The sequence below is a fragment of the Staurois parvus genome, unplaced genomic scaffold (genome assembly GCF_062004578.1).
Source record: "Staurois parvus isolate SC_StPar_1 unplaced genomic scaffold, SC_StPar_1.0 ptg000058l, whole genome shotgun sequence".
NCBI classification, from domain to species: domain Eukaryota; kingdom Metazoa; phylum Chordata; class Amphibia; order Anura; family Ranidae; genus Staurois; species Staurois parvus.
The window spans coordinates 6,183,845-6,328,023 of record NW_028317854.1 but is presented as its reverse complement, the minus strand read 5'-3'; the positions used below and the strand labels follow the sequence as shown (position 1 = coordinate 6,328,023).

Here is a 144,179-nt window from a genome sequence, read left to right as displayed (position 1 = left end):
ACCAGTCAAAAACATATAGAAGATCAAGATTTGTGTATGCTTAAGGACATCAAGGACTGGTTCATTCAAAAGTGCAACCTGTGCCTTATTGGGTATGTAAATCATGGTAACCGAGTAAATTAAAGTGTGCACCCTCATCCAAAATCTCTGTACCTTGGGACAGGTCCACCGCATATGAAACATGGAGCCCTACCTGCCACAGCTTCTAAAACATCCAGAGGGGACTCCTGGATACATCTGGGGCCAGAACCAATTAACATCAGGGCATACAGTAACCTTATAGTTAGCCTCAATTAATTGTACATTTAAAATTCCTTTATGGATCCTAGCTGTCCAAGTATTCCAGTCTTCCTCGGATATCTGTTTCCAAGTCTCTCTCCCAGGTCAACCTACACTATATTGGCAAAAGAATTGGGATGCCTGCCTTTACACACCCATGAACTTTAATGGCATCCAAGTCTTAGTCCTTAGGGTTCAATATTGAGTTGCCCCACCCTTTGTAGCTATAACAGCTTCAACTCTTCTAGGACAGCTGTCTACAAGGTTTAGGAGTGTGTTTATGGGAATGTTTGACCATTCTTCCAGAAGCGCATTTATGAAGTCAGGCACTGATGTTAGATGAGAAAGCCTGGCTCGCAGTTCCTGCTCTAATTCATTCCAAAGGTGTTCTATCGGGTTGAGGTAAGGACTGTGTGCAGGCCAGTCAAGTTCCTCCACCCCAAACTCGTTCATCCATGTCTTTATGGACCTTGCTTTGTGCACTGGTGCGCTATCATGTTGGAACAGGAAGGGGCCATCTCCAAACTGTTCCCAAAAAGTTGGGAGCATGAAATTTTCTAAAATATTTTGGTATGCTGACGCCTTAAAAGTTCCCTTCACTGGAAGTAAGAGGTCAAGCCCAACCCCTGAAAAACAACCCCACACCATAATCCCCCCTCCACCAAACGTTACACTTGGTGCAATGCAGTCAGGCAAGTACCATTCTGCTGGCAACTGCCAAACCCAGACACAACCATCGGATTGCCAGACAGAGAAACATGATTCATCACTCCAGAGTCCAGTGGTGGTGTGCTTTACACCACTGTATCCAATGCTTTGTATCACTTGGTGATGTAAGGTTTGGATGCAACTGCTTGGCCATGGAAACCCATTCCATGAAGCTCTCTGTACACTGTTGTGCTAATCTGAAGGCCACAGGAAGTTTGGAGGTCTTTAGCTATTGACTCTGCAGACAGTTAGTGACTTCTGTGCACTGTGTGCTTCAGCATGCGCTGAACCCGGTCTGTCATTTTACATGGCCTACCACTTTGCTGCTGAATTGCTGTTGTTCACAGTTTCTTGCAATTTGTTATAATACCACTAACAGTTGACCGTTGAATATTTAGTAGCAAGGAAATGTCACGGATGGACTTATTGCACAGACAGCAACCTATCACAGTACCACTCTTGAATTCACTGAGCTCCTGAGAACGACCCATTCTTTCACAAATGTTTGTAGAAGCAGTCTGCATGTCTGGGTGTTTGATTTTATACACCCGTGGCCATGAAGGTGATTTGAACACCTGAATCCAATGATTTGGAAGGCTGTCCCAATACTTTTGGCAATATAGTGTATATGAGAGTTTAGTGGGGAGGTAACAAACAATTTGTATAAGAGCGATATACCGCCCCTATGGGCCCCCCATTGAAGGCATCTATTTTCAAAGGCAGTCAGTGTGTTAATATAAGCCGTCTATCTCTGCAATTTAGTAGGGAAATGCGTAATTTAACAAAAGTGAAAAGTCTCACTTTGTGGCATTTGAAGCTGACAAAAATAAGAAACATTACAGATGCAGTTACTATCCAGGAAGTGCCCAATGCGATATAGGCCATATGGTTTATCCACCATTGGAATTGGAAAGGCTGTAGCCTGTAGGGAAACCCTGGGAAGTTTAGCAGATAAAGGTGGGTACTTCAACTTATACAAAGGAGAAACCTGAGGCATCAATTTAATCCCCATTCTGGAAGAATAGTCAAACATTCCTATAGACACACTCCTAAAACTTGTAGACAGCCTTCCCAAAAGAGTTGAAGCTGTTATAGCTGCAAAGGGTGGGCCAACTCAATATTAAACCCTACGGACTAAGACTAGGATGCCATTAAAGTTCATTGTAAAGGCAGGCGTCCCAATACTTTTGGCAATATAGTGTATGTCATAAGAGTACTTAATATTTGCATATCATGTGATGCATAACGCATTATCTTTAAAAAATCATGAAGTAATGATTCTTGGGGAGACTACTTTTCCCCTTCTGGGACCTTTAGCATAACTGAAAAGGTTCTTGTCAATCCTGAATTCTTTTGTCATGGCTAAGTATGTAGAGATTAGATGAACCATGTCAAATCTACTGAAGTCTTCCAAGTGCTGGACAACTGTAGATTCAGTCTGGATGACTGCCTTTGCACAACATATTAATTGACCGATTTTACTTTGAGGTAAAAAGATTTTTGGCTCTCTGGTGTAGGTCTGGGATAGGGTTTGCAGAGCCATCACTTTGCTGTACAGAAGATACCGACTGGGACAACTTGTTCATGGATATTTTATATTAAGGAACCCTGAGTACCTCTCAAATAAGTCTGTGAGAAATCTTGACCTCTGAACACCCTGGTATCTCACAAATGTTCTCTTGGCTTTCTATTACCCCGAAAGGGCTGCTGACACCTGACATACCTCATATTGAGGTATGAGACCAAATTTACCACCTGTAACCCTCCATATGGCTTATTTAAGGGGTTTACCAAACACATTTTCCATTAAATGGAAGCCAGCAAAGTGCTTGCTTAGATGAGGAGTCAGTGCTTCACTGTCCAAGTCACAACACCATCTACACCATGACTGAGGGACCTATAATTTTGGGAGAAAAGTCCACTGAGGACTAAGCAAGGAAATCTACAGATATCTTCAATTCATCATGAGCCATGATAATGGTTTGCCAATCCACTCCAGGTTTAATGGCTTGGTCTATATTATTAACCCATGTCTTCAGAGCCTTGGATACAAAAGTTAGGGTGACAGCTGGATGGCAGGCCAAACCTGCTGAAGTACAAAGCTTAAGTTCCACATCTATGCATCAGTCTATTGGATCTTTGAAAGCCACTTAGTTGTTCTTGGGCCAAGTTACGTGCCTTGCTAGTCTATGAAGGGCTATATCTGTCACAAGAGGAGTTAGACTGTCTTAGGGGATAGAGTTTAACATACTGATTCTGCAAAGTAGGCTTTTTATCTGGTCGTTCCCATTCCTCTATTATTAAATATTTCATTTATTCAATAAAGGGAAAACAAGGTGCCTCTTACTTGAGATTGTGGTCCCAGTAAAGTGTGGCTCTAAGCACTTTCAAAGGGATATACAGTAAGATAAGCCTCCCGTGCTACCTGCTTATGATTAAAGAAAGGGAGCCACTGTAACCTGACTATATGCCTAGATAGAACATAATTGTCTATCTAGGCATATGTGTTCTCGCTAAATGTCTCTCGCTATTCCTGTACAAAAACAGATGGACCTGGCAAAGCCTGCTCTGTCTCAGTAGTCCTGGACCACTTCATTTCCTGAGAAGATTGTTCACATTTTTAAATACTGTCTGCTATCGTCTAAGCTCTGTAGGTCTTAGTTTCCTTTGACTCCACTTCCTTGTCTTTCATGGCTTCTTGGAAACATTGAAAAAGCCCAACAAATGCCCATACTAGTGCGGCTGGTATTAGGACTCCTTGGTGCAGAAGCAGGGCTAGAAGCAGGAATGGTCCTTTCATGGCTTCCGCTGTGTCGGGGAGAATACAAAGAATGGGATTTCTTCTAGTGCTTTTCCTTACGGCTTTTAACCCTGAAACAAGAAAGCGTAATTACTGCACTCTTTTATCCAGCAGTTTCCCACATGACGACTGAAGAGTCCCCTACCTCTGCTGTGAATTCAGTGCTACCAGACTTGACACACAAATCAGAACCTGGAAACTTGACAAAGCCCAAAGGGGCACGTGCACACAATTTTGAGCTTTGCAAAAGAAAACAGGTTAAGGGAAAAATTATAAAAAAAATGTAAAAGAATAATGGGAATGTATAGGTTATACACCCCACCAAAGAAAAAGGCAATGTATGCCTCCTAAACAGTGAAAGCAAAGGATATCCTCAATCCTTAGGGTCTATTTGCCCCATATCAGCATTATATTTACTGAAGCATTTGAATTGTGCAGAGCAGAGTAAGGACTGGACAGAGAGGGATTATATTGATGCAGATGGCCAGTTTAAAATTGTATTGCAGTGTACATGGGCTAAAAATCCCTGTTTTATGCTAAGTTTACTAGAACAGTTGGGCAGAGGGTTCAGCCATAATTTGTTAACATTTGTTGTGTTAACAAGTGGTCACACCCCTTTATCTCCTGATGGGTTATATATGCTTATCAGCTATCTGGATTTGAGCACAGGTATATCTTATTCCCAATCTGCAGGATTTACCATACAACATTGGTGTCCACCATGGAGAGGCTGAACCAGGGTGGAATATAGTAGGGGAAAAAACCCATGCAGTGATCCTGGACTGAGGACAAAAAAATGGAACGTGCGCTCTCTCTTTTAATGGTTAACTGCATGATCCTACAGGGGTCAGAGGGTGAAGCTGACCTGTAGTATTCTGTCTTGAGGAGTGTCAGGAAATTATAAACATATATAACATTTACATATATAACATTTACTAATGAAAGTGGAGGTAAACAGAGGTTTATTGTTAAATAAATGGATTTTATGCTGTGAAGGATCCAAGTTACCGATTGCATCTGACAATAACTTATACTGATTGGGTTGGGCGAGCGACGTCTCATACTTATACTACTGGCACCTCTGGATAAGTGAAACTCGATGCTGGCACCTTGCATGGGGCGGCACTATAAAAGGTACAACTAAAGGCATTTTGTTTGTTTTTTTGCTGTTTGTGCCCTGTTCTTTCTCTTTTGCAGGCCATAGATGGGGAGAAAAACGGCCGATTTTTCGTCCGAAAATAAAACCGGCCGATTATCTTATCGTTAGTGGACGATTTTGTCGGCCGTTTTTCATGTATTTTGGACTTTCAGATTATCGGTGATGTTGGAAAATTTTCGAAAAACGCCCGACTTTATCCTCATTGATGGTCAAAAACGAACGATCGTTTTCCGAAAAAGGATCACAAAGGCCACAAAATGACATCATTTCCCGTTATAGGTTACTCATTAATCGGCCGATTTTCGTAATAATTGGTGGTCAGGTAAGTTTTTTAGACCGACCGATAGTTCGTTAATCGGCCAAAAATCTGCCGTTTTTCTCCCCATCTATGGCCTGCATTTGTTTGTCCTGTTTCCTGTTATCATTTAAAGTGAAAGTAAAAGAAAATCCCACATTTTTGGTTGTTCCCAGAAAAGCAATAGAGGGGAAATCTTCCAATGGGGACACTAGATTTGGTGACCTGGGGGTCCCCAAGGGATTCCCTTAAAGTGTTACTAAACACAACAGTAAAATCAGTCTGTGTGTGTGGTAAAGCATGCTTGTTATACTCACTGTGGAACCTAAGGGGTAATCCTCTGCATTGTGTAACAAGGCTGTTCGATCCTGACTCCAGTGCCCCCTCTTATCTCCAGATAAGACATATTATGTAGAGTCACTCTGCACATGCTCAGGTTGGTCTGTATTGCTAGAGAGGTTTTTAATTTTTTCTCGGGAAAGTGCATGTGATCACCACTGTCCAGACAGATATCAGGGGTTCTGCATCCTCTTAGAGCAGAAAGAAAACTCCTCCTACAAGCTTTAACCAGTGCTCAGCTGGACACTGATAGAAGTCACAAGACTGCACTAACTGCTGATGAGAAAAGGTATTTAGCAGTTTATATTTACTAAAATAATTGCATTTCCATGTTCTGTTTACTGTGGGAGACCAGTTAGAGTGACTGCAGGGTCCTGGGTTTAGTAATACTTTAATCTGTAGGGATTTCTTATCACTTCCGGTTTTGGCTGTGGGACAGGAAGTGAAAGGAAACCTATGCAATGGGACACAAATGGCAAAATATAAACTTTATCCAAAATGAAAAAAACATTTTTGCCAATAGTTAGATTGCACACTCCTTGAGGAACTAATGTGAATGAACAATATATATGTAAAGCGATACATAAATTGATGGTGCCAAGTACCTGTAATAAATCGTTCTACTATAAGCTTTTACAGCCAATCCATTGTTTACACAACGTGCCTCAATAAACAAAAATGTTACAGCATGTAGCATTCTGGTGTGATTAGCACAGCGTTTTTCAACCACTGTGCCGCGGCACACTAGTGTGCCGTGAGATATTGTCTGGTGTGCCGTGGGAAAAATTCCAATTTCATCCGCAACATGTGGCCTCGGCTCACAAATAGACCAATCGTTAGAATCTAATGATTGGTCTATTTGTGAGCCGAAGCGCATGTTACGGACTATAAATAGCTCCGGTGTCACTGTTACACTGACAGGAGAAGACATCGCAGTAGATCACCGATGCGCAGAAGAGCACCGAAGGATCTGGACTCTGGAGGATTATCGCGGACTCAGCACAGAAGAGCGCTGAGTGATGGATCTGGAGGAGACAGGAGCAGAAGAGCGCTGACTGATGGATCTGGATGGAGTGTGACGGACAGCGGCTATCTGGAGGAGACAAGCGCAGTAAGTACTGAGTGACAGTGAGACAGGAACAGATACTGCAGTGATGGACAAATTTTTGAAAAGGAAAGAACTGAACTCTGAACAAAATTCGGAGCCAGATAAGAGCCCAAGTATGAGTGGGGATCAAAAGAAAGCAAAGATGGTTAGCTCAAGGAAATTCTCTGGCACAAGGCAATATAGCGAAAGCTATATTTCATTTGGATTTACTTTCACCGGAGATGCAAAGAAACCAACTCCACTGTGTGTGGTGAAAAGCTATCTAACAGTGCTATGGTCCCAAGTAAACTTAAACGCCATCTCCAAACGAAACACCCTTCGCTTCAAAACAAGAATGCGGACTTTTTTGTTCACCTGCATGAAAACACGGAGAAACAGGCAACTTTCATGAGAAAAACCACAAAGGTAAATGAAAGAGCTCTTAAAGCTAGCTATCAAGTTGCTGAACTTATAGCCAAGTCAAAAAAGTCGCACACTGTGGCAGAGACATTAATACTTCCCGCCTGCAAAGTTATTGTAGAGGAGATGCTCGGACCTGAAGCAGCTAAGTCAATATAGGCACAGAGGTAAATTTTTTTAACATTTTCTAATGGTGGTGTGCCTCGTGATTTTTTTCATGAAAAAAGTGTGCCTTTGCACAAAAAAGGCTGAAAAACACTGGATTAGCATACTCAATTTTCACATCATGGGGATTGATTTACTAAAATGCAAATAGGATTTGCACTTGGCAAGTGAAGTTCTCTAATTTTCCTTAGGCCTTGTCCACACCATATGTGCAGAAAAACTGATGAAAACAGACTCGCAGATTTTATATGCAGAGACATCAGTTTACATCAGTTTTCATGTGCACTTCAGTGTGTTTTATACACGTTGCAGATGCCTGTGCAGAAAAAAAAATGCACATGATATTAGTGTTGTGGTGTGAACAGGGTACAAATGATTTTGATGTGTCATTGCAGAACACATGCAGAAAAACTGATGTCTCTGCACCATGGTGAGAACAAACCCTTAAAGTGGTTGTAAAGGCTCAAGGTTTTTTACCTTCATGCATTCCTCCCCCCCAGCCCCCCTAATACTTACCTAAGCCCCCTCTCGTTCCAGCAATGTGCATTGGGGTCTTGGTTATCCCGGGACTCCCTCTTCTCATTGGCTGAGATAGAAGCCGGAACCATTGGCTCCCACTGGTTTCAATCACAGCCAGTGAGCCAATGAGATGAGAGAGGGGGCAGGGCCAAGCTGCGGCTCCGTGTGTGAATGGACACACAGAGCAGTGGGTGCCCCCATAGCAAGCAGCTTGCTGTGGGGGCACCTGACAGGAGGGAGGGGCCAGGAGAGCCTGCAGGGGACCCAAGAAGCGGAGGATCCAGACTGCTCTGTGCAAAACCACTACACACAGCAGGTAAGTATAGATGTTTGTTATTTTTCTCTAAAAAAAAAAAAATAAGCCTTTAGAATTACTTTAAAAATGTGTTGAAGCTTCACTTTGTAAAGAATACCCAATCAGGTGCAAAGATAAAGAAAAAAAATATATTGGTGTTACTAAACCCAGGGCCCTGCATTCACTATATCTGGTCTCCCACAGTACACAGAACATGGGAATGCAATTATTTTAGTAAATATAAACTGCTAAATACCTTTTCTCATCAGCAGTGTATAGCAGTCTTGTGACTTCTATCAGTGTCCAGTCGAGCACTGTTTAACCACTTGCCCTCCGGAATATTTACCCCCCTTACTGACCAGGCCATTTTTTGCTATTTGGCACTGCGCTGTTTAAACTGGTAATTGCGTGGTCATGAAAGTACTCATCCTGTTCCTCCTTGCACAAAGGAGCAGATACCGGTCCTCAGTGGCGTCCCTAGGCAGGTGCAGGGGGTGACACCTATCGCACGGAGTGACCAGTTCCACAATAAAGTAAGTTTTAAAGCAAGCCAACGATTCCCGCAGAATGGATCGGATCCTGGGTGGATCGTCGGCTTGCAACCTATACGGAGTTAACTGATCTCTCCACGAAAAGGTAAGTTTTAAAGCAAGCAGACAATCCCCGCAGGATGGATCAAATCTGCGGATTCAGCATAATACATCGGAGTCCAATCCTTTATGCTCCCCAATCCGCAGATCCGATCCATCTTGCGGGGTTCGTAGGGGTGACACCAAGTGTTATCGCACTGGGTGACACCAACCCTGCCGATCCTGCTAATGGATTAAAACGGAGTTCCACTCGACCTGTCAAAAAATAAAAGTCAGCAGCGGTCCCATGGTGTGTCCCCTGCAGCCTGTTTCACCGGCCGTCCTGTATTCCAGGAGGCCAGCATCTTCAGTGTGGGCACCCAGCTGTGATAGCTTGTGGCTTCACAGCCGGATACCCACTGCGCATGTGCGAGTAGCGCTGTGCTTCGTGAATGGTACTGTAGTCTTCTGGGACCTGTCACGTGTTCCAAAAGACTACAGGGAGGGAAGGAGGACAGCTTCCGATAGCCTAGGTGATCAAACTGGAAGTGGGTACCTGTCAAATTCAGGTCCCCGCTCCCCAAAGGTGCCAATCCTTAATGGGGAGAGGCAGAGCAGTCCTTAAAGCGGAACTTCCCCTTTTGGGTGGAGCTCCGCTTTAAGGACCTTTTACGGCCCTGTCCAGCTCTCTTAGAGTAACTGCTTGTCTCCTGGAATCTCCTCCATGCTCTTGACACTGTACTGGGAGACAAAGCAAACCTTCTGGCAATGGCACACATTGATGTGCCATCCTGGAGGAGTTGGACTGCCTGTGCAACCTCTGTAGGGTCCAGGTATCGCCTCATGCTACCAGTAGTGAGACTGACCCTAGCCAAATGCAAAACTAGTGAAAACCAGTCAGAAAAGATGAGTAGGGAAAAAATGTCAGTGGCCTCCACCTGTAAAACCATTCCTGTTTTGGGGGTTGTCTCATTGTTGCCCATCTAGTGCACCTGTTATTCATTTCAGTAACACAAAGCAGCTGAAACTGATTAACAACCCCCTCTGCTACTTACCTGACCAGATCAGTATCAGGAGTTTCATTGACTTGATGCTATACTCTGATTAAAAAGTGTTCCTTTCATTTTTTTGTTGAGCATTGTATGTAAAGTGCTGCGTAAATTGACGGCGCGATATAAGTACGTGAAATAAATAAAGTCAGGATCAGGAAGGAATTTTTTCCCCTGCAGGAGAAAATTGGATCATGCTTTGCTGGGTTTTTTTTTTTTGCCTTCCTCTGGATCAACTGTGGGTGTAGGATTATAACTTTTTTTTTTTTTTTCTATGGTTGAACTGGATGGACTTTTGTCTTTTTTCAGCCAGACTAACTATGTAATGTCAGCCATAGATGGTTCGAACATCGGCCGATTTTTCGGGCAAAAGAAAAATCAGCCGATTTTTGCACTGTTAGTGGGTTAATTGGTTGGCCGGTTTTCGGGTTTTTTGCAATTTTAGATTATTGGGCATGTTGGCAAATTCGTGGAAAACGGACGATTTTTGCAGCAATGATGGCCAAATCGGCCGATCGATTTAACAATAAAAAATCTGCAAGGGACAGAAGTTTGGCTGTTATATGGGGTGAACTTTATGATTTAGTCGGCCCATTTTTTTAATCGTTGGTGGTAACGTCGGCTTAACGAACGACCGCTTTTTCAGTTATCGTTCGAAAAATCGACCGATGTTTGACCTGTCTATGGCCTGCATAATGCATAATGCAGGCCATAGATGGGTCGAAAACCATCCGTTTTTAAAAAAAAAAAAAAACGAAAAATCAGTCGTTCAATAGGCCGACGTTACCAATGTTTAAAAAAAAAAATTGGCCGATTTTTGTCCTGTCTACGGCCGGCATTTAATTACTTCTGTCCCTTAGAGAGAGCTCCATTATATTTGACATGAAAAAGTATTGCGGTTGCAACAATGTATCTATTTGTATCCCTTTCGGATACATATGGTTTTATTCGGATACAAATAGATACATTGTTGCAACTGCAATACTTTTTCATGTCAAATATAATAGCAGACTGGAATTCTTCTTTTTCTTCTTCATATTCTATTTCTTCTTTTTCCTCTTCTTATTCATATTCTTTTTTCTTTTTCTTCTTCTTGCCGGTCACTGCTCATGCGCATTTTTTTAAATCGGTAAAAAGATCGGCCGATTTGTCCATCATTGCCGCGAAAATCGGCCGATTTTTTTTCCAACATGACCGACAAAAAAAAGTATTAAAATCACGAAAAATGGCCGACTGATTACCCCATTAACGATCCGAAAAATTGGCCGGTTTTCTCCCTGTCTATGGCCTGCATTATGCACAGGCCACAGATGGGTCGTTAATCGTCCAATTTTTCGGCCGAAAGAAAAATCAGCCGATTTTCGTACCGTTAGTGAATTAGTTCGTCAGCCATTTTTCGTGTATTTTGCACTTTCAGATTATCGGTTATGTTGGGAAATTTGCGGCCGATTTGGACGATTGGCCGATTTTCCCAGCAATGATGGCCAAATCGGACGATTGTTTTAATGATAAAAAATCTGCGCATGAGCTGTGACCTGCAAGGGACAGAAGTTATGGTGTGAACTTTATGATTTAGTCGGACAATTTTTTTAATCGTTGGTGGTAACATCGGTCAAACGAACGACCGATTTTTCGTTTATCGTTTGAAAATCAGCTGATGTTCGACCCGTCTATTGCAGGCCATAGACGGGAAGAAAATTGTCCGTTTTTTAATGAAAAAAATCGGTCGTTCAATGGGCCGACGTTACCACCAACGATGGCTGGCATTTAATTACTTCTGTCCCTGCAGAGAGCCCCGCTATTATATTTGGCCAGGGGCGGACTGACCATTTGGAAACTCGGGCACTGCCTGAGGGCCCGGGGTCAGTAGGGGGCCCCATGAGATGCCCATGGTACCTTTTTCATAGGCTTTTTTGAGTTTGGGCAAGGACACAGGGGCCCCATGATCCCCTATTGCCCGGGGGCCCCATGAGTTGTCAGTCCGCCCCTGTATTTGACATTAAAAAGTCTTGCAGTTGCAACAATGTATCTATTTCTATTCATTTCGGATACAGATGTTTTTATTCGGACACAAATAGATACATTGTTGCAACCGCAAGAATTTTTAATGTCAAATATAATAGCGGACTGGAATTCTTCTTCTTTCTCTTCTTCTTCTTGCAGGTCACAGCTCATGCGCAGATTTTTTTTATCGGTAAAAAGATCAGCCGATTTGCCCATCATTGCCGTGAAAATCGGACGATCGGCAAAATCTGCCGATTTGTTTTCTAACTTTACCAATCAAAAAAATCTGACAAAATCCAGACAAACGGACAACCATTTACGTTGTGAAAATCGGCTGATTTTTTTTTCGGCCGAAAAATATGCTGATTTTCGACCCATCTATGGCCTGCATTATGCAGGCCATAGACGGGGAGAAAACCGGGCAAAACGTCATCCAAAAAAATAATCGGACGATTTTCAGATTGTTAGTGGCTAAATTGGTCGGCCAGTTTTCTTGATTTTGACACATTTTTTTAATCGTTCATGTTGGGAAAAAAACGGCCGATTTTGCCTATTGGCCGATTTTCACAGCAATGATGGCCAAATCGGACGATCTTTTTCCTGATTAAAAAAATGCGCATGAGCCGTGACCAAAGAAAAAGAACATCTGTATCTATTTGTATCCATACAAATATATACAATGTTTGCAACCACAATACTTAGAAATGTCAAATCTATTAGCGGTGTCCCTGCAGAGATCCGCTATGATATTTGACATTTAAAAGTATAAGGGTTGCAACATTGTATCTATTTGTATCCGAATAGAAACATCTGTATCCGAAATGGATACAAATAGATACAATGTTGCAACTTTTTCTTCTTATTGTTCATATTCCATTTCTTCTTCTTTTAAATGCCATAGATGGGTCGAAAATCGGCCGATTTTTTGGCTAAAAAAAAAAAAAAAAAATCGTCCAATTTTCGCACCGTTAATGGGTTAATTGGTCGGCCGTTTTTCTGGATTTTGTCAGATTTTTTTGATCGGTAAAGTTGGAAAAAAATCGGCCGATTTTTGCGGCAATGATGGGCAAATCGACCGATCTTTTTACTGATATAAAAAATCAGGAAGAAGAAGAAGAGGAGAAAAAAGAGAAAGAAGAGAAAGAAGAAGAATTCCAGTCCGCTATTATATTTTATATGAAAAGTCTTGCGGTTGCAACAATGTATCTATTTGTATCCGGAAAAAACCCCATCTGAATCCGAAATGGATACAAATAGATACATTGTTGCAACCGCAAGACTTTTTAATGTTAAATATAATAGCGGGGCTCTCTGCAGGGACAGAAGTAATTAAATACCGGCCATAGACGGGAAGAAAATTGGCCGATTTTTTTTACTGTTGGTGGTAACGTCAGCCTATTGAACGACCGATTTTTTTGTTTTTCTGTTAAAAAAACAGCCGGTTTTCTCCCAGTCTATGGCCTGCAATAGTGGAGCTCTCTGCAGGGACACCACTATTATATTAATTTCCGGCCAAAGACGGGATGCAAATCAGCCGACTTTTTTTTACCAATGGTGGTAATGTTGGCTGATTGAACGACCGATTTTTCATTTTTCTAAAAAAAAAACGTCGGTTTTCTCCCCGTCTATGGCTTGCATAATGCAGGCCATAGACGGGTCAAACATCTGCCGATTTTTCGAACAATAAATGAAAAATCGGTCGTTCGTTCGGCTGACGTTACCACCAATGAATAAAAAAAATCGTCCGACTAAATCATAAAGTTCACCCCATAACCTCTGTCCCTTTCAGGTCACAGCTCATGCGCAGATTTTTTATTGTTAAAACGATCATCCGATTTGGCCATCATTGCCGGGAAAATCAGCCGATCGTCCAAATCGGCTGCAAATTTCCCAACATAACCGATAATCTTAAAGTGCAAAATACACGAAAAACGGCCAACGAACTAATCCACTAACGGTATGAAAATCGGCCGATTTTTCTTTCGGCCGAAAAATCGCCCGATTAACGACCCATCTATGGCCTGCATAAAAGTCCCAGTCCCAGCACTGTTTCCAGTTGGTGAAGTGTCCTTGTAAACACTGATAGGCTCTAGCAGCCGCTTTCCCTTGGAAGGTCCCTCTGGTGGTTGTTTGTGATATTACAGCTCGTTCTAAGGACCTCTCCAAGACAGCACCTCTCCACCTAGCGGTTCTGCTGGGAATAGCAGCGGCGCTCCTCCTCCGTTCCCTGACGTGAACTGGCAGCGCAGCGGATTGTACAAGATGGCGAGCAGAGCGGTGTCCGCGGCTTGGAGTAGGGCGAATAGGATGCAGGCCTGTGGGCCTAGTCTTCTGCTTGCCAGGTGAGAGTGCAATAACTCGGTGTGTCCCCCCCTACCTCTTGCACTGGATAACAAAGGGCTGCAAGGCTTCATCTTTGTTCCTGTAGGAAGTCCGGTAAAGTCGTGCTGGGCTGTGTGCAGACAGGATTAGAAGAGACGTGTGTGTGTTGTGAGGTGTGTGAGGGACTCTTCCCTCCCTGGCCTGTCCTATACTGAGCTGGTGTATACCGTGAGGCCTGTGTATACCGTGTGCTGTGCTCAAGGTCACCCAGTCCTAGGTATTCATCCTCTCCACACATGGCAGGGATACCTTACCCTGTATGGGAACATCATGGCAAGCCTGCAACATACACCTCATGGGGGGGACATGTATCTAACAATATCGGGTCACACCTTCACACACCATCCGCAAAGCTTTACTCCAGCTGTTGTACACAAAAGAAATGTATTACATTCATCCACATTCATAAAAGGGGAAAAAAGTGCATTTGTTAGACGTTTGCAGTGTGCAGAGCATTGCAACCAGCATGAGTCCATCATAGGAGCAATGCACAGGATCCTGCAGACTATTCCCCCAGCCCTGGTCTTTCCATAGGTGTGGACCCAACGTGAGAGTCAACACTGGACTACAAATGTGAGAGACTCTCTGCCGTTATAATCGTTTACCTCTTCATGACGGAAGGTAAAACAAACCTTAAAGCGGAGCTCCACCTAAAAGAAGTTCCGCTTTAAGCCTTTGTCCCCCGCTCCTCATTAAGGATTAGCACCTTTGGGGAGCGGGTACCTGAATGTGACAAGTACACGCTTTCACTTCTGCTGTGATTGCCTAGGCGATCAGAAGCGGAAGTTGTCCTCCCTCTCTGTAGTCTTCTTGGACACGTGACAGGTCCCAGAAGACTACGGGGCCATTCACAAAGCGCAGCACTACTTGAGCATGCGCAGTGGGCACCGCAAGCTGTCACAGCCGGGTGCCCACATTAAAGATGCCAGCAAGAGAAGACAGCCAGTGAAACCAGAAAATGTATATTATATAGGGCGCGCTGGTTGGAGCCCAACCTCTGTAGCTGTAAGATAAAGGTGCCAGATGGATATCGGGGATGGATGGATGGATGGGAGCAGTAACACTGAGGCAGCTCTTCTTAGAGTGGAAGCAAGGCTGTAATACAGTAACAAGAAAAAGAGAGGAAGGCTCCTCTAAGTGCAGTATTGACTATTTAGTAAACAATGGATAAATTGCACTTACAAGATAAACAGTTAAAAAGACTCATCGTGTGGTAATTAGATCCAGGTGGGACGTCCAGCAGCAAACTATGCCTATAGGATCAGGAAGTAGAGTCCAGGATGTGCCTGTGGGGGTCTGAAGAAGGAGCCTATTGACCATGCTCCGAAATGTATTACCGCCCCCTTCACCTGCTACATCTGACTCTGCTCTCCAAGCTTCATTTTGATGCAGAGTCAGATGTAGTAGGTGAAGGGGGCGGTAATGCATTTCGGAGCATGTTCAATAGGCTCCTTCTTCAGACCCCCACAGGCACATCCTGGACTCTACTTCCTGATCCTATAGGCATAGATTGCTGCTGGACGTCCCACCTGGATCTAATTACCACACGATGAGTCTTTTTAACCGTTTATCTTGTAAGTGTAATTTATCCATTGTTTACTAAATAAATTGTCAATACTGCACTTAGAGGCGCCTTCCTCTCTTTTTCTTGGCCAGTGAAACTAGTGGTGGTGAGGACACCGCTGGACCAAGGAACAGGTAAGTGTCTGTATTTTAAAAGTCAGAAGATACAGTATTTGTAGCTGCTGACTTTTATTTTTTTTCAGGTGGAACTCCGCTTTAAGGTCCAGTTCACACTACATGCATTTCAGTAGCTTTTTTTCTGCAAAACACACAAATTGGGTTACATGGTTGTCAATGTCATAGTTCACATCAGTGCTTGCAGTTCCAGTTGCAGGTAAAAAGTAGAGCATGCTTTTTTTCTGTACAGAACTGTACTGGAACGGGGTAAAATGCATCAAAGATGCACTGGAACGCACATATACCTATTTAAATTGAAGGGAAAAAATTAACTGGAAAGCACCAAAAACGTGTCAAAAACACATAAAAAATGCCCCGAAACGCGCATGCAGAAACACATCTGGATTGTATTTCTATAGCGTGAACCGACCCTAAAGCTAGGTTCACACCTATGCAGTTTGCGTTTGATCCGTTTCTGCACTGCTTTTTGTGGTGTATTTTGCATTTTTTGCACATGCGTTTTTTGACACTTGATGCGTTGTGTTCTTCTTTTTTTTTTTTTTCTTTTGGCAACTTGTTGCTAGGCAGCTTAAACCGCAAAACATATCAAAAACGCACTATATGCAATTTTGCAGCATCTCCATTGAAGTCTATTGAACCAAAACGTAACGTTTTGCGGTTAAAAAAAAGTCCTTGACCCTTTCCAAAAAATGCACAGGGTAAAAACGCGGAGATGTGAATGTGTCCCATAGGAAATCATGTTAAATGGACTGTAGTGCATTTCTGCGAAATCCAAAACACACATCAAAACGCTTTGGTATGAACCTAGACTAAGGGCCATTTTACACCACAAAAACGCACTCCGCATGCATTCCATTGCTTACAATTCACACCACACTCTGTTCCAGTACAGTTATGTGCAGAAAAAATGCAGTATTAAAAGCATATTCTGCTTTTTGTTTTTTCTGCACTGGGAACAGACTAGAACTAGTGTAAACTAGGGCCATTAGAGTACATAGAAAATACTGTGCATGCATTCTTGATGCAGAAAAAAAACGCACTGGACTGTATCTAGTGTGAACTAGCCCTGAAGGGATTGTAAACCCTCACCTTGTGAAATAACCCACTCAGTTTAAAACAGAAACAAAAGGCAAAATGTGTGTATAGATATAATAAAGATTATAAATACATTTTCCCCTTTTTTTTTTTTTTTTTTTTTTTTTTTTTTTTAAGTGGTCACGTTCCCTCTGTTATTAGCAGCATAGAGAGCTGGGAGAGGAGAAACAGCAGAACACTGATCTTCCCAGTGAATAGCTGTGCAGGTGGCGTGTGAGCACAAGTCTGATCGTTGAAGGAGAGCAGACTGTGTTCCCAGAACAGTTAGGGCTCGTTCACACTAGGCTGTTTTGCCAACGCTTGCCAAACGCCCCTATAGCGTTTGGCAAACGTTGGTCCGGCGTTTGCGGAGCGTTTTTTAACGCTCGGCAAACGCTCCGCAAACGCCGCATGCGCGGTTTAGCGGAGGTTGCTAGGCGTTTGCCGAGCGTTAATAACGCCCCACAAACGCCTATAATGCAGTTTGAGTGGTGTTACCGCTCCGCAAACGCCCCGCAACCGCGTCGCAACCGCACCGCAAACGCCGGCCGGGCGTTTGCGGAGCGGCACCATAGACGAGAATAGGAGGCTTCAAAGCCTCCTGACTCGTCCAGAGGCGTCCGTTTTGCCGCTCCCGTTAGAACAGCACCATGTGCTGTAATGTGCAGAATTGGCAGAGGCGTTTGGGAAGCGGTAAAAACGCTTCCCAAACGCCTCTCTGCCGCCTGCACACAAGGCTAGTGTGAACGTAGCCTTAGAAAACTGATCATATTGTGTTCTCCTGCCTCCCCCTCGTGTATCACATTGTATTGTTATTGTACCGTCTCATGTATTGTCTCCCATTGTAATGTACAGCGCTGAGCGAATTATTGGCGCTTTATAAATACTGTATAATAATAGTGTGGTCAGTTTTTAATAGGAAAGTTTTTATTCAGACTAGGAACACCAGGGAGTGCACACAAAGGAAGCAATACAAAGAGAACAGGATACTTTTTCATACAGGTACAGCAGGCACATATCAGGAATATCAGAGCAGGGCCCTCTAATCCCTCCTGTATTCATTTGTATTGTAATTCTACTGTCTGCCCTTATGTTGTAAACTGCTGGCCGTATATAAATCCCATAGTATCATAATAATAGAAAATGTCGGGTTTACATACTGTTAACGTCCGAACACAATTTTGCAACTTGGACATGTGTTCATAAAACTGATCATATTGCACCTGCGTTAGTGTATCCAGGTGAATTATACCTTGTTTTTTCAGGCCTGGTTCACACCTGCAGGTTGTGGTTGATGTCTTTTCCTGGTACATTTTCCTTTTTTTCACACACGTATGCACACACATGCTTTTTGATGCGTTTTTGGTTGGTGTCTGTTGTTATGCAGGAGAAACCAGCAAAAACACAGCAGGGACACACAAAAAAATGCAAGCAGTTAATTTTTTATGCGTTTTTTTTTTTTTTTTTTTTTTTTGCACTTCCACTGCATTTCCGTTGAAGTCTATGGAACCAAAAACGCAACCTGCTGTGGTAAAAAAGTCCCTGAACCTTACCAATAAATGCATTGGTGGAAAATGCAGAGATGGGAACGTGACCCATAAGAAACCATGTTAAATGGACTGTAGTGCGTTACTGAAAAACGCATAGGTGTGAACCAGGCCTCAGGACAGATTGGGCTTTTGTTTGGTGGTAAATGGATGTTTCCTGATTTTTTTTTTTTTTTTAATTAATATTATCAAAGGAAGACTGGCACAAAATAGTGAAAAAAAAATTTAAAAGTTAGCTGTATATTTCTTGCTATTATCATAACATAGGGCCAGTTCCCCCCACAAAAACGCATTTCCAATCCATTTCAGATGTATTTCTGCTTTTGTGTTTTAGATTGATTCCAGTGTGTTTTTATAACATTTTCATGTGCATTACAGATGCTTTTTCCTGTTTTGTTTCTGTGTACTGGGTTTCAGTGCATTTTTGATATATTTTTATTTGTACTGGTGCGTTTTACTGCATTCCAGTCCAATGCAGGAAAAATGTTCTTTTTTTTTTTTTTTTTTTTTTTTTATGGGACTAGAACACCCTGGAACTGACCACACTGGTGTGAACTATACCATTGAAAACCATATAACCTACTTTCCATGCGTTTTTGATGCAGAAAAAAATGCACTGGACTGCATGTGGTTTGAACAGGACCTCAATACCAAAAAAACAACTCATAAATTCTCCTGCTCCTGATGATCAAAATGATGCCACGTGTATGTTAATTGTGTTTTTATATAAACCTACCCAAAATATACTGCCCCACTCACAGCAGGCGACTTGGAATTGCAGACAAAGGTTACCATTATTCCTAATAGTACCTCAAACACGGTGTGATTATGCCACGCGAAGCTTGTCACCAAAAAAAGAGCCAGAGCTTCTTTTAGTTTAGGTGACAAACGCTCATAGGACAGCCCATTGAAGTGCAGGGCTGCTCTATGCATACCACACGGCAATGCCTTTTAAATTGCTCTTCAGAGTTTGAGAGCGGGAACGATAGTTTGTGCTGATGCAAGATCTGAGCATTTTTCTCCTCTAGCAAGGAGCAAAAGATACAATGTATTATATAATGTATCCTTTTAGTATCAGTATGAATTATAGTCACAAAGGTAGACAAAGCTTTTAAAGTAGTACTGAAGCCACTTTTTTAGAATATCGCGCAAAAGTTCATTTATTTCAGTACAGTGCAACTTAAAAGGTGAAACTAATATATGAGATAGACTCATTACATGCAAAGCAAGATAGTTCAAGCTGTCATAATTGTGATGATTATGGCTTACAGCTCATGAAAACCCCAAATCCACAATCTCAGAAAATTAGAATATTGTGAAAAGTTGCAATATTCTCGGCTCAAAGTGTCCCGCTCTAATCAGCTAATTAAGCCATAACACCTGCAAAGAGTTCCTGAGCCTTTAAATGGTCTCTCAGTCTGGTTCAGTAGGAATCACAATCATGGGAAAGACTGCTGACCTGACAGTTGTGCAGAAAACCATCATTGACACCCTCCATAAGGAGGGAAAGCCTCAAAAGGTAATTGCAAAAGAAGTTGGATGTTCCCAAAGTGCTGTATCAAAGCACATTAATAGAAAGTTATGTGGAAGGGAAAAGTGTGGAAGAAAAAGGTGCACAAGCAGCAGGGATGACCGCAGCCTGGAGAGGATTGTCAGACAAAGGCCATTCAGAAGTGTTGGGGACTTTCACAAGGAGTGGACTGAGGCTGGAGTCAGTGCATCAAGAGCCACCACACACAGACTGATCCTGGACATGGGCTTCAAATGTTGTATTCCTCATATATATATATATATATATATATATATATATATATATATATATATATATATATATATATTGAATGAAATACGGATTTGATCCCCTGCTGATTTTGAATGTTTGCCCACTCGCAAAGAAATTATCTGTCTAAAAATCGAATGGTAGGTGTATGACTTAGTACTTGGTGACAAATCCCTTGTTGGCAATCACAGAGGTCAGACATTTCCTGTAGTTGGCCACCAGGTTTGCACACATCTCAGGAGTGATTTTGGCCCACTCCTCTTGGCAGATCCTCTCCAAGTCATTAAGGTTTGGTGGATGACGTTTGGCAACTCGAACTTTCAGCTCCCTCCACAGATTTTCAATCGGATTAAGGTCTGGAGACTGGCTAGGCCACTCCAGGACCTTAATCTGTTTCTTCTTGAGCCACTCCTTTGTTGCCTTGGCCATGTGTTTTGGGTCATTGTCATGCTGGAACACCCATCCACAACCCATCTTCAATTACCTAAGTAAGAAGGTTCTCACCCAAGATTTGACAGTACATTGCCCTGTCCATCTTCCCTTTGATGCTGTGCAGTTGTCCTGTCCCCTTAGCAGAAAAACACCCCCAAAGCAGAATGTTTCCACCACCATGTTTGACAGTTGGGATGGTATTCTTGGGGTCATAGGCAGCATTCCTCCTCCTCCAAAGATGGCGAGTTGAATTGATGCCAAAGAGCTCGATTTTGGACTTATCTGACCGCAACATTTTCAACCAGTCCTCCTCTGAATCATTCAGATGTTCAGTGGCAAACTTCAGATGGGCCTGGACATGTGCTTTCTTGAGCAGAGGGACCTTGCAAGCACTTCAGGATTTCAATACTTGTCAGCGTAGTGTGTTACTAATTGTTTTCTTGGTGACTGTGCTCCCAGCTGCCTGGAGATCATTGAGTTCTGGGATGATTCCTCACCGTTTTCATGATCATTGACACTCCAGGAGGTGAGATCTTGCATGGTGCACCAGACCTGGGGAGACTGACAGTTGTTTTGTGTTTCTTCCATTTGAGAATGATTGCACCAACTGTTGTCACCTTCTCATCAAGCTGCTTGGCGATAGTTTGGTAGCCCAGTCCAGCCTTGTGTAGGTCTACAATCTTGTCCCTGACATCCTTGGACAACTCTTTGGTCTTTGCCATGGTGGAGAGTTTGTAATCTGATTGTTTGATTGCTCCTGTGGACAGGTATCTTTTATACAGGTAACACAATTAGATTAGCAGCACTCCCTTTAAGAGACTGCTTCTAATCTCAGCTTGTTACCTGTATGAAAGACACCTGGTAGCCAGAAATCCTGCTGAATGATAGGGGATCAAATACTTATTTCCCTCATGAACATGCAAATCAGTGCATCATTTGTTAGACATGCATTTCTTTTGAATTTTTTGTTGCTATTCTGTCTGTGTTACAATACACCTACCATTCGATTTTTAGACTGATCATACCTTTGTGAGTGGGCAAACATTCAAAATCAGCAGGGGATCAAATACGCATTTCCCTCACTGTGTGTGTGTGTGTGTGTGTATATGTGTGTGTGTGTGTGTGTGTGTGTGTGTGTGTATGTATGTATATATATATATATATATATATATATATATATATACACACACATAAATGTTTTGCCTTTCATTTTCTATTTTCTGCATGGATTGTTTAACAAGGTGAGGGTTCACATATACTTTAAGTATGTATTCCTGACTCAAAAAATACCTTCTATTGCTCTCAACCTCCTTTTTGAATCTCTAAATTCCTTTTTTGTTGCTGTGATCAGACTTCCTATTAGAGGGTGGCTGCATTCATTCTCCATGATCCCACTGTATGTAGGAATATGGCCACCATCTCTTGCTTACTCCCATGATGGACTAGGAATCATGAACTGTGAGATTTGTAGCTTACATAGAGCAGTGCAACTAAATGTGCACAGTGTTCTCCAAACTGAGGCCCTGGGGCCAGATGTGGTCCTTCGCTTGCCTTTATCTGGCCCTTGAGGCATTATTACTGACACCAATAATGGGACATAATTCATTGACACCAACAATGGGGCACTATTCCTTCTACTTACACCAATTTTTCCTCCCCTTTTGTACATTGTTTACTGTCACTGGGTACAGTTCGGCCCCCATTAAAGTTTGAAGGACACTAAATTGGCTCTTTCTTTAGAAAGTTTGGAGACCTCTAGACAAACATAAGTCCACCAAGAAGGAGAGGCAGGAAAACATAGTAAGAAGCAATTTTTTTGAAACCGTAGATTACAGGGCCATTAAGTAGTGGATGAACTGCATGTCCCAATATGCCTGGTGCCCGCCCTTCCACATCTTTTGTATTTTCACCTTGGACTGCTTGTGTTTTGGCACAGGCAGCATCTACATGTCATCCTGTAGTTTGATCCCAGATGTGTGCACAAAAGGTGGCTCCATTGGACCCTGCAAAGGAAAGGGCATGGTAACACACCTTAGTGAGTGAGTTGAAACAAAGTGAAAATTTTCTTTAGAAACTATACTAAATCATTTGCAAGGAAAGCAGCTATAACATTCCTTCCTTAACTTTAAAGTGGATCCTAGTATTGTTGAAAAAACTCTTATAGATAATATAATTTGCAAAGATTTTTAGCAAATGTTGGAAATTTATTTTTCTGTTCTGAACTTATATTTGCCTGACAGTGTACAATCTCAGTGTTCTGTTTTTTTTGGTCAGCACCTAGATCATGTCAGTTTTGTGATGAAATAAGCACTTTTGTTGTTATTCCTTTAGCCACATTTGTAGAAAAAAGAGAGAGAGAGACACCTCCCCCCTCCGCATGGGATCAAGTGTATATAACACTAGGTCCTACTCTGATCTGTGTTGCTGAGCTGAGATGGTGAGCAGCTTGCCTTCCCACCACTGTCTTACCACACTGCTCAGGAGATGAATATATAACTAGGTATTAATGACAGCTCTGGTCTCTGGCAGCAGGCACTGCTGGAGATGAGTTCTGTCGTTCACCACAGCATTAGCCACTTTTTAGATTTTCCCCCTGACTTTTATCAGAATAAAGTTGTCTGGCAGTGGTGTAGCACTTAAAGCGGAGTTCCACTCACCTGTCAAAAAATTAAAGTCAGCATCTACAAAAACTGTAGCTGCTGACTTTGAAAAAAACAGCCACTTACCTGTCCCTCGGTTACGTGTTGTGTCCCCCACAGCCCATTTCACCGGCCCTCCTGGATTCCAGGAGGCCGGCATCTTCAGTGTGGGCACCCGGCTGTGATAGCTTGCGGCTTCACAGCCGGGTACCCACTGCGCATGCACGAGTAGCCTCGCTTCATGAATGGTCCTGTAGTCTTCTGGGACCTGTCACCTGTCCAAAAAGACTACAGGGAGGGAGAGAGCACACCTTCCGTTTCTGACCGCCTAGGCGATCAGATCGGAAATGGGAGCAGGTACCTGTCAAATTCGGGTACCCGGCCCCCAAAGATGCCAATCCTTAATGGGGAGCGGGGGAGCAGTCCTTAAAACGAAACTTCCCCTTTTGGGTGGACCTCCGCTTTATGGTTCAATTTTTTTTCAATGACAGAGCAGGGTCAGCACAAGCTGAAGCGCACAGTGCGCAGAAGTCGCCAATTGTCTGCAGAGTCAATAGCTAAAGACCTCCAAACTTCATGTGGCCTTCACATTAGCACAACAATAGTGTGTAGAGAGCTTCATGGAATGGGTTTCCATCGCCGAGCAGCTGCATCCAAGCCTTACATCACCAAGTGCAATGCAAAGCGTCGGATGCAGTGGTGTAAAGCATGCCGCCACTGGACTCTGGAGTGACGAATCCTGTTTCTCTGTCTGGCAATCCGATGGATGTGTCTGGGTTTGGCAGTTGCCAGCTGAACGGTACTTGCTTGACTGCATTGCACCAAGTGTAACTTTGTGGGAACAGTTTGTGGATGGCCCCTTCCTGTTTCAGCAGGACTGCGCACCACTACACAAAGCAAGGTTCATAAAGACATGGATGAACGACTATGGGGTGGAGAAACTTGACTGGCCTGCACAGAGTCCTGACCTCAACCCGATAGAACACTTTGGAATGAATTAGAGCGGAGACTGCAAGCCAGACCTTTTCATCCAACATCAGTGCCTGACCTCACAAATGCACTTCTGGAAGAATGGTGAAACATTCCCATAGATACATTCCTAAACCTTGTGGACAGCCTTCCCAGAAGAGTTGAAGCTGTTATAGGTGCAAAGGGTGGGCCAACTCAATATTGAACCTACGGACTAAGACTGGGATGCCATTAAAGTTCATGTGTGTGTAAATGCAGGCGTCCCAATACTTTTGGCAATCTAGTGTATGTCCGGTGCACTGGCGGTGTGGATTAAATGCGGTTTGAAAAAGAGTCCTGTCCAATTTCTTAGCAGTGCAGTCTGGTTCAGGTGTGGATTAAAGGCTATTGACTTCTATGGGAACTGTTTCTAAACCGTATATATGTGAACAAGATAAGATCCTGAGCTAATTCTGTCCTGAACCTGATGTAAACCTGACGTCAACCTATGAACAACAACTATGTCAATTGTCTGTAAAACCTGAGCTTCAATCCGCACCGCACATGTGCGAATCAGCACGTAGGGGAGTCTGTCTGTATGAGCCTCATACACAGGTATGCCTTGTTTACATACTGTTGCTGTTTACTTTTTCCTCACATCATTGCTCATTGTTCCTGAGGCTGCTGGGGAAAACAGATGGAAGTGATGTCAGAGCTGGGGGCAGGTGTAAGGCTGGCCAGGGAAACAGCAAATGAGAGAATGAAGGGGGAAGTGATGAAAATGGGAGGTAGTAGGCTGCATGTCTGGCCAACTGCATAGGGGAGCTGGGCACTCAGGTGAGGTTTTATACAGACAGAGGGTGCAGACAGAGACAGGTTAGTTAACAAGCCTACAAATGTACATCTAGCATCAAACTTTTTGGTGCTCTTGCTGTTCTATACAGGGGTTAGACCAAAAAATGTAAACACTACATGATTTTCAGGTGTGAAAGTGACCACGTTTTACCTTGACAGCAGAAGTGATGACACGTTTGCTTCCACTGTGTGATGACACCTAGCTAACTGGTGGGAAGCGTCACTTTTATCAATCACTGTGTGCGCTCCTAGTAATACAGACTTGTGTCAGAGCTTTCTGTGCTTCAAAGGGGGCAAATTGTTGGTGCCCACTTAGCTGGTACATCTGTGACTAACATTGCCAATTTATTTGCCGTGTCGCAAGGTACAGTATCAAAGGTTATGACAGCATTATCTAATGATCCTAACATGAACATTTCTCTGACCATACGCACCCTTAGACCTTACACACTGATCAGCCATGATCACCCAGCTCATATTGAGTAGGTTCCCCTTTTGCTGCCAAAACAGCCCTGGTGATCACGGCAAGACTAGACCTCTGAGGGTATGCTGTGGTATCTGGCACCAAGCTATCAGTAGCAGATCCTTTTAAGTTATGTAAATTGTGAGGTGGGGCCTCCATGGATTGGCCACTACCATCATGGAATACCTTTTCCAAGAAGGAGTGTACTTGGTCAGCAACAATCTTTAAGTATGTGGTGTGTATCAAAGTAACATCCACATGAATGGCAGGACCCAAGGTTCCTCAGCAGAACATTGCCCAAAGAATCACACTGCCTGTGTTGACTTGCCTTCTTTCCATAGTACATAGTGGTACCATCCCTTCCCCAGGTAAGCTCAAAAATTGGACAGTGCATGTGATGTGAGTAGGTACAACCAACAGCAAAGGAATACCATGTTTAGGTTCCATGCACACTAGTGGTTTTTTTTTGTTTGTTTTTTTTAAGCTAAAAAAAAAACTGGATAAAAAATGCTCATAGCATTTTATTAGCCTTTAGGAGCATTAGCATTTTTACAGTACATGTGGAAGAAAAAACAAAATCTAGAAAAAAGCTGTTAGGAGAGTTTTAGCAGCATTTAGTGTTTTTTTTTTTTTTTTTTTTTTCTGCTTGAAAAACGCTCCAAAAAACTACAAATACGATTTTTTTTTTCTGCTCCTAGACATTGAAACTCAAAATATGCTAATATCCTAAAGGTGGGAATACATGATTAGAAAATCGACCGATCGGCCATCCGACGACCGAGAGGCGTTCGTTGTTCGAAATCGTGGCCCATGTTAACTAATCTAAAAAAGATTGTTTGTCGGGCAATACGTAGTGTATAAGTGGAAGTGATGCAGTGTGCGTGTGACCTTGTAGGCATGCCATTATGGCCAGAACGAGCGATATACACAACAATTAACAGCTATGAGTATAATATAGTTTATTACATTAACTATATACATAGTGATACATAAAATATTATATGCAGAATTCTGCTTTCATTATCTCATTAGGCCAATCTACTATTAACATTTGGAGTTTTCATTCATGTTTACGAGGATTCCTTGGACATAAACATCCGGGTCATCTTCTGTTTCCACTCATGCATGATAGCGCTTGATAGATTTGTTTTGTACAACCGTCATACCACCGCATAATAAATCGGTTGTTCCTATGCGAAACAACATCATTTTTCACTGTTGTTCAACCGGATTTTTTTCATTCACAATATCGTTATTGGTTAAAACATCCTGATCATCAACGAAGAGAAAATTGTTTGATCAGTGGTTTTGCAAACTTTTTCATCCAATTGTCTTATCGTGTGTACGGGGCATTAGGTAGTGTGCATGGATACATGGAAGAACACTATTTAGCTTCTAGAAGCAGAAAGAAAATATTCTGATAACAGCTTCTAAGAGCTTAAACAACCGCTAGTGTTCATGGAGCCTTAAAATAAAGGTTTGTTTGAAATTGTTCTGTGTTTTAAAGGAAAGAAATCGTCCATTTCAGTATGTGTGTTTTTTTTTTTTTTGTTGTTTTTTTTTTGTAACTATTTTCTAACTCGTGGTTATATACAGAAAAAAAGATAAGAAAAATAAGTGCATGTTAATGAGATTAATTACAGTTTAAGTGAAGACATTTGGTTCTCTGTCCATAATATGTTAGCTTTGAATTGGATCCTGTTTACTCATTAACCAGTGCTCATCTCTTGGAGCATCACTACTAATGTGTTCAAACTGCAATGCTTTTTGATACCCAAGCAACCAAGCAAAACCCAGTCTCTTTGATTTGTGTGAGCGACTATTGGAGTGGAGCAATATACAGTGTTTTCAAGTATTCAGACCCCCTTCCTTTTTTTTTTTTTTTTTTTATGTCGTTCTGTTGCAGCCTGATACTGCAGTTGTTTAAATTCATTTTTTCTTATTATTCTACACTCAGTACCTCATAATGACGAAGTGAAAACAGATATTTAGAAATTTCTGTGAATTTATGAAAAAGAAAAAACTGAAATATCACATTGGCATAAGTATTCAGACCCTTCGCAACAACATTTGAATTTTAGCTGAAGTGCCTCTCATTTCTCTTGATCGTTGCTCAGATGTTTCTACACCTTTACTGGAGTTCACCTGTGGTAAATTAAATTGATTGGCCATGATTTGGAAAGGCACACACCTCTCTATACAATGCATACTGTATCAGAGGAAAACCATGCAGTCAAAGGAACTGCCAGCAGAGTTCAAAGACAGGATTATAGCAAGGCACAGATCTGAGGAAGGCTACAAAAAGATTTTTGCTGCACTGAAGGTTCCCAAAAGCACAGGGGCCTCTATAACAGTCACACCTTTGGCTGCTTTGTGGCAAGACATTCAGTGCATTTTGGATGGATTTATTAAACTAGTAATTTGGTGTCCCTTTGGTGTGGAGTTACGTTACTGTCAGTCTGCTGTCATTGAATCACTTACATGCTGTACCAGCAAGGTCAGAATGTGTCACATTCATGTTGTGTGACCCTGTTACTATATGCACATCACCTTTTAAGCTATTTAAAGATAAACTTCAGGCAGACATATAACACCATTTCTTCCAGTTATGTATTTTTAAAAAATCTTTACACGAGTTTGCCTACTACTACAAGTGCCTAAATCTGTTCATTTCCCGTAATGCCCTTTTTTTTTTTTTTTTTTGTTTTCCACAAAGCAAACTTGACTTAAAGTGATTGTAAAGTTTGTTTTTTTTTTAACCTCTTGCCCTCCTGAGGATTAACCCCCCCCCCCCCCCCCAACTGGGGCATTTTTTGCGTTATGGCCCTGTGTTACTTTAACTGACAATTGCGCTGTCATGTACCCAAATTAAATTTACGGCCTTTTTTTTTTTTTTTTTTTCCCTTAAATTGAGCTTTCTTTCTGTGATATTTGATCACCTGTGCGTTTTTTTTTTTTTTTCAATCAAGCAAAAAATAAAAAGACCGACAATTTTGATTTAAAAAAAACTAAATTTTTGACTTTTTGCTATTAAACATGTCCAGTAAAAAAATCTAATTTTGTCAAATTTTCACCAAAATGTATTCTTTACTAAAAATAAAATCGAAATGCATGTAAATTAATTGGTTTACTTGAAAGTTAGTGTTTAAAAATAGTATATATACTGAGATTTTTTTTTTAATTTTTACTAGTAATGGTGGCGATCAGAGACTTATAGCGGGACTGTGGCGGACATTCTGACATTGGGGGGAACTGACTTGGTGTCACTGACATTGACACTGTAGTAAACAAAACAGTTCTGCTCCCCATCGGAGATTCTTGGAAATCAATGGGCGCTGGCGAGTAATCACATGCTGGGACCCGGTGATGGACAGTTAAAACTGGAGAGTGCAAAATCTGGTGCAGCTCTGCATGGTGGCCAATCAGTTTTTTAACTTCAGCTTGTTCAATTAAGCTTTGACCAAAAAAACTGCAAGCTGATTGTTTCTCTGCAGAGCTGCACCAGAAGATTGCAGTCTTCAATTTTACTAAATCAACCCCACAGAGCGCGGCTCCATTCCCACCCATCCTCACTGGCTGCGTTTGACAGCAGCAGGGGCCAGTGAGAAGAGAGCCCAGAGAGTCCTGGCTCTCGTGCACATTGCTGGATCAGGATAGGGCTCAGGTGAGTATGGGGGAGAGGGGGAGGCGGGAAAAGCTGCACTCAAAAGGCTTTTTACCTTCATGCGTAGAAGGCATGAAGGTAAAGCATTTCTGCCTTTACAACCGATAGCAGATTTTCTAATGGACACTCGCAAGAACATTCTCATCAGTACATTTGATGATCTGATGAATGTTGTTCAAAAGTACTTAAAAAAATTTTTGCTTTTAATGTTGGAGTAAATGGACTTCCCTGAATAAGAAACAAATTTACTGTTATAAATGTTCCATTCTGCTTCTTCGAATTTTCTTGTAAATGTGATCAAAAACAAATGTCAATTTGACCCCGCTAACCATTAGAAAATCAAATTTGTCAGCCCTGCCATGATGCTAGTGATGTAGTGGCGGAGGAAGGGGGGGATGCCACAGCAGGAGGGAGAAATAGACATTTGATACATCTGGATATGTTTTATACTTAAGTTTGGCATTTTTTTTTTTTTTCGTTCAAGTGGGTTGAACAAAAACGAAAAAAAAAAAAAGATTACTCAATTCCCCCATCCACATATTTTGATGTGGATGAAGGAATCCTCCCTGTTGAGCTGTTCTATTCTGGCTTAACTCACAAGAGTGTGAAGATTGGCTGTAAGGGAGGGAGTATGCATTTTACTTCTTAATTTTGATTGGAGCATACCTATAAACCTTTATGTTGCCATTTGACCATCTTCACTAGACTGATATGACCAAAGTAACCAGTAGTTTCTTGCAATCTGGCATTAACAACGCCAGACTACTTCAGCAGTAGTATCATAGAAGAGTTACAGTATGTGATGCATTGGTATCTGTAAAGATATTAATAATAGCTATCTATATAATTTTCCTGCAGAGGCCTTGCATCATCTGGTCAAAAAGCCAAAGAAGACAGCTGGCTTCGATCCCTCTTTGTACGTAAGGTCGATCCTCGCAAGGATGCCCACTCAAACCTGCTGGCGAAGAAGGAGACCAGCAACCTCTACAAAATACAATGTAATTATTACAGTTCTCTGTTGCATGTGACATCTGTTTCTACAGTAGAGTTGTATAGTAGAACTTTTTTTTTATAGCGAGACACATGGGAAAATTAAATATTAATATTTAATCTTTTTTTTTTCTTTTCAAAATATACAAACAGCATAGAAAACAGAAACAATTTAAGATATGTCATATGCATATAAAAAAATGTAGACACAAAGATTGTTAGGCTAGGACAGGGGTGGGCAAACTTTTTGACTTGAGGGCCGCAATGGGTTCATATATTGGACCCGGGGGCCGGACCAAGAGTAGATGAATGATGTGTATGTGTCATCCATAGTAAGTATAGTAATATTCCCCCATAGTAAGCATAGTAATTCATCCCCCATATAGTAATTCATCCCCCCTATAGTAATTCATCCCCCCTATAGTAATTCATCCCCCCTATAGTAATTCATCCCCCATATTAATTCATCCCCCATATAGTAATTCATCCCCCCTATAGTAATTCATTCCCCATATATTATTCATCCCCCATATTAAGTCCCCAAGTCCCCCCTGTGTCAATTCACTTACCTTTGCTCCGCGCGTTCCTCTCGCCATGTTCCCGCGCCGTTCCGGTGTAGCATGAAAATCTGTCTCCTATGAGGATCTGCCCCCTCGACGTATCTGCGCATGTGCCAGTTTCAGGCATTAGCAGCCGATCGGCGATCTCCGGCACATGCGCAGATACGTCGAGGGGGACAGATCCTCATAGGAGACAGATTTTCATGCTACACCGGTCTTCAGGGCGGACTTTGAGAGGAGCCTAGCGGGAGCCTAGCTCCGCGGGCCATATTAAAAGGTCCGCCGGGCCGTATACGGCCCGCGGGCCGTAGTTTGCCCATTGCTGGGCTAGGATAACACTATTGTGGGTACAGAAGCACTTGTAAATCCTGCGTGTTCAGCTCTTTAGCAGAAACGTGGGGGTGCCATTAATTCTTATTGATAAACCCACGCATCTGAGCATGCAACACATTTTAGGGCACCATGAAATTGCATGGTTCCGCATCACCTTGTGGTTCCATACAGCTGTCCTATGGGTGCACTTTGGTTAAAGGGTCAGGGACCTTTTCCCTGCGTTTCCCGTAGGTATAGCAGCCCATTCAAATGAATGGACTGCTATGCCTTTGCAAATACTGCACGCAGGACCTGCAATAGTGTATCATGAAAAGTATAGTAAGTTGAGGAGTATTCATGATTCTATCACCTATAAGTTTATGGTTTACAGTGGGTATAGAAAAGAATCGCTCCCCCCCTTAAAATAATTATTTTGTTGCTTTGCAGCCTGAAATGAAAACACACAGTTGTTGTTTTATCCAACTGTATTTATACAGTGCAACTTATAACATCCAAGTGAAAGATATAACACCAGAAAAAAATAAAATTCAAAAACAGAATCACTGAGTAAAAAGAAGGCTCACCCCTTTGTGTTAGTACTTTGTTGAACCACCTTTTGCTTTAATTACAGCTTTTAGTCTGCAGGGATATGTCTCTACTAGCTTTGCACTTCTAGACTTTGCAGTATTTTCCCACTTTTCTTTGCAGAACTGCTCAAGTTCAGTTAAATTTAATGGTGACTAGGCCATGCAAGGACATTCGTCTTTTTCTCCTTCAACCACTGTGCGGTAATGTTTGCTGTTTGCTTTGGGTCATTGTCATGTTGGAAGGTAAACTTTCTTCCCATTTACAACTTTCAACAGATTTTCCTCAAGAATTTGATGGTGTTTTGCCCCATCCATTTTCCTTCTATCTTGACAAGTGCTCCAGTCCCTGCTGCAAAGAAACACCCCCATAACAGTATATTACCCCCTCCATGCTTTATTGTAGGAATGGTGTTATTTAGATGGTGACCTGTATTGGATTTATGTCAGACATACCGTTTAGTGTGAGGCCAAATAATTACATTTTAGTCTTATCTGACCAGAACACCTTTTTCCATGTGGCCTCAGAATCTTTAAAGTGCATTTTTGGCAAAGCTCAGTCGTGACTGCATGTGACCTTTCTTGAGGAGTGGCTTTTTTCTTTCAACCTTCCCATACAAACCACATTTGTGATATTGTTGTCACATGTACACAATGACCACTCTTTGTCATAAATTTCTGCAACTGCATCAGATTTGCTGTAGGCCTCTTGGTAGCCTCTCTGACCAGTTTCCTGCTGACCCTTTCATCCAGTTTGGAGCGACGTCCTGATTGAAGAAGGGTTTGTGTTGTACAAAATACCTTCCACTTCTTAACAATGGACTTCACTTTGCTTCTAGGCATTGATAGATCCTTTGATTTTTTTTTTTTTTTTTTTAATCCATTTGCTGACTTTTGCCTCTCCAGAGCATTATCCCAGAGCATTTTTTCTTTCTTTTTTTTTTTTTTAGAAGGCAATTTGTTTTTATTTAACGATTATATTGCTCCTCTAACCTGTGTAATTTAATGGCAGGAGCCTTTCACTAAAAGTTTCTGTACAATATATGGCTTTAATGGGATTTTATAAATAAAGCTTGTTTAAATTGAGAGACACAGATGAAGGAGGCATCAAAAGAAAGGCAACCCTAGAAAAACTGTAGTAGAATCCTTGCCATGTGGCCTTCAGGCTTTAAAAGCATACGTATCTTAATAAATCTTAACATAACTTCTGGTTTATTGTCTTTCACAAAAAAGACAACCCTAGTACTCAAAATAGGTTGCAACCTCCTCCTTTTGATGTGCTTGTTTCTATTTACATCCTTGGCAGCAGTCCTACATTCTTGGCAAAGTTCCAAGCAGGGACTGCTTATCCACTTACGACCAGTCACTGGACTTCAAGTGGTTGTACCGGGATGATGCATGCAACTGCAGGCATCACCCTGGTACTGTTTTTTTAGAGCCGGAAGTCCGCTCTCTTGTAAAAGCAATCAGAACAGCTAACTAGCTGCTCGTTTGCTTGTACAATCAGCGGTAGGGGACGTCACCCCCCCGCCACCTTCTGTGACTCTCTCAGGCTCTCCCATCCCACCAGGTGACCCAAGTGAGCAGCTGGCATGTTTTCCAGCTGTTCGGAAAGCCAAAAAACGCCAGCTCTCTGTTTCATATAACCTGACATCACTTCCGGTTTACTCAGAAGTAAATGGCAGCATTCAAAAATACCAATCTTGGTGTTTTGAGTGCTTTTAAGTGTAGAAGATAGATTTGTGGTCTTATAGACCCTGATCCCAACATAAAGAATACCTGTCACATGCATATTGCTGTCACAAGGGGATGTTTACATTCCTATTGACAGCAGTAAAAGTGATAAAAAAATGTAAAGGAACAATGTAAAAATAAAAAGCCTACAATAAATTAATAATTAAAAAAAAGAAATTAAAGAGCCCCCATCCCCTTGTGCTTGCGTGCAAAGGTGCACTCATGCAAACATCGATTGTGAGAAATCGTCGCAAAGCATCAGATTGTGGGCAGTAATTCTAGCACCAGACCTCCTCTGTAAATATAAAATGGTAACCTGTAAAGGCTTTTAAAGCATCACCTATAGATAGTAAAATTTATACAGTTTGTCGCCACTGCATGGGTGCGCACAATTTTAAAGTGTGACATGTTTAGTAACTATTTACTCAGCGTAACATCATCTTTTATATTTTACAAATAAATTTGGTTATGTATTGGTTTATTTTTGCATTAAAATAAAAAAAAGTATTTTTTTCCCAAAAAATTTAGTTTGAAAACCTCTGCTCAAATACATGTGACATAAAAAATTAGCAAAATCCACCAATTTATTCACAGGGGCCTCTGCCTAAAAATATATAATGTTTTGGGGATTCTAAGATATTTTCTAGCACAAAAAAAAAAATGATTGTAATATATGTAAACAAAAAGTGCCAGAAAAAGCCTGGTCTTCAAGTGGGTCTGAGAGTTTTAAGTGGGAGATCTGGATAAGTGTCCTTTTTTCCCCAACAGATATCAGCATTTATTAAACATATGTATGTGGAATGCTGTGAATATCTGCTTTGTAGTTAATCTTGAAACATTTTTATTTTATAGTTCATAATGTAAAGCCGGAATATCTAGAAGCCTACAACAAGCTTTGGTGAGTCTGCTATTGTTCAGAATTAGTCTCTTTTACCCAAATGATAGCTTGGGACTCATGTACACAGGCCTATGCTTGTGTCTGAACTACTTCTTTCCCTCATACAAGTCAAATATGAATGCAGAAGATACTTGATACAGTTCAGAAGCAGCTCCATAAGCAAATGGGAGCAAGGCAACTCAAATGCAACGCAGAAGCACCTTTAAGAAATACTACATTTTACTAACTTCTGAGTCTGTTTATGTAGTTGAGCCCTTACTTGAGTTTACATCTCTTAGGCTAGTGTAAATGAAGTTTGGTGGCTCACCTCTGACATAATTTTGTGAAACATTTTTGATGTATGCGGAAAACAATATGGGCCAATGTAACTATGTATGTATAAAAACATACATACCTGGAACACAACTCAAGAGTGTAACTGAACTGTACCTTTGGTACAGTTAACTTGTAAATATATCATCCGACTTTCTGCCTTCCCAACAACCCCCCTTTCTTCCCCCAGCAAGAACTGAGACTGCAATTAAAAAAAGGCACAAAATGCTTCATGATCTGCTAATCAGTGCCTTTATTTATGTCTGTGCACCTTTTCACTATTATAATTTTACAAAAACAACAGATGTCATTGTATGATCAAATTTTATGTATATGGATAATCTTGGCTGCCTGCAAAATTGTCTTTTAAATATGTTCATTTATTGATGGATTAGGAAAACAATCTTCACACACTTGGTGCTCATTCACACTGGATCCAACTTTGAAATCATGCCACTTCACAGTCACATGTTAGTGCAACTTGGCTGACATCTGTGTGATTTCATGCATAGTAGTCTATGCAAGTCACATTTGAAATCGCAAAAAAATAGTGCAGGAACTTTTTTTTTTTTTCTTCAAATCGGTGCAGCAACGTAAAGTCGGATACACCGATTTGAACTGTTCCATTGCCAACAATAAGTTGCGACTTATGCGTTTTTAAAATTGTTAAATCGTATGTGAACTAGGGCTTAGTGCCTTTTTTGCTGTCTCTGTAGCTGGTACAATTACAATATTTAGTTTTATAACAAGTGCTATTTAATGTATGTACAGTATATCTGAGCATAGTTTGTTTTGATAATAGAATGGTTCACAGTATTTAATAAATGAAAATTAACTGTTAGTGCAAATAAAAGAATATCATGTAGAGTACTCAACTCTTCTGTTAGAAGTGCTTCATAACAGCTGTAATCATGTAAAATTGTTTTACTTTTGTTGTATTTAAGCGAAGAGATATTGCCAAAGATCCATGAAGAAGAACATTATCCCTGTACGCTAGTAGGGACTTGGAATACATGGTACGGAGAACAAGATCAGGCAGGCAAGTGTAATAAGCCTCTTGGCATCATTTGATATTGAATTGCTTATTTAAAAACCAAATGTTTAATATTCTGGTGTTCTCTAATGTGAAGTGCTGCTTTTTTAGGGCTAATTCACGCTAGTTTTGGTTTCTGAAGTATAAGCAACATTCGGATCGCTCTTCAGAGAACTTTTAACAGGTGGTGAGGAGGCGTTATATCACCTCTGTACCTCCTGTTTTAACCCTTTGAACCCAGCACTAGCATAATGTGGGCAGTCTCCCACGGTTATGGGGTGTTTGCAGAGCAGCCACAATAACTTGAATGGGTTGTGTTTTCAAGGCGCTGTGACCACTGAAAGTGACATGGGGTATAAATACTGCTGCAAGCATGGTATTTCTACACCTCTGGCCACTGCCTCTGCAGGTACACACTGTAAGTTGGGGAGCAGTAAAAGTGCGGCTCAACAATGGGGTTTTATCACCCCCAGCTGATAGTGTGAACAAGCTCTTATGCACCTTTGTTGTTCACAACCACAGTTCAAGGAAAGATTAAAAATTATGTAGCTAAAAAACGAAATGTGGAATTTATGCATATAATTTCTGTAATTTTATGTTTTACCATTTGTATTGATCTGGCAAGGAAAACACAGACGGAGGAATTCGTATGTCTGGCTTGTGCCACTGTGCAACAAATATTGGTGCAGGCAACAGATTCATGTACAATACAGACATTCCATCCTGCCGCTGCATCTGTATAGACAGGGCTTTTGAGGCTGGGTGGGTGATGCCTGATGTAGCTTCAGAGACACTGGTTTCCCATCAAGTCTTCAACATTTGTGATCTTGACAGCAGGCAGTGCACATGTACAGATATGTGGCCTGCAAAAATTAAATGGCCTGTGTCTTGTTCAGTGTACCACTACTGACCACAACCTCTGCTACAGCCGTGTGCAGTAATGATTTTAAACAAGTGGTGAGGAGGCGACATATTGTCTCTTCACCACCTGTCAACCACCTCCTGACAATCGAGTCGACATGCATACCTTTTTCAAAGGGCTACCGCAAATTTGAATGAGCCCTTACAGTTGTGAGATGTTGAATTACTGATCACACTGGGGCCATTAGTTCCCCTAACACACCAGAATCAAGATCCATCTTCTAGTGGGTATGCAACATTAGACCTATCCATCATGTCGCCTTCAGGAGGAGCTAGCAGAAGGTATTTTTCATATATAATGTTTCATTTTTATTTTTAAGATCTATGCAAAACAGATTTGCTTTGTGTTAAAATTCTTATCTGTATTTATTAATGTTTAGAAACACCATGCTTTTATGTATAGTGTATAGTTTGTAATCCACTGTACCAGGGGGAGCCTCATATACACATTTACATACAAAAGGTCTTCCTGCTTTGATGTATTGCATAGTGGTTTTGCTTTACTGTCTCTTCTCACAATTCAAGTCTATAAATTGGCAATTTCATTGAAAATAATTTGATCCCATTGTTTAATAACATGGCGTTGCTATTGCTAGTGGCTAATCTACAAAAGTATAATATGATTTAAGCTGACCTGGAACCTGTGTGCAGATAAGGAGTTCTAGCTTTCCTTTTGTGCATGCTTGTTCAGGATCAGTGATGGTAGGTCAGAATTGTCAGGCAGCTAGCATTTTCATATCGAGATCAACATTGCCAGCCCCTGAAATTTTCCCAGGACTGGTTCAGTGTAACGTAGTATAAATTTACCTAATTGATCATTGAGGGACACAGGGTCAGAAGGAATTCTGAGACACTGTGTGATACTATCAAATTCAGAAAAATTAGACACTGGCAACAACAATACAGAAAATTGTTAAACAGGCCGTATAATCGCACACATGCTCATGTCCTAGGAGATTTCTCACAGAAAACAACCACAGTTTTTTTTGTTTTTATTAAAACCTTTTTTTCAGTCAAGTTACTTTGTCCACTGCAAAGCCAAGAGATTTTCCAGATTGTCTGTTCCTCAGCACTGCCTTGACTCTCGAAAGATTAGGTTGGATCCTGAACCTTCAGAAGTCATCATTGGAGACTACCCATCACTTAGAGTGTCTAAGCCACCTTCTAGACGCTGCTTAGTCCAGGTTACTCTTTCCACACAAGAAACTCCTGACCCCCTGTTCCTAGATTTGCACTCTGCAGTCCACAAACTGTCTCACTTTCTGCTGTCCTGGGTATGATCGTGGCCCGTTGAAGAAATTCCCTTCACCCAATTCCACTTCCGACCATTGCAACTGAAAATTCTGGATATATGTTACAAAGAGTTGCAATTTCTTAACAGTCACATGACTGACACCCAAGCCCAACCGATCCCTGACTTGTTGGCTCACAAACCGTGCCTTGGAGTCAGAAAATTCCTTCTTCCTATTGGTCTGGAGGATCTAGCCACCTGGTCTTATGTTCAGATGTTCTAGAAGTTTTAGCAGGTGGATGTTTAGGCCTCCACTGATTCAAGCTTCTGGAATAAGGTTCTTCAGGCAGCTCTTTGAGCTGCAAGTAGCCCCCCGGTTTTACTGTGTTGTTTGCAGGCATGTTTGCTTTTTGTTTGCTGTGTTGACCACCCCTCAGTTGAACTTTTTTGGGAAGTTGAAGAAATCTAACTCTGTGTCCTATAATTAACAATTAAAAACAGGATGTTTGACTTCTAAAATCTTTTTTCTTTGAACCATTAACGGACACAAGTCCCACTCCTCTATCTAATAGTCACTTCTGCTGCTTTTCCACAACACCGAAGCATGATTAAGGTGGGAGGGGTTATTCTGCTTGTTCAACAATTGTTTTCCTATGGTCTAAGGCAGACCATAGACGAGCCGTTGATCGGCCGAATTTTCGGCTGATAAACGAAAAATCGGTCGGCCCCGTTGCCGATGCTGCCACCCATGTCCACGAAAAACGGCCATTTTTTGCGGATTTTCCAGCATGACCAATAAAAATAAATGAGGAGATCCGCAAAAAATGGCCGACGGGCTGGCCCCACTAACGGCGTGATTATCGGCCGATTTTTCATGCGGATGAAAATTCGGCCGATAAACAACCCGTCTATGGCCTGCATAATTCTCCTGGTTGCGGCATAACCTATTGTTTCAGAATGCCTTCTGGCCTTGTCCCTTTAAAATAACATTCTAGTCAAATCCTAACTATACCTAAATCTACACCCATCCCCATTTTAAGCCTATTCTAATTTCCATGTGAAAGGAAAGATGTCTATGCTTACCTGTGCTGAGGGCGCTCTGTTCCAGTCACATTGGTTTCCAGCACCAGCTTCACTGCAAAGGAGGGGCAGCCGACAACGGGGTGTAGTCATCACCCAGGCTCTACTGCTGTTGTCAGTGATCTCTCTTCACCGAAGCTGGCCGCTGCGGAGATCATGTGACCGGAACGGAACCACCCCCCATAATAGGTAAATATAAACATCTCTCCTTTACAGGGTAGTTAGAAAAGGCATAGAATGAGGACGGGAGCAGGTTTAGGTATGATTTAGGATTTGACTGGAATGCTCCTTTAATCAACTTCTAGAAAAGATCCACAATTCTGTTTTTAGGGCACATGCATTGGTGCGATGTGGTGCTCTTCATTCTGCATTATACCCCAACACACCTTGACATGCATTGTAGCACTCCACAATGCAGGGTAGCACACTATAGCACATTGTAGTGTGCTTTACAGAAAATAGTGCATGCACCTATTTTGGTGCATTAGTCAAAAAATCATACTTTCCCTTGAACACACCACATTACTGTAAATTCTAAAACTGTTGAATGGAATAACTTTTAAGAATACTCAGTAATGCATAAAGTGGATAAATATTACTTTTGCATTTTTAAAACATTTTACAAACCCTGAAGGAATGTGTGGTGCACAGGCTTACATGACTTTGTTACATTGCAGTTCACTTGTGGAGGTATGAGGGAGGATATCCAGCATTGACAGAGGTGATGAGTAAACTCAGAAAAAACCAGGTAAGCCTTCCCTATAGTTACTACTATATGGTGATTGTTATTGTGATTACTGATTCTGAGACTGTAATCTTTGTGGTTAAGTTCTTTTTCTGCCTTGAGTATTTGTGTGCAATAGCCCCTCTATTTCCTCCCTTTCAGTAACAGTATTTGTCATGGACAACGTATGGGATAAATTACAACAGATTATATGCAACTGCTGGCATTCGATGAAAAAAAATTCTGTTGAGAAATAAATCTTGTGTTGACATTCATTGTATATAAGAAGCTTGTCCAACATGCACTTGGCAGGGTTTAAAAAAAAAAAAGAAAAGGAATCTTTAGACTACTCATTCATTTTAAACACACAGAGCATACCTTGCTTTCACTCCCAGTGCTGCAAGATCTCAAAATTCCATGTATTAACAGAGGGATGTGCCTCCTCCCACAAGAAAGCATTTGGTGCCTGACCACCTTATTGCCAGAACTGATAATTGTCATTGGTGGGGCCTGCCAAGGCCTTTGGAAGAATCCCCTATAAAAAGTAAGAGTTTTCACTGGAACCTTAGGTAACTTTTAGGGAAAGTACATATAAATAAATATATGCTATGGTACCTTTAAGGTGCTGCTACTAAAGTAATATTACATGCACCCAGTACAGGTGTACCCATTTGACATACTCTTTTGGTGTACTACAGTGACATTATTTTTTTTTCCACATTCCATAATGTACTTGCTACATTTCTTCAAAGAACTAATTCATTATTACTGATACCAGATTTGTGGGGGAAAAAAATACATGGAGGTGCCCATTTCAGATGTCAGAAAAAGTAAGGCAGAACATGACTTATCAGTAAATTACATTACCTGCTTGATAATGCCTCCACTTATATTAGATGTCCTGTTCTTGCTGTGATTTACATTTTAATGCTGTGCTTTCCCTTCTTTCCTAGGAGTTCACAGAGTTTCGCAAAGAACGGGGCAACATGTTGCTGTCTCGTAAAAATCAGCTGCTTTTAGAGTTCAGCTTCTGGAATGAACCTGTCCCAAGGCAAGGGCCCAACATATATGAGCTGAGGTCCTACCAGCTGAGGGTAGGTATATTTTTCTTTATAAAAATATGTGAATAGTCCATGTTTTTACTTGTATTAATACGGTGTTGCAGACAAATATGTTTACATTTTGGGAAAAATACTAGGATTTTCCTGTGTCCGATAGAAAGTCTGTCAACTGAGACAGTATTAGCTTTCAGAGCAATAGTTGTGCTGGCTGCAGTTGTAGAATGAGAGATGTGACTAATAAATATATTACATGTGATGCCAAGACACCTTAGCCTTACTTTTATGTTTAGACACTTGAAATGATGATTTCACACCGTACTGAAACTCCACTGTTGGGTAGTAGCAACTATGATGGTAAATACATCAGGTTTCAGTTCAATTCTGCAACTGTAGCTTCTGGACTACTTAGAAGGTAACCTACAGTGTGTTCTGTATCACCTTCTTCAATGCTGTGTTGAAACTAGACCAGGCCAAATTTTTTAAATCTTATTTTCTTACAAGCATCTTAATACCCACTTTATGAGTTCTATACCTTTTAAACAGGGTTTCTCTGATGTTTGAGGAAATTGAAGTTTCAAACTCCCTTTTAAGTACATTTAGAATGCTGTGATTGGTAATGTCATTTTTTAAGCATAATGACAACCTGTTTCTTGCATAAGGTAAGAGTTAAGGAAAGCAAAATAAAATACTGAGAGATTAGCAGTTCTCAGTAGCAGAGCCTGGGGCATAGTAGATCATACTCATTTTCTGGCACCAGCATCTTGCTGCACACATATAGCACGTTTTGTCATTTAAATAAGACTGATTTAACTAGGTAACATTGTTAGCTCTATCGTTCATACACTTCCATTGTGCTACATGGGACATGCTTTTTTTCTCTTCCAGCCTGGAACCATGATTGAATGGGGAAACCACTGGTAAGGACACAACCTGCTAGACTTGTATTTGTTTATCACTTAAGTAGAAGGCCTTATGCACACTGGGCATTTGCCCAGCTCTTCTGAATGCTTTTTCTCCTGGCAGGAGAAAGCCACATTTTGCAAACATATTTAGGCATGTCAAACTTTTGGGCGTTCATCCATTTAATTGGCCCAAATATTAATTTTATTGTGGCCATTGAAATGAATAAAATGCTCAAGCGCTAAATGCACCTAACGTTTAGGCATATTTGCGCTTGTCGGGTGTTTTTTTTTTTTTTTTTTTTTTTTCTGCTCAAATGCTTCTCTCCTGAATGCGCCAATGATGTGTTTTTTTTTTTTGGGGGGGGGGGAGAGAGTTCTGCCTTTTTAAATGCCTATGTGTGCATGGACACATAGATTAGAATAGAGGAGCATTTAGGGCCACAAAAAAAGCCAAACACCCTTAAAAGCTGTGTTTTTGATGTCCATTGTGCATGAGACCCAGGGATGTGCAAATCATATTGGCTGACAGCGGGACTTGCGGTTCTGGGTGCCAGGCAGGTGGTATTCTTTGACAGTTAGCCCTGCTGCGAGCAAGCAGATGATCAGCCTCAAGACGCCATGCACCTTACTACAGGGGGAAACAAGCAGCTTTAGTCTGGCTTATCAGCACTGAGCATGCTGATGTGTTTAAGAAAGTGAGTGTGACCATGATCTCTGCATTTCCCTTCCTCTCCTTTGCCTCCCCCCTCCCTGTGTTTTGTGTTGGTTCTTGTGATTACCTAGCTCCATCCTTCTTCCCCGCCCCCTCCTACTGATCAGTATGCCAGGATTGAGGCTTCAGCACTCATCATCTGAGCAGCTTCTGAACTTGGTTGCTTTTCTGATAAGAAATCAGAAAACCAACAAATCATCCTTCAAGTTATTGTGGTGTATCTGAGTGGAAAGTAAATATTGTATGGGCTCTGGAGATAAGTGCCTTAATAAATTTAGAAAAAAACAAATATAATTCTTTAACTACTTGCCCTCCTGAGGATTTACCCCCCCCCCCTTCCTGACCAGGCTTTTTTTCTTGCTATTTGGCACTGCACTATTTCAACTGGTAATTGCGCGGTCATGCAAAGCTGTACCCAAACGAAATGTATGTCCTTTCTTTCACACAAATAGAGCTTTCTTTCGGTGGTATTTGAGCACCTGTGCGCTTTTTATTTTTTGCGCTATTAACAAAAAAAGCCTGAAAATTTTGAAAAAAAAACAAACAATGTTTTTTACTTTTGGCTATAAAAAAATTATAGTAAACTCAAATTTTGTCATAAATTTACCGTATTTTTCGGCGTATAAGACGACTTTTCAACCCATTAAAATCTTCTGAAAAGTCGGGGGTCGTCTTATACGCCGGTATACGGCGAGCCGGTGTCAGGGCGGCACTTTTTCGAGGGGCGGCGCCCCCCTCCTCCTCCAACGGACACTAAGTACAGGGGTGGGCAGAGGGGCTGCTGTACCTTACCTGGTTCCGGTCCTTGTCCCACGACGATCCGGTCCAGGAAGCGCGGCTGCTCCTTCTTCAGTTCGGCCGCTCGATGGTCGCGCAGCCGCTCGGCTCCGCATCCCCCCGGTGATTGGGCGCCAGCACTGGAAAGGCACACAGGCGACCAATCACCGGCGAGGAGGCGGAGCCGAGCGGCCCCGCGAAAATCGAGCGGCCGAACTGAAAGAAGGAGCAGCCGCTCCTCTCCCCCACTGACACTAACGATGGGCACTATTCCTCCTCCCCACTGATACCAATGATGGGGCACTATTCTCCCCACTGATACCAATGATGGGGCACTATTCCTCCCCCACTGACACCAACGATGGGGCACTATTCCTCCTCCCCACTGACACCAACGATGGGGCACTATTCCTCCTCCCCACTGACACCAACGATGGGGCACTATTCCTCCTCCCCACTGACACCAACGATGGAGCACTATTCCTCCTCCCCACTGACACCAACGATGGGGCACTATTCCTCCTCCCCACTGACACCAACGATGGGGCGCTATTCCTCCTCCCCACTGACACCAACGATGGGGCGCTATTCCTCCTCCCCACTGACACCAACGATGGGGCGCTATTCCTCCTCCCCACTGACACCAACGATGGGGCGCTATTCCTCCTCCCCACTGACACCAATGATGGGGCGCTATTCCTCCTCCCCACTGACACCAATGATGGGGCGCTATTCCTCCTCCCCACTGACACCAATGATGGGGCGCTATTCCTCCTCCCCACTGACACCAATGATGGGGCGCTATTCCTCCTCCCCACTGACACCAATGATGGGGCGCTATTCCTCCTCCCCACTGACACCAATGATGGGGCGCAATTCCTCCCACTGACACCAATGATGGGGCGCTATTCCTTCCACTGACACCAATGATGGGGCGCTATTCCTTCCACTGACACCAATGATGGGACGCTATTCCTCCCACTGACACCAATGATGGGACGCTATTCCTCCCACTGACACCAATGATGGGACGCTATTCCTCCCACTGACACCAATGATGGGACGCTATTCCTCCCACTGACACCAATGATGGGACGCTATTCCTCCCACTGACACCAATGATGGGACGCTATTCCTCCCACTGACACCAATGATGGGACGCTATTCCTCCCACTGACACCAATGATGGGACGCTATTCCTCCCACTGACACCAATGATGGGACGCTATTCCTCCCACTGACACCAATGATGGGACGCTATTCCTCCCACTGACACCAATGATGGGACGCTATTCCTCCCACTGACACCAATGATGGGACGCTATTCCTCCCACTGACACCAATGATGGGACGCTATTCCTCCCACTGACACCAATGATGGGACGCTATTCCTCCCACTGACACCAATGATGGGACGCTATTCCTCCCACTGACACCAATGATGGGACGCTATTCCTCCCACTGACACCAATGATGGGGCGCTATTCCTCCCACTGACACTAATGATGGGACACTATTCCTCCCACTGACACTAATGATGGGACACTATTCCTCACACACTGACACTAATGATGGGGCACCATCATTGGTGTCAGTGGGAGGAATAGTGTCCCATCATTGGTGTCAGTGGGAGGAATAGTGCCCCATCATTGGTGTCAGTGGGAGGAATAGTGCCCCATCATTGGTGTCAGTGGGAGGAATAGCACCCCATCATTGGAATACCATACTGAAATAGCATACCATATTAAAATCAAATCTGATGTTTTTTCATTTTTATTTGGTGTGCGTTGGAAGAGGGGTAGTCTTATACAGCGAGTATAGCTCAAACCCTATATTTTAACAGGAAAAGTAGGGGGTCGTCTTATACGCCCAGTCGTCTTATACGCCGTAAAATACGGTAGGCCAAAATGTATTTTGCTACGTCTTTGGTAAAAAAAATCCCAATAAGTGTATATTGATTGTGTGAAAGTTGTAGCATCTACAAACTATGGTATAGATACTGCAATTTACGTCATTTTTTGCTATATAGCGCTGCACTAGTTTAACTGACAATTGCGCGGTCATGCAAAACTGTACATAAATTAAATGTATGCCCTTTTTTTTCACACAAATAGAGCTTTCAGTGGTATTTGATCACCTGTGCTCTTTTTTTTATTTTTCACTGTATAAACAAAAAAGACCAAATATTTTTGAAAAAAACTATATTTTCTCATTTCTGTCATAAAAAATATCCAAAAAACTAAAATTTCGTCATAAATTTAGGCCAAAATGTATTCTGCTACATGTTTTTGGTAAAAAAAAAAAATGCCAATAAGTGTATATTGATTGCTTTTTGTGAAAGTTATAGCGTCTACAAACTATGGTATAGATAATGGAATTTACACAGCTTTTACTTTCTGACTGCTCATCACATTTCTTGAGGTGCTAAAATACCAGTACAGTACAAACACCCCCAAATGACCTCTTTTCAGAAAGGAGACACCCTAAGCTATCTGCTGAGAGGCATATTGAGTCCATGGAAGATTTTTTTTTTTTTTTCCCACAAGTTTTTGGAACATGACAAAAACTTTTTTTTTTTTACACAAAGTTGTCACTTAAATGATATATTTCTCACACGAGCCATGGGTATATGTGGAATTACAACCCAAAATACACTCTGCTACTTCTCCCGAGTATGGGGATACCACATGTGTGAGACTTTTTGGGAGGCTAGCCACATACAGGAGCCTGAAATCCAATGACCACTTTGAAAGCCTGAAGGTGCGCAACAAATGAGATCTGCAAAACACAATGCTTCTTATAAAATTCCTTGGGGTGTCTACTTTCTAAAAAGGGCTCATTTGGGGGGCTTTGGTGCTATCTTGGCATTTCAGGGCCTCCGAAACTGTGATAGTCAGGAAGTGTAATGAGGAAATAAAGCCCTTTTAATAGCCTGAAGCGGCTTATTGGATTTTGGGGTCCTATGCTTGGCTAGACTGCCAAAGTCGCTCACATGTGGTACCCCCATACTCGGGAGAAGTAGCAGAATGTATTTTGAGGAGTAATTCCACATATACCCATGGCATGTATGAGCAATAAATTTAAGTGACAAGTCATATCTGCCACCCCTCTCTGCCAATCTCTCCACTGGCTTCCCATTGCCCAACGGATAAAATTCAAACCATGAACAATAACATATAAAGCCATTTATAGCTCTGCCCCAAATTACATCACCAGCCTTGTCTCCAAATATCACTAAAACCGTACTCTCCACTCCTTGCACGATCTCCTGCTCTCTAGCTCCTTTGTCTCCTCCCATGCTCATCTCCAGGACTTCTCCAGAGCTTCCCCATCCTCTGGAACTCTCTACCCCAATTTATCAGACGATCGCCTACTCTGCTCACTTGTAGGCGATCTCTGAAAACCTATCTCTTCAGGGAAGCCTATCCTGCCCTCAGCTAATAATGGAATCTTCTACTCCTCCTACCAGTCCATCCCCCACAGTTACTACCTTTTTGTACCACTAGCCCCTCCCTCTTAGAGTGTAAGCTCCAAGGAGCAGGGCCCTCCTAACCCTCTTGCATTGAACTGTATTGTTGCTGTATTGTCTCCCGTTATATTGTAAAGTGCTGAGCAAACTGTTGGCGCTATATAAATGCTGTATAATAATAATAGTACTCGCACAGTGACTTTTCAAACGCAAATTTTTTTAAAACAATACTTTTTTTACTTTATATGCACAAAAACACAATATATTGGCCAATTATTTGGTAACTTTTATAAAAGATGATGCTATGCCGAGTAAATAGATACCAAACATGACATGCTTTAAAACTGCGCATGCCACATGCAATGGCGACAAACTGCATACATTTTTAATATCCATAGGCAACGCTTTAAAAGCCTTTACAAGCTACCATTTCAGATTTACAGACGTGTTCTAGTGCTAGAATTACTTCCCTTGATCTGACGTTTGCGGTGAAACCCCACATTCATGGTGCAACCGCTGTTTACGTACTGGCATTGGGTCACCGCTCGTTATTTTGATTTTTGATTTTTTTTTTTTTTTTGATCACTTTTAACGCTATCACAGGGAATGCAAATATCCCCTATAACTTCAATGGGCATTGTCACATATTCTTTTTTGAGAAATCTGGGGTCTATCAGGCTCTAGATAATGCTTCTGCCTTTACATTATCTAATCTCACCAAGATCAGTGTGATCAGATGCTTTCCCAATTTACCAATGGCGCTGTTTATATCCTGCGAAACTGAAGTGATGAAATGCTCGTAGTTTCCGATTTCTTAGACTATGGAGATGATTGACACCATTCCAGCCTCCAAGCAGCTCTATGGTCAGCTGGCAGAAACACCGGCTGCATTATCAGGTTCCCCCAATGGCATTGGACTGCCCAAGAAGGCCGTGGAAGGTAGCGGGGGGGGGAGGGGGGAATCTTCTCCCACTGCTTGTAAAAGCAATCCTGCAGCTAATTAGTCACTAGGATTGCTTTTACATAAGAGCCCATCACCGGCTGAAAAAAAAAGGTTTCAGGATGATGCTTGCAGCTGCAGGCATCATCCTGGTATAATCACTCAAAGTCCCGTCATGTATCAGTACATTGCTGGTCCTTGTAGGGTGTATATGCTATGTTTTTTTTCTTTTTTTTTTAATGCAGCCTGTGGGCTGAATGGAAAAAAAAGAAAAGAAATCCACCCACTTCTAATGGTGGGCACACATGAACTGTGCCAACAAATATTATAAAATATATATGCTGAAGCATAGGGGCCATCCACCCACTGGCCACCCCAGGCCCCCATGCATCCAACAGCACTGCGCACACCTACATGTATATTCTGAGAGCAAGTTCCTGTTGCTGTCAGAATAAATAGGTCGGTGCTGCAGCTGAATGGCATTCCTGCAAAGAAAACCGAAATGGTTAACAATAAAACAGTAAAATTGTAACAGTAACAACGACAACAACAAAAAAAACTTTAACTATTTTTGGTTTTTAAAATTTGAAATTTTGGGGGGATTTGTAATTTTTTTTTATTTTTTGCTTTTTTTTTTTTATTTTTTTGTTTTAAACGTTAACTTTTTAAAACAGATTGTAGGGTCCCTCCAAATGCGATAGCCAGTTTCTTGACTACCTAACATCTTTCGAGACCCTGTGTAATTAAGTGTCCTGAATTGTACTGTGCTGTACCCTATAATAATACTCCACTAGTGTATGGTAGCATCAGAAGCAGTCCTGGAGGCAGAGATCAGGAGGGACAAAAAAGCGGGTGTCACGCCTAATTCCATGTCTGCTACAGACACATCTTTTTTGGGGTGTCCTTTGGGTTAGGGTACAAAGAATGGCATTGCAAAAATGCCTCTCATGCAGTCGGCTAACTGCATGTGGGTTGGGGGTTTGGACCATAACACCTTCTGGATACAAAAGGGCTGTGATGATCTCTTCCTGGAATTTTAGGAAGGATCCACTACGTCCAGTTGCTTTGTAAAGCACAAAAGCGCTATATAGAGCCAATTGAAATAAACTGACACTTTTTTGTATCAGCGTCTGGCTTTTCAGGAAACTAAATACGGCTTCATCATCTGATCATTGAAGTCCACCCCTCCTATGTTGGGATTATAGTCATGGACACAGAGGGGCTTCTCAACAACACCAGCTGCCGTGGTAATTTGGATGGTCGTATGTGCGTGAATGGAAGACAGGACGAAAACATCCCGTTTGTCCTTCCACTTCACTGCGAGCAATTCCTCATTTTTCCCCTAAGATGGATATTTACAAGCCATTGGGGGAAGCCCTGGCGATTAGGTCGCCCGGTGCCACATGCGCCAATTCCAAGATTGTACAAATGTGTAAATAGTGGCATGCTTGAATAAAAATTGTCCATGTATAAGTGGTACCCCATATGGAAAAAGGATGACACCAAGTCCCAAACTATCTTGCCACTGCTCCCCATGTAGTCTAGGCATCCGGGGGGCTCCACGTGACTATCTTTTCCCTTGTAAATCTGAAACTTATATGTATAGCCTGTTGCCCTCTCACAGGTATTGTACATCTTGAGCCCATATCTGGCACGCTTTCTGGGGAGAAATTGTTTGAATGCAAGGAGGCCACAAAAATTAATGAGAACTCCTCAACGCAAATGTTTTGCTAGGGAGTATAGACATCTGCAAATTTTTGATTAAGATGATTTACGAGGGGCCGAATTTTGTGGAGCCGGTCAAATTCAGGGTCACTCTGAGCACGACAGTGTGTTGTCTTTGAAATGCATAAAACGCATTATACTCTCATATCTATGCCTGGCCATGGCAGCAGAGAACACTGGCATATGATGAATCGGGTCTGTGGACCAATACAACCGCAATTAATTTTTTTTAGTAATGTTGAGGGTTAGGCCCAAAAAAACTTTACATTCGGAAACCATAATGGGTTTCCATGCGAATGGTCTGGCAAGGTTTGAATTTGGGTTGGCAGTGATAAATTGTTGTGCATATAAATTGCTTTGATCCACAATCAATATATACAGATCTTCTGTGAAAAACCGCTCCAAAAAAAATCAAGGGGAGTATTTTAAATTTGCTATTTCCACCTGAATTCCGGGTATGGCAGTGAATGGGGAAAGTACGGGTGATGCAGAATTTGTGGACTGCCAATCGGGATTTGCGAGCACATCCGGAAGGACACTAGGGGCACTACGGGGGTGTGTGCGAGTTCTTGGTGGCTGCGGGACACTACTTGTGCTTGCCACCGCAACATCTTATACTGCAGATTATGGGACTCGCCACATCATCAAGTGATACTGCAGTGCTGGTATGTGAAAGACCAGGATGTACTAGGCCGCTGGTGCTCGCCAGTTCACTAAAAGGTAGAGCGGCACTAGTACTGGCACTGTGCTGCATATGAGAGTCATCATGTTTTTGTAACATCTGAGCAACCTGGGAACGGGGTCGGGTACGCCTGATCTTAACAGGGACCTCTTCACCTGCTGAGCTATCTGTTAGGGTGTCTTCCCCTTCGCTCTCACTTGACATGCTCAGAATCCTGTAGGCCTCTTCACTAGAGTACCTTTCGTTTGACATTTTGGCCACTAAATTTATAGGTACCTAGTGCTTATCAAGGGAAAAAGAGCACCTTGCTGTCAGGGACTGCTTCAACCGCTACAAAACAATTTATTGGCAAGTGCTAACAGAGATCAGGTCTGATTCATCGAACACCACAGTTTTGTGTGCAATGTATCAAGTGACAGTGACCTGCTGACACTGCACTTGCTGGGGGAGAAGGGGGAGTAAGCATAGGGGCTAAACGCGTTTTTGGGGACACTATACTAATGTGAACGCTGGTATAGTGCTGATCTAATCAAAGATATTGATCTGTTCAGATACTATACTAGCAATGGAGGTTTATTGTGTATGTGAACGTGTTCCTGGCAATCAAGGGGTTAAATGTGATTACTACTGTACTGACGGGCAATCTGACGCTATCTGGTAGGGGCGCTAATTCACGCTAACGCTATCTGAAGTTGCCAGCGACGCTAATACAGTGATCATTAAAAAAATCTCTACACTGCAAATGACACTGATGACAGTGCAGTGAAGGGGTTAACTGGGGGCACAATCATGGGGTTAAATGTGTCCTAGAGTCTTCTAACTGTGTAAGTGTAGTGCTTTTACTCACATTTGTTCTTGATTCTTCTCCGTCTCTGGGACGGAATGTGCCCAGAGAGAGATGTCATCATTTCCTGTACCTGTGTAACTGTAAACCCAGGTGCAGGAAGATCCCTGATAGGACAGTGATCGATCATCCGACTTAGGCCAGACATCACTGGCCTAAATCGGATGATTGATCCCTCGGGGATCAAATCACGGCGCCCGTGAGTTGGTGGGGGTGCGCATGCCCCCCGGCCCGCGAAAGCGAGAATCATATATATACGTGATTTTGCACACCCGTTCCGCCCTGTAGCAGTGTTTCTGCTATAGGGCGGTCCTTAAGCGGTTAAGAAATTTCAGAGTTTAGAGGGAGCCTTCCCTCATGAGAGGCAGACTGCTTCACACACGAGACCTAGCCTACTACACTTAACCCCTTCACTGCTATACAGCTTCACACACCAGCCCTAGCCCACTACTCTAAACCCCTTCACTGCTACACAGCATGCACAGCTTCATATTGTGTGAAGATCTGTGTCGGAATCAGGAAAAATGAGCCGAGCTGTCACTCAGCTACTTACATGTCGGACAACAAGACAGGCACTTTAGTGGTCGGCATTCAGAAGCTTGAGCACCGTCACAGCTGAGCGGGGGGCACAGTTCATCATTATTAACAGTGCTGATCCCCAGGAATACACAGGGGGGGGGTTCAGGATTGCACAGCAGCTCTAGCACCCCAAGCCTGTGTTGTAGTCTGGCATGTAAGGAGTTAAGAGACTTCTGTTACCTCTTCGGCCTTAGCTCGTTGTTTGGATGCTCCACATATGCTTGCACTGAGCACCCAAGTGCTTCCCTGTGCAAGGATAACTTGAAGGAATACTTTTTTTTTTTTTTCACTGGGGTCTCATTTACTCGATCAGCATATGCTCTTCTCCTGAGCATTGAGATAGCTTGACGCTCCCCTTTTCTCCCCTTTTAATAAGAACCCAATCAGTGCTCTCCACACTTCAAAGTCTACCCCCCCCCCCCGCAAGTCCCTGAGTGTGGTGATGGAGACAGGCAGGGAGGTGTATAATTTTTTTTTTTTTTTATCAGGACAAGTAGATTGGGACCCTTATTTAGTCCCTGGAAAAATCATTTTAAAAAAAAATTCCACACCCCTGAGGCCTAAGGCACTTTATTTAGGAAAAATTGAAGGATAATAGTAACCTTTTTAATTCATACTAACTTTGCTAGTAGTAGTAATTATATGGGTTTTGATGCAGATGTACTTGTATAAGTTTTACCCGTGTACTATTGAGGAGATTTCACGTCCCATCCCTCTATACTTGTTCCGGTGAAAACTTACAATTTCGAGATTCCTACCACTTCCACTCCTGGTGACAACAGTCACGAAGACAAATCTAGAGCATGAATGTTTCTGGCTAGGTCACAGACAAAACAAACAAAAAATGTTGCTATGAACGCATTTCCATTTTCTAAAAAAAAAATGGTTTTGGCTTTAGATCAACTTTGCATTATGGTATTTTTGAGGAATTCTCACTCACTCCGGTGAGTGACTATTCTAGGCCACCAAATGACTTGATTCATAAAGCTCAAGTTTTGACAAAACATTACATTTTTCACAAAATATTTAAAGGTGCAATCTCAACTCCACATTATAAACTGAAGCAGGGTAGAGATTTGCATCTTCTCAAATAAGAACTCAAACAGCATGGCTATTAAGTGTGAGATTATTTTCAGATTTTTGAAATAATTTTTGAAATGGCATTTGCATTATATTTATTATGTGGAAATGGGAGTTTAATATTTTGAAGTGGCTTGGTAGGGTAATGAACCTATAACCATACAAAAAGTAAAAAGAATACTTCATCTGTTGAAATAAAGTGTGTGATTTATTTTTTTTTTTGCCTCTCAATTATGTTGGCTTTTGTGTGTATGCATTGCCTTTACCTTACTATGTAATTTTTTTTGAGCGCGTTCCATTCACAGCATAGCAAATGAATCTCAGGCCCCTTTTGAGGGTTACTAAATCCAATAGTGAGATTGGCATTCCGAGTCATGTTTTGTTTGCTTGGAAGATTTTCTGACACTGTGCATAGCTTAAAATTAACCCTTCATCCAGAACTAAATTTAATATGCTGCAGTGAATGTAGCTCCTCTTAAATGGAACATGGTTACAGGTAAGGGCCATTTATGTACGCAGGCTTGAATAACGTAATGTATTTTAGCTGTTATAATTTCATGCATTTTTGCATTTTTTGTTTGGCAGGGCTCGAGCCATAAGATATCGACAGGACGGCAGTGAAGCTGTGGCTGGCTTTTTCTCACAGATTGGACAACTGTACATGGTTCACCATTTGTGGGGTAAAGATGTTTTTCATCAATGAAAGTACAACTAAAGGCTGTATGATAGTCCAAACAAATTCAATAACTGTAGTGCACAAACCCCATAAAGTAAAAAACTTATTTACCTCTCAGGACTGAGCCAATTTCCCCTTCAAGACACTGCAGCTCACATTGGGAGAATTTTAGAAACACAGCATCAGACAACAATTAAAAACCTGACTGAGACTCAAATATCACCCCATTTAAATAATTGTTTAACTCTTCAAAACTTAAATTCAAAATATACCAAAAAGTAAAAAATGGTTATTCCAATCAGTATTCCTTTTAAAAGGAATAACATGTAATTTTTACTATACTGCAGGTATTCTTACTGGCTGTTAGATCAATAAAATATTCTTGGGGTGATGCAAGAAACCCAGCAGAACCCCAAAAATGAACAGGGAGCTAAGTTTAAAGTCCACTATTACACCAGAATAGGGCGTGGATCACAGTACCCAAAATATAACTATAAAACAAGATAAAGGGAAAGAAGCCCTAGGAAAGAAGGTAACTATTGTGATACAAGTAGTTTGACTAAGTAGCAAGTTTTATTACAGAACTATGAAAAAAATCAACAGAATGAAAAAGATTTTCCAGTACAAAAATATACGCCTCCATCCATCACCATTAAAAGTTTGACAACGTTTTCAAATAAAACCGGACTGACTTAAGGGAGATGTTTGATTATCAGCAATATCATGTCTTATATCATAAACCTCTGCTGAAAACTGAGCATAAAGGGATTAAACAATGCATCAACTTGAAAGGAGGAAAATGATACGACCTAATGCTGAGGATAGCAGCTCCTTTGCAACATTGTATAAACCTATCACATAAATGCAAAACAGCTGATTATAATGTATCCAAAGAGTAATAATGAAGCAAAGGGAAGACTTGAGAATGGCCGGAGCAGGATTAAAGGCCGGATGAATGCGTTGACAAGCAGCTGTTTGCTGATGGAAGTATCAAGCCAACACATATATATTATGACCCTTAACCCATATGCAGTGCTGTAAATGGCTTTGATGATATAGAGCACATACATAAGATGTCGCTTAAATCCAGTATGAGGTAAAGATGGTCCTGCCGATTAATTTGCAGGTGTCGCACTCTCAGCAATATGGACCCAGATGGAAAAGACTGAGGAGAGACTTGATAAAGTAATATCCACATGATGGCATACTGATTGCAAGTTCACTCAGAGCCACACACTGTAGCCAAGGCTTAATACTGCCTTTCTGTGAGCATGGATTAACTCCTAGACAGTTTAAACAGTACTTGTCAGATGTAGCCTTCTGGCATTACAGAGTCTGTATCTCCAACTCCCATGCAGATAGCCTCAAAGTTCAGATACCGCCAGGTGGATGCAGCGTCTTTCCATGGCCAGAGCACCACTCTTCTTGCCAGTCTCGCATCGCTTCCTCCGTTGAAGCGTGGGATCCACACATGCGCAGAAAGGGCTTTACAGTACTCAGCCTTGCTTTACCGCCATTTATGACAGTACTCGCTAGATATTGTCACAGTACCAAGGACCCCATGATTGTGGAAGCTACTGTCAATGCATTTTGCCCGCTTGTTTAGACGCAGACCTCCTCAAGATCTGTAGGAGGCGCCAACCTGACTTTAATTTATAGACTTTGCTAATCACAGGCAACATTTCAAGCAGTAGGTGGCACCAATGTTAGATAAACATGATAAGACAATCCATGCTGTTCCAAATATTAACCATTTTCCCTCCTCAGGATCTATACCCCTTCCTGACCAGGCCAGTTTTTGCGTTATGGCCCTGCATTACTTTAACTGACGATTGCGTGGTCATGCAACGCTGCACCCAAATGAAATTTACATCCTTTATTTCCCACAAATTGAGCTTTCTTTCTGTGGCATTTGATCGCCTGTGCATTTTTTATTTTTTGCGCTATAAAAAAAACAAATAGACTGACAATTTTGAAAAAAAGAAAAACCATATTTTTGACTTTTTGCTATTAAACATGTCCAGTAATAAAATTTAAAAAATCTAATTTTATCATAAAATTAGGCTAAAATGTATTCTGTTACATGTCTTTGCTAAAAAAAAAAAAAAATCCCAATATGAGTAAATTAATTGGCTTACGTGAGTGTTATATGTATGTACTGTATTTGTGTGTGTGTATATATTTGTGTGTGTGATTTTGCGCAGCCGTGCCACCCTGTAGCCGTATTTCTACTATAGGGCAGCGCAGAAGCGGTTCATTGACAGTGTTGTTAAACTTCTGATGGTGATGGGTAATTTTTTAATAATTTTGTACTGGAAAATCTTTTTTTTTTTTTTTTCATGGTTCTGTAATAAAATTTGCTACTTGGTCAGACTACTTGGATCACAATAATTACCTTCTTTCCTAGGGCTTCTTTCCCTTTTATCTTGTTTTATTCTTACTGGCTGGCATATCCACTTTTTGCTTTGTATCTTTTGAATTTAGGTTTTGTAGAGTTAGACAATGGTCTAAGTAGGATGGTGTGTGAGTCTCAGCCAGTTTTTATTGTTGTCTAATGCTTTAAAGATTGTATCTTGGCGATAGCTCTACTCCTTAAATAGTCGATTAACTACTTTGAGGTACCTTGAGTACTTTAATAGATGGTTTGGATTTCAGTAATACAGCCAGTACTATCAATCCAGAAAGCAGTGTGCAAGACTAGGAGTGGTCTAGTGCTGATTGAGAGACTACAAAGGCTGAGGAATCAGCACTGACAGTGCTGATAGCCACGCCCCCTGCAACATTTTTTATCATCTTACTGCACTGCAAGCAGGCATAGCCTACATGAGGGTGGGATAGTTGTGAACCTTTACAGACAGATTGGGGAAGAGAAAAGAAGTACAGATGCACCTGTTATTAAAGTGCTGCATTTTGTAAATTGGAGGCCATGATACTACTTTAAGCCAAACTACAGTATTGTCATGCCATTTTTGTATATTGCTTTCAGAGATCCTTAACAATGCTGTAAAGGCTGAATTTTATTTTTACCTTCATGCATACTATGCACGAAGGTAAAAAACGTGAGCGCAGCGCGCACACGTGTGTGTGTGTGTATCTTGGCCTTCTTTGATAAGTGGTTAAATTTGCTAGTGTAATAATTCAGTTATTGTGTTTAGAACATTGCTGCAGTTTTTTTCTTACCTGTTAATAATTTCTTTATAGCTTACAAAGACTTACAGAGCAGGGATGACATTAGAAATTCAGCCTGGCAGAAAGATGGTTGGGATGAATGTGTCTACTATACAGGTAAGAGATGAAAAACACAAAATACTTTGGGGCTGATTAACTAAAGGCAAATATATTGTGCACTACAAGTTTTTTTGTTCCTTTAATTAAATTTTGTTTCTTTCATCATTACAATTGTTTTATTACTGTGAACCTACAATACGAAACCCCCTTTAGGAAGTACATGTCCTCAGGTTGAAGTGGCTGTACTGCTCTACTGCCGCCTGATCACTTCTACAGGGCTGTCCCTTGTGATCAGGGAACTTTGGACCGCTGCCATTTTATTCAGTAGTGAACTAAGAGGGGAGGAAGATATATCTGTACACATCTGCTCTCTGTGATGTAAGAAATGTTTCAGTTTAATGTTTACAAGCCTTTGCTGGCCTGTAAAGCATCTGACCAACCTGATCTCTGTTTGATCTTTTGAGGGCAGAGGAGAGATCATGGGCCTAATAGACCCCAGATATCTCAGTAAAGAGTACCTGTCTTTGCCCAAGCTATCACAAGAGATGTTGTTCTCCCCTTGTGCCAGCAATAAAGTTGATAAACAATTAGAGGCACAGTGTAAAAACGTATTAAATAAATAAAATGTGTAACAAAAAAAATTATAATAAACTGCCCCCATTCCCCACATGGTCAAGAAGATGCATATGTGGGCTGTGCACATGTGTAAACAGTGATTGCACCACACGTGAGATATTGTCAGGCAAGTCAGAGTGAGAGCAATAATTCTAATGCCAGACCACCTGTTTAACTCTAAACTGGAAACCTGTAAAGGCTTTTAAAGTGTTGCAAGTGGAGATATTAAGTACTGTAGTTTGTCACCATTCCACAGGCATGTGCAATTTCAAAGTGTGACGTCTTATGTATCTATTTACTCAGCATAACATCATCCTTTATATTTTACCAAAAAAATATTGGGGGGATCTAAGTCATTTTCTAGCAAAAAAAGTACTGCTTTGTACATGTATGTGAGAAATGTCAGAATTTACCAAGTTGGTCAAGTGGTTAAAGTGGAATTCAAATGGCGGCTCCCCAGGGTTGGGCTGTAATGTGCAAGTATGCACGGCATATTTACACATTATGGCAGACTTATCTGTTGCTTCTGATACCTTCGCCTGAATCTCTTCTGGGTTCGCCTCCTTGATCGGCCATCCTTGGATGACGCAACTTCATTAGATAAAAGACAATAGAGGCCTCAGAAAGGAAATTCTCTATCATCTGCAAATTAGTGGATTTTTCCTGTTAATTTATGGAGAGTCTGTCTTGGCTGGTAATGAATCCTTGTGCCAAGACACACTCAGCCTGTCACAGCAGTGCTTGGTGTAAATCTACCCATCAGAATTCTGGATAGGAGTAAAAACCCTGCAGAAATATACACCCTGCCTCCATTCTACCTAGTAGATAGACAATTTGTCTAACTGATGAATACCTAAGCACTTTGAGGTTGCTTTGTATCCCTTTCCAGCCTTATGCAGAGCAACTACTGTTGATCGTATGTCTTCAGAGAGCTCTTTTTTGCTAGGTTGGTTAACACCGGCTCATGCTTCTTATGAACAGCAATCTTAAAATGTCTGAGTGTCTTTTATTAATCAAAGTTGTTCTAAACCACACCTCCAAATCATTCCATTATTTGGACTCGGGTATGCAAACTTTTGGCTTCAATGAGCTTTTGTTGAAGTAATTAGTTTATGGGCTCGCTTACTTTTCTCCATCACGGTGAATGTTTTTATTGGTGTTTTTCAATAAATACATGAGAAATTAGCATGGTCTGTGTGTTGTCCACCTAAGTACATTGTGTTTGTCTAATGTTGTGACTTGGATGGCAAATTAATGCAGAAAACCAGTGAATGCACATGCCGACTGCTCTGTGGTTGGACACAGTGCGATTATCTCAGCAGGTCTCAGCCAATAATTCATGGCTGAGACCTGTTAATTGGCTGTGTCCAATCACAGCACAGAGCCCTCGGTATACTGATTAGCAACCTGGATGTTTGTCCCTGCAAAGCAGGGAGAAAAAACAGCCACATAGAAAAGTGAAAATTAAAAGCCGCACACATTACACATTGGTATGCACACAGTTAACCACTTTATTGCCCCTAGATGTTAACCCCTTCCCAGCCAGTGTCATTAGTACAGTATTATCACTGGTCGCTGTATTAGTACCATTAGCGACATCAGTGTCCGTAACCTCAGCCAGTGTCTGTTAGTGCCAGATTACCTGCCACCCTGTCACTAACACACTAAGTCACTAATCACCGCCACTACAGTATAGCATCTATAGCTGTGTAACTTCTAGTATATATACTATATTTTGTAGAAGCCATAGCATCATTTATATCCCAAAAAGTTAAACAGTGGTGGTCAAATACCACCAAAAGAAAGCTATATTTGTGTAAAAAAAAAAAAAAGTTAAAAACCTAATTTACGTACAGTGTTGCATGACCACGTAATTGCCAGTAAAGTAGCACAGTGATGAATAGCAAATATGCTCCGGTCATGAAGGGGGGTAAAATCTGGAGGTCAAGTGGATAAATACCACCAGCACTTTTTTGTGTGGTTACTGTAGAATACAAAAATTCCCTACCATGTCAAGGGACCTCTATAAAGCGTGGTCTCTACCTCAGAACTATTAGAAATAAAACGCAATGCATAACTTGATAGCAGGCTTACCTAGAGGTAGACCCCTACTCTTTAAAGGTACACCAACACACCAGAAGCCCAGGGAAACCCCACACACACTCAGGCCTGATTCAAACTGGTGAGATTTTCAGATGGGACTTAAGTTGCTCAGAATCGCATGACAGGGTAAATCACATTGTTTTCAATGGTGCCCATTCACATCAATGTGACTCAGAACAGTGATTATGGAAAGTTGGATCCAAGTAGCAATAAGAAATTGCACTGAAAGTCTGATCAAAATCATATTGCAGCAGCATGAACCTAGCCTCACACTCACACCTATGCATGTCTGCACCAAATCCAACAAAACAACAATGGGAGCCCCTGATCAATTTAAAAATAGCAAAAAAATTAATTTGTTGCGTTGTGACTATTTTTGCATTGTCCACACTCCACACTATTTTTCTATATGGGATTGTTCATTGTCCTGTTATTGAAAACTTTAATAAATACTTTAAAAGTAAAAACTGGCAAAAAAGGGAAAAGGTGCACTTGGGTACATCAATATACAACAATTCCCTAACACATAAAAACCTAACCTAACTGCTTTGACAACTCATGTTAACTAGTGCCTGTATTATTTATAATGCCCTGCCAATCCTATTTTTGCTCGTTTTAAATTGATCAGAGTGGCTGCCATTGTTGCTCATCTGATGCAGATACAATGTGGGTGTATTTAGCTGCCCTGCGCAATGGGGGGTTTCCGGTGTGTGACTGTAACTTTGAGAGGGCTGCTGCCAGGTAAGCCTGCTCTCAATTTATGCATTGCTATATTAATTTTTTACCTTGATTATCCTTTTCTTTGTCCCATATTCCAGTATGCATTATTGTCACCAAAGTGAGAGCAGTTACAATCTACTAATGTTATGTTTTTTTTAGTTCCTCTTATACAGGAGATGGAATCCAGAATTATGATCCCATTGAAAAGCTCTCCTCTACAGTAATCTACTATATCCTCCTGGTGCCTCAACTGACAAAAATGTATCTGTGGACTACTTCAGCAATGAATGAACATATACAAACTCCCAAAACAGACATATTTCCGAGAATTATTAGTGCAGTTCATAATTCTTTGTGTGTTTATGTAGGCTGACCAGTTTTCATATCTATTTTCATTTCTCTATGACCATTGATCTGGTAATAACCACTGTCCATAGGGAGACCTGAAATGTACTGCATTGTTTGGTTCTTTTTTCTTTGTCTGTAATAATAGCGTTGCTTGTCATTTCTCTGCCAACGAAAGCTCTTCTAAATTTACATTCGGGTACAGTCGTATACAGATATAAGAGGTAAAATTTCTAAATTATGGGAACTACCGAAATATCAAGTCACTTAAGGTGGAGGTGGATTAATGCTCAACCCATAGACATACTGTATATTTACATATAGCACACATTAGTATTGACTGATTTTATACAGTTCTGTGCATCAAATGCTACAGTATATTCCACACTGGAAGAACACAGTTCACCTCTAGGAAACAAAGAAAACAGATGTTTTCTATCTGTCCTGTTCACACTACAATAAAATGCAGACATGTTATCACAGCACAATGGACAGGATTGCATGTCACTGTACAGCAGTGCAGTGCAGAGCGCTGCTGTACAGTGACATGAATGAAGTGTCACTTTTGTGTACATCAAATAATGTTCATAGGAAAAAAAGGGAGCTGTGTGATGATCTGAAATGTGCATCACACGTTCCCCTACAGCTGAAACACCTGAGCTGGAATGGAGCACTGCCTACACACTAAACCACTGCGGTGTAGTGTGTGGGGCAGTGTGAACTGGTCCAAAATGTATACAGACCCATTATGGCACCCAATGAAGTTCAGGGCTCGGATGTGTGCTGCCTCTACACAAATAACATAATTCTTCATGGTTAGTCATATATGCTTCAATTTTCTGTCTGTTGATTAGCCAATCATATAGCCAATAATGCTAGGTAATTGTGATTCATGAAATGTAGAGCAGGTGAATTGGCATAGTGAATCTTAATTAATCTCAGTACTGTTAGATTTTCTAATCCACAAATGGACAGCAAACTGATTCATTCATCTTTGCCTGTCATGGACCCATGCTGTAATTTACCAGACCCATGAGTAATCTCTGCAGTAAATATCAGAAGAGACAGAACCAGGCTGGTGTGTTCTCTGATAGGCGCTATAGCTACTGTTGGAGTTCACTTCAGAAGCTGTTGAGATCTTTCATGCACATACATATGTTCCCCAAGGCTCTGAACTTCAGTGTGCATTAAGCTGCCTCTGTGAAAATGCAGTCATGAATCTTTTATGCCGTAACTCATTTTTGCAGGTCAGTAATCAGGACTTTCCCACCTTCTTACCCTTCTGTTTTATAAGACCGATGTGGCAGCCAATAGAAGAGTAGTTCTGATAATGACATTATGGAAGCTAGTATACAAATCCTTTGCTGGTTGGATTAAACACTTACCGAATTTAACTTTTTAAAATGTTACTGAAAAAAAATGCCCAAAAGATTTCCTGTAGCATAACAAAGGGTCCCCTGATAACATACTACCTAAAATAACTTCAGGCAGACAACCGCATAAAACATCTGAGATACATGTATCTGAACAGCATTACCTGTCAAAAAGCACCTGCCTACTCACTGAACAATGTCTCTAAAGTGTGATGTGGCTAATACATTCTGCAGTAAACAGGCAGGTGACAGAGCACTGCTGTAAAGGAAAAAGCTATTTAATTTTATGCAGTATGGCAGGGGTACATAAATAACAAGATTGGCTCAGCCAGAATCACAAATCTCTAAGTAGATAAAGCATTACACCTATGAGTATTTCAACAGTATGTATAGTTGTTTGGCAGGTGTTCCTTTCTCATAAAAACTTTGGGGAAAAAAATGCCTTCCAGGTCTTTCCAGTCTTCTGCATTGATACAGTTACGTTCTATTATTTTCTTTGCTCGGTCTTATTGTACTGTTCTTCCCATATTATTGCAACTGTAATGTTACAATTGATCAGCACATATTGTGTTTTTTGTGCAATTAATATGTTGCCATTTTAATATTGTTACATAAAATATAAAGTGGAGTAAGGTTACAAACTCCTAGCCAAATACTTTTGGAACATGTGGCTTAATCTATGTAAAAATCATGCTCATCTTCATTATGGGGACTGTTTATTATTTGGTTTTGTTTAAAGTTGGTACTTTTGTTATTGTCTTGCGTTTGAAAATTACAGCAAAACTGGTGAATTACAGGCACTCCAGCAATAGCACAGTTCGTTCTCCGCTGTAGACTACAAAGTGATTTTCCAAAAGAATCTGGGTGTTTGCAGTAACTAAGATAAGACTGTATGCTATCATCAGGTGACTGGCCGGGAAAAACAAAAGAAAAAACTTTCTCTCGCTCAATGTAATGAGCATCATAAAATATATTTGTACACTGTTACAGTATGTCATCATGTGTATAAACATATGTTGGGTTTTCTGCTGAATGATGACAATAAAATAAATTTATTTGACATGATGATTTGAATTATTTTTCTGCTTTTACATACAATATAATTTAGGTAGCTAGATGCATAAAATGGGGGTGTTTATCAAAAATGCAGCAGACAGAATCTGGAGTGGCTGTGCATAGCAACCAATCAGCTTCTGTCCTCAGCTTGTTCAGTTGAGCTGTGAAAATGTCAGCTACAACCTGATTGGTTGCCATGAACAGCTGCTCCAGTTTTGATAAATTCCCCTCCTAGTGTTTTAAATAACGACATGCACATAGGAATGGAAATGCATTGCAAACATAACCTTGGCCTAACTAAACCTGTTTGTAACATTTTTAATTACAAAATATTACTCTCATTTTTACATTTTTGTGGAAGCCATACACTACTACAAGGTGCCTGTAATCCCCTGGTGCCCAATTGGAGTCCCCAGGGCTACATGTCACTCTTTGGCCCTTGGGTCCCTGCAGACAGTAGTCTGTGTTTTGTCTTGTCTAGGTCCTTACTCAGGCCCAGGGGCAGACTGACAACTCATGGGGGCCCCCGGGCAATAGGGGATTATGGGCCCCTGTGTCCTTGCCCAAACTCAAAAAAGCCTATGAATAAGGTACCAGGGACATCTCATGGGGCCCCCTACTGACCCCGGGCCCTCGGGCAGTGCCCAAATTTCCAAATGGTCAGTCTGCCCCTGCTAAGGCCAGTGATGAAAACATATTATTTAGACTGCTTTCTAGCAGGGTGTATTTCTTTTACACTATCTTCTATTTTTCTATGCTGTCCATCCCATTTTCTATTTTCATTTTTTTTTTTTTTCAGGACATTTATAATAGATCACAAATACATTTTAACTGGGCTTTAGGCAACACAATTGGGAAGCATGGTTTTGTAAAAGGAGTGTAATAGTAGTGTAACATATTCCTGCCCCCTGTATCAAACAACTCAGAACTCAGCCACAGTCTGTGAGATTTCTATAGTATTACATTTAATAAATATTTTCTGTGGCCCTTTGATGTCAGAGGCTGCACTTGAGTGGACCCCCATATCAAGAAAGTTGAGCACCACTGCTCTAATCTATGAGTACCAATAGCGGGAATTGCAAATGATTAACCTCTTCCTGCCCAGCCATGATGTCCCTTTAACTGGGCTCTTACGCCCAGGTAGCAGGAAGGTCTGTATGGCTACTGTGACTGCTGTTACTGTATGGCTGTTACAGTGGTCACATGATTGAGAGTCCGCCCTGCTGACTCCTGATCATTGCTAGAGATGAGGAGCTGGCTTTGACAGCTTGGTCACTTTGCTGGGAGCACACAGTGAGCATGCTGTCAGCACAGAAGCCTCTGCATCATGGGCGCCTATGTGTAGCATGTGGGCACTAAAGCCCACCCTCTCTTGCCAAAGCACATATTCATTTCTTTGACAGTAAGAGGTTACAAAGACTGCAATAAGTAAGCATACTTTCAAAGTTGATGTTTGGCTTAAAAAAAAAAAAGTCTTTATGGGTTTAATAGGCTAACTTACCTGTAATGAACAATACCCAATGTTGTGTACAGTATGTAGCTGGATCCTGCAGAAATCTTCACTAAAGGGATGCTCCATCCACTTCCTGTCTCTAATCTTCCAGAGCTGCAGTGAAGCTGCTGTAAGAGTTCCCAATGAGGACCTGCCTCCTCCACCCCTTCTCTTCAATTGAGAAACATCATTTCATTGCTTTCACTGCCTGTAACACAATCTCTGAACAGAAGAATCTGATGAGTCACAGGATTGTCTTCCACATACACAGATCATGTTGCTTCCATCCATGGGATATGTAGTTAGAAAATGAAAGGTAACAGAGGACAAGCTGCAAAGCATGCAGGGAATCCAAAAAGTTGTGGAAAGAGGTGGCCAGCAGACAGAACACACAACATCAAAGGAGATTTTTCGAGTAAGTTTCTATTGTATTGTAAATAGAACGTGTTGCTCTTATTCTGTGATGTCAGATCCCCTTGAACTATCAGTTGATCCTGCCACTGACTCTTTTATTCTACCATTTTCTATACCAGTGCAAGCTGTACAGCAAATATGGTAGTAACAGGTAGAAAAGCTATATAATACAGCTGGGGGTGTTTACAACTATCAGATTTTATTGATCTAGTTTAAACAGTTTTGCAAAAGAAAATAAAAACTGTTAGGCCCCATTCATACCAGGTCATTGTGGCACCACCCAGTTCATGCAATGCACTACCATGCATTTTAATGGAAATTTCAACACATCAGCACTGCATATCACCGTTGTGCATATTGGGGGACATTTATCAATCCTGTTGCAAGGCAAAACAATGCTAAACAGAAGCAGTGAGACAGATTTACAGCAAGGATACAGCTTAAAGTGGTTGTAAACCTCAGACATGAAATATGAACGAAGTATATCTTTCTATAGTGTGTACTTGTCTCAGGTGCATCAAGTGTCCTTTCTATCTGCAGCTTTCTTCCTCGGCTATCAGATTTGTCAGAAGTTTGTAATCACTTGTGTCAAGTTTTCTTGACACCAAGAGAACAAAGGTGACAGGGGAGGGACTTCCAGCAGATTGACAGCCTCGGCTCTGTTCCTGTGAGTTGTGTGGAGGGGTGTGTCTTTTCCTCCCAATCAGCTATCACAGTTCTCCTTATTGAGCTCTGCTGTGTGTAATTTCAACTCTCCGCCGCTTTTTTTCTAAACTCTCAGAAAAGCTTTATAAATTCAGCACTTTGGATGTAAGAGAAATTCAGTGCATTGCAGCGCAGAGCTGTTGTAGTCTAAAGGGCTCTTCCTGTAACTAAGCTTAATGTGGACCTTTGCCCCATTCCCTAAGGTCCTCTCTCCTACCTCCTTCCGAAACCCAATTGCATTTTTGTTAAAGCGAATACCATGTTTTTATTTTCTTTCATTTTGTATCCTCAGTCCTCGCCTAGGTAAGAATGACAAATTTGGAACCTAACCATTGGCAGAAATGGCTTAGGTGTCTGCCAGTAATGTGGAAGAGACACAGTGGCTTGTCTGTGCATGCATGTGATCTCACGATCTGCTCTTTGAGATGTCTCCATCACACATCTCAGGAGGCATCTTGTGCAAACACACTGGCAGTTACTCAAAGCCATTTCTGTGCATGGGTTGGGGATTTGACAGATGCGTGGACATGTCACAGAGCAGTGTAGAAAGAATGTTGCCTGAATGCAAAACAAAGCTGGACTCCATGGACTAGTAAGTATTTTTTTTTTATATTCAGGGACAAATGTTATGAATTTAAAATGTCATCTTTGATAGGTAGGATGGAGTTATTGTGTCTCTTAAAATCCAATTAAAACTGGCAGCCCTGCAGTCTTGCTCCCTCAGACTTCTTTGCAGACTGGACAGCAGTTACGAAAAATAGCCTAGTCTAGGACCTGCCTATGATTTGACTATGAGAAAGCGGTAGTACACTTGGGAATCAGACCATGCTTGTGCTTTGTTCCCCTCTCAGGAAATCTGTGTTAGGTTGACAGCACTGTGCAATGCACTAGAGCTTGAATAGTTTACAATGCTGCCACACATATAAATGTGACACTAAACTTTGGTTTAAAAAGGAAAAAAAAATTATTTGATTATGTATTCTTAACTCATTAAAGTATTAAACTCACCCTCAGCCTTCTCCAAATGTCTTTTTTGTTTTTGCCATTGTATGTGACTTCCCTTTTTAAAAGGTGGTTACATTCATTCTCCATTGTCCCTCCATATGTAGGAACGTAGCCACTCTCTTGCTCACTTCCAACAGGGAATAAGAGAGATTTGCAGTGGACACTGAGCACCAATAACGAATGTGCAATCCTCATTCCACACAAACAGAAGTGAGAGGGAAAAGGAGAGGTTCCAGTGCTCATGGAGGGTATCACAAGGAGGCAGAATAGCAATTTCATGGAAAATTGATTACAGGACCATTAAGTAGCAGATGGACTATTTTTGAGAGAAAAAGGATATTGTTTAGAGTCATTTACAGAGGCTTTTACAAAGTTAATAGACTCAACAAAGATTTACCGGCTGTACCTAAAATGTTTATTTTTTTAACATGGATTCTGTATTAGGCTCCATTCACACTTGTAGGAGTTGTCATGCAACTTTGGACATCTAAGCCCATTCATCACATCCCATTCTTTTTAATGGCACCCGTTCAAATCGGTGCGACTTAGAAAAGGTGCCTGCTCTACTCTGATGCAACTTTTGATGCGACTTTGAGAGAGTATAAAAAGTGATCAAAGTTGCACTGGAAATCGTGTGACTTTGCAGTCGCACAAGTGTGAATGGAGTCTTAAAACAATTTTGTTTTCTGTCTGTAGAATTTATTTTACGATCAAGAGTACTTTGTATTCTGACTATAGAAAGGTACCATTTTTGATTGATGTGCTTTGCTATATCCACGTCATCCTAACTTCCACTCAATATGCAACATGTCCTGGCTACGTGTCTAAAAAGAGCTGCTTTGTCCATAGCAAGTATATTTGTCATTGTTTAACAACCTGCATGTTATGCCCTGGGGCTCCAGCACTTAGTAATGAGAATACTGACTTGTTAAAGAACTACTGACAGATCTCTAGTTATCACATATAAAAAAAAAAAAAAAAATTCCTGCAATGTGTCTCTAATCACACTTGTTGTGTTTCTGCAGTCTCTGACCATCTCCTGTAGTGTTTTGGCAGTCTTTAACCACCTCTCCTAGTTTGTCTACAGTCTCTGACGGTCTACTGCAGCCATTCCCCCACACGGTTCCTTAACCCCTTCACGCCGGATCGTCCCGACGTGAAGAGGAGTTTCTGCATCGGGAGGTGGGTGGGGCTTAGTGTCGTGACCTCTGTGACACGACGTCACGGTGGTCACATGATCGGGAAAGGTTCCGATCTCAAGAGGTCGGGACCTTTCGGTGAGTACCGTGCAGCTGGCGTGAAGGGGTTAAGCTGTGGATGATTGACCTCTCATCTGATGGTGCCTGCATATTTCTGGGTCCAATGCCATTTGGCAGAGCCAGCGTCTCTGATCACTAATGTAAGGGACATTTTTCCACTGACCCCTGAAAAATTAATTTTAGCAGGGCTTCCCAGAGATCTGAAAATTAGTTTAGGGGTTGCTCTGGAATAAAAAGGTTGATCTACTGTAATGCCCCTGCAGTCTCTCATGTAGACAGGTTTATGTAGTAAATCGCTCTAGTTGTAATTTGAATTTTGTTGTATCAGTTGTTTATAATATTCTGAGGACTCTGACATATATGGATGTAAAGAACATTCTACCCTAAAGTAGAACTATAGGCAAAACTTCTCTTTTCATTTTGTATAGCGTAAGGGAGGGTTACACCTGTTAATTTTTTGCCATTTTTGTGATTTATCTTCACTTCCCGTTGTCCCATAGCCAAAACAGGAAGTCAGAAAATCTCTGCAAATTATGGGAATTCCTTGGGACCACAAGGTCACCAAAACTAGTGTCTCCATTGTAAAATTTCTATTTTACTTCCCTCTACTTTTCTGGGGACAACCCAAAATTTGTTTTTGTTTTTTTTTTAGCTTCACTTTTGATGATAACCGTAAACAGAACAGAGAGGGTGAATCTCCCTAACGGTGGCAGAAACAGCAATAAAAACCTAGCAAGTGTGCTAATCCATCTCCACTCTATCCAAAATTAAAAAAAAAAAAAAAGTTTTGCCTTTAGTTGTACTGGAACAGTGAAGATACTGTCAAGAAAATTCTACTGCTGATTCATTTGGAATTGATGAGATAACATGAAAGTGGTTGTAAAGGCTCATGGTTTTTTATACCTTCATGCATTCTATGCATGAAGGTATAAAAAACCTTTGCTGTGCACAGCGGCGGACTGGCAATTCATGGGGCCCCCGGGCAATAGGGGATCATGGGGCCCCTGTGTCCTTGCCCACACTCAAACCACACCCAAAACAGCCTATGAAAGGTACCAGGGGCATCTCATGGGGCCTCCTACTGACCCCCGGCCCTCGGGCTGTGCTCGAATGGTCAGTCCGCCCCTGCCTGTGCAGCAGCCCCCCCAATACTCACCAAAGCCCCCTCTCAATTGAGCAATGTGTCTTGGCTATCCCAGGACTCCCTCTATTCATTGGCTCCCGCTGCTGTCAATCACAGCCAGTGAGCCAATGAGAAGAGAAAGGGGGATGAAGGCTGAGCCTTGACTCCACGTAAAGCAGTTCTGTTACTGCTTCTGTCATGTGAGTGACACTCTGGGACATTTTTATGTGAAATTAATCAGTATTGCACTATGGGAGATGTCCTCTGTTCTTTCTATATGTGGAGTTAAGCTGAGAAGAGACCCTTATATACTGTCATTGAAGGGGTGCCTGTCATCAGACCTCTGCTGACATCTAGAGCATCTTTGCCAAGCCTTATTTGGCAAAGAATTGTTAGGCAAGGGCTCAACATCATAAGCTGATTGCATTCCTGAGGGAGGGGGAATGAGGGGATACATGAAGACTTCTTAATACAGGGAGAGCCGTGCCTGGCTCTTGTATGCATGACTGTGACACCTCCCCCCTCAGGTGGTTGCATGGGAGGGAACTACAATTTCCCTCCTGACGCAACTGACCTGTGTCCAGAGGTTCACCTTGGGTTGACAGGGTGCAATTGCACTGCGGGAGAACCAGGCTCATTCTGTTGTGCCGACCAAGGGAGTGGTCATGGGGGAGCACCAGTCGGCTGTGACTATCCGGATATTGTGGCGACTGCCGGGGTGCCCACCTGTTCACAAAACACTACGGCTCAGGGGTGTCATCCGCTAACATATTGAGATGGAGCTTTTTGTCGAGGTAGAGAGTGAGCTTTCCCTCTCCCTCCTCTGAACCAGGACTACATCTGACCCGAAGATAGTGGCGCCTGTGTGCACCGGAACCAGATAGGTGAATTCTGGAAATCGCTGCCCGGATGGGTCCACAGGTACCTTCGTCCAAGATGAACAGTCCTCTTTACCTGCTAGCATCCAGGACACCAGTTCCGTCAGTTTCCTGTCTGCTAGGTGAGTCACAGGTCCACCTGAGCCATGATAGTTGCACCCCGGCATCTTACCGTAGCCAGCTGCGTCCAAGACCGACGTAACCTGCTTCTTGACCTGGGGAGTCGGCCAGGCCATAACTGCCTCAGTCTCCCCATTCCCAGACCTCTGGGGGTCTCTTCCTACCGGTGGTTCCCAAAGCTGAACCACTGACACGCCCCTCTGACAGTTACCATTCTCAACTGTCAGACTAGGCAGTTCACTCCTGAATAGTGATGGGGGCCCAAGTTGCTCTTCCTAGACAGGGCCGAACACCACAAGGCCCCTAAAGTGGGCAACTGCACCCAGTTCCATTCCACATTGTAGGCCATTCCTGACCCCTGGGGAGGTGGTTGGTGCATTCTCAACCCCAATTAGCTTTCCCGGGAATTTAGGCAAGCCACATGGGGTGGTGAAGGAGTCCTGAGCCTCCTGGGTTAGAGATGGTGGCCCAGACCCTCTGCTCAGGTCAGCTCAGGTCCATGATGGATAGACAGCGGGCCCCTCCCGGATGCTTCATTACCTCATGGCTCCTGGGTATGGGGTAGGCCACAACCACAGGGCTGGCGCTCAGTTTTCCAAGGTCCTCACAAAGTCTGGTCATCTGATCCTGTTTGGGGACCGAGACTACCGGGGATGCCCAGACTCTAGCCGACACAAATAATTGGGGATTAATCCTCCCGCTGAAACCAATGATAGGGCACTATATCTCCTGCTGTCAACAATGATTGGGGATTATTCCTTCCACTGACACCAATGATGGGGCACTATTCCTTCAACTGACACCAATGTTGGGACATTATTCCTTCTAAAGACACCAACAATGGGGCATGATTCCTTCTACAGACACCAACAATGGGGCACTATTCCTCCCACTGACGCAAATGATTGGAGCATTATTCCTCCAACTGACACCAACAATTAGGGATTATACCTTCCTCTGACACCAATAATTGGGGCAATATTCCTTTCACTGACAGCAATGGTGGGGCTTTATTAATGACATTTTCAACTCCCATTAGCCACAGTCCGCACTTTCTAAAGTCTGAAGGACAGTAAACTGGTCCTTCATTAAGAAAATGTGGAGACAGTTGGTCTACTGTAATATCTCCTCAATCCTAGACCATCTCTTGTAATGTCTCCTCGGCCCCTGACCGTCTCCTGTAACGTCACCTAAATCCCTGATCGTCTCCTCTAACGTCACCTAAATCCCTGACCGTCTCCTCAATCCCTGACCGTCTGCTGTAACGTCACCTAAATCCCTGACCGTCTCCTGTAACGTCACCTAAATCCCTGACCGTCTCCTGTAACGTCTCCTCAATCCCTGACCGTCTCCTGTAACGTCTCCTCAATCCCTGACCGTCTCCTGTAACGTCTCCTCAATCCCTGACCGTCTCCTGTAACGTCTCCTCAATCCCTGACCATCTCCTGTAACGTCTCCTCAATCCCTGACCGTCTCCTGTTATGTCTACTCGGCCCCTGACCGTCTCCTGTTATGTCTACTCGGCCCCTGACCGTCTCCTGTAACGTCTACTCGGCCCCTGACCGTCTCCTGTAACGTCTCCTCAATCCCTGACCGTCTCCTGTAATGTCTACTCGGCCCCTGACCGTCTCCTGTAATATCTACTCGGCCCCTGACCATCTCCTGTAACATCTCCTCAATCCCTGACCGTCTCCTGTAACGTCTCCTCAATCCCTGACCGTCTCCTGCAATGTCTACTCGGCCCCTGACAGTCTCCTGTAATATCTACTTGGCCCCTGACCGTCTCCTGTAACGTCTCCTCAATCCCTGACCGTCTCCTGTAATGTCTACTCGGCCCCTGACCGTCTCCTGTAATATCTACTCGGCCCCTGACCATCTCCTGTAACGTCTCCTCAATCCCTGACCGTCTCCTGTAACGTCTCCTCAATCCCTGACCGTCTCCTGTAACGTCTCCTCAATCCCTGACCGTCTCCTGTAACGTCTCCTCAATCCCTGACCGTCTCCTGTAACGTCTCCTCAATCCCTGACCGTCTCCTGTAACGTCTCCTCAATCCCTGACCGTCTCCTGTAATATCTACTCGGTCCCTGACCATCTCCTGTAACGTCTCCTCAATCCCTGACCGTCTCCTGTAACGTCTCCTCAATCCCTGACCGTCTCCTGTAACGTCTCCTCAATCCCTGACCGTCTCCTGTAACGTCTCCTCAATCCCTGACCGTCTCCTGTAACGTCTCCTCAATCCCTGACCGTCTCCTGTAACGTCTCCTCAATCCCTGACCGTCTCCTGTAACGTCTCCTCAATCCCTGACCGTCTCCTGTAACGTCTCCTCAATCCCTGACCGTCTCCTGTAATATCTACTCGGTCCCTGACCATCTCCTGTAACGTCTCCTCAATCCCTGACCGTCTCCTGTAATATCTACTTGGCCCCTGACCGTCTCCTGTAACGTCTCCTCAATCCCTGACCGTCTCCTGTAATATCTACTCGGCCCCTGACCATCTCCTGTAATATCTACTCGGCCCCTGACCATCTCCTGTAACGTCTCCTCAATCCCTGACCGTCTCCTGTAACGTCTCCTCAATCCCTGACCGTCTCCTGTAATATCTACTTGGCCCCTGACCGTCTCCTGTAACGTCTCCTCAATCCCTGACCGTCTCCTGTAATATCTACTCGGCCCCTGACCATCTCCTGTAATATCTACTCGGCCCCTGACCATCTCCTGTAACGTCTCCTCAATCCCTGACCGTCTCCTGTAACGTCTCCTCAATCCCTGACCGTCTCCTGTAATATCTACTTGGCCCCTGACCGTCTCCTGTAACGTCTCCTCAATCCCTGACCGTCTCCTGTAATATCTACTCGGCCCCTGACCATCTCCTGTAACGTCTCCTCAATCCCTGACCGTCTCCTGTAACGTCTCCTCAATCCCTGACCGTCTCCTGTAATATCTACTTGGCCCCTGACCATCTCCTGTAACGTCTCCTCAATCCCTGACCGTCTCCTGTAACGTCTCCTCAATCCCTGACCGTCTCCTGTAATATCTACTTGGCCCCTGACCGTCTCCTGTAACGTCTCCTCAATCCCTGACCGTCTCCTGTAATATCTACTCGGCCCCTGACCATCTCCTGTAACGTCTCCTCAATCCCTGACCGTCTCCTGTAACGTCTCCTCAATCCCTGACCGTCTCCTGTAATATCTACTCGGCCCCTGACCATCTCCTGTAACGTCTCCTCAATCCCTGACCGTCTCCTGTAACGTCTCCTCAATCCCTGACCGTCTCCTGTAATGTCTACTCGGCCCCTGACCGTCTCCTGTAATGTCTACTCGGCCCCTGACCATCTCCTGTAATATCTACTCGGCCCCTGACCATCTCCTGTAACGTCTCCTCAATCCCTGACCGTCTCCTGTAACGTCTCCTCAATCCCTGACCGTCTCCTGTAACGTCTCCTCAATCCCTGACCGTCTCCTGTAATGTCTACTCGGCCCCTGACCGTCTCCTGTAATGTCTACTCGGCCCCTGACCGTCTCCTGTAATGTCTACTCGGCCCCTGACCGTCTCCTGTAATGTCTACTCGGCCCCTGACCGTCTCCAACAATGTTTCTGCAGTCTCTGACAGTCTACTAGCGCATTCCTACTGTAACCATCTCCTGTAGTATTCCGCAGTGTCTGCCTATAGAATCTCCTCATACACTGAGTAGGGCCGATGACAGCAAGATCCCCCCATTATAAGGTAACTTGGACCACCCTGTGGTCTCTCCTGCTGACGAGCCGCAACGACTTGCTCTAATTGGCAGCTCTTGGCTGTTCCCTCAGTAACCACGCTCACTTGTTACTTCCTCCACACAGTTAACGAACTACATGGAGATCTCGCGAGATGCTGTGATGTACGAGAACACCACCGCCTATGACAAAGCACGGGCGGCTGCTCAGCCAATGAGGTTCGGCGTAGGGCGGTGTGTGCCGGCTAAGCACGCTAGATTGTTCTGGAAGAGCCGGACGCGGCGTGGAGTGACGGTGGGGTTCTGTGCATTGTGTCCCACGCTACGAGTCTGAGTCATGGCCGCCGTCAAAGCCCTGAACCCGAAAGCGGAGGTGGCCCGAGCACAGGCGGCTCTCGCTGTGAACATCAGTGCGGCCCGCGGTCTCCAGGACGTGTTGAGGACCAACCTCGGGCCTAAGGGGACCATGAAGATGTGAGAGCGCTGTGTGTTTGTATGGGGTCCCGGCCCGACCGTCTCTGTGTGCGGTGCAGTCTTAGCAATGTTCACACTGGACGACCTATATCCCGGGCAGCGCCCATTCATGTGGGGGGCAATGGGGGTCCATGGCGCGGGGGGTGGCGGGATTCGGGCGCTGCCATATATGGGCATGGTGTGTGAACCCACGTGGTGCGGTTCTGTCCGCTCTGCTCTAATAGGGGTGCTAAACATATTAATGGGGGTGCTTGTTGGTTTTACTTCGCTCTGCCTATGTCTAGCTAGCGTTTGACCAACTTAGCAGGCTTAATGCCCCTTTCACATGGGTGATCTGATCAGGGCTGCTTGCCAGTTTTGCAGGCTGACCTGATCGGCAGGTCCATTCACCTTGTGGACAGTGGGTGTAAATGGACTTTTGCCTACATCCAGGTCTCATCCAGTCTGCAAATAAAAAAAAAGGTGGGCTCCATTTTGTTCGATGGGAACTGCCAACTGATCCCCTGCTGAGCAGTGTAGGTGGATGACAGGGACCAAGCCCGGTCTGATCTATGGGTAGCCAGGAATAAATGGACTTTGCTGTCCCTTTGCTCCCAGCTGCCCTCTGATCCGATCCACTTAGAAGAAGACAGATCCCCTTTTGTGAGGTGGGTGTACATGGACACAAGTCTGCTTATACCTGCCTTGCCAAGCCATAAGGTTGAATGGAGGGTCCAATCAGGTCCACCTGAAAAACTGACAGGCAAACCTGATCAGACTCTGTGTGAAAGGGGCCTAAGCAGATCTCTCCTCTTCCGTGTAGGCAGATGGAAGGATAGTTGGGTGTAAACAGACTGTGGAGTCCATTTATATCTGACCACCCATAGAGCAGAACAGGCTCTGCCCATGTCTGAGTTGACACGGACCTGTCATCTGCCCACTTTGTTCCAAATTGCAGGGGATCTTTGAACTGATCCTCTGCTAATCGGAACAGAATCTGCCCAGCATGAAAGGGGCATAATGGTAGCCATACACAGTATGATCAAACAAAACAAGTGAATCTGATGTTTATGTGTATCTGTGTTTGTATCTGATGTGTATCTGTGTTTATCACCTACTCCTACATAATTCTCATCGCAAGTAGAATTTAATTTTCACATTCATGATTCCCAATAGCAGTCCCTGAAACATTTCACTGATTCCACTTCTCTAAGGTCCCATTCACATGTTCTCGTTCCAGGAACATGCACAGAAATCAGCATTTCTGCGCGTGTTCCTGAAATCGCACATCATGTCGTTATCTCTTAATGACAATCCAAATACAGCTTGCAGATGTGCATTTCGGCATGTGACAGAATACTGCTGTTGCAAAAGTGTGTGTATGCTATGCACAAGTGTGAATGGGGTTTAAGAGCCTGTTCAACTTTGTTTTTTCCTCATGGATGAACGCAGGTAACTGCAATGACACGCATTTGTTTTGTGTTTCATGGGCATACCAGGATGCAGTGTTTCATTGCGTTCCAGAGCTGTGCGATATGAGGCAACATGTTTACATAATATCACACTGATCCTGATGGCCCTGCATGTCATTGCACAAGAAGTTCAGTGCACCATGCTGCTGTGCAGTGATTTGAATAAAGTGTCACTGTATGCACTTCACAAAGTTCACTTTAAAAGAAAAAAAAAAGCAAGCATCACACTGCCTCCTGCTGCAGAGCTGTGCAGCTCACAACACTGGTGCCCGCACACTAAGCCATTCTGCTAGGAGTAGTGCTTTGGGCCATAAAGTCAGGCTGAGAATCGGGTTTCCCAGGCTTGGGTTCTTCTGAAACCATATATTTGTATTCAGTTACGAGAACCAGTCACAGTTGGCTCATGCAATCTTTTGTGTGATCCACTTCAAAGCAGGCCTAAACTCCAACAATTTAACTGTTTCCCAAAGTAAATACATTCCAGACATGCCATGAATGATAACTGTCACAGTTGCTTGTGCTCTCAGCTGAATTAAAGCCATCAAATGACTGTTGTCATAATGGACCATATGTGCAGGACCATATTTACATATCAGGCAGAGGCTAAGATGGCAGCTTCCTCGGCTACAAACGATAGGAGGGTTTATTTCTGCTTTAAAGCCTAATTCCATGTTTTAGTGAAACATTGTATGAATAAATGCAAAGCTTTATCAGATTGGCTGGGGTAGAGATGGTGATATAATCTGCCTGCCTTTTTGCTTCAGCCAATCAAAGGAAGACTTGTTTATATTCAAAAAATACAAAGCTCCCTGTGAATGGCTGAGCAAAAGTCAAGCTCCCTCGATTTTGTTCTGGGTGTGGGAGGGGAAGTTCTCATCCTGCTGAAATACGGAGCTGTCTCTTGTATATAACAGGTTATACATTGCTCCTGGCTGCTCTACATTTGATGTCAGTTAAAGCAACCTGACAAGTGTAGTTAAAAATATTCTGAAAATGAAAAGGTGAACACCATAATCCCCCTTCACTTAACTACATGGTGATTGTTTTTCGGCATTCACCTAAATTAAAGGATAAGTTAACCTTTTAAAATCAATGCACTTATTTTCCGGTGATAAAATGTGCATTTACTTTTTTTTTTTTTTTCCTGGATCCTATAAAGCATTGCACCCGCAATCAGGAGTTCACAAGTGACAGGAAGAATCCATGAACAACGAGCAGAGTCCCCACACAGGCATGTTTTTAACCACCTTCTGCCCGTCCTATAGTACGATGGGCGCAAGGTGGTTCTCCTGTTCACATGACGTCCTACCATTTTCAATGCGCATGCGCGGCTCAGGGAGCGCGCAGCGCGGCGATCGCCGGTGCGACACAGCGGATCACGGAAAGAGCCGAAGATGTCAACTCGGTCATGTGATCAGCTGTGTCCAATCACAGCTGATCACATGTAAACACGGAAATGCCGGTTATCGGCATTTCACTCCTCTCGAGCTGTCACACTAACTGCTCGAGAGGAGATCCGGTAATCGGCTTTCCGCAGAGGGGACATGTACACTGATCATCAGGGCACTGATGATCAGTGTGGCCCCAGAAGTGCCACATCAATGCCACATAGCAGTGCATACCAGTGCACATCAATGCCACATATCAGTGCCCATCTGAGCTGCCTTTCAATGTCACCCATCAGTGCCAGTCAGTGTCGCCTATCAGTGTCATGTATCAGTGATGCCTGTCAATGCCCATCAGTGCAACCTACCAGTGCCTCCTCATCAGTGCCCATCACTGCAGCCTCATTAGCGCACATCAGTGAAGGAGAAAAATCACTTATTTACAAAAACGTTTTTTTTTTTTCAAAATTTTCAGTGGTTTTTGGTTTAAGAAAAAATAAAAATCCCAGAGGTGATTAAATACCACCAAAAGAAAGCTCTATCTGTCTCAAAAAAATGATAAAAATTTCATATGGGTACAGTGTTGCATGATCGCACAATTGTCATTCAAAGTGTGAGCGCTGAAAGCTGGAAATTGGCCTGGGCAGGAAGGGGGTATAAGTGCCCTGTAGGCTAGTGGTTAAAATTGTGACAGCGTATGCAGGGAGAAGTTCCCTGGCCTTCTGTCATAGGAAAGGGGGGGGGGGGAATTGGGGAGAGAGCTGCATGAGCGGTATCATGTTACATGTTCCAGCCTAAAAATGGGTGGAATATGTAACATGTTCTTTAAAGCATTTATTTTTAGGATATTTCCTGCAGTTTGATTTTAGTAGTGCTGATCTTGGCTGTTTTTTTTTGTTTTTTTTACAGGTTAGTCTCTGGTGCTGGTGATATCAAGCTTACCAAAGATGGAAATGTCTTACTTCATGAAATGGTAAGTTTGTTGCAGTGGTACCCCAAAGAATCATATATTGTGAACAACTGACATTCCACTTATAAACAGACTGTACCATGCATAAAAAAAACCACTAGTGATCTTTACAGTAGCTGGTGATCTCTAGCACAGAAAAGCATACAGTAAGATTGCAAATCCCCTGGCCAAAAAGTCTGTTTTTTTTTTTTTTATTTGTTTCTGGAGGGTGGGAAGGTCTGCAAATGATTTTGGGCCAGGGATGCACTGATCAGTTTCACTCTTACTGATGCATCAAGCAGATAGAGATGCTGATGTAGTGAAAGTATTTCTGAATTTGCACAGCACACTGGATGCTGTATGTTGGATCAGACAATTATGCCTAGAAGTGTATTATATGGTAAGGTGGCTATAGGCAGCTTGGTAATTACAAGCAATGCTCTTGATTTCAGGATTTTATTATTTTTTTTTTAGCTTTATTATGACATTTGTACAGTACCGGGAAGTTTATAACCATTACCTGTGGCAGTTGGATCTGCTCATTATGATGCATGAATATTTTCCAGTCTCTTGGGAAAGTTTCTTGGAAGCAGGCCTAGTGGAGAGGAAAGTATGACAGTACCAGTTGTTCACAGCTGTTGGTGTTTAGTGAGAACAGGCAGGTATTATCCCACCCATTATTTTTTGGGAGATATAAGTCACCAGTGGCTAGCCCTGTCGTATGTATTAAGCTATTATTATTACAATAAACTATAATGTTAAGTAACTTTCTCTGTTTAACTTTTTAGCAAATTCAGCATCCGACAGCCTCTCTGATAGCTAAAGTAGCCACAGCACAAGATGACATCACTGGAGATGGAACCACCTCCAATGTTCTGATTATAGGCGAACTTCTAAAGCAAGCAGACCTTTACATATCTGAGGTATTGTTTGGTATGCATATGATGAAAAGTTTTATTATAACAGCGAGTCTGAGATAGAACTGCATAGGTACTATGTTTTGTTGCACCAGTTTTTTGTTCCTTTTACCTAATTTCAAATTTGTCGTTTTTTTTTTTTTTTTTTTTTTTTTTTTACTTCTCCACTGGCAGAGAAGTAAACGCAACTGTAGCTACAGAGCCAGATCCTTTCCCGATGGCTATTTGTTTTGTCAGGATCTACAAATCAGTTTTGATAGAAACATAGCCTGTGAGAAGCATAGTTCGTAGTGTGTGTGTGGTGTTGTGTTTTTCTTGTTTTGTTTTTTTGCACAGCTACTGCATATATTGGCAGTCCTGAGAAAGGTGTTGCACTTATTCCTCAACAACAGAGAGAAAGCGTTTCCTCTCCGCTCCTCACAAGACCACCTACTCTCTAGCTCCCTTGTCTCTTCCTCCCATGCTCATCTCTAGGACTTCTCCCATCCTCTGGAACTCCCTACCCCAATCTATCAGACTATTGCCTACTCTGCTCACTTTTAGGCGCACTCTGAAAACCCATCTCTTCAGGGAAGCCTACCCCGCCCTCAGCTAATACTGGAATCCTCTACTCTTCCAACCACTGCATCCCCCACAGTTATTACCTTTTGTACCACTATCCCCTCCCTCCTAGATTGTAAGCTCCAAGGAGCAGGGCCCTCAAATCCCTCTTGTATTGTTACTGTATTGTCTCCCACCATAATGTAAAGCGTTGCGCAAACTGTCGGCGCTATATAAATCCTGTATAATAATAATTGTAACCCAAAGAATATTATTGTTTTTAAGGGTCTTCACCCAAGAATTGTCACAGAAGGTTTTGAAGCTGCAAAAGTTAAAGCACTTAAAGTTTTGGATGAGGTCAAGGTTTCCAAAGAAATGGATAGAGAGACACTTATCAATGTGGCCCGGACATCACTTCGGACCAAAGTCCATGCTGAGTTGGCTGATATTTTAACAGAGGTAAATGTCGGTTGGTATAAAAATCTGTTCTGTAATCCCCTATGATCTCAACTTTCGTTGTCATAACATTTGGGTCCTGTGCCATGTTTGAATTTTGAAGTGATTATAAAGCCTTACATCTTGGGGTTTTTATTTTTCATATAACAAACAGATTTACTTACCTGCCCTGTGCAGAGGAACTGCGCAAAGCACCTCTGAGCCTCCTCTTCTCTGGTCCCCTGCTGGTACTGCTGGCTTTTTCTCCTCTTGGTATGCCACTGAACTGCAAGGGCACTAGTGAGTGTCCTCGTTCAATGATTTTTCCTGCAGACAGCTGTACTGAGAGTCCTCAGGAGCCTGACATTGCACCCGTGATCTGCTGATCGCAGGTGCATAATAATAATTAAAAAATTTATTTGTTTTAAATAAAAATATAAATGCACTTTTTTTTTTTTTTTTATAATAAAAATGTGCAGTTATTAACTTTATCCTTTTCAAGTGGTTGTAAACCTTAAAAGAAAATGACAGTAAACCATCCCTAATACCTTCTCCCTTTTTTTTTTTTTTTTTTTTTTTTTTTTTTTTACTAATCCTATCTTTTTAATAAAATGTACTTTAAGGTAAATTTACCTGATGAACTTGCCCATCACTCTGACCTTCCTAGGATTGATTCCACTAGCTGCCCATGTCACAGCCTGAGCGGGTGGATATTATGGCTTGATTGACAGCAGCTCCTGAGTCCCACTGTCCTTTTACAACATGTCAGACTGGCAGTCCACAGTGTAAAGGGGAGGTGAAAAGTCTGATGTCACCAGCACACATGAGCTTCGTCACCGCCCCTGACAAGGGCTGTGCAGAGCAAGGAGACAGTAACCATGTGGCCTGCTGAACAAAAAAAAAAAAATCTTAATTAGCATTTTCTGTGTGAGATGTTAGTGATGTACTCTGTCAGTATAGGATAAGAATGTATTCATGTTTACAACTATTGAGGCTCTCATAATACAATTTTATTTAAGTTTGGCTTCTGTATGCTGTTAAAGAAATTAAAGGCTTGGATTTTCTTTTTTTTTTTACATAACAAAAATGTCCTCCTTACCTGCTCTGTGTAGTGCTTTTGCACAGAGCAGTCCTGATCCTGGCCCCTCCCCCCCCTGCTGTTTGCCCCCAGAGTACGCCGCTTACTCTGGGGGCACTTGTTCATGCTCGCTCCTGAACCCCACTCTGTGTGTTTTTATTAGAGTCTCAGTCCTGCTCACTCCTCATTGGCTGTGATTGATGAACAGCCAATGAAGAGAGAGACCCGGGAGAGCCAAGGCTCCCATGCACATTGCTGGATTGAGATCGGGCTCAGGTAAGTATAAGGGGGGCTTTGAGGGGAGGTGGGGCAGCACAAAGAAGCTTTGTTTGCCTTCATGCATATAATGCATAAAGGTAAAAAAAACTTCAGCCTTTACAGCCACTTTAATCTTTTTCTTATAAATTTTGTGCTGTGTATATTGAATGTCCAATTACCTGACATCTGTAAATATAATTCACGCATGGTCAATGGGCTCAAGGTGTTGCTGATGCTCAAGTTTCATTTAGATTTGTAAATTTAGTGTTAATATTAGAAGTCCATATTAGTGACAATATTAAAAGAAATATACCTGTTGTAGAAACATCTGATGGTAGATTGCATTCTGTGTAGCTAGATTCAGGTTTATTGTGATTGGAATGCTCCAAGCTGATATGCAGATTAGAGAATCCCTGTAGTCTCTTTTGGAATGGTTTATTCAGCTCTTGCCTTTCTTGCAGGCAGTTGTGGATTCTGTTCTTGCCATAAGACAAGAAAATGAGCCAATTGACTTGTACATGGTTGAAATTATGGAGATGAAGCATAAAACCGAAAGTGACACAACGTAAGTAGAGCTTTTTATTTGGGTAGTGTTAACAATGGTGAGCTCTGCAGCTGAATGAAATAGTCTTTCTATGGGCTGTTATTTGATTGATATGTTGTATATGCTGATGTTAAATCTTTCCAAAAAATAATTTTTATAATAAAATTCGTAATAATCTGGGGTCATTTTCCTCACCCTTTTAAAGTAGGGGTCCTCAAACTTTTTAAACAGGGGGCCAGTTCACAGACCTTTTACACTGTTGTGGGGCTGGACTATAGCTTAAAAAAAAATGAACAAATTCCAATGCACACCACAGTAGTGCACAAAACGGGGGGAAAAAATACAATATTTTAAAAAGCACTGGACACCGTAAAGTACTTGAAAACAAAATGTACTGGACACTGTAACGCAGGGCTTAAAATTTCGAGTCTAGACCTACTAGCCAGGCACAAACCTTACTCTCCATCAGTTGCCCCAACCATGCCCCCTTAAAGCTTATGAAACTACATTTTTCTTTAGAATAAAGAGTCAAAAATATAAAAAAAACTGCAATTATAACATAGCTTTATTATGTCAATTTAAACATAACAGCAATAGCTTAATAGCAATAGGGTGCAATCAAAATATCAAGTTTTACAGCTTTAAACCTGTAGTAAACATCTTTTGTATTTTTAATTGATGATGATTTAATGATTACACAGGGAGAGCCACGTTCTCCTGATACACAGAGCCCAATGATTACACAGGGAGAGCCGCATCCTCCTGATGTACAGGATATATCAGCACTGCAGCACACGTGATTGGCTTCTTGTGCTGCTTCTCACTCTCCCAGTCTGGACTCTGCTGTACAGGGGCTGATACCAGGTTAAATATAGGTACATACTGTGCTTGCATGTAAAAAGAAAAATACATTGAATGATGAATTAATCAATACAGAGCTGCATTAATATGTATTTTGTTTTTATCTTTCTAATTCAGCTTTTGTTCATTTACTGACTGCGTCTTTGAAGGGACTGACTCTAATTTGCTTCTTTTTTTTTTTTTTTTCAAGGGACATTTGTATCTTTTTATATAAGATTAATATTACTATTGCCCCCCGTTGATCTCCTATTCTCATAATGGATCATTATTTGTCTCCTCTCAACGGAGGAGAGCGGAGCTCAACTGCACCTGTCCCCTCAGCGGCGCTGCCAGTTTAATGGCGGTGCCGAAGAAGTCGGAAACCGGAACTCGGCTTTACAATGAGGCTTGGAGCGCAGGTGGAGCCACTCCATCGGTGCTCGCCACACAAGGATTTCCCCTCGCATTAGGCAAGCGGCTTTTTCAAGCCCTGCTGTAACGCACTTTGCACTGCAATGCACTGGACACCAAAAAGCACTGTACTCTGTATTGCACTGGACACTAACGCACTTTGCACCGCACACTGTAACGCACTGTACAACAAAATCCACTGCAATGCACTGTACTCTGATACACTGGACACTGCAATGCACTATGCCTGGTGTGCTCTCCTCCTTTCCTGTCCTGTTGCTCCTCTTGTTGCAGCAGGTGAAATCTGGGGCTTGCAGGCTGCCGCTCACTGGGTCCTCGCGTCCGACAGCCTAGCGATTTGCTGGCCAGTGCCGTGTTGTTGCTTGTTTTTTTTTTTTTTTTTTTTTTTCGTTTTTCTTCTCCAGCTGGCCCGGTGGCCGGATAAATGCTGGCCATAGTTTTGAGGACCCCTGCTTTAAAGCATCAGCATATCCTGCTGCTGCTTTTTAATGTTCTTGCACTGATAGCCAATATAGTTTTCTCAGGTGCAGTGTTATATATGTTCTGTTGCAAAACAAAATGTGTTCAGCTGCAGCTTGTCAAGTCTGCTTAAAGTAAGCCTATCTTCACAAAATATAACGAAACGGTGTAATAGGAAGCATATGGTCAAGATCATACGTGCAGCATTTACTGCAAACCTCTTAATTCCTGGAGTTTCAGCATGGAACTTTAAAGATCCACGCCTGCAGTGGTGCCTCTCAGTCTATAGTACTTTTGCCATGTATCGTAATCCACAGTCTCAGCAGCATGGCAGTGTTTAACGTGGTTGTAAACCTTTAAAAGAAATAATGGAGAAGCATACCTAATAATTTTAACCATCCCTAATCATTTTACCAATCTACTCGTGCCTATTTTTTCAGTAAAATTAGGTAAATTTCTCAGTGAACCTGCCAGTTATTCGCTTGGTTCTTTGTGGCAACTATCTTCAAGCTCACCCAGCCAGTGTAATCATAAGATCATACCTACTGCATTTACTGCAAACCTGTTTTTGAAGCCCAACTAAAGAATTTCAAAGATCCAACTTTGCAGCTGACTCCAATCCCTATCCTTCTCCTTTATTCTCAAGGGTCCCTGTTTCCGAAACCGTTTGGGGTCGGAATTATTATTTAGGCCTAAGCTGCATTTTATTGTGTGGAAAAAAAAATATCAAAATGGCTCTGGCAATAAAAACAAAACTTTAAACCACTTCTTCTGAAGAACCCTGGCCAGGTGCTGTCAAGTTATAGGGTAGGTAGCATAGAGAAAAACATTGAGTGCTTTGAATCTTCAAGGGTGGTAAGGCCTGTACCAGAAGTACAAAATCACGTTTCCTTTTGCAGTGTTTCTCACAAGTGTTCTGCTGAGGTTTATAACTGATTTATTTTATATTGCTTGGAACCACATTTGCTTTTAAATTTTTTAATTGCCTGCATGGATGAATTCTGCATCATCGTGTGGTGATTTTTGCAGTCAGACACCATGCTAGAGTAAACGTCATCTGTGCTTTCCTATGGCATTCTGTTTAGCATGTCTGCACACTTGAGTACATTTTTCATTTAGTGTATGTTATACATTCCTTGTTTACTTCTGGTTTTTTCTCAAATTGATTAGTTTCTTTTCTTAGGCTCATCCGAGGACTGGTACTTGATCATGGGGCTCGCCATCCAGACATGAAAAAGAGAGTTGAAGACTCATTCATTCTTACATGCAATGTGTCTCTAGAATATGAAAAAACGTAAGTGCTTGTTCATCTTGCTTCACATGCTTTTACATATATAGATGTTTATTAGGACAAAAAAGTAATTGCAATATCCTGATCCTGTTTTTATTGGAGGTTTCTGCCTCCCAGGTGAGACTAATTTTTTTTCCTTGCAAATGTTTAGAACAAAATATGGATCTCCGTAACCAGTCCAGACCAGCTGCTTGCAGTGCATGAGTCTCAATTCTTCTATGTAGTGTAAAAGTAAATTGATTTTTTTTTTTTTTTCAGTTTCACTCCTATCATTAGAAGGGGATGTACCTGTAAATTGCATGCGTCCATATCTTAGAATTTTACCACTTTCACGCATTTGTGTCCACATCTCTAGCAAAAAAAAAATTTTGATCTTAATATTTCTGCTCTTTAGTGTCCCCCTACACGTTATTTCTTCAGTGTCCACTACACTGACCCACATCCCTGCTTTACAGCTGTCACCACAGTATCTGCATTAGCTTCTCTTGGAGGTCCCCTCCACTACCCATACTACAGCACACTTTTACTTATCAGGAAGAGCAGTATTCTATGCTACTTGGTCTTAATTCTCCTGTGTGTAATGGTTTAGCTGGAATCCCTTTTAGTTGTTGTTGCTGTGGTGCTCCTGCATCTCTTGCATTCACGTGTGTCCCTTCTCTCTCATATCTCTGTGCCTGTACTGACTTAAAAAATTTTAAGTTCTATAAAGTGCCATTTGAATAATCAGGAATTCATGTTTTCATGTTCTACATCTGAGGAGTCAGAGAGGGGAGCTGAGAGGTGCTTTTAGTTGAAATAAATATTTACTGCTGCAATGCTAGAAATTAGCCACCACTAAACTAGTGAGGGCTTTGAACTGGGAGGTTAGTTTAAAGTAGAACTATAGGCAAAATTATTATTAATAATTTTTTTTACCGTTTGGATAGTGCGGGGGGGGTAATATAACCCCGTCCGGTGGTTTTTCTGTTTTCTTTTTTACCATCTCTGTCTCATTAAAGAGATTTTTTGTCACTTCCTTGCTCATAGCCAAACAGGGAGTGAGAGGAAATCCTTACAAGTTAAGGGATTTCCTTCGAGACCCCCAGGTCACCAAAACTAGTGTCACAATTTGGAAGATTTTCCCTCTTCCTTTTCTTGGGTCAACCCAAAATTTGGGATTTTATTTTACTTTCGTTTCAATGTTCATGTTAAACAGCACACGTAGAGAGGGTAAAGCTGGGACACGGAAAGCAATAAAAACTGACAAGTGTTTTAACCCCTCTGCACTCTATCCAAGACTTTTAAAAAAAAAATGTTTTCTTTTTAGGTTCTGATATTCCTTCCTTGCAATTGCTAGCATGCTTGTGAAAATTGTCTTATGTTTTGAATGTTATATGTAATGCAATATGAAGCAACCAGTGTGGCATGTGAGCTATTTTTTTTGCTTTTGTTTCATATTTTGTCAACATGCACCATCTGTCTAAATAGTGCAGCTGCTGTAAAGCTGCCATTACCAACATTAAATGGTATTTGGCTAAATACCTGTTGCATTACAGCGATAAAAGCAATAATTAGGAATTGACCTACAAAAAAAAACTGTAAAAAGATGGTCCTGGTTAACTACATTTTGTAGATGAATTATCTCATATTGTCATTTCAGGGAAGTAAACTCTGGATTCTTCTACAAAAGTGCAGAGGAGCGTGAGAAACTTGTTAAAGCAGAAAGGAAATTTATTGAGGAAAGGGTAAAGAAAATCATAGCTCTGAAACAGAAGGTGTGTGGTGATTCTGGCAAAGGCTTCATTGTGATTAACCAGAAGGTGAGTTTACATTTAAAAGTAAGTATTTAATGTAAAGCACAGAGAACACCCAAGTGTGATGTATAGCACCCTTGGCCAGCAAATCTGTGCAAGATTGACGACTGTCCTTTTCCTCTGCGTCTGGTGAAAATAACCATTCACGGGCACGTATTCATAAGTACAGTACATATTGACAGATTCCTGTCTGCTTCCCAGCTGCCAGAGTTGCTGGTTTACAAGTCAATAGTCCCAAAATGCAAGAGTTTTAATAGCTATACAAATCTGAAATAAAGATGATCACAGTTCTCTGAGATAATGAAATTAAATATATGTAATATTCAAAGCAAATATGGGATGCAGATATTACATGGTGAGTAAATTGCAGAACAAAAATACTTTTTAAAGGTGAACTCCAAGTAAAAACAATATTGTCTAAAAACAAGATCATTGTGTATGCTTCCTTGAATTTTGGAGTGCTTTTTGTGTTTCTTCCAGATCTGTACAGTAATCCAGTGTGAAACTTTTCCTTTGTGAAGTAGCTTCTTGTGTTAAAGGCCAGTCACTGCTGCTCGCTCTCCTTATGCAGAGTGACTGGATCTTTTATCTGTCCCTTTTTGCAGTTTTGTGCAAGCGGTCAATAGTAGATGGGGTCTGCTGGTCCCACCCACAGTTCTGCTCTATGCACAGGCTGTGTACAGCACATTGATATCGCTGCTATTTTTTACGAGGTGGTAACTGGTTTTGCAAAGGCATGTGGTGTGCACAAAGTAGATTTGTATTGTTTATGGTTATGGAGCAATATATTTAAATAAAAGTATTTGTGCCCAGAGTTTAGCTTTAGAGGGGAATTTTGTGGTGAATAAAAACCAAACCGACATAGTTGCCTCCATGCTCTAGCATCGGTTTGATGCTGCCGCTGTGCCCCGCCAACTCTAAGACCGAGGAACTGAGCAATCATGATCGATCGTCGGTCATCTCTGAGCAGAGAGCGGTGATTGTCAGTCATTGCTCTCTGCTCTGTTCCTCCAGTGCTCACTGGAATGCCAGGTTGGGGAGGAGGCAGGAGCAGCTAGCTCTCAGCTGTGCCCTGAGAAGCTAAGCCAGTTGGGTTGATCCTGACACTATTTGAGATTCTTTCAGCTGACAGTGCGCTTTAGCCCGTAAGGTCATTCTGGGTCACAGGAGAGCACTAGTGACCAACAAGAGAAATATGGCCAAAAAAGCTTTGGCCATACTTCTTTTAAAGGAGTTATCCCGTCATTCTTAAAAAATATTACTATGATACTCAATAGTTTCCTCCTTTTGCTTGGGAGGAGAAAGTAGATCCTCTGGTTGGTAAATTACCTATATTGCAAGTTTTAATCTTTTATTGCATAGTTGTACCTTTTGCTGACTATAATAAAAGTATAACTAAAGGCAAAATATTTTAGTTTTGGGTGGAATGGTGAGGGTTTACCCTCTATTTGTCCTGTTTACTGTTATCACCCAAAGTTAAAAGAAAATATCACATTTTGGATTGACAACAGAACAGTAATAGGGGGGAAGTCTTGCAGTGGGGACAGCTGTTTTGGTAACACTCTGAGATTCCTTTCACTTTGGAGGGATTTTGGCTATGGAACAAAGTGAATCAAACTCCCTAAAGGGGCACAGATGGCAATACAAAAAAAAACACTGATTTTAAATGCTTTCTTACGCTATCCAAAATGGAGAACAATTGCATTTAGTTATACTTTAACCACTTGCCCCCTGGAAACATTTACCCCCCCCTCCCCCTTCCTGATCAAACCATTTTTTGCGATACGGCGCTATTTCTTTAACTGTCAATTGCGTGGTCGTTTAACGCTGGACATAAATGAGATTTGTCATTTTTTTTTCACAAATAGAGCTTTCTTTAAGTGATATTTGATCTCCTCTGCGTATCTTATTTTTTTGCGCTTTAAACAAAAAATACTGACACTTGTGGAAAAGAAAAAACTTTTTGCTATAAAACATATCCAATTAAAAATCGAATTTCTTCATAAATTTAAGCCAAAATGTATTCTGCTACATGTCTTTGCTGAAAAAAAAAATAATCTCAGTAAGTATATATTAACTGGTTTACATGAGTTATAGCGTCTACAAATGGCCTATATATACTGGAATTTGTATTTTTTTCTTATACTAGTAATGGCGGCAATTTAGCGACTTGTAGCGGTGGGCATTTTGACACTGTGTGGAAACTAACAGCCACTGACATCCCCAGTGACACTAATACAGTGATCAGTGCTAATAAAAAGCACTGACACTGTACTAATGAACTGAGCAGGAATGGGTTAACCTCTGTGGTGATCAAAGGGTTAAGTGTGCTGTGTTTTCATATTGTGTGTTGTGTTTTACTACGGAGACATTCTGCTTTGTATCTCTCTGCTGCACAGAGAGATGCAAAGCAGCATGTCTATGCTGAGAAGAGAGAGATCTGTGTTTACACACAGATCTCTCCTCTCTCAGCCCTACTGATGATCACCGAGTCCCGGCTGGGAATCGCCAGCAGGGACCCGGTGATTGGCATCCCGATCAGCCAATAGCGGCGTGGGTAGGGCTTGCACTTTGTGATGGACGCGGCGTCAGATCCCCAGCCCTTCTCACCAACTCGTGACTGAAGGACTAGCCAATCTAAAACCGCGCTGTCACGTGCATAACAATACCACGCTCAGCTGCACCCTGCACAAAGATTTTCCAGCTAATGGACCACAATCTGTGTACTGCAGCCTGAGAGCGATTGTTACTGGGTCAGGTTAATTACGCAATTAACCCTTCACACTTCAACCACTGCCTTTTTGTACAAAGGAGGAAACTCGCCAATATTAGCAATAACACTTTGATGTTTGAATAATCGTCTGTATACACATTGTCACCGCAGGCAAATGTATATAGAGGGTTAAAAATGCACAGTAGCGCTCTTCATAGACAGGGATTCTTAGTTTGCATTAAAGAGCTTTAGAAATAGTTCAACACTTTTCAGAAAATAAGATTTATTACTAAAAAGGTCAAAATGGTGCAATAAAAGTATTTACAGAAAAATATGTAACACATACACACACCCCCCCCCCCCCCAGAAATTTCGAGAGGTAGAATACTTGCTGTCAGCCTTGGTTTAAGCAGCTTCAAGGGTCCTGAGCAAAAGGGTGCCTTTTCTCCCAAAGTTGGTTCCTGGTGCTAAAAGGGAGATCTCTTCATCTTACTTCTCTCAGGCCTGACTGCCTATTTTGTAGTAACTCAGCAGGGTGTCTCCTTAAAGCAGAGAACCAATCTCCTCATTTGGGGAGGGGTGTTTTTAGGCGGGGAACTCGGGCTATGACCAAATCCCTCTCAAGTTATACCATGGTCAATAACCTTCCCTAGGTACATGTAGCGGCCTAGCCACTAGTAGATTAATATGCAGAATGATATCCTGAGCGTCCAGACATCAAATATGCCATGCCTTACTATTTCAGCTAGAACTATATGGCATTCTGCTCTCCTGTAGACTTTAACTAGGGGTGTAAGATATCAGGCAACTCGCATTAAACTGAGCTATCCGAATATATGTTTTGTTTCATTGTAATTATTTCCTTTCTTAAGATATGAAAATATATGGAAAAGTGGGTTTTAAATGTGATGTCTGTTTTACGGCTATCTCAGAATGCCTTTCATGTTCAGTGAAGAATTGGTTTACAGCTTTACGATCACCTCCAAGCAAGAGTCTCACAGACATACTGGGCCCAGGCTAATTGTGGTTAATAACCATGAAGCTATCCCACTGTGCCTGATGCCTATGATCTCAGCATACATACAGACCACATTCCTGAGGGAGGGGGATTGAAGGGAGAGAGAATGATAAAAGATGGATGACCGCGTCCATCTCTGTACGTTAAATTTCTACACACGTGTGCGCCCCCTACCCGGAAATGCAAATGACGTGTGTTATTTTGCGCAGCCCTGCCGCTCTGTAGCAGTAATTCTGCTATAGGGCGGAGGGCAAGTGGATAAGATTCATGGATTCCAATTCCTGCAGCTACTTCTGGAGCTGCACCCTTGTACAAGTAATTTTTTAAAAATTTATTGCCAGTTAAATCCCTAGCTGGTTATAAAATAAGTGTATCTCCTAGATTGTAAGCTCCAGGGAGCAGGGCTCTCCTATCCCTCTTGTATTGAACTGTATTGTTGCTGTATTGTCTCCCATTATATTGTAAAGCGCTGAGCAAAATGTTGGCGCTATATAAATCCTGTATAATAATACTTCGGTTTACAAACGCCTCGGTTAACGTAATTTTCAGTTTACAAATTAAAATCAATTGAAAATAAATGCCTCCGTTTACAATTTTTTTTCGCAATACAAAGTGTATGTCGGGGCGGTTTTTTGTTTTTTTTTTGTCACAGCTGAATCTCTGAGCTATAGTGAAGAAAAAAAAAGCGGCAATTAAAACCTGGCACCATAATAAATAAAAAAACGGCGCGGGTTCCCCATCCCATCCATACCAAGCCCTTCGGATCTGGTATGGCTTCTTTCTTTCTTTCTTTCTTTCTTTCTTTCTTTCTTTCTTTCTTTCTTTCTTTCTTTCTTTCTTTCTTTCTTTCTTTCTTCCTTCCTTTCTTCCTTCCTTCCTTCCTTCCTTCCTTCCTTCCTTCCTTCCTTCCTTCCTTCCTTCCTTCCTTCCTTCCTTCCTTCCTTCCTTCCTTCCTTCCTTCCTTCCTTCCTTCCTTCCTTCCTTCCTTCCTGTCAGCTGTCAGCGGGGAACCCCGCTGACAGCTGAAACATTAACACGTGGTTGTCGCTACTAAAATACCGCATGACTTTATAAAATAATGCATGCAGTATTTTAGTAGCGTTTGCTTTTTTTTCTGATCTCCGGAACGGATTAATTGGTTTTCAATGCATTCCTATGGGAAACAGCAGTTCAGTTTACAGTTTTTTGCTGTACGAAAAGTCCTGCAGAACAAATTAAATTCGTAAACCGAGGTATGCCTATATGTCACTTTTAACAAAGATGAAGTCAAACCATTTAAGACACACACTTTTTTTTGATTTAACTTTTATAATGCAGAGCCAATATTTAACTGTTTTAGTGTTGTGTGTTCAATCTGAAAAAAGATTTGTGAAACTTTTAAAGTTGTAGTAAGACGTTTGACAAAGTTGGAGCAACATCCCAAAAGTCAGAGATAAAGTATAAGCAGTGGTGTTTACCAAAGGCCAAAAAAAATATTCATTGCTGACTAATCAGAATATTGTATTCCTTGTAGTAGCAAAATAAAGGTTAATTGCTTTTAAAAGTAACTTCCTGTTTTTTCCACACTTCTCTTATTTAGTACTGTTTTTTTGTATTTGAAAGTTGTAGATTCAAACAAGTGTCAGTAAGTGTAACGTAACCTTTTATTATTCTCATCCTTTCAGGGAATAGACCCATTTTCTTTGGATGCACTTGCAAAGGAGGGGATTGTAGCCCTTCGCAGAGCAAAGAGGAGAAACATGGAGAGGTGAATAAAACTTTTTTTTTTTTTTTTTTTTTTTTTTTTAATAAAGTTTACAGCACCTGTATACATTTTGTATTGACTTTAACCTTTTTTTTTTTTTTTTTTTTGTCTAGACTAACATTGGCTTGTGGTGGCAGTGCAATGAATTCAGTGGATGACCTCACCCCGGAGTGTTTAGGACATGCTGGTCTTGTCTATGAGTATACAATGGTAAGTGGTAGATGGTTATATGCCAGGATTTCCTCCCTCCGTATGCATTTTTTTTTTTTTTCTTTAATGTAATTAATTTCTCATTTTAGGGTGAGGAGAAGTTTACTTTCATAGAACAATGTGAACATCCACGCTCTGTAACCCTGCTGATTAAGGGGCCAAATAAGCACACTCTCACTCAGATAAAAGATGCCATTAGGGATGGCTTGCGAGCAGTTAAAAATGCAGTTGAAGATGGTGAGTTGTCTCCAGGAACTTCAGTTTTAAACATGACAAGAATAAAACTGAACCTTTACCTATGGGATTGTTATATAAAACTGTTGCAGACTTAGATGTTTAATTTACAGAAACTCATCAGATTACAATTTTGAATAATGTGGATACATTTTTGGGCACCTTTTTAATAAATGAGAGATTAAGTCTATTTATAAATAAATATATAGTGCAAGGGAAAATTTGATTCACTACAATTATGTTTAGTTTAGGCCAGGGGTCTCTAAACTTTCTAAACAAAGGGCCAGTTTACTGTCTTTCAGATGGGCCAGACTATGGCCATTGGGAAAAGGTCCTGACATCAATGGGAATAAACCATTAAATAGACACTACTAATCCATTGCTAAAGAGTAATTTTTAGGGATGCTGCACGCCTAAGCCGTGAATATGGAGAGTAGTACATTTTCAGCAACACTTAACTGCTGAGCTTTTAGTGTTCATTCTATATAAAATATACTAAAGTGAGTATATAGGTAGTACTGTTCATCTCTGCAAACACTTAGTGAAAATGTATAAGACAACAGTTATTAGTCATTTCACTTTTGCAGCTCACGTGCAGAACTTGAATGCATGTCAATTTCTTGTCCCCTTGTGTAAACAGGATGTGTTGTGGCTGGTGCGGGTGCATTAGAAGTTGCTATTGCTGATGCTCTTGTCAAGCATAAGCCAAATGTGAAAGGACGAGCCCAGCTTGGAGTACAAGCTTTTGCTGATGCTCTTCTCATCATTCCCAAGGTACTGATGGAAATATTATTTGTGTGTCCAAGGTTGGAATAAGATTATTGGTGTTGACAGAAATGAATGTCTTTTCCCCTCATAATTTTTGTGATAAAATACACTCACTGGCCACTTTGTTAGGTACACCTGTTTAATTGCTTGGTAACACAAATTGCTAATCAGCCAACCACATGGCAGCAACTCAATGCATTTAGGCATCTAGATGTGTTGAAGAGGACTTGCTGAAGTTAAAACCGAGCATGAGAATGGGGAAGAAAGGGGATTTACGTGTCTTCGAACTTGGCATTGTTGTTGGTGCCAGGCGGGCTGGTCTGAGTATTTAAATAAAACTGCTAATCTACTGGGATTTTCACACACAACCATCTCTAGGGTTTACAGAGAATGGTCTGAAACAGAGAAAATATCCAGTGAGCGGTAGTTGTGTGGACAGAAATGCCTTCTTGATGTCAGAGGAGAATGGGCAGACTGGTTTGAGATGATAGTAAGGCAACAGTAACTCATGTCAATATGGACCAAAATCTCTGAGGATTGTTTCCAACACCTTGTTGAATCTATGCCATGATGAATTAAGGCAGTTCTGAAGGCAACAGGGGGTCCAACCCGGTACTAGCAAGGTGTACCTATTGAAGTGGCCGGTGAGTGTGTAGATTTGTATTTGACAGAACTTGATAGGCTGTATAATTTGTTCCATGTGGTATGTAATCTTAGAACTCTTTTGCCATTGAAATGTTTCATAGTTAGCGTTACTAAACCCAGGACACTACATTCAGTATATCTGGTCTCCCACAGTACACACATCATGATGGAGGTGCTATTGTTTTAGTAAATATAAACTGCTAAATACCTTTTCTCATCAGCAGTTAGCGTAGTCTTGTGACTTCTATCAGTTTCCAGCAGAGCACATGTTAAAGCTTGTAGGGGGAGTTTTCTTTCTGCTCTAGGAGGATGCAGAACCCCTGACCCCTGTCTGGACAGTGCTGATTGGCCCTGTGCTGATCACATGCACTCTCTCCAAACTGAGCATAGGCAGAGTGTCTCCATGATATGTCTTATCAAGAGATGAGAGGGGGACACTGAAAGAGAGGATAAGAGAAGAGAAGTCAGGATCAAGCAGCATTTTTAAACGATGCAGAGGATTACTCAGGTTTTGTTTGCTGCTCGTTTGACAGGGAAATTTCTGTCTAGCGTTTTTTTGAAAAACTCTGTAGTGCTTACCAAACCTGTTGTAAATGATACAGTAAGCTGGACAGGATTTCATCTATGCGCACCTAAAGCAGACCTTCAACCTAAATCGCATCTTGAGCTCCACCTCCCTCATACCAATGGACTCTTTAATTTAGTTTATTTTTTTGTTTAATATATTTTATTTGTGCTGACAGCGGGACTTTTTCTCCTAGGTGAGAGGTATCCCCACCCCCATGCCTGTGCAGGTGTGCTGCAGGGCTCGGTTCTCTAGAGAGTCCTGCAGCACATCTACGCATGTGCTGGTTTCCCAGCCATCTGTGCACACATGGGGTTTCACGCACAAAGACTGGCAACACGGAAATCGAAAAGCTTCCCTGGCTCTGCGTATCTGAACATGCACAAACATGGCCCTGGGGAGGGTGGGTGGAACCTGGCCAAAAGTGGAGCTGAAGATCTGCTTTAATACAGTAGTCAAACACTGACTTGTGAAAGATGGGATGTAGTGCTGCTGGTGCCCAAAGTGGCTAAATTCCAGGAAGATGCAAGTTAAAGCCATTTGAAAGTTTGTTTGGCATTACTAATTTGTAATCTTTAGTGAATGAAAAGTAACTATCATTTGTCAGCCACAATAGCTTCATTTCACTTTTTTAACCTGTTTCAAGATTGCATTAGCAAAAGAATATGTGGATATCTAAAAGACTATAACAATCTAACCTTTACATATTTATACAATCTGTAATTTGGATATGTTATGCTGTTTAATCTCTGTTATTGTCACTGACCATCTCCTTCTTTTCTTTTTTTTTTTTTTTTTTTATAAAGGTTCTTGCTCAAAATTCAGGATATGACCCACAGGAGACATTAGTAAAACTTCAGACAGAATATGTTGAATCAGGGCAGCTCATTGGTGTAGACCTGAACACAGGTAACATTTTGTTCACATCATCATGGCACTGATGCACCATTAACAGTGTAAAGAACAATGCACACACCAGGGTGCCATGGTGTATTTGCTGGCATCACCTGAGCGCAAGTCTGCTTTTACAGAAATTTTTGAAGCGTTTTCGCGTTTAAAAAAAGCACAAGAAAAATGCTTCCCTGTGTATGTTTTCACACTGGTCCGATGCGCTTCTGTTTTTGGTGTAATAAAATGCTGCTTGCCACATTTTTGGGGCATATCTGGCCAGTTAAAAAAAAAAAAAAAAAGAAAAAATACATGCACCACCCAATTGAAATACTGGGTGGTGGTTTTGAGTCCTGTGAAAAACACCGCAATTACAAAAATACATATGCAGTTCACTGTGTTTTTAGATACGGATCAGTGTGAACGTGCCTTTAAAAGTGTTTTTGGCTTAAAAAAAAAATCTGATTTTCCTGGTTTTAGTTTAGAAACTTTTTTTTTTTTTTTTTTTTTTTGTTCCTGTATAAAAAGAACTTTATTTTACAAATAAACATTACAAGGTTTCATCATTACTCTCTGGTTGTAAAGCGTGCTTGGTTTTCTAAGAACCCACAGCACTTCCTATATGCTTTCAGGCACACTGTATTAACGTGCTAGTTGTCCTTTTAACAAATCTGAATTTTAAGGTGTAATGACCGCAAAAGACTTCAATTAAATATTAAAAGTTTTAACCTTTTTCCTCCTACCCAAAATTTACAATTTTTTTCCTCTTTAAGGTGAACCCATGGTTTCTTCAGAGGCAGGCATTTGGGACAATTACAGTGTTAAAAAACAGCTTCTTCATTCCTGGTAATTTTGATGATCCTAAATTTTTTTCTTCTTTTGTAGCTTGTGTGAAGACATGAATGTGTTCTTGCTTTTACATAATATTGCAATGTTGAGCAAACAAATGAATAACCTTTGTTAGCCCTGGTTCACACTGAATGCAACTTTGAAATCGCGTGATTTCAAAGGCGCAGATCAGTGTGATTTGTATATTATTATTATTTTTTTTTTTTTTTACAGCTCATTGTTTTGGTTTTGTATTTGTTTTATTTTCTGTTGATGGGGTTTTTTGACCCAAGATGTTTTGAAATGGTTGTAAACATTAGTAAATATGGATTCTTGATGTGCTGTTTTTTAAATGTAACTTAGCTGGCCGTACTGGCCATGTTTTTTATTAGTACTTCAGCTTTTTCAGATCTAGGAGAGAGATCTCACATTTTTATAAGACTCATGCAATGTGACTAACTGTACAAAGAGTGTATAGAACATATAAGAATGACAGTAAAAGCTTGTCTTTACTAATCTATAACTCTTGTGTTTTTTTTTTTTTTTTTTTTGTTTTTTTTTAGCACTGTAATCGCAAGCAATATCCTTTTGGTGGATGAGATTATGAGAGCAGGAATGTCCTCTCTGAAAGGCTGAACTTAGCAACTTTTTTTTTTTCAACTTTGACAATGGATTGATATGCTTATTTCAGGCATCCTGCAGAAGTTCAGGTTGATTTGCAGCGCCAGTGGTTTCCAAAATCTCATGTCACTTAAAACTGTAAAACAATAGCACCTATTGCAAATAATTTGATCTAACCTTCAAATTTTATTTATTTCATTTTTTTATGGCACTGAAGTATACAAGTTGGCCCTTCCAGTCTTTGTACTGAATTAAAAAAAAAAATGCAGTCTCAACTGTTTTTGTGGTTTTGTTTTGTGTCCTTATGTTTGGCAGTAAGATTTACTATTTTCCAACCCCCTTCCCTGTAACCAGCCGTATAGATTTAATGTTTTCTAGGCTGTACAGTAACTTGCAGTGGCATACCAAGAAGATGCAGTTCACCATGGGTACAGTCAGAGATTACCCCAAGTGCTGAGGGGAAGACTAGGACTTCCCCCCTCATTGTGCAATGAGCTGCTCTGTTTGAGGTCTAGTGAATAGTTGAAAGGAAGGTAGTGGAGTAGGGCTGAAACAACTAATCGACATATCTGATTATAATTTATATATGGAAGTAATTTGACAACTTTTCTTATCGATTTAGTTGGCCAGAATACAGATTGCATTATTTGTAAACATAAAATACAGTGTAGCACACATACAGTTCATACATGTCAGTATACACAGTGCAGCACACATACAGCTCAGTACACTTCTCAGTAAGTGCTTGAGAATTTGTGAATGTGTGAGTAGTGTCTCATGGGGCAGGTAGTCCCAGTGCCTTGCTGTAGGGGCAATCTGTACTAGACTTTGCGGCTTGCTATAGGGGCACTCTGAAGGCGGGGGACCCCAGAAGAGGAGGGGCTGCTGTGTACAAAACCATTACATAACAGGTAAGTATGATATGTTTGTTTAAAAAAAAAAAAAAAAAAAATCCAACATTTACAATTCCCTTTAGGGCTCTGTGCAGGGAAGATCAATATCTGAACCCAGAGAACCTGGAGGCTGATAGTCTGGAGGTAATATAAGGCATTACAATTAATTTTAAAGTAAAAGTTTTTTACCAGTATTGTGCGTTATGTTTAAAATTCTAACCATGCAAAAAAAAAAAAATAGTTTCAGCCTTTAGTACTACTTTAATATAAAAAGTTTATTTGCCCCCCCCCCCCCATATGGCTAAATTTCTGACTCCCAGTTAAAATACCTGGTATATCCTACTTTTGGGTATATATTTTTTTTTTTATATACAGCAGGTAAAATAAGTATTGAACGCGCCATCATTTTTCTAGGTAAATACACTATATTGTCTAAAATATTGGGATGCCTGCCTTTACACGCACATGAACTTTATTGGCATCCCAGTCTTGGTCCGTAGGGCTCAATATTGAATTGGCCCACCCTTTACAGCTATAACAGCTTCAACGCTTATGGGAAGGCTGTCCACAAGGTTTGGGAATGTTTTTGACCTTTCTTCCAGAAGTGCATTTGTGAGGTCAGGCACTGATGTTTGATTAGAAGGCCTGGCTCGCAGTCTCTGCTCTAATTCATCCCGAAGGTGTTCTATCAGCTTGAGGTCAGGACTCTGGTCTAGGCCAGTCAAGTTCCTCCACCCCAAACTCGCTAATTCATGTCTTTATGCACTAGTGCACAGTCATGTTGGAACAGGAAGGGGCCATCCCCAAACTGTTCCCACAAAGTTGGGAGTATGACATTGTCCAAAATCTCTTTGGTATGCTGACATCTTAAGAGTTTCCTTTACTTGATCTAAGGGGCCCAGCCCAACACCACAACACAATCCCCCCTCCAACTTTACACTTGGCACAATACAGTCAGGCAAGTACCGTTCTGGCAACCGCCAAACCCAGACACGTCCATCGGATTGCCAGACAGAAGCGTGATTGGTCATTCCAGAGAACACGTCTCCACTGCTTTCGGCATGCTTTACACCACTGCATCCGACACTTTGCTTTGCACTTGGTGATGTAAGGCTTGGATGCAGCTGCTCGGGCATGGAAACCCATTCCATGAACCTCTCTCTGTTGCTCTGCTAATCAGAAGGCCACATGAAGTTTGGAGGTCTTTAGCTATTGACTGCAGACAGTTGGTGACTTCTGCACACTGCGCTTCAGCATGTGCTGACCCTGCTCTGTCATTTTACGTGACCTACCACTTTGTGGCTGAGTTGCTGCTGTTCCCGGTTGCTTCCAATGTGTTATAATACCAATATCAGTTGACCGTGGAATATTTTAGTAGCAAGGAAATTGCACAGGTGGCAACCTATCGGTACCACGCTTGAATTCACTGAGCTCCTGAGAGAGATCTATTCTTTCACAAATGTTTGTAGAAGCAGTCTGCATGCCTAAGTGCTTGATTTTATACACCTGTGGCTATGGAGGTGATTGGAACACCTGAATACAATTATTTGGAGGGGTGTTCCAATACTTTTGGTAATTAGTGTATATTTCTAAAGGTGCTATTGACGTGAAATTTTCACCACATGTCGGTAACAGCCCATGCAATCCATACACACAAAGAAAACAAAACAAGTTATGTGTAATAAAATGGAATGACACAGGGAAAAAGTATTGAACACGCTAACTGAAATTCATGTAACACTTTGTACAAAATCCATTGTTTGTAATGACAGCTTTAAGATGCCTACTTTATGGAGAATCTAGTTGCATGAATTTATTCAGGTGTGATTTTGGCCCATTTTTCCGCACAAACTGTCTTTAAATCTTGAAGGTGCTATGGGCCTCTTCTAGGAACGCTGATCTTTAGGTCTTTCCGTAAATTTTTTTTTTTTTTTTATTATTGGATGCTGGTCAGGTGATTGGTTGGGCCATTCTAGCAGCTTTACTTTCCTCCTTTTGAAACCAATTGAGAGCTTCCTTGGCTTTGTGTTTGGGATCATTGTCTGTCTTGCTGAAATGTCCACCCTTGTTTCATCATCCTGGTAGATGGCAGCAGATTTTTATAAAAAATGTCTTGGTACAGTTTTACATTCATCCTTCTTTCAATGACATGAAGTTTGCCAGTACCGTATGCTGAAAAACAGCCCCACACCATGGTGTTCCCACCTCCAAACTTTACTGTTGGTATGGTGTCTTTGGGGTGATGTGCAGTGCCATTTCACCTCCAAACATGGTGTATTATGGCAGGCTTTGAAATTTCCACTCACCTGCTCACATTTTGCGAGTGGAAATAACATGGGGGCGAGGGCCAGATCGATCAAACAGCCGATAGATATGGAGCGGGTGTCGGCACCAGAGGCGGAATAACCTTTCAGGCATTAAGCACTCACACTACCCAAGGACCCAGAGTCCTTAGGAGGTCCTATGACAGGCTCCTGAAAGGATGGGGAGGGGCTGCAGGGTGGATTGTGCAAGCGTGCTACGAGTCCAGTCCAGTGAGAGGAGAGAGTGACTGACAGAGCCCAAGGAGGAGGAGAATCCACAGACTGGTGAGAACTCGGCATGTAACAGTGGGAGGAAGGGGGAGAACTGTCTGTTACAGGAGTGCTGAGAAATGGAGTGTGACAGGCTGAGAGAGCCAGAGGGGAGACGTGTGTGTGTGTGTGTGTGTGTGTGTATGTGGTGGTGTTGGAGGCTCTGTATTCACTTGATGTAGCAGTGGGCCCTGTGTGTGTTTTGGGGGGGGTGCATTGTACCATATCGGAGACCACGGGTTCTAAGGGGGGGGGGGGTTGTGTGCTCATTATAACCTCAAATTATGGGGGGATAGTGCCATAATTGTGAGTAGCAGAAATACCAATCACTCCCTTTTTTGCCCCTTTTTTTATTTTTTAAAGGGGGTAGAGGACATAGCTATGGGGGAGGGGGTGAAGGAGGGTATATATTTCTGTAACTATTCTGCATAAAACATTTAAGTGTCATTTAATGAGAGAATTTACGAGGGTGTGTTTAGGGGAGGGATTAGGGGCATGGCAGGGTAGCGGTTTGGTGGGGCAACTGGTGGAGAGTAACTCTTAAGGCCTGCTAGTAGCTCAGGACTTGAAATTTTAAGCCCTGTATTATGGCATCCAAAGAGTTCAATTTTGCTCTCATGTGACCAGACTACATTCTCCCAGTATTTCACAGACTTGTCTAAATGTTGTGCAGTAAACTTCAAATGAGCTTCAACATGCTTTTTATTCAGCAATGGGGTCTTGTGTGGTGAGTGTGCATTCAGGCCATGGCGGTTGAGTGCATTACTTGTTTGACACAATTATATCTGCTAAATCCAGGTCTTTCTGAAGCTATCCACAAGTGGTCCTTGGCTCTTGGGCAACTCCTCTGATAATAATTTTCACTCCCTTGTCCGAAATCTTGTGAGGAGAACCTGGTCATGGCCGGTTTATGGGCAAATTATGTACTTTCCACTTCTGGATGATGGCTCCAACAGTGTTAACTGGAACATTCAAAAGTTTAGAAATCCTTCTGTAACCAATTCCATTAGTATGTCTTGCATCGATAAGGTTGCAAAGGTCTTGAGAGAGCTCCTTGCTTTTGCCCATCATGAGATGTTTCTTGTGTGACACCTTGGTAATGAGGCACCTTTTTATAGGCCATCAGTTGAGACTGAACAGCTGATATTAATTTGCACTGACAAAGGGCAGGGTTGCCAATTACTGATAAACTTCAGCTAGTGTCTTGGCTTGCCATGCCTTTTTGCACCTCCCTTTCTTCATGTGTTCAATACTTTTTCCATGTCATTCCATTTTATTACACATAACCTAATTTCTGAACATATTTGTTTTGGTTTCTTTGTATGTATGGATTGCATGGGCTGTTACCGACGGAAAAATTTCAGGTCAATAGGACCTTTAGAAATATATTTGCCTAGAAAAAAATGTCTTTAATACTTATTTTTCCTGCTGTATATTTACAGTCGCTGTTTCACAGTATAAATTAGCTCCTTATAGTAGTGATTATCTGCTGTTTTGTACTAATGAAGGGCTGATTTTTGTTTTTTCTATCCCATCATTACAGGTGCTACAAAAAGCATGCTGCTGCTACTAAATGTCTCAGTGACAGCAGGCAAAGGTTCTGTTATTTATTACAGGTACTTTTATAGTGCCATTAATTTATGCAGCAGTTTACACACATTTTTTACATTCACATCAGTCCCTGCCCTCAAGGAGCTTACAATCTAAGGTCCCTAACTCACATTCATACATACTAGGACCACTTTAGACAGCAGCCAGTTAACATATCAGCATGTCTTTGGAGTGGGAGGAAACGAGTACCCTGGGGAAACCCACGCAGGCACAGGGAGAACATGTATGTCGTGGTTAGGATTCAAATAGCCAACCCTAGTGCTGCTAGGCGGAAGTGCTAATCACTTAACCACTCTGCTGCTCTCAAGCTACCTACCTATTCCAAGGGAATCTGTCATGCATAATATTATATTACAGTTCTGTCTGTAAATCTACAAAACAGTGTATTTAGTCTTTTTTTTTTTTTTTTTTTTTTCCTGACTCTCATGATATGTACCAGATTCAACCAGCGATAGTATATTCTACTAATATTTACTCTTATTCTATATACTCTTCTGTCTGTTATTCTCAGAGTGGATTAGATATTTTGTTCCTCTACCATATACTGTAGCTGGTTATTTATAATTACCATTGCATATTCAAGAATAATTTTCTTTTTTTAAACTTTATATATTATATGCCAAACGGTTTGGGTTTTTTGTCATCTGATTAAATGAAACAATAATTGGCCAACCATTATGAAAATGTTAGTTGCAGTCCTAGACTGGAGATAGATTGGGTACAATAAGCCTGCTTCTGGTTCCTTTCACATTTTAATTGAATTGAACTAATCATCGCTGTTGTTTTTTTTAACCAGCTACTTTAGTTAATCAAATAGGTTGAGAACAGAAGTGATCTGCTAACTACACCAATAAGGCAGAATATTTACTGTAAAGGGCAGTGTGTTAACACATTATATTGGCTTTTGACAGTCCTTTGCAAAAGTATATCCTTGAGGTTTGTTTTTTTTTTTCTCTTTCTTATTAAGAGAGAACTCCTCTGTGACACATTTGTAGCTGCATATTCATAAACAAGGGCACTCACTGACTGGCCAAAATGAAACTTAGCCTTTCTTTGCTTTGACACTCCACACATAGTACCAGTGTGTGTGTGTGTGTGTGTGTGTGTGTGTGTTTGTGTAAAAGTGTGTAAACATTTTGAAGACCCCTTGTACATCTGTTATTACCTTAATTATGCAGATCAGAGTTATTTTACATGACAGCTCAATGTATATTGGTTTTAATTGGTTGTATGAATATATAAAACTTCTGATTTAGTGTATAGGTGTCCTTTTGTAAAGGCGAATACACAGCTTTATCAAAATACTGGAATCTGAAGGAAAACCGCTGTCAAGATGGAAGATTTACCCACACCCCTTTTTGTTCTTTGAATCTGCAAGAATAAGCCAGTCATTTGGATATAGTGAAGTTGCATGTAATGCACTGTGCAATGGGTAACCGTGTTGGGTATAACATGGGGCTAATTACTTTCAAGTGGTTGAAGATAGAGAATTCCCATCTTTGCATTACTAAGTGCTGACTATAGGTGCGTCCAGTTCAAAATCAATGTAGTGCACTTTGTAAAATGCATATGTATGAATGGGCCCCTGGCCCCTTTTGTGACCTCAATGTCTTTTTTTAGATCCACATGTAAATCTTGTAAAAACTTTATATACCTTGCACCAGAGAACTGGCGATGTACAAATGTCTGTGTATTACTCGTTCACAGGCTTGAGGGTAAACTACAAAATTACAGTTCTTCTGATCTGACGCATCCTGCTGCTAAACTTGGGCTGGACATCTTAACTTAAAAAAAACTAAGTGTTAAACAAGCGGGTTGAGGAGTTATTTGGTATGAGTTGTCTTCACATTGATTCATTGGCAGGTTTTTACTTTAGCTGCATTCTAGCCAGCTACTGTACAATGAAAACAGAACACAGCAGAAAGTGAAGACGTTTTTTAGCATGGTGAAATACATAGAATATAAATATATTTGTATGAATTGGCACTCACCACTTTAATTCAGACTATTTTTTTCCCATAATTATTGTATAATAACTGAACGTTAACGTTGTAAACCTCTAGCCTTCTGTAGTGTGTATTTTGATCCAAAGCACATAATGTGATTTTCTGTCTGGTCTCTCATTCTTCCATTTGCATGGATCACTTCTGACACTGTGCAGACACCAGACAAGCTTGGGAGCAAGAGCAGGGACAGCACAGCACACAGCAAGCGATTGACAGCCTAGTGCAAGTTTCTCATTGAGACACTGCAGAGGGGTTTGTGTCTGTTCTCTCCACTCAGGTGTCAGATTACACTCTGCTCCCTGTTCTATGTATTGCAGTGTGTGTCATCAGATCCCTCAAATGCTGTATACAATGTATGCTTTAGAGAGCTGCAGATAAATGGGTAGGAGGATTTGTTTCATCTTTGTGTATTACCTAAGGCCTTCAATGGGTATATTTAAGGGATTACAACCCCTTTAAGGACCCCAGAATGCAGGTCACTGGTCATTGTTTGTAATAATCCAAAGTAGTAGGATCTAAATGCAAAGCAGGATTTAAATGTATGAAACTTATGTTATACTTTAGTGCTTCTGGATAGTGCATATAAACAGGCATTTTCTTCTTATACCATTGTCCTAAGATTTGTTCTGGTCTCTTTCTGCAGTTCACATACCACCTCCTGATTTGAGTTTCTTGACCCCTTGTTTAAATCTGGATTAATCTCCTCTAGCAAGCATTTTCCTTTTACTCTGCGTTCCCTCTGCTGATATATTTTTATTTTCTTATGGGCAAGTTCCAGTTTCTTTTCAAGTTCCCAGATTTTTTTCTTGATTTCAGCAGGGCTTGGAAGACAGTAGGCATGATCATAGTGAGTTGCTGTTTGTTTCTGGCTGTCTGCAGGGTACAGTGGTGGAGACTGTAGGTCTAGTTTTGTAGTGGCTGCTTTCTTCACAAGAGCTATCTGTAGACACAAAAGTGTTAGGGGTTACTTGGGTCTAATTTTCTAACATTCATTAACATTCACTTTCATAGGTAGACATCAGCAAGTGAAGGCTCCTTTGGATCGGAAGCGGTCTGATAATCTGTGTCATGCCTTCTTTGCAACCCAGTGTTTTAGCAAGGTAGCCCAGCTAGTGGGTATATATTTCAGGACACCAACCTACAACTGTACATGTGCAACAGGACATGATCTTTTTAACCCATTTTCCCTTTTTGTAAATGAAAGTGCAATTTGTTAGCCATTAACTGATGGCTGAATGAGAGCAGATCTAAGTTGCCTAAAAGTAACAGGGGGCACATTGCTGACTTAAAAAGTGATAATTGCTTAGCTGTCAGGCTTAACTCCCTTCTTTCAGTACTTTGAAACAAATATTTCTGACTGTCCTGATCACCATACATGTCCCATGTAAGTGACCAAAAAGTAATAGTGCCTGTTCACATATATTGCTTCCTATTGTGCGTGTTCACATATGTCCAGTGCACGGGCGGTGAGGATTTGAAAAAGAGTCCTGTATGATGTCTGAGCAGTGCCATCAGGTTCAGGTGCTATTGACTTCTATAGGAACAGTTTCTAAACCGCATATGTGTGAACAGTATAGAATCCTGACCTGAACCTGATGTAAACCTGATATGAACTGTTGAACAACTTCTGTGTTAATTAGCTGTGAAACCTGAGTTACAATCCACACCGCACATGTGTGAATCAGCTCTTAGGGTGAATGTATCAACTCAAACCACCAGGCAACTAGCATTCCAGATGTCTAATATTAGTAGCCCCTTTAACTTGTCAGTACTCTGGTACTGACTGTAACACAGGGAATAAAGGGAGTAAGCACTGGTCAGGTTCTGTGTGCCCTGAATAGTGCAGATAACCATTTTGAATGTGGCAAAAATTTTTTTTTTTTTTTTTTTTCTTTGCAGCTCCAGCCCTATAACCCTAATCTATTGTTAAAAGAATTTTAATTTTATTAGCTCACCTCCTTGCTTCACAAATGTTATTTCCTTAGTGCTACCCTGCACATACATTTGCTTTTTGGGGACACTACTGACATCTCCATTGGTGCCGAAATTTATGAAATGCCTGAATCAAAAGTCTTTAATGAAAGAAAGCTCCACCTCTTGACCATAGTGGGAAATATGTACAAAATTGCTACACATTCTCTTAAGGAAGACGTCATGCAGATTTCTGCATGGCTATATGTAACCATGAGTTCATGTATACCAGGGTTCGGTATGCAATTGTAATTAAGATTTTTTTTATACAAGATACTTACTTTTTCTAGCATATGGTTGGGATAGATAAAAATAGTGGGTGCAGCATTGACTCTCAAACGCACAGTTTGGCCTGTTCTGTCAAAACACGTCTCATCAAAATGTTTGGAACATAAAAATGTGTGCAGGCTTGGGGTGAAATGTTCTCGGTTAAGGAGGCTCAGCCACAGTTTTCGCCTCTCTGGGTTTGATGGAAATCTGACGGAAATAAATGATACAGTAAAATGAATGTTGCTACAAAGTCCTTACCAAGGCACACATTGGTTGATGAAAGGGGTTTTATAATCTTTACAATGTTTCTTACATATAAGGTGCATGGAGCAGAGAACAGTTTGTGATTAATATTATAATCGCTGATACAAAATGCATGTTTGTAATTATACAGTATAAATGGAGGCTACCATATTGGTTTATTCTGCTATTCAGAGCTGAACAAGGGTTGTGCTTTATTGCTCATTTTCACAATGTGAATCCATGGGGTTGATCTACTAACGGCTGTTCAGTTTGCAAGGGATTTTGCCCCAGATGTTAGTGACTGAGGTGAATTTCTGCCGACTTCCATCATTCAATCGTGCAAGCAAAATGGTGTTTCTTATATTTCCTTGCAAAGTGAACATCCTATCTGCCATTACTAAATCGACCCTCATGAGTCAGACAACTCCAAAAAAAAAACACTGCCAGTGTAGCTGATATCTGATCTCAGGAGTTGTTAAAGAGACACTTTTTTTTTTGCCAAAAATCTTTTTCATTCGATAGATTTTTTTTTTTTTTATTATCTAGTGGTTTTTTTGGGGGTTTTTTTTCCTGACAAGTCAGAGAAGGTGAATGACACATAGCATAACCATGAAAAGACAATATAATATACTCCACCTCTTCAGGGGTCCATGTCTCCTACCTTGGCTCCATTAACATGCTACAGCCTCCATCAGACTCTTTCAACACTTAGCCAGCCATAGATGGTTTGAATCTTGGCCGGTTCAGCAAGGACTCGCTCCATCTATGGCTGGATAAGGAAGTGTCATATCTTTTCGTGACATAGGCCATGGGAAGATGGAATGCTGTTAATAATTGTTAAAAGTTATGTAAACCCTTGACAACTCCAGCTTGTTACATGCACCATATAAAGCGGAATTTACTTGTAACAAGCCATCTATGGTCAGCTTAAATCCTATCTCAAGGGCGAACAAAGATGCTCCCTTGTGGTGGTGCTTCCTCCACATTACTAGGGTTAAATGCTCTTTTAGGTCTGGGGGGCATTAAAGACCCCACTACCTGGAAGCAGGCTCTCTCCTCTACTCCATTATGTTTCAGCAGCAAACTCTACCTCAGTATCCTCATGTGCAATGCAAGGCTATGATCACCAGAGTATAGGAAAGAAGAGGCTATGGGTACTGGTCTACTAATGCAGATGGAGTGGAGGCTTTTTACAGCTCCCTAGCAAATAAACGAGCCTTTAAACCATACAATGCAGGGGCAGCCCAACTGCAAGGGAGTATTTTTGTTTTCCCTGAAGTTCAGCTTTAAAAATGGATTATTATACAGGATTTATATAGTACTGACAGCTTGTGCAGTAAATTACAATATAAAGGGAGGTAGTATAGTTATAATACGCTACACAAACTGTTGGCGATATAAAAATTCTGTATTATAATAATATAATTTAAGACGAGGGTATGAAGAAATTGCCATAAATTTGAATCTGATTGCCTAGTGTGTGCTTTTATAAACTGCCCTTCCTTTCCATTCTATAATGCACAAATATGCACTCCTAATCATCTTATTACATAGTAAACCATGTACCAATTCATATACAATACATAAAAAATAGAATGCAGCAAAAAAAAAAAAAACGTATAGCAGAAAAATATAACCATAAATAAATGCAACTGAAAATAAACATTGCTATGGCAGTGCTCAAAATTATACTCCACTTAAAATCATTTAGATCCCTGCCATATCTCCTTTTACATAAACTTTTTAGTGTTACCACCATGAAATACCATTCAGAAACTCTCCAAAATCTGTTGACCCTGTAACATAAAAATGTGTCAAAAAATTAGGGCACTAAGGGCTGCTAACTGCCAGCAGTTGGTATTAAGATACTATATATTATTTTGGTGGGAGAGAAATTTTATACATATTTTTATTGTATTGATGTATTGTTTATTTTTCTGTTCTGATTTTATGTGAAGCATGATTTTAGGACGTTAGGATGGAGCACTGTTTTAGGATTTCTGTATGCATTAATGTTTTGTAAATTATTTTGCACATAGTTTAATATTCACCAAGATTCATTAGCTGAGCAAATTGTTCATTACAGAAGAGGTACTGATGCTGGACAAATTGATTCCTTATTAAGGCCTCCAGCGTTTTTAGCCTAATACATTGAGAACATTAAAAAAAAAAAATTCATCAGTAAACAATTTTTTACAATTCTTACCCCACTTGCAGTTTACAGCTTTCAATGCTGCTGGCTCCTGCTCTGTCAGTGCTGCTTCCCTGAGCCACCTGTTTTCTCAGGAAAGAGTTAAAGTGATTGCAAAGGCTTACCTTTTTTTTTTTTTTTTTAAATAACATGTACTTACCTGCTCTGTGCAATGGTTTTGCACAAAGCAGCCTTGATCCTCATCTTCTTGGTGTGTCACCATAGAAAGCTGCTTCCTCTTCTGGCACATCTGTGTGCTTGATCCTGAGCCCCACACCTGCTCCCTCCTCACTAGCTGTGATTGACATTGCCTCCCTCTGCTGTGTCTGAGCCAATGAAGAGGGAGGGAGCTGAGGGAGGATCAGGCTCAGGTAAGTGTAAGGGGGGGAGGCTAGCATGGGAAGCTGCATGCAGAAGCTTTTTACCTCCATGCATTCTATAACCTTCTGCCTTTACAACCACCATAACAGCGGACAGCGCAGTCTCCAGACAGTCTGTTAGCTTGCGGGAGGGAGGAGTGGGGAAATGCCTTGCTATCCTATACCAGCCTTTGTCAACCAGGGTGCCCAGGAACCTTTAGGGGTGTAAAGAAGCCAGTGGGTAGATGAAGCCTGTCTTTTGTAGGGATATTGTAAGTGTGTGTGGTGTGTTCTCATGTTATTGACCAGGCCAGAATATGAATGAGCTAGACATATTTTCCACACCAAAAGCAAAGACTCCTTACTATGTTAAATTATGCACAAGGTAACTACTTTACCTTTTGTTATGTTGGGTTAACCTGTTTTGGGGTAAATATGTGGAGAGTCAGGGGAGGTTTTAGAGGTTATTTGCATTAGATTGAGAAAGGTCTTAAATATTCATGGTGTGCTTGTTTATGGTGAAGAGAGCAGATTTGCCATAAACAAGACAAGGAGTATCTATTTATTTTTTAATTAAAATCTATGCATACAGCTATTCTAGGTCTAGACACATAAGATGAAACATGCTCCTAAAAGTGGCCAATCAGAGTGCTTGCCATTGTACTGAATGGGAAAAATGTGTATATTAAGGAAGTTTCTATTTGGTTAAAGGTCACAGGAGAAAAAGGTTCTCTGAAGGTTTCTAAGGATTGTATGAATATTCTAAGTATCCTGTCATCTGCCTTGTCTGTACCTCTGTCTTATTTAAATCAGCTGTTTTGTTTATTTTTTTTTCTTTAAACTGAGGAATTAAAAAAGAAATTTGGGTTTAAAAGAAAAACAAACACTTACCTAGGTAGCATCAGTCCCCCGCTGGCTGTAACACAGAGATCTGAGCACTCAGTTCTTGGTGTTCAGTGAGCAGAGAGGGGTGACTGTCAATCGCTGGGAGGCTGAGCCAGTTGCTCCTCAGGCATCTGGGTGAATCTCAACTTTAAAGTTGGGATCCCTCCAGAGTCTGGACTGGCTCAGTGACGTCAAGTGACCGCGGACTTTAGTTTGCTAGCGGCTGAATCTGGGTCACAAGAGTGCAGAATGAAGTGCACTCCTGTGATCCATAGTAGGGATAGGGCCAGAAGAGCCTCAACCCTACTTCTCCTTAAAGGGGAGTTCCGCTCATCTTGTCAAAAAAATAAAAGTCAGCATCTACAAAAACTGTACCTATTTCACCTGTTGTCCTGTATTCCTGGAGGCCGGCATCTTCAGTGTGGGCACGCGGCTGTGACTGCTTGCGGCTTCACAGCTTGGTACCCACTGCGCATGCGCAAGTAGTGCTGCTCTTCATGAATGGTCCTGTAATCTATTGGGACCTGTCACGTGTCCCAAAAGACTACAGGGAGGGAGGACACGTTCCGTTTCCGATCGCCCAGGTGGTCTGACCGCCAATTCAGGTACCTGCCCCCCAAAGGTGCCAATCCTTAATGTGGAGCGGGGGAGCAGTCCTTAAAGCAGAACTTCCCCTTTTGGGTGGAGCTCCGCTTTAAATGTAATTTAAAAAAAAGTCTGAATCTGATTGACTGTGGGGCAACAGTATAAAGACAGATGATAGCTCTGGCTCTGGGGCAACAGTGTAAAGACAGCTGACTTTGGCTGTTAAGCACCAGTATAAAGATGGATGATGATTCTGATTGGCTGTGGGGCAACAGTATAAAGACAGATGATTGCTTTGGCTGTGGAGCAACAGTATAAATATGGATGATGATTGATTGGCTGTGGGGCAACAGTGTAAAGACAGATGACTGTGATTGGCTGTGGAGCACCAATATAAAGATGAATGATTACTCTGATTGGCTGTTGGGCAACAGTATAATTACAGATGATGGCTCTGGCTGTGGAGCAACAGTATATATATGGATGATGACTGATTGGCTGTGGAGCAACAGTATAAATATGGATGATGACTGATTGGCTGTGGGGCAACAGTGTAAAGATGGATGATGACTTTGGCTGTGGGGCAACATTGTAAAGACAGATGACTGTGATTGGCTGTGGGGCAACAGTATAATGACAGATGATGGCTCTGGCTGTGGAGCAACAGTTTAAATATAGATGATGACTTTGGCTGTGGGGCAACATTGTAAAGATGGATGATGATTGGCTATGGGCCACGAGTATAAAGACGAATGATGACTTTATACTGGTGCCCCACAGCCAATCAAAGATGGATAATGACTGGCTATGAGGCACCAGTATAAAGATGGATGATGACTGGCTATGGGGCAACAGTATAAAGACATGATGACTGGCTATGGGGCAACAGTATAAAGACATGATGACTGGCTATGAGGCAACAGTATAAAGACGGATGATGATTTTGATTGGCTGTGGGGCAACAGTATAAAGACGGATGATGACTGGCTATGGGGCACCAGTATAAAGACAGGTGATGACTGGCTATGAGTCAACAGTATAAAGATGGATGATGACTGGCTATGGGTCAACAGTATATACTGTTGAGCCATAGCCAATCATCTTTATACTGTTAACCCATAGCCAGTCATCATCCATCTTTATACTGTTGACCCATAGCCAGTCATCATCCATCTTTATACTGTTGAGCCATAGCCAGTCATCATCCATCTTTATACTGTTGAGCCATAGCCAGTCATCATCTTTAAAGATGGATGATGACTGGCTATGGGGCACCAGTATAAAGATGGATGATGACTTTGATTGGCTGTTGGGCAACAGTATAAAGAAGGATGATGATTGGCTGTGGGGCAAGAGTATAAAGAGGAATGATGACTGGCTATGGGGTACCAGTATAAAGATGGTTGATGACTTTGGCTGTGGGGCAACAGCGTAAGGACAGATGTTGACTTTGGCTATGGGACACCAGTATAAAGATGGATGATGACTGGCTATGGGGCAACAGTATAAAGACGGATGATGACTGGCTGTGGGGCACCAGTATAAAGACGGATGATGACTGGCTGTGGGACACCAGTGTAAAGACGGATGATGACTGGCTGTGGGACACCAGTGTAAAGACAGATGATGACTTTGGCTATGGGGCACGAGTGTAAACGGATGTATTTACCACAAGGCACTTGCCTAGGGCGGCATATTTCAGGGGGGCAGCACCTCCCCCCAGAAGACGAGACATACACGTGCCATGAGAACCAGGTGGGATCCGAGAGAGGCTGTGGGCTGCTTGATGGTGTATGAACAGCCTGACTCTTGTTCCAAGGGATGTCTGGAGCTGTGAAGATGGGTGTATTTATCTCTATCGCAGGAGGGAGGGGGGTTAGTAGAAGGCTCTCCCAGATGGAGGGCAGGCGTGTTGTTGGTCATTGTCAGGCTCTCTCCACGAGAGGGGGATGGGGGGGTTGGTGTTGGTTAGTGTCTGTGGGGGCAGATGATTTTTGTGTTGTCTAGGGCAGCATAAAACCTAAATACATCACTGAATGTAAAGACAGATGATGACTTTGACTGGCTGTGGGGCAACAGTGTAAAGACGGATGACTTTGGCTGTGGGGCAACAGCGTAAAGACGGATAATGACTTTGATTGGCTGTGGGGCAACAGCGTAAAGACGGATAATGACCTTGATTGGCTGTGGGGCAACAGTATAAAGACAGGAGATGACTTTGGCTGTGGGGCAACAGTGTAAAGACAGGTGATAACTTTGGTTGGCTATGGGGCAACAGTGTAAAGATGGGTGATGATTCTGTTTGGCTTTGGCGCACCGGTGTAAAGGCGGGTGATGACTTTGGTTGGCTTTGTCGCACCGGTGTAAAGGCGGGTGATGACTTTGGTTGGCTTTGGCGCACTGGTGTAAAGGCAGGTGATGACTTTGGTTGGCTTTGGCGCACCGGTGTAAAGGCGGGTGATGACTGGTTGGCTGTGGCGCACCGGTGTAAAGGCGGGTGATGCCTTTGGCTGTGGGGCACTGGTGTAAAGGCGGGTGATCATTTTGGTTGGCAGTGGCGCACCGGTGTAAAGGCGGGTGATGACTTTGGTTGGCTGTGGTGCACCGGTGTAAAGAAGGGTGATGACTTTTGGCTGACTGTGGGGCAATGGTGTAAAGATTGATAATCACTCTGGCTGTGAGGCAACGATGTAAAGACGGGTGATGACTCTGTTTGGCTGTGGCACACCAGTGTAAAAGCAGGTGATGACTTTGGTTGGCTGTGGCGCACCACTGTAAAGGCGGGCAATGACTTTGGTTGGCTGTGGCATACCAGTGTAAAGAAGGGTGATCACTCTGGCTGTGAGGCAACAGTGTAAAGACGGTTGATGACTTTGGTTGGCTATGGGGCACCAGTATAAAGACAGATGATGACAGTTCCATGTATTTGTTACCTACCTATGAAACGTAACGTGACTGTCTCTTTTAGAATTGTTAGAACACCCAAATGCGGCACAAGTGGTGGGCATTGTCCTCACTGCACTACCTGTCTACAGTCCATCATGTAGTATCATTTCCTAGGAGCGATGGGACAAATCCTCATCCATTTCCAACATGGCCGCCGATGGCTTCAGCAGAGTCACGTGAGCAGAGGTCCTTCCCAGGTTCCAGTGACGTCATGTTTTAAGGTAGACCGGGTAATTGGATGGTGTGGAGGATAAATGGGCAGTGTAGAGTTCACCTCCCACCTGATTCCGCTTGTTCAGCAGCCTGCTCGGGATCGTTAGAAATAGTTGGGAACTCCAGCAGGCAGGTCATCGGGATCGGCTCGTTGTAGAGGAATTCAGGCAAAGGTCTGTGTACATTGGACTTGTGTGGGGAGAAGACGGAGGAGCTGACGCCGGCTGCAATTGTAAGTCATTCATTACTAGAGGTCCATCCGCAGTACTGCTGGAATCATTGATTGTAATAGGAGACATTAGAGCATGACAGCACATCTCCTCATCAGACAGGAGCATGGTCCTATTCTGTGGATTATGTGTACGATGTGGACTGGAGGTGCTGATCCTGGAGGGAGCTGATGCAATCAAGAGTCCTACACTCATCATCAGTCAATCGGAGCCCCCGACCAATCACATAGCAGATCTATAATATTCCTGTCTTCTACAACTAGTCATTCATAATTGGGACCTGGGCAGGCAAACTTTCAATGTCTTTTGAGTTGAAAAACTCTACTTAATAGATGACAGAATATTTTGGGATCTGTTATGCTGAGTATTTCTATTATGTGTGATATAACAAGTCACATCAGTGTCATCATTGTGTTGATTTCTATGGTTTATTGATTTAGAAATATTTGTGGTTTCTCATTTTTGTATCAGTCTGACAGCTTTGAAAAACATCACTCGTCTCTTATTAAAATGGATAGATTGTACTATATTGAAAGGGCGCTTGTTCCATCCACTATTGGATTGTATGCAGCTTGGCCTCATACCTTACCCTGATAAGTAGCAGTAATGTTTGTGTATTACAATGAGGGAGAGGAGGAAATGTTCCCAAAGCTTAGGGAATGAGGTGAAGCTCTGCTGACTTCTACCATCCAATCATGTGCAAGCAAAATGTCAGGCTTTTTAAGTTTTCCTTGCACATGATTGGGTATTCTTTAAAAAGTGAAACTTCACATTCACTAAGCTCTGGGGAAAAATTCCCTTTATACGGTGCAACGTCCCTTGCAGAGTGAAAAATCTGTTTAGTAAATCAACCCTGTCAATCAGTCAAATTTTTCCTTTAGTTATTCAACCCCTGTATGTATGTAATTCTCCAAATGACACATAGCATTGATACATGATATTACAAAGTATATAAAGTAGATGCCTGCATTTATATACATTGTTACACTTGCAGTGAGGAACAGAAGTATTTGAACACCCTGCGATTTTGCAAGTTCTCCCACTTAGAAATCATGGAGGGGTCTGAAATTCACATTGTAGGTGCATTCCCACTCTGAGAGACAGAATAAAAAAAAATTCAGGAAATCACATTGTATGATTTTTAAAGAATTTTTTTGTCTTGCACTACTGAACATACAGTTGTGTATTGTGTGTTCTGACACCTTTTATGTCAGAACTAGCATTAACTTTTTCAGCAATGTGAGCCTACAGTAGCTCTTCTATTGGATGAGAGTGCAGAGACCCTTCTTAGCTCCCCACATGCATCAGTGACCCTTTGCCATCCATGACCCTGTCACTGGGTTTTCATTCCATGGACCACTTTTGATAGATGCTGACCACTGCAAACAGGGAACATCCCACAAGAGTTTTTAGTTATGGAGTTGCTTTTACCCAGTTTTCATATGGCCCTTGTCAAAGTAACACTAATCCTTGCCCATTTGTTTCTGCTTTTAACACATCTACTTCAGAGACAACATGTTCACTTGCTACTTAATATATCCCACCGACCTTCAGCTTCCATTGTAACTAGATAATCAATGTTATTCACTTTACCTGTCCGTTATATTTTTATGGCTGATTGGATATATATACAGTCATGGCCAAAAATATTGGCACCCCTGCATTTCTGTCAGATAATGCAACACTGAGCCCAGAAAATTGTTGAAATTAAAACTGTTTAGGCATTCTCATGTTTATTTCTTTTGTTTGTATTGGTATGACACAAAAAAGTGGAGAAACAAAAAAGCCAAATCTGACACATTCCACGCAAAACCCCAAAAATGGACAGGACAAAATTATTGGCATCCTCAATTTTATATTTGGTAGCACACCCCTTGGAAAACAATAACTGAAATCCATCGCTTTCTGTAACCATCAATGAGTTTCTTACACCTCTCTACTAAAATTTTGGACCACTCTTCTTTCTTCAAAAGCACCAGGTCTCTCAGATTGGAAGGGTTCCTTTTCCTAACTGCTGTTTTGAGATCTCTCCACAGGTGCTCTATGGGATTGAGATCTGGACTCATTGCTGGCCAGTTCAGTACTCTCCAGTGCTTTGTCTGAAACCATTTCTGGGTGCTTTTTGACATGTTCTTTCGGTCATTGTCCTACTGTTAGACCCATGACCTCTGACAGCGACTCAACTTTTTGACACTGAGCCCTACATTGCACCCCAGAATTCTTTGGTAGACTTCAGATTTCATAATGCCATGCACACAGTGAAGATATCCAGTGCCTGAACCAGGAAAGCAACTCCAAAACATCAGTGAACCTCCACCAAGTTTGACTGTAGAGACTGTATTCTTTTCTTTAAAGGCCTCATTTCTTTTCCTGAAGACAGGCTTTATAAAAAATCCGTAATTTTGTTTCATCTGTCCACAGCACAATCTCCCAAAAGGAATATGGCTTCCTCAGGTACGTTTTGGCAAACTCCAATCCGGCTTTTTTATGTTTCTGTGTCAGCAGTGGAGTCCTCCTGGGTCTCCTACCATAGCACCTCCTTTTCATTCAGATGGCGACGTATAGTATGAGCTGACACAGTTGTATCCTGTGCCTGAAGATCAGCTTGAATTTGTCTGGAAGGTGATTAAGGTTCTTTATCCACCATTCGAAAAATCCTTTGTTGCAATCTTTAATCAATTTTTCTCTTGCGCTCATGTCCAGGGGATTAGCTACAGTGCCATGGGCTGTAAACGTCTTGACAATGTTGTGCACAGTGGACACAGGAACATTACGATCTCTGGAGATGGACTTGTAACTCTGAGATTGTCCATGCTTTTCCACAATTTTTGTTCTCAAATCCTCAGACAATTATTTGCTGCTCTTTCTCTTTTCCTTGCTCCATGTGGCACACAGAGACACGCAACAAAAAGGTTGAGTCAATTTTTCACCATTTTTACTGGTTGCCGTTGTGATGCCTATATTATCAGCACTTGTTAATTGCTACAGGTGAGTTTAATTACAAATGACAGAAGTGTCACAAACTTGGAGTGCAATTATTTCTTACAATTTTGAGAAGATTTCAATCATTTAGTCCAGACCAGTTTTGGAGTTTTGCGTGGAATGTGCCAGATTTGGCAATTTGCTTCTCCACTTTTTTGTGTCATAGCAATGCAAACAAAAGAAGTAAACATGAGAATGCCTAAACATTTTGTAAATGCAACAATTTTCTGGGCGAGGTGGTGCATTATCTGACAGAAATACAGGGTTGCCAATATTTTTGGCCATCACTGTATGTACAAACACAATCATTTGTATTTGTTCACATATAACCATACAACTTTCATTATTGAAAAAGCTAAATGTTGCATTATGGATATTGACAAATATAACATTTCACACAATTCTATTACATTATTGGCTGGTAAAGTTGTAGATATTTGTGAAATTAACAAAGCCGTTTCTTTGCTGTGTCAAGTAATATAACAAATATCTAAAAATACTATCAATGAATTCCATTGCTCCAACTGGTTGCAGTGGCTTGGTATTTGAAAAAAAAAATGAACTGTATCTGGAGTTTGTTCCTTGAAATATACCATTGCTTAGCAAAATATGTTTGTGATTAGAATAATATTTATAGGAATTTTATTTTTAAGGGAGTCTCTCAATAAATTGTACACACGTTTTATAGCACCTAGTGTGTTGGGTATTTTAACAGAGCCCCATGGTTTTCAAAGCCTCTTTCTGTATAGGGAATGGGTTATCAGTTCTAATATGTTCTGTGTAAATAAGGGAATGCTAATGCACCACATACCGGGGCTCGAGGCAAGAGAAGAAAACCTTGGATGTCTGGCACATTACCCAGCATTTAATTTGGCACAGTTGCAGCTCTGGCACATGTGTATTTGGCAAAATAAAGTGGTATTAGCAAGTGTGTGTGAAGTCTATATTATTATTATTTTTTTTTTTTTAGTTTTGGATAGAGCCCCTGTCAGTTTTTGTATTGTCTTTTCCATCTTCAAAAAATTAACTTTCTCTATTTTTACTGGTGGCCATTGTCACTGGTATAAAAAGTCAGTTGGATTCCTCCATTTTTTTAGCAATAGAGGGGGAAATGTTCAGGTAATAGCTGTCCATGATAAGATTTTGTAGAGATCTACCCTTACTTCCTGGTGTGTCCAAGAAATAGGAAGTGAATAGAAATCTCTCCAATGGTACACAGCACAAAATAAAAAATGACCGGGTCCCAACCATTCCCTATTGTATCCAAAAGGGAAAAAAATAAGTTTTGCGCTTACATACTGTACACTTTAAGTGCCTGTGTACACCAGATGCAGTCAAACATGTTTCTAATATAATGTATAAGCAGGACAAATGAGTGTATTTCATTGAGCCTAATTCATACCATTGCAGTCAGATCCTTTCATGTGTGTTTGCACATAAAGATACCAAAACACATGTAAATGCACATGAACCATAAATGCATACAAATGCAACTCTGTAAAAAAAAAAACAAATAATGGCTAGTAAACGCACAAACACTTTACAGATGAGTGTAAATGTACATGCACATCAGTGTTCAATTGCCAATGTTCTATCATTAATCATCAAGGATTTTAGCTGCTAAAAATTCCCTATGTATCTTAGGCCCTATTCATGAATGGTAAGAACAACATTCTTAATTTCACATACAAGAGAATATTTATGGTGTACTGTGTAACATGCTCCAGTAATCAACCTCATCCTCACCTTCCTGTGACAGCAGGAGGGAGTTCCTCTCCCCACACCCACTGTCACTTTTCAAAAGCGACGCAGCGGTGTGGAGCTCTGCCCCCACAGCCACGTCATTCATTCACAGCAGTCTGTGAATGAGAGAACTACAAGTCCCATCTGCCACCACAGCAGGTGGCTTGTAGTGCTCAAATTGCAAGGGTACTGATGAGCTCTTCTGTAGTTCATTCACAAAACCTGCAGTTTTTAAACATTCACAAAACCTGCAGTTTGTACAGCTTGTCTGACTGCAAGAGCCTGACATTGCACCCGCCATCCACTGATCACGGGTGCAATGTTCTGCAGGCTGCTGCAGAAATATAGGATAAATGCACTTTTTTTTTTTCTGCAAAAAATGTGCATTTATTATTTTTCCCAAAAGGTGAACATATCCTTTAATAAAGGAATATAGGCTGTTCACTACTCAAGGGAATTTTCCCTCAGCTTAGTGAATAAGGTAAAGCTCTGTGATTTCCATCATCCAATTTTGCCATACTACAAAATGCATGACAAATGCGCATTTAAAAATACACAAAGTTTTACGCCTGGAAAGGTTCAGGAGCTTCTTTGGCAAGTTTGTCGCACATAGGGCAGCGTATTCAAGTGAAGATGCAAAAACAATTGCAAAAAATGCAGGTACATGCTATGCTAGGTGTGAATGGGGCCTAATGGGAAACTCCCTTGCTTAGTGAAAAAGCCCTTGCAAAGTAAACAGTCTATTTGCATTTAGTAAATCAACCAGCATGGAAATGAAGCTTACTCATATACAGAAAGATATGTAACGTGTATATATATCAGTAGGGAATAAAGGTTGAAAGTCCATGTTAGGAGAGCTGCACTTGCTAAAGTCATGTTGAGTTTATGTAACAACCTATATTTTGAAATATTAACAATTATTTCTTAGGTTATCTAGTTATTTTACTTAACTGTATGAATTAATAAAAAAGAATGTATTTTTACATTTTCAAAAAGAAACAGTTCCCATGCAGGAATACTGTGTAATGCTTACTTTTCACGACCTTCTAATGTCTGCAATGTCCATGCAGGGGAAAAATTAACAGATTATGTCATATAAGCCAGTAACTTTCATAACACATGAATTGCAGATCTAAGAAAAGTAAACATTGTTGTTCCACAGTGCAGACATATGGTACATTGCACCACCCTCGCAAATACTCGCTGATGAAATCGGAAAAATATAGTACTAGAAAGTCACCATACATTGGAAGATCCATGTTTGTACCATTTTTTACTTTGTAAATGATTTAGTCCCCATTCAGACATCGCGTTGCAGGAACGAGCATTCCCACTTGCAATTTTGAAATTGCAATTTACACGTGTTCTAGCGTGTCACGCATAGGGCAGCCCATTCACTTCAATGGGCTTCCCTATGGAAACTTGTCACCCAATAGAAGCATTTTCTTCTTTTTTTTAGCAACAATGCTTAGTACAATTTTTAAACATGTGTTTTACCATGCTCATCACAGACTTGGACCAGGTTTGAGGTACCGTCAAGAATAATGACACCCAATCAAAAGTTGCAAATTTGGCCACGATTTGGAAACACAGAAATATTTCTAGTACCTAAACCATCATCTACCCAAAGACATACAGGGGTTTATTTACTAAAGCTGGTTCACTCAGAATCTCATGCACCTGTTCATGGTAGCCAATCAGCTTCTAACCTCAGCTTGTTCAATTAAGCTTTAGCAATAATACCTGGAAGCTGATTAGTTTCTATGAAGAGGTGCAGGAGAGTCTGGTGAACCACCTTTAGTTAATAAACTCCACAGGTTACTTAGGGCCTTTTTGAGGAGCTTTGGGTTTGTGTTGATGGCAACAGTTTGAGACACTTCAGAGGCCATTCAGGATTTATTGACAGGTACATATAACCTGCAGTTGACCTCATTGTAATGCGCATTTGACCTGCTTCAAGCAGGTTTTGTATAGGAATGCAAAATCTGCCTGATATTTATCCTTTTCATGAAATTCCACTGTGTTGAGACTTTTAGGTCAGTTTCAGTAGGACCCAGGTCAAGCTTAGATCTGGAATGCAGTTCTCCAAGCTGTGCATCAATTAGATAAATTTTGCATTGCAGGAGGGACATGCCACTTATATTTGTTTTTATATAGATATGAAGCAAATACACCTTTACTTGAGATGTATATGTGATGAAAGAAGAGGTTACTTCCAGTAAAAACCCCGTGCCATAATAATCAGTTGATCCTGAGATACAAGCAGCTTAAAGTAAACCTTGCTCTGTTCAAGTAGGTCAGTGCAACAGGTTCCCTTTAAGGCCTAGTCCCCCAACAATACATACACTATTTCTTTGCTCTTCTGCCACTTTGTACAGCTATTGGGAACAAAGAAAAGAGCTGTTGTGTCTGGGTGTGGATATGGATGGGTCAGCACTGTTGCTTGGTGATTGACCTAGTTTTCTCCATGCCATGCTGTTCTGTGTAAGGTCTGAGTAGAGATCCAACTTGAGCTTACAGCTTACTTGTCTTTGTTTTCCTCCCATCAAGTATATGTAGCTGAAGGATAAAAAAAGGAAGGTAAATATATACGGTTGGGATGAAGGGCATTACAATTAACCTGTTGCTTTGCCCTGCCCTATTATTTTGTGCAGGGCAGAATGTAGGTATTGGTGGTGCAGCATCTGACATGGTTTACAGTACTCCCCAGACCATTAAACATTTAAAAGCCAATAAAATAAAGCATCCTTAAAATTTTATTCTGTATTATTATATAGTATTTATATAGCGCCAGAAAGGTCTGCTCAGCACTGTACATTATAGTGGGGGACAGAACATGAGACAATACAGTAACAAAACAATACACAAGGGGTTCGAGGACCCTGCTCTTTCAAGCTTACAATCTAGGAATGTACTGTATGTATGTAAAAACTGAACCTTCTGAGCTAAATTGGTATTTTTTTTCTCTTACAGACGGCCAGTTACTCCATGAGCACATATATCAGGTAAAAGAAATACATGTTATAATTTGCACAGAATGTACAAGCAAATACTGAAAGATTATGGCTATGTATATGTCTACAGATCAGTGTTCATGAAGATCCGTTACATTTTGGGCAGACATAAGCAAGCATAGGAGACCTAAAGTTTATTTATAGCCAAACATTTTTTTTTTTTAGCTTTGAATACAATCGTAAAGGGTTAAAACGTCTTCTTGGGTTTTTTTTTTTTTTTAATGTCTGTGTACAATTGGGAAAATTTCCCTTCACTTTTATGTTTTAGAGATGCAACAAGAAATTGGCAAATATCTCCTAAAGTGAGAGGAATTCCCCTCTTAGACATTTGTTCCCCCTACATCTTGTTCTTGGAACACCTGTAAAATTTGGCATTATCCCTCACTTGTTGACAGCGGTCACCAGTACAGAGTGGTGAATCTGCCCAATGGGGACACAGCAATAAAAACTTGACAAAGGGTCTAACCCTTCCCCTCTGTATGCAAAACTAATAAAAGCTTGGCCTAAAGTTACATTGAGTCTACATGTCTGGTTGTCAAGTTAAAGTTGTTACTGCCAACTGGATGACTTGAGGAAACTGTCTTCTAGAATTCCATGAAGTGTGATATGTTTGTTTAGTGTGGATGGCAACTTTTAGTGTTTATTGAAACTAATAAAAAAAGCATGACAAGATAAAAATAGGTTTTAACGATGGTTTTATACTACAAGTTCTAAAATATGAAGTGTGGGTCCTAATGATAGGTACAGATATAAAATCGAGATGATTATGCTCGTCATGTCCCTAGCTGATAGCAGACACCCCCAGTTGACCCATTTCCGATGATTGGACAAGTTGGATATGTTCAGCTACCTGTTTCCCCTAGAATTAGGCCAGTGTCACAATGTCAGTAACTGTTTCCCTAGCTACTCCATAAACACATATACACTCACAGGAGATCTAAGGGTAAATGTTTTTCAGATGTTAAAGTGGTTGTAAACTCTAACATATATCCAGTAAAGTGACTGGCCTCAGTCAGAGTGTAGAATTTATGCAGCTTGTCTGAGCGGAGAGATGAAGTTACACACTGCAGAGCTCGGTGAGGGAGCTCTGACAACTGATTGGAGAGAAGGGACACACCCCCCTCCACACAGCACACAGGAACAGAGCTGACGCTGTCAGTCTGCTGGAGGTCCCTCCCCTGTCACCATTTGTTTCCTGGTGTCTGTAAAACTTGTGAGAAGTGACTAATGCTGATAGAGGAATGAAGCAGCAGACAAAAACTTATTGATCTTAACTGAAAAAGTACACACTATAGGAGGATATGCTTTTTTCATATTTCATGTCTGAGGTTTACCACTTTAACCCTTTCGCTCCCAAGTCTATACGCTGTACAGACCTGAAAGCAGGGGATTTTATACAGCCACCAGGATTGCGTACAAATCTGACAGGCAGACTCCTGCCGGTCAGCTGAGAGGAATCGGGTGGCTCCGCTACCACCAACTGCTTCCACAGCCCCCTGGTTCCAATGCCCTCCCCCGCGGTCATGCTCCCGCCATGTAACCAGGCTCCACTTGCCCATCTGCAGGCTCGGGGAGCACCATGGCCTGTGCAGGGGAGAGAGGAGAGCGGACGAGCTCCCCTCCCCTCCCCTCCTTTTCATGACCTGGAAGGCGACATCCATGATGTCACTTCCGTGTCACGGATGTCACTTTCCTGGCTAGAATAGCTGGGGAAAGATGTATTGCAATGTGGTTTGCATTGCAATACATCTAATGGATCGCAGAAGAGATATGCAGGGTTTTTTAGACCCAGCGTGTCTCAATAAAGAGAACCTGTCACCAAACAATCATCTTTGTGTCCCCTATGTGATGAAAAGAAAAAAGTTAAGACAAACATTTTTTTTGTAAAAAAATAGTTACACCCAAACACGTAATACCCCCCCCCCCAAAAAAAAATTTTTTTTGAGGCCCCACTCCAAATATACAAGCATAAGCGCACACATCAGGGAGCCTACACGTGAAAACGTTGATTGCTATACACGTTTCATATCGCCACGCAGACCAGAGTGAGAGCAATAATTCTAGCACTGGACCTCTGTAACTCTAAACTGATGACCTATAGAACATCACCTATATAAAACATAGGGTACAGAATTTTGTTGCCATTTCATAGGCACTCACAAAATTAAGGTTTGGCATGTTGGGTATCTATTTCCTAGGTGCAACCTTATCTTTTATATTTTACCATAAATTTGGGTAACCTATTGTGTTTGCCCTAAAATTCACTTTAGTGCAATTTGTACTGAAATTTTGCATTTCCTAGACCTTTGCAATAATATCGCGTGACATAAAAAATTGAAACTTCCACTATTTTGTTCTCTAGGGTGTCTGCTTTCAGAAAATATGTAATGTTTGAGGGTTCTGTGTAATCTTCAGGTCTAAAATTATTTTCTAAACGTGTGCAAAAACGACCCTTGTAGCAAAAGGGTTATGTTACACCCACACATCCTGCCATGAATGGTTATGGCCAACTTCTGTAGTCTCCTGTAGAACAACCCCCTCCCCCCACCCATTGTTAACACTATTGTGTTTATCCACTACCATTTTGTTTCAAACTGTAATCCTTTAAAACCCTTACAAACTTTTGGTTCAGCATTTCAAGTGTACCAAAACAAATAGAAGTTTATTTACTAAAACTAGAGAGTGCTAAATCTGGTGCAGCTGTGCATAGTAGCCACTCAGCTCCTAATTTCAGCTTGTTCAATTAAGCTTTGACAGAAAAAAAAAAACTTGAAGCTAATTGGCTTCTATGCAGAGCTGCACCAAATTTTACTCTATCTAGGTTTAGCCAATAAAGCCCAAAATGTATAAAACCTTACAGTTTATTTTCATTAGAAAGTAGCCACAGCCTGTGCAGAAAACCAAAGCTTGTGTTCCCTGCTGTTTTGAGAGCTCTAGCTCAGACTCAGGGGACATGTTGGACCTCTGTAGAGAGACCATTGCTTTTGCAAAAAGAGTAAGAGTCATGCTGGTAGAGGATATACAGTTAGGTCTATAAATATTTGGACACAGGCACAATTTTAGATTTTCCAGGTATTTACCAAAACATATTCAAGCTATAGTTATATAATGGATATGGGATGAAAGTGCACACTCTTGGGTTTAATTTGAGGGTATGTACATCCAAATTGGAGGAAGGGTTTAGGAATTACAACTCTTAAGAGTAGCCATCCGCCCTTTTTCAAGGGACCAGAAGTAATTGGACAATTGAATCGAAAGCTGTTTCATGGCCAGGTGAGGGCTACTTATTCATTATTTCTTCATCAGTTAACCAGGTAAAAGGTCTGGAGTTGATTCTAAGTGTAGTATTTGCATATTGTTGTGAACCCACATCATGCGTTCAAAGGAGCTGTCCATGCAAGCGAAACAGGCCATTGTAAGGCTTCAAAAATGAAGCAAATCCATCAGAGAGATAGCAGCAACATTAGGAGTGACCAAATCAACAGTTTGGTACATTCTGAGGAAAGAAGAACGCACTGGTTAGTTTACATAAAAAAGGCATGGACATCCACGGAAGACAACAGTGGTGGATGATCACAGGATCCTCTCTATGGTAAAGAAAACCCATTCACAACATCCAGACAAGTGAAGGACACTCTCCAGGAGGTGGGCGTATCATTGTCAAAGTCTACAATAAAGAGAGGACTTGATGAGAGCAAATACAGAGGGTTCACCACAAGGTGCAAACCATTCATAAGCTTGAAGAATAGAAAAGCCAGTTTAGACTTTGCCAAAAAACATCTAAAAAGCCAAACCAGTTCTGGAAAAGCATTCTTTGGACGGATGAAACTGAGATTAATCTGTACCAGAATGATGGGAAGAAAAAAGTGTGGAGAAGGCTTGGAATGGCTCATAATCCAAAGCACACAACATCCTCTGTAGAACATGGTGGAGGCAGTGTGGTGGCATGGGCATGCATGGCTTCCAGTGGCACTGGCTCATTGATGTTTATGGATGATGCACTGGGTCATTGGTGTTTATTGATGATGTGACAGAAGACAGAAGCAGCTGGATGAATTCTGCAGTGTTTAGAGATATACTGTCAGCCCAGATTCAGCCAATTGCAGCAAAGTTAATTGGATGGCGCTTCACAGTACAGATGGACAATGATCCAAAACACACTGCAAAAGCAATTCAGGAGCTTTAGAAGGAAAAGAAGTGGAATATTCTGCAATGGCCAAGTCAATTACCTGATCTCAACCCAACTGAGCATGCATTTCACTTGCTGAAGGCAGAACAACTGAAGACAGTTGCAGTTAGAGCCTGGCAAAGCATCAGAAAGGAGGAAACCCAGTCTTTGGTAATGTCCATGGGTTCCAGACTCCAGACAGACATTGCCAGTAAAGGATTCTCGGCAAAATATTACAAATGAACATTTTATTTATGATGATATTAATTTGTCCAATTATATGAACCTCTGAAAATAGAGGGCCTGTGTATAAAAATGGTTGCAGTTCCTAAAATTTGTACTTGATATTTATGTTCAACTCCTTGAGTCAAAGCTCAAATTCTGCACTTCAAATTCATTTGGATTGTTTTGTTATAATTTTTTGTGGTGGCATACAAAAGTATGACCATTGTGCCTGTGTCCAAATATATATGGACTTAACTGTAGTTTTCTATGCAGGATGTGGCTACTCTCTAAAGAAATTGAACTTTAAGACTTTGCACACCTTTTTGTTTTGATACACCTAGAATACATTTATTGTTTTATGACTGTTACCGCAGTGTCACTGATAAACACCCATGCTTTTCCAGCAGCACGTCTTTAAACTCTTCTGCTGCAGGTATTGAACACTTCTTTGTATGTCGAATACCTGTCCTCAGTCGCATGTTGTGGTTCCTCCCACCAGCGCATGCATCCTGTAGTGATATGCATGTCATTTCTTTTATACATGCTTTGCTTTTAAAGTGTGGGCTTTGTTTACAAGTGACCCTGTGTTAACAGAGTCCCTTTTAATCAACTAAGTTTTGCAAAGAACTACTTCAAATCGAAAGTTCAGTTAGACTTTAATTTGGAGCCTCTGGGTCGCTTAATGTAGATGACCAGTAATATTTTTTCTGGTTTTAAATAACTTTTTCAATACATTCAAATATATAGTTCTTTCTAATGCTTATCCTGATATTTTCATTTCAGCAGGGTGCACCACAGTATGTCTTCCCTATCACAGCTGAAAGAACTCTTCCGTAGGGCAGATGCAGTCTGCTTTGATGTGGATAGCACTGTTATTAAGGAAGAAGGCATAGATGAGCTGGCAAAGTTCTGTGGTGTTGGAGATGCAGTGGCAGAGATGTAAGTATATTTTCCCAACTGGAAAGTTCATAAATGTCAACTCCTATGTTTTTTAGTGTCCCTGTTTCTAGGAAGTGCTGACTTTGTGTAAATCGATGATAGAGCTGCTTGCACATAATCATACCACATTTCAATTTTTCCTTACCAATGTTACATGGATTAATGTAGCCTTACTAAAAAGAATAATAAGATTACACAGGAAAGTCAGTAACCATATAAATTCTCTGAGTCAAATCTTGATAATTTCCTATTAAAGGAGGAGCAATATTTTAATACTCTTAACAGCACTGACATCCTGAGAAAAAAACTCAGGAATTAAGCTTCTTTATAAATTGTGCTGGCTTACCATGACTTAAGTCCAACAAGGTGCATGCCACCTCTTTAACCTATCTCTTTAATTTACATTTGATAGGTTTGTGGAGCTCCGGGAGGATAGCTGTTGCTACACTCTGAGGTTCTGAGAGGATAGACACTGTCTTCTCACACACAGCAGCTCTGCCTGCCCCTCTTCTTTGCTGCCCATTCACAGAAGCCTTTGTATTTTGTGAAATAGTTCACATAATACAAAGCGCTCTGTGATTGGGCAGAAGGAGGAGAAGAGCGGGCACAGCAGCTGCATGCAACTTTGCAGCTGAAAGAGCTGGGACCAGAGGGTCCAGCGTCAGAGCTCCAAAAATGTAATGATAGCTATCCTCCCAGATCGCTATAAAACTGTCAGATGTAAATAAAAGGGGATAGGTCCATGTGGTGGCATGCACCTTGTTGGACTTAATTCATACAATTCTTGCACATTTTACAAAATGGCTGAATTCCTGAACTTCAGCTTTAATTGTTTCAGAGTGATACCACTGCTTTGTTCTTACCTATATGCACCGTTCAGCCATAACTTTATGACCACTGATTATTATAACATTGATTATTATTACTTATCTTGTTACAATGGCATCTGCAATATATTAGGCAGCAAGTAACCATGTTGCCCTTGAAGTTGATGTGCTGAAAGCAGAACAGAAATGGGCAGTTTGTTGTGTATGGAGCTGCATAGACTGGTCAGGATGCCCATGCTGATCTGTGTCCATAGCCAAAAGCACCTGCAAAGGGCAAGTGAGCGTCAGAACTAGAGTACGGAGCAATGGAATTCAGTGGCCTGGTCTGACGCATCACATGTTCTTTTGCTTCATGTGGACGGCTGGGTGAATGTGTGTCACTTACCTGGGGAAAAGATGACACCAGGATGCAGTATGGGAAGAAGGGACAGTGGCAGACGAAGTAAGATGCGTTGAGCAATGTTCAACTGAAAATTTTGGGTCCTGCAATTCGTATGGGTGTTACTTGACACGTACCACATACCTAAACACTGTTGGTTCAAACAGTTAAGGAAAGTGGAAAAATAGAACTGGACCAATAGGATTATTTCACTGGTATTGATATCTTAAAGTACTGATGTGGATATAAATGATCTGGCAGCTTCTACACCCCATATGATCGCCACAGTCTCTTTGGCTTGTAGTGTAATATAACAAAAAATAAACTGAAGCACCACACCACTGCTAAGAGATCCAGATACAACTTTATTCCGATAAAAACAAGGGGTACGATTCAAAAAGTAGCCAATGCGTTTCAGGGGTCCAAGAGCACCCCCTTCACCAGGGCTTGATTGACAATATGGCTGCCAGACAAGCTGCTGATAAGGCCCATGCTCAAAATTCACACTGGAAAAAATACCATTGTAGGTCCAGTTCACGTCTGCTTTGGTCACATTGTTTTCAATCAAGCTCTGATGAAGGGGCAGCTTTTGGACACCTGGCACTTAAGTTTAAATTTTTGTTTCATTATACATTGTTTGTGGTCATGTACAACACTTCATGGAAACAGTACCTCTTGATGGCATTGGCCTGTTCAGCAGGATAAAGCTCCCTGCCACATTGTAAAAATAATTCAAGAATGGTTTGAGAAATACAATGAGTTTGAGGTGCTGATTTGACCTCCAAATTCTCCGGATCTCAATCCATCGAGTATCTGTGGGGAAAAGATGTTCAATCCATGGAGGCCTCACCTCACAACTTACAGGACTTGAAGGATCTGCCACTGATGGTATATCTTTAGAGGTCTAGTGGAATCCATGCCTCAATGAGTCAGGGCTGGTTCTGATGGCAAAAAAGGGCTGTTTTGGTGGCTAAAGTGGGACCTACTCAATATTAAGTGGGTGGTCATAAAGGTGTGGCTGATCAGTGTATACATACAGTCGATAGATAGATATAGCATTCATCAAGTGTTCAGACCCCTTTCATTTTTTTCAATTTTGTTATGTTGCAGCCTGATACTATGGTTGTTTTAAATTTTATTTTTTTCTCATTAATTTACTCTCAGTACCCCTTAACAACAAAGTGAAAACAGAATTTTAGAAATGTTTGCAAATTTATGAAAACGGAAAAACCTGAAATATCATATTGGTATAAGTATTTAGTCCCTTTGCAACAACACTTGGAATTTAGCTCAAGTGCCTCCAATTTCTCTTGATTGTTATTGAGATGTTTCTACACTTTGATTGGGGTCCACCTGTGGTAAATTAAATTGGTTGATTGGACATGACCTGGAAAGGCACACACCTCTCTATAAAAGGCCTCACAGCTGACAATGCATACTGTATCCAAGCAAAATCCATGAGGTCAAACGAACTGCCTGCAGAGCTCAGAGACAGGATTATTGCAAGGCACAGATCTGGGGAAGGCTACAAAAAATTTCTGCTGTACCAAAGGTTCTCAAGAGCACAGTGGTGTCCATAATTCTCAAATGGAAGATGTTTGTCATTATGGGGGACAAAAAATTTATTTAACCAACTGTAGTATCAGGCTGCAACATAACAAAATTATAAAAGTGAACAGGGGTACTAAATGCTTTATGAATGCACTATATATATATATATATATATATATATATATATATATCTGTGTGTGCATCTATAGACCTCAGTCAGTAGTTTTCCATAGCAGATCTGCCCATGTGACTGTTAGCTGCTAGAGGCTGACACTTGTGCCCTCTTTTTTCTGTGGGCATTTCTCTATGCAGAGTAGATGAGGCAGACTGCCAAGAAATGCAGAGCATAATCCCAGCTACAAGTCATGTTATTGCCATGGGAACATTTTCATTCTATTCTCACAGTAACTGAGGAATTCAGACAAAAGGCTGCTGGCTCAGTGTCAGCTTTTTCACTTTATTTTACGTTTCCCTTTACAGGACAACTTTGAAGTTATATTACACATGTAGGTTTAGTATCCAGTTACACACTGGTCCACAAGGCAAAAAAAGTATTTTTTTTTATTGTGACCTTTAGCAAATGCCATGCAATTTGAATTATTCGCAGTTTTACACATGGGTATAATTCTGCACTGTGCACAATTGACACTCATGACTCTTGTCATGTTACCGCCTTAAATTACTGACATTGTCCATAACAGCCCATTAGACAAAAAAAATCAGCAAGAACAAGGTGAGTGATATATAGGTTTTACAATATAAGGTGTCTACAAGAATATGGCTATGCACTGGGATAATTATAAGGAAACCTGCAGAAACTAGTTTGGTCGCAGTTCGAGACAGTAGACTAATTATATGGATTAGTTTATAGATATAGAAAGAAAAAATTAACTAGATAGTTGCATTTTATACACTTGGTAAATTGAATCACGTTTATCAGTAGATACTGTGTATGTAAAGGCTGGCTTCGCACCTATGCATGCTGGTTCACATATATGCAGATTGGATGTGGTTTGAACCGCATTCAATCTGCCTGGCATTTGAAATAACATTGCTTCCTATTCTGCCTATTTACATATGTCCAGTGCACTGGCAGTGTGGATTGAAAGAGTAACTTGTGATTTCTGAGCAGTGCAGTACAGTTCAGGTGCGGATTGCAGGCTATTGACTTCTGTGGGAACAGTTTCTAAACCGCACATGTGTGAATAGGATAAAATCCTGACCTAATCTTGTCCTGAACCTGATGTAAACCTGACCTGAACCGCTGAACAACTACTGTGTCAATTAGCAGTGAAACCTGAGCTTCAATCTGCACCGCACCTGTGTGAATCCGCTCTTACCTTGTGTCTTTTTGTATTGCTATGGGAAATTGTGTTCTCATGAACTGACATGTGCTGTCATTCCTATCAATAGGCCCATTAACACATGCCATCACATCATAAAGTGTACATGAAATGTTTTCAGCCATTGCACAGGTGTGAATTAGCACTACTGAAAATAATGGCAAACCTGTGCACATGCACTAAGGTGTCCGTTTGTGAACCAGTGGTAATAGATCGCTGCTCAGTTCTCCGGCATTCTTGGAGAACACAGTTCTCCTGTGAATGCAGTTTATGAAGCAGTTCTCCGAACAAAGGGAGAACGGTCTCCAAACGCTGGAAAACGGTCTACAAACTCTGAAAAACGGCTCATTTTACTATAATCTCTCGAGATTATAGTAAAAGATCAGTTTACTAAACAGAGGTAAACTATCTCTGCTTAGTTTTCGGTCCCTCTGATTCTCCAGCTCTGGGCTGGAGAATCTGGAGGGAGAACACAGATCTCCAGAGAAGGGCTGACATGATCTCCTGAGTGTCATAAACTGTGAATGACCAGAGAATAGCTGAGATCTGTTGAATCGCAGCTATTCTCTGTGTCATAAAAGGACACCTAACTTGGGTCAAAATGTGGGTGCTAAAACACACGGGTGTGAATGGGCCATTGTCTGTCTGTCTGTCTATCTATCCATCTATCACCATTTATTATTTTGATTCTGAAGGACTCGCAAAGCAATGGGAGGATCGCTTACATTTAAAGCTGCTCTAACTGAAAGACTGGCTTTAATTCGTCCATCAAGGGAACAAGTGCAAGCTTTGATTACCGAACATCCTCCAAGACTGACTGAGGGAATAAAGTGAGTTTATTTTTTTTGTACAAAGGTCGGTACAAATACCATAGAGCGTAATAGAGTCCAAAAGCCACAGAGAAAGTGCAGAACTGATAAAATGGACCGAACTTACGTGGCAGATATTAGCGGAATTCCTCCCCATGACATTATAGTTTATTTGCCTAATATTTGCATTTAGGGTTTCATCTCCAAAGTTTGGAGGTTTGCTGTTTATTTGTCTCTAATTTCTTTGGCTTACATATTAACCCATGAGTTGGTATGAAGGTTATATCCTGTGCACATCTTTTATTTTTGACAGAGTGGGGAATGACTAGAAGCACCCTCTGTTTTTTTTGTCTACATGTCAACTCCCATACTTGCCTTTTCCAAGAAAAAATTGGAACTGAAATCTATCCAAGGTGGGGGAAATCCCAAATTTGACAGTTGTCACTGACAAAAGATATCCCCACTTTCACTTTTCACTTCATTTCCAGTTTTGGTGAAAGCTGAAAGTGGGAATGAATCTTCCCAAAAGGGACACAGACAACAATAAAAACCTGTTTATAAAATTATTCCCCACATTACCAAAAGATATAAAAATAATCGTTTTGGCTGGAATTCTTTTACTAACTCCTTGGCGCCAACGATATTCAAAGATGTAGCCTCTCGGAGGCTGGGCCTTGACGCTGAGAGGCCACATATGTGTCCCTGATGTAAAAAAACGTGCCGAGAGTTACCGGCACCTCACGGGAAGCTCCTGATCGCTACTTGCGATCAGCAGCTTTCTGATCATGTGACAGTCACATGATCCTAAACCTTGCCCCGCCTCCTGAAGTCAGAAACCCCTTAAAGGGCTGGGCAGCACTGGCACTAAGGGGTTAAAGTAATATTAAAGGCAAATATTTTTAGAAATATTTCTGTTCTTCATCTCTGTCTCCAGCCAAAACTTTCAGATTTGTTCTTAGTTTAGACTAGAGTGAGGAAGGTTCAGAACAGCTTTCAGGTTTTTATTGCTGTCTGTGGTCCCATATGGTAGATTAATTCTCTATATTTGTCATAGTGACCATCATTTCTGAAACAAAATGCAATGACAGAGCCAAAATTTTACAGTTGTCACCAGAACAGCAGGTGGAAGGAATTACTGTAGAGTGATTTTTTTTTTTTTTTTTTTTCTCTCACATCCCGTTTTGTCCCCAGGACAGGAAGAGAAAGGAAAACTCCCAAGGAGATGCAGACAAAAAAAACTTACAGTGGTTTACCACTCTGTTCTCTCTCCAACACTAAACAAAAACATTTTGGGCTAGATGGACTTGAAACTGGAAGTCCATCCTAGACTAACTAAGGTAAAAATGCCTCCCACCCCCCTCCTAATTCCTATACGAATTACCCTGTAGAAGGAAGATGCTTTTACTTACCTATTCTCAGGGTGCTTCGGCCCGGTCACCTCTGGTTCCAGTGCCGGATTCAGAATAGAGGAGGGATAGCTGACAATGGATGCTCCATAGTAAGCCTATGGATGATGTCACCACCCAGGCATTCCATCCATTGTCTGTGCTCTGTCCTCTCCCCTGAAGCCAACCGCTGGGGAGATCTTGTGACTGGGCTTGAGTACCCTCAGAATAAATATAAGCATCTCCCTTCTACAGGGTAGTTAGTATAGGAGTTGGAAGGGGGTGGGAGCAGTTTTAAGTTTAGATAGATCTAGGCTGCAATCCCACTTTAATTGTTCTGGCTGTTACCTACTCTATGTGGTAGCTTTGAACAGAGGAGCCCGGATCCTCCTCTTCTCTGGTCCCCCGCAGGCTCTCCTGACTCCTCCTGTCGGGTGCACACATAGCAAGCAGCTTGCTATGGTGCACCCGCTGCTTCATGTGTCCATTCACACACTGAGCCGCGGCTTGGCCCCCCCTCCTCTCTCCTCATTGGCTTACTGGCTGTGATTGACAGCAGCGGGAGCCAATGGCTCCCACTTTCTGTCTCAGCCAAGGGGGAGGCAGAGACCCGGGACAACCGAGGCTGTAATGCACATCGCTGGATCTCAATGGGGCTCAGTAAGTATTGAGGTGGCACTGCTGCACACAGAAGGTTTTTTTATCTTCATGCATAGAATGCTTGAAGGTAAAAAACCTTAAGCCTTTACAACCGCTTTAAATCTGTATTCCGGGTATGGATATTTATGCATAGTTACATTGTTTCAGCTTGAACCAACATGGGTATGTTCCATATCTGGCCAATTCCTGGAAGCTGAAAATCTGAAATAGGCATCACTACTACAGAGATTGCTATTAGTTTCTGGGTCCATGCTGAGTGGCTGCTGCATAGAGAACATAGGAGTTCACTTGCTCAGTACAGGAACCATGTAGAGAACTTTTTGCACTTTGTCAATGAATACAAAGCGTTCTCTGATTGGATGAGGTGTAGACAGGTGGCCTCCTGTGTAAATTATGCAGCAGGACAGCCACCCAGCTAGGGATCTGGAAGCTAGTGGCAAGCACTGTAATAGTAGTGTCTACTACTATGATTTCTCAATTCCACAAGGATCTTTCAGGTGTGACACATGCTTGCTTACATTGGCCCAAGCTTGACCAATGTAAAAATATGCATACCTACCATCAGCTTTGTGAATGGAAGCCACAAGATCGCAACATAGGCAATGGCAGGCAAATAGTTTTCAGAAGTCAGCAAGGCACCTTACATATTCTAATCAGTATGGGTTTACTTTAACAGATACACTATATAACTCTACAAAGTGATGGAAGGGAAACTGGAATATAGGCAGTGGAGGTGCTGCTGCCTATAACAATTGATGGGTTTCATATTTGTATTCTGTAAGAAATATAGACAATACAATCTGGGTTGTTTCTATAGGTAACAATTCCCTTTTGCTCCAATTTTCATATACTGATCCTAGTCACTAAAACCTTGTTTTGTACAATGGATTACTTAAGCCCTGTGCTATTTTCTGTAAACGTATACCTGTGCTTCTTCCTTTATAAGGAATCTGGTTCACCGCCTGCATGAAAGAAACGTACAGGTCTTCCTGATATCAGGAGGATTTCAGAGCATTGTGGAGCATGTAGCTGCAGAGATGGACATCCCTATGAGTAATGTTTATGCCAACAGACTCAAGTTCTACTTCAATGGTTAGTCTTGCACCTCACATTTTATATACCAAAAAAAACATTTTAACATGTTTAGTGTCTTTTTTTATTGGCCTTAAAAATCTATTTGGGATTTAGAATTACTTCTTTCAGCTGAAATCACCTGACCCATGCTGAATTTGTTTTTAATCTCATTTTATATGAAGAAACAGTAAAAGCTATCACAAACATTGAAAATGCGGTTTAAAAGTTATGAGCAACATTAGGTAGCTGAATAAAAGGTGTGTATTGATGAAACTCTGTCAGTGCTTGTAACCTGTTTTGTGATTAAATATAAATCCAGCCAAAATTATTTTTTTCATTTTCAGTACAGTATGGAAAGGGTTTGAATATCTGTTGGGATTTTATTCTACTTGTGATCCATTAGGAGATTTCTGCTCATTATCCTTGTGATACCAAGACCATCAACACAATAATGAACTATGTTACAAGTACAACATAGACCAGGGTTTTTCAACCAGGGTTCCATGGAACCCTAGGGTTCCTCCAGAGGTTGCTAGGGGTTCCTTGAGCAATGAACAATTTCTGCTTCTCAGATAAACCCTTGATCTTTTAAGCTATCTGTAAAAGGGTAATTCTTCCCAATGACCACAAGTCTAATGTTTCATGAGTTGTAGATATGTACATATATCAGTTTATTAAAAGTCGGGTTACTTGATTTTACAAAAAAAAAAAAAACACAATATATATATAATTGTCTGTGTGTGTTTTTGTTCTTTTTTTGGTTTTATTTTGTTTTTTTGGTAAAATCATGTAACCTGACTTTTGATGAACTGACAAAAATATAATTGAAATTGTAGCCTCAGTAGTCAATATGTGCTGTTTGCTCTAAATATGGAATACATTTGTTAACAGCGGAACAAAGCTTTATAGTTTTTAGTAGTTCACTGCATATACAATGTGTTAAACATTTAATTTGCTAATTTTTGTAAACAGCAATAAAAAATAAAAACACAATTCAAACCACTCTACCGTTATATATTGTATGGTGGTTGGGTCCCCCCTTCTTACCCTACCAAGATCCTGACCCTTTCCCTTCCCTCACCCCCCTCCTTTTTTTTTTTTTTATCTCCTCTCCCTCTTTCTTCTCTCTCCCATTTTTGGAGCCTATTATATTCAGTCTCCTAAACTTGTATTGCCCTTGTAGGATCTATAATTATATCTTCTTAGATTGCACTAAGCGCCACTCCCTGTGTGGAGATCATGTCAGTGATTGCATATGACTCCAAATACTTTGTCTTAAGCCCCGATGAGAACATCAAACGAACGATCGTCCATTTTTTTTTTTCTTGTTTTGTTTTTGCATGCTACTCTCATATCGAAAGAAAAGAGGTTACTAAAATTCTTGTATGACAGAAAAAAAAAATTAGAAAGTGATGTAATGTATTATATTTTCAGGCAAAAACTTACGATCCGGTATTGTATGAGAAACATTTTAGTACTTGTCCCTTCGAATAATTGCAGACAAAAGCTGTGTACTAATGATCAGATTATTACATGATCACTTCGAAAATGTTTTTTTTTTTGTACAATTTTCTGATTGTGTATACTAGGCTTTAATTTCCTGGAAAACTGCAATAAAACATTTCAATAAGAAAAAACAATTTTAAATCTGTTCTGTTGCAATTTAATGCTAATGTTTAACTGGCTTTTGTGTGTTTTTTGTTTTTTTTTTTTTTTGTTTTTTGTTTTTAAGGTGACTATGCTGGGTTTGATGAAACACAGCTTACTGCAGAATCTGGTGGTAAAGGAAAAGTCATTGGTCTTCTAAAGGAAAAGTATGGCTTTCGCAATGTAGTTATGATTGGAGATGGTGCTACAGATATGGAAGCATGTCCCCCTGCTGTAAGTCTGGTGTTTTAAATATAAGTATAAAAAATTTTTAACTCATGTTACAGTATATATTATTGTAAAGATATGCTAGCTAAGAAAAGCATCTACCAATAAATTTTAAATTATTGGTAGGAGTTGAATTCATGGATCATTATTACTTTAATTATTATTAATAATGATAATGTCTTTATAGGGATGACAGACAGCCTGGAGACAGGAATACATTGGCTTTAATGCAGGAATTCTTTTACATGTATCATGGGTTAATGGTGATCAGCAGTACTGCTTTTTAAATCAGAAGCATAGGAAGGAAATTCCAGTAACAAACACATGTGCATCGTGAGCTCTGAAAGTGCAGCTAGGTGTACATTCTTGCAGTGGCAGGCCATGCATTTCACATCCAGTAATGTCCTACCTGAATTAGCCAGCAGTTTTTGGCTGGAACCTTAAAAATTAAGCACAGCAAAATTGGGGACATGGGGAAAAAGCGGGGCCTGGATTAACCAGCATTGACTTTATGAAAAATTGTAAATAAAATGCATTATACTCACCAAAACTACTTATTTTACACACAATCCATCCTCCTTTCTTTCCTCAAGAGGAGTTCAATTCCTTTGTTGTACAGGTTATCTGTGCGTTCAGTTCCAACAATACATTCTTTTCTATTGTGATGGGGGCTAATGCTGAATGTCGAGTTTGTTCAGTCATATTTCTGCCTTAAGTTTTAATTCGCTCTAGGGCTGAGAATGTGCGCTTAACAGAAGCAGAGGTTTAAAGCTACAAGTTCATTGCCATTTACTGTAAGCTAGAGGCGCCTGCAGTGTTGATTCTGAAGGCATCAAGGCAGATTTCTTTGATCCTGGCAACACATGATGGCTATCCTATCTGAAATATGAATGGATAAAATCTCTAGCATAAACATACACTACTGGAAGCAGGAAAACCAAGAATAAAGCAATGAAATGAACAGAATAGAATATATTGGGAAAAATACATTCATGGAAAAAAACATGCTAAAATGTAAGTCAGCGATTCTGATAGTTTAGGCAGTTTTTAGGTCAGCAGAGAAGGCCTAGCTGGCCCTGACAGCCCACCACTGCAATAATGGTATGACTCTGTGTCTGGTTAATGTAACTCTGGTGTGAGAGTTACGTCATCTGGGCCCCGCCATTCAAGGGTCAGCAACAGAGGAGAGCACTGATATTATAGCGCTGGAGGGTATTACTATGTTTCAGAAGTCTGCCATAATGTGCAATCTTGCACATTATTGAAAAGTGTTCCTGGGGCTCAGTTTTTTTATTTCTACTTCAATGCAAAACTCTGTGTTGTTGTAAAGCATACCCACACAGTGCCCCAATCACCCCTATCCCCTCCCCCCTTCCCTTGGAATGGTGCAACTGGTTGAGTGGTGAGGCGTCAGGGAATGGTCATACATTGTGGAGGAATCCTAAATATATAGTTCAGTTAAATTACCTACAACAGTAGGCTAAAAATTTTGGAAGGCTGGATGAGTTACTTCTAGCATGGGAGGAAGGTTACATGGCCAGAAGGAGGTCTAAGTGGGTAAAACCTAGGGGAAGAATGTCCCGAACACTAGGGTAATTATTCTGTTGCCATGGTAACCTGGCAACCAGGATTTGTTCTATTGCATTGAAAATACCTCCTTGTACTCAATGTGCATGACATTAATTTGGTATGTTCAGAATGGATGTACCAGGCATTATAAATTGATGTTTTCTTTTTTCATATTAGGATGGTTTCATTGGATTTGGAGGCAATGTGATCAGGCAACAAGTCAAGGAAAAGGCCAAGTGGTATATTACAGACTTTGAAGAACTTCTCAGGGAACTGGACAGTGACAGTATCAAAATGAATCATAATGATATAATTTACTAATGTCCAGTAGCCTATCACTGTTTTCTATCATGTAGCAAGAAAGCCATTCATCACACAGCTTTTTGAGAGTATTAAGAGCCTGTAAACATTTTATAGTGTTTTACCTTTTTATCCAATGAAAATGAATTGAGTTTTAGTTATTTTTTTAATTACTAATCTTTACTTGAACAACTGTAATAAGAGCAACGGATAACAGGAATGTTTTTTGCTCTTTCGTTTGTCTCTTTTTGCAGAGCAGATTTACTGTTTGTCTTTGAGATGCAGAGTCATAGTTTTACATGTCAGAATTCTATGGTTTATTTCTAATATTTTCATTCCACCACATTTCTTCATACAGTAATTTAGTGGATTTGCTGTCATTTTACTTAGTCTTAGTAAAAATACATACTGCTATATGTATGCAAAAATATAATAATTCGTTCCAATTAAATCAATAGTAGAAATTACAAAAACTAAATCTGTAAAGAGCCACAGCAGAAGCCCAAAAAAACATTGTGTAACAAGGTATTTTGATGCATAGACAGTTCATGTCACATCAGTGGTAATATGAAATTTTGTGAATACATATGTATGTTAAAAACAACTAGTCTGAATTTACTTAAGGTATAGATTTTTTCCTTGCTTTTAGATCTTCGATATTGACTCAGAATGATCACGTTACTTAACATAATTCTTTGACGTGCAACTGAACTAAAAAATTAGGATTTGCTATGTTAGAGAATTTTTAGAAATATTAATTGTGCCTAAGCAGTACCCTAAAAAGTTACCCTTTGTCTTAAAAAATATCAATGGTATGTGAGGGTACCTAGCCACTCCTGTCTCTACAGTCTCATTGCTGTATCTCTGCCGACTTGTGAGACTTCTAGCTCTGACCACTAGTATTAATAGATTTGAGATACTATTCCAATGTTGTGCTGCTTACTGTTCTTCCTGCTGGAGGCTCTCACACTCTCTACCCCAATGACCACTTCTGCAAAGAGACACAGTGTGTAACAAGCCATGTTAATGCTGGCCATACATGGAGCAAATTTCAGTCGGTTCCCTATGAAGCAGGCAAAATTCAACCCTTGGTCTTTTCCAGCACCACACTGCACAACATCCAGTGCTGGGAAAATGTCATCTTGCGCCCTGGGTGAAGATGCCAAACTGTGCCCCCCCAAGATGTAGCATTATGTATCAGGAAAAATCCTCTCCCCCCAAAATAAAGTTGATCACTAATCTGCACGCTTACCCCCTAAGAATAAAGTCCCTTAGCAAGCCAAAATTCTACCCAAACAAACATTTCTTCCTCCTAGTACAAATCCTATTCTTCCCATCCCCCCTCCTAACACACATCTCCCCCAATTTACCCTGCTAGAACAAATCTTACTCCCAGCCACCCCCTGATCCCCTCTCCCCAATTCCCTCTTTTAGCAGGAAATCCCCCCCATCCCTTGTTCCTACACAAACCCCCCCCCCCCCATAGCACATATTCACCACCCAAACCCCTCCCGCTAGAACTAATCCTCTTCTCCCTCCCCCTCCTAGCACAAATACTCTCAGACCCAGCACAAATATTTTTTACTCTGCCACCTGTCCCCAGTGCAATTCTCCAGTCCTTCAAACCCACATACCTTAGATACAACATGGCTGTGGGATGCCCTTCCTCCCAGGCTGCTCAGATTTGTAGAGGAGCCTGGGGGAAGCTGACTGATGATTTTTAACACTTTTGACTGCGTTCGCTTACCCACCACCTGCCCACATTCTATGCTGAGAGGAGATAGGACTGGGTAAGCAAACCCTGCATGGTTCTGATCTGACATTCCCCATCCAGAAACACAACAGTGGCAGGAAGAAGGACCTGCAGGGGTGAGAGAGAGAGAGCACAGCCTGCACCTCCTCCTGTTCTCTTCTCTAGATTTGACGTGTCTCTACCAGAGCTAAGCTGACAGGAGTAGTGATGCTGCTTTCACTACTCCTGTCAGCCTTCAGTGGTAGAAACTGTCCAGGCGGCACCCCCGTGCCTCACATGATACCACTGTGCCCCCTTGTCTCTGTCCTGCCAACATCCTTCAATCTCAAAATCGTATGATCCACATGGAAAATTGTTGGGCAATCAGCCAAGCCAATCAGTTGCAGACACTGTTTGGGTATTCAGACAGCCGTGTCAGCTGTCAGAATTCAATAGCAGGAGATTCTTCCATCCATGCTGTTTAAACGCTAAATTCACTTTTTAAAAATGCACATTTTTCAGTAAACAATGTGCATTTATTATTTTTTTTTCAACAGGAGCTTCAAAGCACCCCCAATTATTGTGGGGGAGGGGGATTGCTTAGCAACATGTTGCACCCTAAATATGGGTGTAACATGCAACATCTTGCTAAAGCTGGAGTTAGCCTTTAAAGAGTGTATGGCCAGTAGTATTAGGAGAAAGATCTTCTGCAGGAGGACCACAGGCATAGCGGATAATTAGGCTTGCCATTGGCTGGACTTTTTGGGCATAGCTCCCAAAGTTCAGCTCCCCTGTAAGTAATAGTAAACACTTATGCTATCCCATACATAAAACTATTTTGGATAGATTGATATTTTATTATATTTATTTTAAAAAATTCTGTCAAGAACTAAAGCACTTACATTATATATCTTTTATATGGATGAAATGTGTATATTGCATTGCATTGTATAGCAGCATTAACCAGGGGATCATTGATAACTATATGTTTGTACTCCAAGACAAATACGTTAAAAAGGTTTGACAATATAATTCTGAGAAGAACTTAAATGACTTCATAATAATTATAAAGGTGTTCATGCATAGTCATATAGGGCAATTTGGGTCTGACTGAACAAAATTTGAATGGGGGGGGGGATTTAGGTTGTCAATATGTATACATATCTTATTATGATCTTTCATGTTGAAAGGCATGACACAAAAATCTAATATGAACACCATGTAAGCATAAGCAGTCACAGTCCTCCCACAGCAATCCTAAACCATAATATCTAGTTGGGGTCATCTCAAGTATTGATCAGACAGTCTTTTTTAGCTTTAAATGTCTATGTCTGCATCAGGCCAGACAAACTGATAATCTGCAAATGTGTGTATGTATGTATATTGGCGTTAGATTTGATAAAGGAATATGTACTAGACTATATAGAAAAAAATATTATTTATGTATTTTATGTTGATGCATAGCTAAGAATGGTGGGTACTGTTGCTGTCTAATTCAAAACTAATTACAGAACGTACTCTTAGTTAAATCCCTATATTCTATTTGACAGTGTTAGTGTTTACAGAATGTCTACAGGGAAGGTAGTGGTGCTGTGGACTAGACAGCATTGACATGAAAACCATTCTCAGGTTTGGCCTTGCACTCAACAGGTAATGTTGACGGGTGCACATAAACAAAAAGTGCTGAAATACAGTACATCAAGAAAATGTAACAGGATCACATGGTATCTAATTAAAATGATGAATTGTTTTTTATGAATTTATCTAATCTAACACATCCTGAAACCTCCTCCAAAAAAAACATGAATAGGCTATATCAACTGCCACAATTCTCTTTCTCAAAGTAAGAACTGTGACAATTCCTTTCTGTTAACATACAACCCTATAGCAGCGTAAAGTTCAATATGTGCTGAACCCAGTCATCCACAGCAATCAGAGTTCATGTTTTTCTCATCTAACTACAGTAGACTGTCAGTGGTTAATGCACTTAGTACATAATCACTGATATTTACACTACCCTATGTAATACACCTGCTTGATTATTTATAAGGCATATCAAATTATCCATAGGTTTGCCATATTTCTAGTTTGCACATGTAAAAATTTTGAAAATTGTAGAAAATTAATTGACATTGGTGCTTTATATATATATTATATATATATGTCATGACGCACAAGGTCCTATCCAACACTGTAAATTGTATATTTTCTAATCTGTGGGAATTGAATGTACTTTTTCATCTGAATTGGTTTTCCTTTGTTTAATATACCTGTAGAAATAAAGCATTCTTATGAACCGGTTTTGATTGTCTGTTGCAGATCTATATTATTCACAGTGTTATAAATACATTTTAGCTGATTATTGTCACCACAGTAAACAATAAAAAATACACCACCCTGCCTACTTTTGATCTATGGAAACAAGTTGTTAAGGATAGGGAAAATGTATGAAATGTTTTCCAATTTTTTTAAAATGTTTTTTACAATGTACTTTTTTTAAATGATTTTGTACAATTTTTTTTTTTTACAATGCTGTTGGGGGAGGGGGGGGGGGAATCTTCAAGGTCTAAACAGGCCCCTGACATCTCACCTTTGAGACAGAGAAAGGAATTGAGGACACAGATTCTTCAGTTCTTTTCGCTGTAGCCTCAGCTACACTGAAGATGAAAAAGCAAGAGACAGAGGCATAGTTTACAATGCTCAGTTATCAATGGACACAGAAGCTCACTGTATCCAATTCAGAAAAGAAAGGTTTAACGGAACCGGACCCCGACTGCACTAGGGTATTTCTGTTAGACTCCCGCTTCCCTGTCCGAACACAGATCCACGGACCCCACCGCTGGCCATACAAGACGAGGCAGCACCAGAAGAGCAGACAGAAAAATAGACTGCTTTATTTTAACATAGATACAAGATATATACACAGGGCGGGGAAATACACCCAGTAACAGGAAACACATCAGCAGGCCGTCCCATCAGGGGGAAGGGCTGCCAGAAACATTACATCCCATAATAGTTTGCTCCCAAGCAAGAAACACAATAGAACAATGGGATGCAACCGCATGGCAATGAACAATGAACAACCTCCACACCAATATTAGAACATTTCACCCTGTACCCCTAACAGGCACAGGGTGACTTACACATACTAGATCTATGGGGAGCTGACACAGGGGTCTCCCCAACCCTCAAAAGGGGGCTGTATTCCATGGGCCTCCCATCCAAAGTCACTCCCGTCATGAAAGGGGCTAACAAATTACATATTTACCGGCCCTTTCCCCCACTCTCCATCCGCCTGTGTACCCCAGCAGCCGGCAGAAGATGAAAGCCAGCAGCACTGCGGGGGGGGGGGAAGAGGGGAGCCTGGGCTTACAGGGGGGAATCAGATGTGGAAAGCACAGTGAGCAGAATCGGTGCAGCGGCACAGGAGGACAATTACAGAACTAGCACTGTGTCTGTCTGTGTGTGTCTCTCCCTACAGCAGGTGAAAGCGGGGAGGGGGGGAAGAAAAGGGGGAGTAACCTTTTCAGCTGCTTGTGGGAGAGACACAGTGCATCTTCTGTAATTGTCCTTCCCAAAGACCCTGTACTGTGTTTTTTTTACACCACACTTAGTTTTTTTGTGAATGAGTCTGCGGACCGTGTACCGCAGAATCATTCACGTAGGGGGGGGGGGGGGGCGGGATCTGGGGGCCCCAGATTCTGATAAGCCCCCCGCCCGCAGACCCCCACAACCACCGGCCAGGGTTGTGGGAAAGAGGCCCTTGTCCTCATCAACATGGGGACAAGGTGCTTTGGGGGGGGAGCCCCCCCTGCCCCAAAGCACCCCCCCCATGTTGAGGGCATGTGGCTTGGTATGGTTCAGGAGGGGGGGGGGGTGCTCGCTCGTCCCCCCCCCCCCTTCCCTGACCTGCCGGGCTGCATGCTTGGATAAGGGTCTGGTATGGATATTGAGGGGACCCACGCTGTTTTTTTTTTTACATTTCGACGTGGAGTTCCCCCTTAATATCCATACTAGATCCGAAGGGCTTGGTACAGATGGGAGGGGGGACCCACGCTTTTTTTCTATTATTTATGCAATAAAGGGAATTATTTTACATTCAGCTGTCAGTGGGGAACCCCGCTGACAGATGAAACATTAACTCATGGCTGTCGCTCCTACAATCCCGCATGAGTTATGTTATCAACTCATGCGGCGTTTTAGTAGTGAAAACCAATGCAGCGCTCATGTTTCAGCTGTCGGCGGATTTCCCCACTGACAGTTGAATGTCAAAGTATTGCAGTGATTTATAAACAGTTCTTTAAATAACTGGCGTGGGGTCCCCCCTCCCATCCATACTAAGCCCTTCGGGTCTCGTATGGATGTTAAGGGGTACCTCCACGCTGAAATTAAATAAAAA

The 144,179-nt window shown here is 41.4% G+C and overlaps 4 protein-coding genes and 1 non-coding gene across 7 annotated transcripts; 4 read left to right on the top strand and 1 right to left on the bottom strand.

The window, feature by feature from the left end:
• Positions 1–13,871: 13,871 nt before the first annotated feature.
• NIPSNAP2 (nipsnap homolog 2) lies at positions 13,872–62,443 on the top strand. Its single transcript, XM_089668476.1, has 10 exons — positions 13,872–14,030; positions 30,032–30,171; positions 34,206–34,251; positions 35,508–35,602; positions 39,506–39,576; positions 40,506–40,646; positions 41,499–41,530; positions 52,909–53,003; positions 56,201–56,284; positions 59,825–62,443. Exons 1-10 carry the CDS (start codon positions 13,951–13,953, stop codon positions 59,887–59,889), a joined length of 849 nt encoding a protein of 282 aa, XP_089524602.1. The 5' UTR covers positions 13,872–13,950; the 3' UTR covers positions 59,890–62,443.
• A 10,938-nt stretch (positions 62,444–73,381) lies between these two features.
• On the top strand, positions 73,382–96,504 carry CCT6A (chaperonin containing TCP1 subunit 6A). The gene is made up of 14 exons (XM_089668475.1): positions 73,382–73,623; positions 77,369–77,432; positions 78,197–78,331; positions 79,151–79,324; positions 81,098–81,201; positions 84,095–84,205; positions 85,842–86,001; positions 91,391–91,473; positions 91,584–91,680; positions 91,770–91,917; positions 92,555–92,688; positions 94,699–94,801; positions 95,554–95,626; positions 96,172–96,504. The coding sequence occupies exons 1-14, from the start codon at positions 73,487–73,489 to the stop codon at positions 96,242–96,244; spliced, it is 1,596 nt and encodes a 531-aa protein (XP_089524601.1). The 5' UTR covers positions 73,382–73,486; the 3' UTR covers positions 96,245–96,504.
• Positions 83,900–84,021, top strand: LOC149469871 (small nucleolar RNA SNORA15). The gene has a single exon (XR_016311496.1). It is a non-coding gene; the product is annotated as a small nucleolar RNA SNORA15 (small nucleolar RNA).
• Positions 96,505–101,288: 4,784 nt separating the features above from the next.
• On the bottom strand, positions 101,289–113,325 carry LOC149469869 (THAP domain-containing protein 2-like). The gene is made up of 3 exons (XM_089668474.1): positions 112,754–113,325; positions 105,565–105,760; positions 101,289–104,252 (listed from the first exon to the last, which is right to left on the bottom strand). The coding sequence occupies exons 1-3, from the start codon at positions 112,822–112,824 to the stop codon at positions 103,914–103,916; spliced, it is 606 nt and encodes a 201-aa protein (XP_089524600.1). The 5' UTR covers positions 112,825–113,325; the 3' UTR covers positions 101,289–103,913.
• Positions 112,978–142,081, top strand: PSPH (phosphoserine phosphatase). 3 transcript variants are annotated; one of them, XM_089668473.1, is made up of 7 exons: positions 112,978–113,207; positions 120,904–120,935; positions 126,124–126,276; positions 131,072–131,206; positions 134,177–134,322; positions 136,037–136,185; positions 137,926–142,081. In XM_089668473.1, the coding sequence occupies exons 2-7, from the start codon at positions 120,919–120,921 to the stop codon at positions 138,067–138,069; spliced, it is 744 nt and encodes a 247-aa protein (XP_089524599.1). In that variant the 5' UTR covers positions 112,978–113,207; positions 120,904–120,918; the 3' UTR covers positions 138,070–142,081. The 3 variants fall into 3 exon arrangements, with proteins under 3 accessions (XP_089524599.1, XP_089524597.1, XP_089524598.1); XM_089668471.1 differs by having other exon boundaries at positions 126,121–126,276; XM_089668472.1 differs by lacking the exon at positions 112,978–113,207 and adding an exon at positions 120,436–120,510 and having other exon boundaries at positions 126,121–126,276.
• The last annotated feature ends 2,098 nt before the right edge of the window (positions 142,082–144,179 follow it).

Excerpts from the sequence above, each read along its gene's own strand:
- LOC149469869 (XM_089668474.1), bottom strand. The coding sequence starts at position 112,824 with ATGCCCACCACTTGTGCCGCATTTGGGTGTTCTAACAATTCTAAAAGA. Across the intron at positions 105,761-112,753 it reads AGTCACGTTACGTTTCATAG|ATTTCCATCAAACCCAGAGA; the intron begins GTAGGTAACAAA and ends TATTTCCGTCAG. Across the intron at positions 104,253-105,564 it reads CCAACCATATGCTAGAAAAA|ATAGCTCTTGTGAAGAAAGC; the intron begins GTAAGTATCTTG and ends TTGTGTCTACAG.
- PSPH (XM_089668471.1), top strand. Across the intron at positions 126,277-131,071 it reads GGAGATGCAGTGGCAGAGAT|GACTCGCAAAGCAATGGGAG; the intron begins GTAAGTATATTT and ends TTGATTCTGAAG. Across the intron at positions 136,186-137,925 it reads TGGAAGCATGTCCCCCTGCT|GATGGTTTCATTGGATTTGG; the intron begins GTAAGTCTGGTG and ends TTTTCATATTAG.
- NIPSNAP2 (XM_089668476.1), top strand. The coding sequence starts at position 13,951 with ATGGCGAGCAGAGCGGTGTCCGCGGCTTGGAGTAGGGCGAATAGGATG. Across the intron at positions 35,603-39,505 it reads CGGAGAACAAGATCAGGCAG|TTCACTTGTGGAGGTATGAG; the intron begins GCAAGTGTAATA and ends GTTACATTGCAG. Across the intron at positions 56,285-59,824 it reads TGAATGTGTCTACTATACAG|TTCCTCTTATACAGGAGATG; the intron begins GTAAGAGATGAA and ends TGTTTTTTTTAG.
- CCT6A (XM_089668475.1), top strand. The coding sequence starts at position 73,487 with ATGGCCGCCGTCAAAGCCCTGAACCCGAAAGCGGAGGTGGCCCGAGCA. Across the intron at positions 79,325-81,097 it reads TGGCTGATATTTTAACAGAG|GCAGTTGTGGATTCTGTTCT; the intron begins GTAAATGTCGGT and ends CCTTTCTTGCAG. Across the intron at positions 81,202-84,094 it reads AAAACCGAAAGTGACACAAC|GCTCATCCGAGGACTGGTAC; the intron begins GTAAGTAGAGCT and ends TTCTTTTCTTAG.